General features: G+C 40.6%; 4 protein-coding genes and 1 long non-coding RNA gene across 8 annotated transcripts; 2 read left to right on the forward strand and 3 right to left on the reverse strand.

Annotated features, from left to right (window-relative positions):
• The first annotated feature begins 22,622 nt into the window (after nt 1-22,622).
• On the forward strand, nt 22,623-30,507 carry fgf16 (fibroblast growth factor 16). The gene is made up of 3 exons (XM_014987574.2): nt 22,623-23,802; nt 26,430-26,533; nt 29,114-30,507. Exons 1-3 carry the CDS (start codon nt 23,499-23,501, stop codon nt 29,309-29,311), a joined length of 606 nt encoding a protein of 201 aa, XP_014843060.1. The 5' UTR covers nt 22,623-23,498; the 3' UTR covers nt 29,312-30,507.
• Nucleotides 30,508-35,265: 4,758 nt separating this feature from the next.
• atrx (ATRX chromatin remodeler) lies at nt 35,266-71,621 on the reverse strand. 2 transcript variants are annotated; one of them, XM_014987580.2, is made up of 36 exons: nt 71,528-71,621; nt 71,307-71,413; nt 68,597-68,869; nt 67,154-67,215; nt 67,015-67,064; nt 66,808-66,917; nt 66,632-66,712; nt 66,430-66,539; nt 66,274-66,341; nt 62,671-65,018; nt 62,282-62,348; nt 61,330-61,478; nt 61,076-61,237; nt 60,880-60,994; nt 60,655-60,760; nt 60,221-60,397; nt 58,916-59,057; nt 58,724-58,833; nt 58,196-58,342; nt 57,914-58,091; nt 56,934-57,071; nt 56,554-56,729; nt 56,344-56,461; nt 55,422-55,552; nt 55,172-55,266; nt 54,547-54,686; nt 53,594-53,747; nt 53,401-53,501; nt 52,628-52,736; nt 52,370-52,547; nt 50,684-50,875; nt 42,951-43,100; nt 39,082-39,198; nt 38,512-38,607; nt 38,300-38,428; nt 35,266-37,212 (listed from the first exon to the last, which is right to left on the reverse strand). In XM_014987580.2, exons 4-36 carry the CDS (start codon nt 67,208-67,210, stop codon nt 36,991-36,993), a joined length of 6,423 nt encoding a protein of 2,140 aa, XP_014843066.2. In that variant the 5' UTR covers nt 67,211-67,215; nt 68,597-68,869; nt 71,307-71,413; nt 71,528-71,621; the 3' UTR covers nt 35,266-36,990. The 2 variants fall into 2 exon arrangements, with proteins under 2 accessions (XP_014843066.2, XP_087865785.1); XM_088009659.1 differs by lacking the exons at nt 68,597-68,869; nt 71,528-71,621 and having other exon boundaries at nt 71,307-71,387.
• A 38-nt stretch (nt 71,622-71,659) lies between these two features.
• LOC148157108 (uncharacterized) lies at nt 71,660-74,389 on the forward strand. 2 transcript variants are annotated; one of them, XR_015764486.1, is made up of 5 exons: nt 71,660-71,747; nt 73,372-73,503; nt 73,581-73,625; nt 73,953-74,048; nt 74,141-74,389. It is a non-coding gene; the product is annotated as an uncharacterized LOC148157108 (long non-coding RNA). The 2 variants fall into 2 exon arrangements; XR_015764485.1 differs by lacking the exon at nt 71,660-71,747 and having other exon boundaries at nt 73,273-73,503.
• A 126-nt stretch (nt 74,390-74,515) lies between these two features.
• kif3a (kinesin family member 3A) lies at nt 74,516-96,469 on the reverse strand. The gene is made up of 17 exons (XM_014987578.2): nt 96,304-96,469; nt 94,714-94,987; nt 94,347-94,491; nt 91,641-91,725; nt 91,383-91,488; nt 89,174-89,313; nt 88,857-89,054; nt 88,372-88,546; nt 88,173-88,271; nt 82,850-83,006; nt 82,577-82,757; nt 80,823-80,933; nt 78,548-78,673; nt 77,921-77,974; nt 77,777-77,845; nt 77,542-77,672; nt 74,516-76,144 (listed from the first exon to the last, which is right to left on the reverse strand). The coding sequence occupies exons 1-17, from the start codon at nt 96,307-96,309 to the stop codon at nt 76,096-76,098; spliced, it is 2,106 nt and encodes a 701-aa protein (XP_014843064.1). The 5' UTR covers nt 96,310-96,469; the 3' UTR covers nt 74,516-76,095.
• A 1,680-nt stretch (nt 96,470-98,149) lies between these two features.
• On the reverse strand, nt 98,150-119,311 carry sh3rf2 (SH3 domain containing ring finger 2). 2 transcript variants are annotated; one of them, XM_014987582.2, is made up of 11 exons: nt 118,984-119,311; nt 118,292-118,697; nt 115,409-115,699; nt 112,715-112,810; nt 111,458-111,808; nt 101,550-101,671; nt 101,219-101,389; nt 99,999-100,273; nt 99,599-99,906; nt 99,212-99,516; nt 98,150-99,120 (listed from the first exon to the last, which is right to left on the reverse strand). In XM_014987582.2, exons 1-11 carry the CDS (start codon nt 118,989-118,991, stop codon nt 98,940-98,942), a joined length of 2,514 nt encoding a protein of 837 aa, XP_014843068.2. In that variant the 5' UTR covers nt 118,992-119,311; the 3' UTR covers nt 98,150-98,939. The 2 variants fall into 2 exon arrangements, with proteins under 2 accessions (XP_014843068.2, XP_014843067.2); XM_014987581.2 differs by having other exon boundaries at nt 119,225-119,301.
• Nucleotides 119,312-144,179: the final 24,868 nt, after the last annotated feature.

Raw genomic sequence — 144,179 nt, forward strand, 5'->3', positions numbered from 1 at the left:
TAGATTTTCTTTCGAGTTCACATTATGCATCATTCTATGTTTGTCTATCATAGCGGTTCTCAACGTGGGCGGTACAGCCCCCCGGGGGGTGTTCAGACGACGGAAGGGGGCGATGGCGGGAATTTTTACAAAAGGGGGGCGCTGGGATTCCTTTGGGGGGCGTTTGGTCCAAAGGACATGCATATTAGGTGCATATTACACCTAATATGCACAAAAATACCAGTTTAGACTTTGAGCAACTTGCTAAAACTGTATTTTGTATAGCCAAGGCTGCAACTGTATCGATGGCAGCTCTCCTTCCAGTGTTTGTAACTTCTTGGCGCAGCTCCGCTTCTGCTATTGGTAGCTTCACCACTTCAGTTTAGCGTTACTCCGGCTGATGACGTTGCTGTGATTCACTTTGTCTGGTATTTTTGTACATATGTTTTGGCAGGTCTATCATGTCAAAGTAGCAACTTATATTAAAAAGTGTTTTATTTCCGTTTGAAGGCTGCACGCTTCCATGGAAGGACAACAGAAAATCGCTCTTATAAACTGTAATTATTAAAATCACGATACCCTGACTTTGTATCCCTCTGAAAAATGAACCCATTTAAATAAAGAAATCCCTCCATGGGTGATACCACGATAGAGAGCGTTCATTTTATAGCGTTAACACTGGTGCTGTAAGTGGTCCGGTATGAAACGGGTGTGATAGAACAACGGCACCACAGCGCTTTTAAATTTCAATAATCAGAATACCGGAATTGTTTCCGTTGTTTTAAAAGGTTTATGTCAGTCTGCCTTTTCCCCATCTTTACCTTTCCCGAACTCTGTGCACCATACGGGGTTATAAAAAAACAAAAAAACGGCGCGCACTCTGAAACAGGAGAAGCGGGACATAAAACGGAACGACAAACTAGATGTGAATTATGGCATAAAAACAGAGAATCAGATGCTGAACAGTGAAAAATCAACACATGATGTGAAACACATGACGCAGCAGGCGCAGCAGGTGATCAGTGAAGATTAATGATGGTGAGCATCAATAAACGTTAAGTGATGCCCCCCCTGAAAGCTCTGGTTTGCACAGTTAATGCCATGTGGGTGAAATTTTATGGATGATGCTCTGATGTCTCATTCTCCTGAAGGCAGCACAGAGCTGCACTACCAGAAACTCACAGAAACACTGAAGAGAACAAGAGTTATGATTAATGTAGTTACAGTTCTATCCATGTTTTAATGTTGCAGAGCTCAGTCGTTTTGCAAATAGATCAAAGTTTAAACTGGCATGTTGTTCATCTTTTATCTGGTCATTTTGTGCAAGATTTAACAACTAGAAAATGGCACAGAACAAGAATATTTTTTCCACTCTGATTGGCTGCTGTAGGGCCTACCAAATTTAAGTTGAATGTTCATTACATTTTTCGTAGACACCTGTGAAATCAATTTCTATTCACAATGCTTTTTTATTCTCTGGGAAATTATTTTTGATGATAAATACAGAAACAAGCATAAAAATCAAAACATCTACAATAGTGATAGTAATATTAATAATAAAATAATAGTCAGTGCAAAGTAGCCTGCAAAATCTTTGATGGGGGGCGGTGTGGGACCTGGATAAAGGCTAGGGGGGCGCTGGCGCAAAAAAGGTTGAGAAACACTGGTCTATCACATAAAAAAACCCAGCAGTACCTGATGCAACACGGTGGCAGATTGGGGGTTCATCAAAAAGCATTTCTACATAAACTGCTGATATATATTTTTTAGATTAGTTATTTAAAGTCCAATTTGCTCTTGATCCCTCTGAGACGAGCCTCCATCAGCTAGCAGCTGGTCTAGATTTATGCTAAATGAGGACACCAAGAGAGTCTACTTCTAAAACTCAAAACTTATGGACTGTCCCTATAGGAGGAGTTGGAAAATTAACAACCAAAAAAAATGTTTTAATCAACTGAATTGTGAAAAGTGAGGCACACATTTGTATTTTATGTTTCAACAATAGCGTTTAATAAATTAGCTATCTTAATAAGGGGAGTTGAGTTTTTATTTATGTAAACATGACCCCTGAGTCAATACTTGTTAGAACCACCATTAGCCCCAATTACAGCTAATAGCAGTTAGCTTTAATCGCTAAGTACTATTAGCAATTACAGATAATAGTAACTGCTAATAGCTGTTAAAACCTAAAACTGCAGGTGTTTTGGGGTTTATGTCTACCAGCTTTGAACATCAAGAGACTATGTTTCTTTCAAATTCTTACCAAGAGTTTAAGCTCAGTCATATTGCATGATACTCTCTGTAACCATACTTCCAATATTGCTACATTTCGTTCTGTTATGTTTAGGTTTTGGCTTTGAGTTAAGCTCTAACATATTAATATGTTTTGATCTCAAACACTTTCTTGTGGGTCTGCTTGTACATTTGGGAGAACCTGATGTGTCTATATTTTTTTAAAGCCCTTTTCCTTGAACTTCACAGTTTTGCTCAACTTTGCGTTTGTCTATTATAATGAGTCCCAGCACATCACATTGACTTCTATGGTAGTAATGTAAAAAAATTTGAGAAAAAAAATGAAAGTTTAGCATATTTTTGCAGGGTAGTTTATACATTCAAGTCTAGAAAGACAGTATTATTTAGCTCATACACATGCAAAAAAAAATAAAAAAATCTAATGTGTTTATAATCTGTCATTGTAAACTAATCTTTGCATCCAAACTTTGAACCGCTGAACATTTATAAACAAAACACCCTTGTAAAGCAGATGGAACAGTTTATATTTCTTCCTAATTATCAAAGCAGGCTCCAGACTGCAGTGTCTGGGAACAAGACTGTGACTTATTTCAAAGTAACGCATGCACACCGTCTTGTATCAAATGACCTCCTGATCTTCTTGGGTAAACAACGAAATTTTCCTTTTTCTTTACTTGAGAAAAAACAAACGTGGGCATTCTTTCCAATCAGGCCTTAGTGTATGTGCAGACACGTATTTGTTTTCCTTTTCCTCGCCGTCCCAATCAGTTTCTGGTGGAATTACAGCATTATTCCATGGAAACTGCCAAACACGAGCAGGTGTTACAGGCTCTCCAGCTGACCACCAGACAGAGCCGGCTGGGGTGCAGCTGACTGCTTGAGCTGATGTGAGGTGATGGGGCCTCTGAAGCTGCCGAAGAGTAGAGGGGGGCGAGGGGGAGTCGGTCTACTTTCCAGAGTTATCAGGTTAAGCAAAACCTATCTTGGCCAAATAGCTTAAAAACTTGACATCGTGTCAAATCTAAAATAGATGAGTAGTTGATTTTCTTGAGCAAGACTCATATGCGTCGCCTTTGAATACTTTTTTAATCGTGTTAATTCGAGGCAATAGTTAATGGTGGTTATCATCCTTGCTTTGTGTCATATTTATCTCTATTATAGATTTGAATCATACCAAAAAGCCATCTTTTTATTTTGCACACTTTCCTCTTATTTTTCGCTTTGGCTCGTCCTCAGGCCGAGCAGTGAGAAGACTTATTTTGATTCGACATCCCTTCGCAGCAGGTGTTTTCATTCCATAAATCCAATGAAAGACATGTTCACGGGCAAACAAAATGTCATCGGCCTGACTCCGACCAACTACCAGGACTTCAATGGAAAACAGAAACCAGCGGGGAAGCTTGCTCACATCTGTTTCTTGTGACGGCGATGGACAAAAGTCATGAAATCACTCGGCAAAGAGAGGTGGAGAAGAGGGAGGGAAAGAAACAAGCGTCAATGTGGTTCCAATAAGAGGGCTATAGATAAACCTTCATCCATCCGAGTCTTGGCCTTGGAGAGACAAATGTTAAATTCACACCACAAGCGGAGTCTTCTCTGATGAAAACAGATGCCTCCGCCAGACCTGGACACCATCATCTGCTGGCTGATCTTAGCCCAGAGTCCAGCCATGTTGTCAACAAGTAGAGTAAACACTGAGGAGGGCGCACGCTAAGACCCCGACCCGTGCTCCCCGCATAACTGAACGTCTGCCACGGCAGGCTGGAGCTGGACGGGGAACAGAGACAGGACCACATCTGTTTGTCTCATGACTGGACTGATCCACGTTGAGGCCAGGCTCCGTCTCAACCATCCTCACACTTCTTCTGCACCTCGCCCCCCCCACCACCTCTCCTCGCTCCGTTCAGAGACACTCATAAAAACACAGCATCCCCATCCGAGAGGCTGCATTTGAGTTTTAATTGGGCCACAACGATTAATAGAGCTGTCGTCTAATCAAAACGTTTTATGAATATTGATAACGTATACATTTAAAAAAAAAAAATGTAAATTCCAATCGCTGCACAGAGACAGCATTGCTTAATGTTGTTTATGACCTCAGGATCTTAATAAACCCTTGTCAGCCACAATATTTTTACTTAATAGACTCAAAGTGACAAACATCTTCAGAACTGTTCTTAAATGGTCCAAATCCTGTCTGATAGACGGTGAATTCATCGTAAGCAATGGGAGCTCTGCAGCTAAACATTTAAAAGGTGCATGTGGGGTTCCACAAGGCTCAGTTTTTGCTCTTACACTTTTTAACTTAACATTCTGTTGCTTGAAAAAAAAAAACACCAGGAGACACAGCATTGGTTTTGAAAGTTATGACTTCTGATGTATTTTCTGATGACCCACGTCCAATTGATGCCATTTTTAAATATGTTTTAGACATTATGTCATGAGTGTCAAGACAAAATATGCATTTTAATAACTGATAATGAACGCAGGATAAAGAAAGTTCAGATTATACTAAAGCTTTCAGCATTATATTTTAACTTTGTCTTAGGATAAGATAAAATGTTTTTAAACCTTAAGTTAGCTTGGTTTCATAACTACTTAAAACAAATTGGCCCTATTTCGTTTAATTATTCTGATTAATAAAGTTTTACACTTGTAGTAACGTATTCCTTTTTCCATTTCCTCCCTGTCAATGATTCAATTGCAAATTCATGCGCATTTCAGTTGTCTAACATGAAAACAACAATGCATAAGGACCGAATTGAAAACTGAAAAAGAAGGCAGCTCTGTATATATTGCAAATGATGAAGACATGTGAGGGAAGGCCAAGGAGCCAGGTGCATCCGCAAAAACATCAGCGTCTGAGAGCAGCAAGAGAAGAGACAGACACAAGACAGACTCTGCAAGAACAATGATAAAGCCACATGTCTTAGAGTAGCTCCACATGCCAGGGAGCAGAATGTAAAGCTTCAACAGTGCAGTGATCTCTGGACAAAACCTAAACAAGCCTGCGATTTTTAACATCGCCACTTTCCATTTTCTCTGGAAAATGGCTCGCGTCTGGAGCTCTGGAATGTGTTTATGGACAGCTGTCCACCTGTCAAAACTATCACCAGATATATGAACTTCTGTTGCAGCTCACTTCAAAGGTCATCCTCATTTCTTCCGAAGAAGCTGCCCCCGTGTGTTCTGCCTCCATCATCCTGATAATAAAACTGACAGAAGGAAATTAACTTATTATTGCAAGAGGAAGCTGACAAATCTGTTGCCACAGATCTGGTTTTTTTCCCCAGCCAAACCCACAGAAAGTAAGATTCAACAACACCTTATTGTCGTCGGTGTCAACGTGCTAAAGACGGTTATTGACCTTGCTCTTCAGTTCCTTACAAAAGTATTAAACTTTTTCACATTTTGTTATTTTTTAAAGCTGTGATTTCAATATTTGTTTATTGGGCATTTCATGTGAATGGTCCTGTGAGGGACTGGTGACCTGATACCCCTCTCCGATATGAGGCCATCCACATACTAGAAATCTACTTACTGAGAAAAACATGTTCTCCTCGTTCTTTAATATCCCATATTTGGAAGAAATTGGAGGTGCAATTAAAGTCCGTATGTGAACCTATTCTTCGAACCCTTCTTTCACAACCGTGTGAGACATCTTCTCTGCTTGACATCATTTTGCCAGCCTTGTCTGACCTGACGCTGCCCTGGGTGGTGAGCCATATTGCCCATATCAATACATCACTGACCAATACCGTCACAGATCTGGAAACAGCAGAGCGATCAGTGTAGCTTGCTTTAACTGAGTCCTAAGTCAACAGCAATTTGTAGCAACATGGTCTATTTCATAAGTAATTAAGTGAAGAAGAAAACGGTTCAAACCCTGTCCCTGGAGAGCGGCTTCTAAATGAAGCTGAAACATGACGGAAAGCCGAGAACTTGAAAAGCTTTAAAAAAAAAAAAAGCTTTGATTGCACTGTACCTGCGCACCTGGATTTATTTGGGAGGCTTTTCGTCTTAATATGTCTTAACGAGAAAGGGGAATGATGCAAAACCAGTCCTTTAACATAACAACCGTTTTAGAGCTCCACTTCTCTCTGATCCACAAAGGTCTATTTCTGTCCATCTCATTAACTACAAAGCTGCCTTCAAGTCATCTATTAAATGCAGCTGTTGCCTTTACAAGAGCTCAGAGACCATGATAATTAATAACTTAATTTGTGCCTCACACGCAATACCTGATAAGGCGAGGTTAGATTTAAAATACACCTAATGCCGTGATTAATTTCTCAAATTCTCATCTGTGCTGTTGCTATTTTGATCCACAAAGGCCAGCCAACTCTGATCACAGCACAAGCTGCCTCGGTCCATTCAGTGTTGTTTTATCTCCAAGTCTTTAGAGGCATCAACCACTTCAATGACATCATGTACATCTTAGGAGGGATCAAATTAGAAACTAGAATATAAAGTCGAGATATAATAAACCACCAAACCTGATATGGCCAACAGATCAAACAGTTAGTGTAAAACACTGAGTGGTTAGTATTGCTAAAAAGCACGAGTCAAATTTAGTCCATTTACGATGTATTGTGATCACATTTAGTCAAACCAGTCATAAGACGAGCTGCTGCTTTCTGATAATAACTGAATTATTAAGCACACACATCAATACTGGCCATAATGTCTTTTTCAGCGTTTCAGACAAAAACTGGTCTCTATCTTTTCCCAATGAAGACCAACATCCTGCTTCAGAGTAATTTAAGTTTCTGTCAAACAGGTTTTGAGGAGGCCATAATAGTTGCCAAGTGAGAAGCACTGGTTGAAGCTATAAAGCTGATTGTCATCAGTGTAGTGGCGGAGCTCGTCACTTCATTCTTTCCTCAGTTCATAAATTTCCCGTTTTGGTCTCTGTGTTCCAAGACTTTCAGAAGGATGAACCTCAGATGGCTGCGTTAAGTAATAATAACCTCCAGATAGGGGGCGGCCAGTCTAACCCTACACCATACATCCCCTGAGAAGTTTTACTTAATAAAAAGGTGTCCCCACCTTACAGACTTTCTCTGGTTTTGCTGTTTTGTCAGACTTAAACCTTTCTGATCATCTAGCTTTATTTTTTATTAGCCAGAGGTAAGGTAAACTAATTTCTGCCAAAGCTGTACAAACAGAAAATAATGTGAAGAGAACCCATCTAGCAACATGAAGTAGACCAAAGCAATCTCAACATCAGCATCGGGCCTTGATGTGCAAAATTCAAGTACAGATGAGAAAAAGGCATTGGTACCTGAAATACATGAATACAACAAGGAGCAGTAGTGAACCTATCAAAGACTGCATCAAATCAATTCAATTGAGAGGCTGAGTCCTACTCCACTCCAACTGAGAAGATTGGGATAAATTTCTTCCACAGCGATGTATAAGACTCATTGCTGGTCATCACAAATATTTGATGGGAGTTGTTGCAACTAAAGGTGAAATAAAAAAAAATAACAGTAGTCAGAGATCGGAGAGAGTTACTTTTTCCACATAAAGTTAGGTTGATTTGAGTAGCTTTTTTATTTAATATGTTAAAAATCATATCTTCAAAACTGCATTTTGTTGGACTTTTTTGGTTTATATGCTAGTCCAAGATAGCATGACAGTCATGGGTGACGTATTTTACAGATGTATTTCAGTTTTGGGCACTCTGCAATGCTAGATACGTTTTGTACTTAATTACCTGAGTTAAAATGTTTACACTTTCTCATTTAAATCTGTGTAATTTCCTGTTTAACCGGATTAGATGTGAAAAGCAAAGCTGCTGCTCAAATTGAAATGGAAAATCAGAATAAACCAGAGTCTTTGTTCCACCGCTGCGTTTGATAACTTCTTTTTTTTTTTTTTATCTCTGCCCACATTTTTCCCCACTTCTAATCCCCTGCACATCCACTCAAACAAGGAAATGAAAACTTCTATTTGATTCCATAAATCCGTTTGGCACATAAACAAAGCCTCCTCTCAGTGTGTGATCCCAAGGAGAGGCAGTACCTCATCAAATTACCGCTGCTATTCATATCTGCCACCGCTCTAATGGAAGGACTTAGGTAAGAAAGCAATCCCATCTTTCCTCAACAGTCTTCAGCCTTTCTTAATTGTTCCCTGTTTGATGAGTGGATTAAATAGCCTCAAACATTTATCTCACAATGTGAGCAAGATTTAGCTCTCCTAGCGTAAACTAACATCTAACAAATGGTAAAATTGTCTAAACTACTTAATGCTCCGCCTTTGTGTCTTTGTCTTCATTTCTATGTTACTACCCACATGTTATTGGCGTTATTGTACGAGACGTGTTCGCATCAGCCAGTCACAGAGGGAAAGACATGATGTCATCGCAGGGTTCAGCTGTGGATCACAACCTCATAATGTTATTGCAGGTACTTTGACAAACTCGTAGTTTTCGTATAATTAAGGTGGTTTAACGCAAACGTTTAATGAGCAAGAATTCAGTTTGCAGTGGAGAAGGATGCGTCTACCTGCCAAGTCCATCTGAACTGACGAGCCAGATGAGGAGCTCTGGAGGAGCTGCAGAGATCTGGAGCTCAGCTGGGAGAATCTGTTAACAGGAAAAGTATCAAACATGAGGATTAGTAAAGAAAAGTGACAAAAAGGAAAGTCATTGATAATATAACTGCAGTTACATTGTATGCTATATATAAACACAATGGGAGAAAACCAAAAAAAAGCCACATCCCCTTGATGAAACATGGTGGTGGCAGCATCATGTTACGTTGCCTTTATTCAGCAGGGACAGAAAAGCTGATCGGGCTTACTGTGACTATGGATGACACTAAAAACAGGGCAGTTCTGGAAGAAAACCTTTTATAGGCTAAAAAATGAGAATGTGCTGCAGAGATTAACAAATGATGTTCTCAAATGCTCCTCATTCAACCCGACAGTTGAGAAAAATGGGAAAACCTTCTGTCTCTAGATGTGCAGAGCTGGCAACATGCCGAAGACTTCCAGCACCACTTGGTTTCTATCGATTTAGGGTTATAAAGAGAAATAAACCACTTTTTAGTTTTTCGAACGGGACAAAATCCTAAAATATCAATGGGTGTAAATACTTTTGCAAGACACTGAAATCACTCAAACATTTTTCATAAAAAAAGAAAAAAAATCTATTTCTCTGGACAAACAAGCTAACATAAACCATTCAAGTTGATTTTCTGTTTCTACCAACACTCGTTAATCTGAATGATGATGTTCAGTACAAATAAATAATACATTTGTATCACATCAGTAAAATCTCCCGTAGCTTCACAGTATTTCAGATCACAAGGCCTTACAGACTGATCCAACCATCTTAAAGAGGCTTTAACAAAGTGCTTAAACATATTTAGACTTTTATTTCATGTACAATTTTTCATACCGAGCACAAAATGGCATTTGTATTTGTTTGGCTACAAACACCTAGATTGATTAAGCCTTTGTGTGGGAGCCGAACAACAGGTGTCTTTGTGCATACAAGGCTGCAGCGGGCAGAAAGCGGCCGGCGCTTTGGGTTTCATTCTTTGAAAGTGATATGGGTGAGCCGCTTTTCTCAGGCCTGGGCCCAGATCTGCTGTTGACGGACAGACCACCCAACTCTCGGTTCTTTTAGGCACAGAGTGGGGCCGCTCGCAGCAAAGGTCCCCCTGTCGTCGTCCTTTGGGAGGGAAATGGATGTCAGGGTCTCCCTTCAAAATCAAAATACCCCGGCCTCGCACAAATGGATAACACTGGAATACATTCAGAGCTTCACAAGCCTCCAACATTTGTCTCTCAAAACGTGACAGCAGCAGCAACAGGGTAAAAGTTAATCCCTGCTCTTTGTTGCAGTACAGAGAAGTATCTTGTAGGGAAAATAGGACAGTGCGATCGAGTCGCCTCCCCAAAGATAAACGACGTTTTTATGGTGATGGGTCCCCCTTCGCCTCCACACCAAAGTCCAGGGTGTCTCTGTTTCATTTTATTGTGGGAAATTTTATAGCAGGTTTCTGCCCCTGACTCTGATCACAATAAAAAATCCCCCCGGAGCGCAGCCGTGCCAGAGGAGAGGATGCCAGAGACTTTGTACATAGGTGGAGGACCAGCGCTTAGACTCAACCGACAGCAAGTTTTCGCCAAGAGTGGACTCTGTTCGAGACTAAAGATCACACCCATCCTCTCCCCAACTAGAAAGATCTACATGTGACCACTTAGAGGGAGAGCCAAGCCAGCAAACACGATCTCTCTGCATTTGCCCCTTTGCTTCTTTTTATTGCTTCTTTTGATCGCATTTGAATGTTTCGGATCAAACGCTTCTAATATTAGACAAACAAGCTGATTTTAAAATGATGATTTCATTTATTAAAGTGGAGAAGTTATATAAACCAACACGCCCTCATGTGAAAAACTTATTGGATCCCTTGGTAAATGAATAGACTGTGCTTAATCATAATTTCTGGAAAGCCAAGTTCAATTTGACCAGCTGTACTCAGGTCTGATGTCTCCCTGTGAAAACTAAAACCATTCTGGCAGCTTGAAGCAGGTTAAAAGACCTCAAATGTAACACACTCATCGAAAGAGGATTACAGAACCATTTATAAAGCTTTAAGACTGCAGCAAACTACTGCAAAAAGCCAATTTCTATCAATGGAGAAAACACAGAACCATTTTAGTAATTTGTTGGAATTACCAAAAAGGACAACCACCTTAAGTGCATCAACAAGTATACCTTAAAATGACTTAAAGGACAACTACAAAAAAAGTTGTCTTTTGGAGAGGCATAGTCTAAGTCTGAACTTGCTGGAAAAACTTCTTCTGTGCCTGAATGCAATCGTGTTTGCTTTATATATTTTATTTAACTCGTAAAAATCAATTAAAATGAAAAAAAAAAAGATGACAGCAACTCAAAGCAGAACTGTGGTGAAAATTTTACATTAATAAATATCAAAGGCCACCAACTATAAGCAAAACTAAAATAACTCCAATGACGAGCAAAACTAAATCAAACTTTGTTTAAAATGTAACCAGCTATTAGGTTAAATTAGAAACGTTTCCACAATTGGCCATCTTGGTTTGGATAGTTTATTTTTCCCTTAATTAATTGAATAATAATTTGAAAACTGATGTTTGTTTCATGTTTTAAAAAATGTAACGATCTACAGTTTGACAAAGCGAAAACAGAAGAAACCTGTTAAGGACCAAATACTTTTTCATAGCACTCTATTGGTATTTGATGCATGGGTTGGATATGTAGATTTTTCTAGAAGCGCCAAGAGCTGCTTGAACGGGTCAAATCGAGCGGCTCCACCTCTTGTCTTGGCACATTAAGCTTTCCGTCTTCTTCCGGGAAACTCCACCATCTATCTGTATCGGAGATCTTTCTCTTTCTTTTCAGATGACATTTTGATAAATCCACAGTCACACCAGCACCCAGTTAGCACAATGATACAAGTGAAGTTTGTCTGGTGGAAAGGGTGGGGGGCAAACCCTGTAAGACCAAATCCTAAACACATGTTCCCCCTCGATGCATGAGATATGAGATACTGATAATTACTTTCATGGCTGTTCTGAGGTGAGCTCTTATAAAACAACCCCCCGCCCCCCGGGTTGAACCCGAGCCTCGTTTGTCTCTGATTGAACAGTTCAGCCAAGAAACAGCACGACTTGACCTCCACAAATTAAAACCTACCTTTGCAAAGGAGGAGAAAATGACAGTTGGCCTCCGTTTTAATGAAGTTTATGTCAGCCTAAGCATTTAATCCACGTGCCTATGAAGCCCCGAGATGTTGTCTTTGAATCGGGGTAATCCGGCTTCCTCCCACTGATGTAAATCTATAAATCCATTGCCACGTACGGCATAACAGGGCATTAAACAGGGCTAAGAAGAAATCAAGGCTGTGATTAATTTTTCCTCCGAACATTTTTGTCAAAAATGCTTACTTCATTCTATATTTCATTCATTACTCAAACACATCTGGCCAACAGGTGCTGCGTCTGTTAAACATTGAGTGATTTCGTTCCAGCAAGGAGGACCAAATGGAGAGCAGCGGAGGATAAGGCACTCTATCTTCTATCTGTGATGACATCGAGGCTCGGAGGGCTGCGTCGGCGTTGCTTGGTTTCTATAGACACAGATCCAGCGCGTTGCTGTCAGTGCCCTTCCAACGCTCTGATTACCCCATTTCCAAGGGCCTAATCTCTGTAAACAATCTCTGTTTTCATTATCTTCTAAACTGATTACCCAGATGAATGTAACTTTCCAGCACTGGGGCTCAGACAGAAAAAAAAAAAAAAAGGCCCCCCGACATATTGATGCCAGCTGTAGCTGTGCGACCTTACAGGAGGAATGAAGCTGATAGAGGAAAGTGTACTGGGGAGGAACATGTGCGACTAAGACATGCTTGAAAAGTATGACAGAAACTGGATCAGAAAAGATGTCATGTGGGGAAACCTTTCAACCCGTTTGTGGCTTTGCACATTTTGCAGCTGCAGATTTAACTCGTTTTATTACGTCATCCTCACAGTGGCTTGCAAAACTATTCATACCCCTTACAATTTTTACAAGAAAAACTGAAAGTCCTTTTTTGGAGTGTGGAGGAGGGGTTGCTATGACTGACAAAGCAGGGCATAATTGTGAAGTGAAAGAAAATTATTTATAGTATTCTGTTGGGTGTTTTTTTTTTTTTTTTTTTTTTTTACAAATAAAAAAATGTAGCATGCATTTGCATAAATCTCAGTTTTACCCTTATACCCCTAAATAAATTTGAGTATATCCAATTGCCTTCCCCAGATTAGTAAATATAGTAATTTAACCTTAATATAAATATAAATCCAACTGTTTGGTGAAGGCCTGAGAGGGTTTTTAGAGAACAAACGGCATCATGACGATCAAGGGACACTGCAAACAGGTCTGGGGGGAATGCTATGTCGAAGTTTAAAAGCAGGGCTAGGGTAAAAAAAAAAAACAATTTATCAAGCTTTGACTTGAGCAATCTTCAATCCATCATCTGAAAATAGAAAGAGCATGGCACGACTGCAAACCATGTCCGTGCCATTCCTATGACAAACTGGACCAGGAGTGCATTAATCTGAGGCCCACAGTAGCTATGGATGAGCTGCAGAGGTTGGGAGAGTCTATCAAAGCAACATCGTCTTGCACACAGACGGAAAGCAAGAAGAAAGTCACTGTTGGAAGAAGTCCTGTTTGGAGGTTACCTCAAGAACATCTATGGGACCCAAAAACATGTCTGTTCAGATGAGACCAAAACTGAACCTTTTGACCTTTATGTAAATCCAAGCAACAGTTCACTGTTGCTGTTTTCATGCAGGAGGATTTAATCTACTGGCCAGTGACTTCATGCACTCAGATCTCCTAAGATGGAAAACATTTGACCAGTTTTAACCCTTTCGTGCATGAATTATAATCCTTTGTGTCAGGATTTATTTTTTTATTTTTTCAAAACTGTTTTTGATTTTCTTATGGCATAAAAAAAGTAGGAAAAAAAATTGATCAATTGTAATTTTCACCAAATACAAAGTTGTTATTTGAAAAATACATCAGTAGTATTGCTCTTTAGGGGTTATCTGAGGTCACAATATTTTTTTTTACCTGCAAGACTAGTCTACAGTAGAAGGAGGGACCGGGTCGGTCGGCATGCTTTTATGTCTGTCGGCCATATTGGATTTAACAAAAATAATTTCTTTCATTTGCAGCTGATGGCCAGTAGATGATGGTGTATTTTATGATGCACTAGTGTCCACATCAGTGGTCTGTCTGCATTTATAACATAAAAATCCACAAGAAGCATAAGAAAATGGCTTTTAGACGGCTGTCCACTGTAGTGACCACGATGCATGAAAGGGTTAGTAATAAAAGGAACTTCTCTGTGTTGATTGAACTAGGATCAAATTGAACTGTACACACATGTGTTTGTGTGACTGGACTGAATTCACTTTAATTTTTGTAAAATTGAATTGAAAACTGATGGCAGCTGTAAAACTGGAGGAAATCGAATATTGCGCATGACCCTAAAAACCCTAAAATCACCATCCACTGTGAAATGTTATGCGGGCAGCATCATGCCATCTGGATGTTATTCCCTGCTTATTGTTGGTTTATCACTCACAATCCTGATAACATAAATTGAAGTTTGTAGTTGTAACATGACAAAAGATGAAAAAGTCCAGGAGGTGTTAATACTTTTGCAAGGCCCTGTAAACCCTAGACATGCACACAATAAAATTTATTGATTTATGTCTTATCTCCCTCCCTCCTCTTTCTCTATCTGAGTCATTCGTGCCATTTGATATTAAACGTTCCTTTCCACCCTCTCCCCTCTCCCTTCCTCCCTCGTTTCTGGCCAAAGTCAGGGAACGTTTGCCAGCACAAGTCTCCATCTGTTAACAAACGTTTCCAATATGTCGAGAAGGACATCTTGGCCCTTGGATTGCTCCATCAGGATGTGATGAACGCCGTGCACCTGTCTCTGCCTCCAGCCTCGGTTCTGGCAGCGAAGGCAGAAACTGTCTCAACCCAACAACTATTTGCCCCGACAACATCAAAGCCGAAGATGCTAAATTGGCTTGGAGGAGAACTATGAGTTTATTCTGCTTTGTTTCCACTTTAACCCTAAAAATGCAAACCCTCTACTATGAATCCAGCGACACTTTTGGTTTCCCTCTGTATTTTCATTTATGACGAAATGGTTTAAGCCACTGAATAATTCTGAAATGGATAATGTCAAGGGATTTTATTTGTTTAGGTGCAGGCCTATACAAACCTACTCCATTAATCTTTTCAGACAATAGATTATCTCCATGAACGTATTAAATGAGTGTCCACTTAAGTCAACAACCAACCTGGGAAAAGCAGGGAGACAAAAACACCAAGAGAAAAAAAAAAAGACGTCAGAAGCTGTGGCGGCCTTGATTACAGAGACGGAGAAAAGAAGTCGACCAATCACGCCAGGAGAGTCAGAGCTGGACCTGGCTCTGCTTTTACATCGTGACTCTGAGGAATGTGGGGCGGGAAGAAAAATGACAACCTGCGTCACCCCGTTTTGAACTCCCCACTTTAATTAACTAATGTATCTCCATTTGTCATGGCGTGACATCGCATGATTCTGAGGCAATCTGAGATGTTGGCTGAAGCTCTACGAGGGGAAAACACATCAGCACCCTCTACTGACGAGCCGGCCAGCTTCAGGGCCCCAGCGGACTTTGATTTCATTTCCTTTCATTTGCATGAAGGTTGCTTGTCTAATTATCTTCTTATGATGATGCAGCCACTGGGCTGCGTCTTAATAAGGAACAGATCCATAGCAGAGTGAGAAGACTGTGTTCTTCTGGATCGTAAAACTCAATATGGCTGTTTTTCCAAGGGCTTATAAAACTTTCATAAATCAGTTAATAAATAGCATCTATGCCTAGTATTCTTACCGTTTTCTGCCAGCATAACTCTGTTGTTCAATACGCGCTAGAGAACATGTGAGACGAGGTCATAAATTGTTTACTGTGACTTTCTAGAAGCGGCTCTTTTATTTTATTTGACGCTTGTGAGATTGTCCTACAAATTAAGCTTTTAAAGTTCACTCCACAATCTGACAACTCTTCTGTCAACAGATTATCTACTGGCACAGATCACAGGAAGCCTGATAAATCACAGACAAATGAGGCCGAGTGTCAGCATGCTGGAGCTGTGCTCTGGTTCACAGAGCATGGCATGGTGACTGCTATTTAAGGCAGGTAAAATGTTGCATTTCCCCCCATTTTGGCACAGAAATGTCAGCGTATTTTCTTGGGATATTATTTGAAGGACTAACAGCACACTTTTGTAAAGTTGCAGGAAAAGTCAGAAGTCTCATGGCATCTCAGGAGGAGCTGCAGAGATCCACGGCTCAGGTGGGAGAACCTGTAGACAGAACAACCATTAGTTGTTCACTCAACAAATATGGCCATTATGGAAGAGCGACAAGAAGAAAGAGATTGATGAAAGAAAGCCAATTCGATGCTAGGACCTGGTAAACGTGTAGAAGAAGAAAACACTGTTTCTGAAATTTGGGGCAATTAGGGAAGGATCTGAGAATTGCAATCAATTCGACAAGTTAGTAAATGATTGAGTTTGCTTCTTTCTAAATTCTTGTACATTCATTTTACTAGAAGAAAGAAAAATCCATCCATCGAGGGCTGGCATCCATCGCCAGTGATCACTGGGCGACAAGAGGCATTCACCTTGAACAGGTCCCCGGTCCATCACAGGGCAACAGAGGATAAACAAAGATGCACACACACTCACACAATCTGAAGGCTATGAGGAATAACTACTAAACCCAACAGTCATGGGACTTTGGAGTATGGGAGGAACAAGGAGTACCCAGGGAGAACCCATGCATGCACAGGAAAAACATGCAAAGTCCAGGAACGCAGAACCTTCTTGCTGCAAGGTAATAGTGCTGCATAAGCAGCTAGTGAAGCATTTAAATGTCATTAGTCAGTCTTTACTGCTGAGAACCCTTTACCTCTGCTGTAAAGCCCTTAATACCCCTGCTAGTAAGCAAGCAAATATAAACCCTCATTCCTGGAATCGGTCTAATTATAAATCCCTCTCTCCCACATCTGCTTGAACTACAGCTGACAATAAATCAAATTAGCGAGGCTAAAATATTTTGGATATATTTGTCTCTTCTGCAGAAAGAAACCAGCTAAATATATATTTTTTTAAAAAGTGCGGGGTAAAAGTTTGCGTCAGCCCTGAGATATTCTCAGATACGGGAAGCCTGGCCTTTTTCTTCTGTGAGTAACCGAACCTGCACCAGTATGTCACTGTCTCGCCAGCTAAACAAATTACTGCCTTTGATTGATCAAAGTTTATATAAGAGCAGGTATTTGATTTCAAAAGGCGAGGTTTGGGGCAGGGATTGGGGGTAGGGGGCTGAAGGCACAGGCAGAGCGAGCAGAGAAGGGTGGAGGGAAGAGTAAAAAGGCTGAGCAGCTGGATTGCCATGTAAATAGCTGTGCAGATAGGTAGAGTCGGGCTCCGTGCCAAAGCCTCTACAAAGGGCTGCTAACATCTGTTTGAGGGTAGATTCCTGCTCTGTGTTGTAGTAAGAAAAATAGTCTTGCTCTGCGGGCCTGTTCCCTCATCATGATCACGCATATACACTCTGAAACCTCAGACTGCAGCCCTGCAGAGCTGAGAAAGTTGAGCTGTCGTTGCACCAGTGGGCAAGACAGACAGGTGGAACGTCACTCCGACCGCTCATCTGTGACCTCTCGCTCAAAAATCACCAACCGGTGAGAGTCATACGCCAGGGTCACACCCTGTGCAGCCTTACAGATGTGCATTCGCCACTCGAAATGTGGCTTCCATAAAAGGAAAAGCGTCTTTAAAAAAAAAAAAAGAACCACCGGAGCTAAAAAATATGACTTGTACTGCTTCAGTTCAAGTCAGCTGCTGTCTGATGAGAAGAGCAAAACTGCAAGTTTGGAGTACGGATAATTAGCTGCTAAACCAAAATCTTCGAGACAGAGTTCAAATATTCCTGCTACGGTTTTCCCTTTGAGTTAAAAAAAAAAAGAGAACATCTCTGTTGGTGTCATGACAAGGAGTTTTTTTTTTTCCCCCTCCTATTCCAAGGACATATGCAAGCAATTTGTACAACAAATGTTGGTTTTAGACGCTGTTCTTTGCATACAAGTGGCTTCGCTAAACCTGGAGGGCTCCATTTGTTGGTGCTTGAAAGCAAAGCAAACAAATTAATTAACACTATCTTTGCACGGGGCGGCCAAGTAAAGCAGGCACTGAAATGCAACACCATTACCTAAATTCGCATGCATCTGTCTGTGTCTCCCCTCTCCCAGCCCTCGCCCCAACGCACACGGCGCCCTTGAACAAGGCCGGAGGACCACCTGCGTGAAAGTAGAGACCCTCTCTGTTATGTCTCTGCTTGGGAATGAAATAACACGGAATCCAGCTCTGCAAATAACTCACAGCGAAGATCATTTTCCACATGCTGCTTGACAAAAGGTAAAATAAGAACAGATGATATCCTCCCTTTCCCACTGGTCTGCAGCTAACTGTCTTAATGTAAAGTGGCGCAGCTCTGCTGGCCGGCGGACGTGGAGGGAGGGGCGGAGGGGCTCTGACCCCGTTAGTAGCCTTGTTAACCTGGTGGTAGCCGCTAACACTGAGTCAGCCCTTTTTCTACTCCCTGCCTTCTTAAGGCTGAGGTTAAGAGGGGTTTGAGGACCTGATCCCAGATCTGATGATTAGAAGAGACGGATTAGGAAAAGCTGGGGTCGGGGGGGGTCTTCTAAACTGGGCATTCATTAAAGATTAATGGCAAACACTGACTCTTCTGTTGCTATTATGGCAGATGTTGGAATGTGGAAATTTTTCACCTTTTTGGAGCAAATCAGAAGGAAAATTGAGCGCCCAAACCGTAAAGACTTTCGTAAACTGCAACAGCTGCAGGCGTTCTGGATGTTTCACTCTGTATCTTGACATGAAAAGTTGAACTTTAACCTCTCAATTTACCCCTCATCATTACCTTATGTCATGCGTTTTGATAAAAGCTTGAGAGAGTATTCACTACACTTGAAACTTTTTTCCACATTTTGTCAAGTTACAACAAACTTCATTTCATTTTACTGGGATTTTTGTGAAACGGATCAACACAAAGGTAGTGAATATGTCATCAAGAAATTGAGAGAAAGTGATAAAAGATCTCTACACGTATTCCAAGAAAAATATCTGAACGTTGTCTGCATTTGTACTTAGCCCCATTTACACCAAGAGTTGACGCACTACTACTGACTGTCCTCATAAATCACTGGAAATAGAGCACTGTTTATAGTTCAGACTCAGTATAAACAAATGTTCTGTGAAAACTCTAGAGGTTTTTTTGGGGGGGCGAGGGGGGGTTAGGGAATACTAGCAATTAAAAAGATAGAGTTAAATATGTAATATTTAAGGGGAAAAATGTAAAAGAAATGGAAAAAAAAAAAAAAAAAAAAGACGGTACCGCCATGGGCACACTTTCCAATTGTAAAACATGGTAGTGGAAGAATCATGATAAATGACCTGTACTTGTATACAGTATACAGTCTAATCAAAAGTGCAAAAAAGAGCAGAGGTTTGGTTACAGGTTCAAATATTGCCCTATATGTTGTTGGAATCGGGAGGGGAAATGAGATTAGTTGGAAAATGAACATCCTTCACATGTTGCCAAATATTTTTTTTAGTTTGGATTTAGCTTTGCACTTTGACTGGACCAGTCTAACAGACGAATATGCTTTTTGAACAAAAACTTTTCCACTGTAGTTCTGGCTGCACGTTTAGCGTAGTTGTCCTGTTGGGGAGTGAACCTTCACCCAGTTTAAAGTATTTTGTTTCCAAATCAACTCTGACCAGCTTCCTAGTCTCTGCTGAGGAAAAGCGTCTCCGCAGCATCATGCTGCCAACGTCATGTTTCAAATGAAGGTGTGGTTTAGATCGACATGCAAAGTTAGTTAAATAAATTGTAGGTCGGAAAGTTACATTTTGACTATATCTGACAAGAGCACCTCGTTCCACGTTTGGTGCGTCTCGTTAGTGACAAACTGAAAACCCAAAGGTCTTGTGGTTTTCTCTCTATTCAGCGCAGAGAGTAAATTACACACAGGCGGACTCAGTTTACTAATTATGTGGCTTCTAAAGGAAGCATAAAGGGGTTAAATATAAACGCAAACAGACATTTTTCCAATTTTTGTTCTTAAAATATCTGACCGCTTGTATTCTTTTTCTCCCCCTTCACACTACTAGACACATCCTAATAAGCTACATCAAAGTTTGACACAGGAAAAACCAAAAACGAGGAAGGGGTGTGCTAACTTTTAAAGGCACTGCCACAGCTGCCAAGGTTTTGTTCCCAACCTGAGAGGTTTCTTTACCTGAGTAACCAACTCCTCTTCCAGGCTTCATAATTGAGTCAACTGGCTCGGTTTCTCCAGGCAGACCTTGGCTCCCCTCTCTGAGGAGGACACATGTGAAGTTTGTCTAATCCAAACAAACAGGTGAGGCTCCTATTAGTCCCCAGTTCCCAATGCAAGTGTAACTTCATTTTCAGTGTGAACTCACTCTCAGTGACTCATGAGAGAGCAACTTCAAAGCCGCGGCCATGCGCTTGAGGTTACTCTCTTCTTCTCCGTATCCTCTGCAGGTTCTCAGCATATGGGAACATTTTAACTCTTGGTTGCTTTTTTTCTTTTTTTTTTTAATTTGCAGTTATATATCTGCCATGTCATCTATTAAACATGACTGGCCAGCAACAGATGTATTTGTAATAGCCACAATGATAAAGAAATTAAAATTCAGCATGCCACTGTGAGGTGAGTTTTAGGTTTTACATTAACTTGATGGACAGTGAGCAAAAATCAGAAGGAAGACGGGTTTCCTTTCCACACCCCTCCCAGACCCCCCATTTTTGTTTCACTTTGCTCTTTCTTTGCCCCTCTCCTCTGCTTTCTCTAATCCTCCCAACCTACAGCTGAGACGAATCCTCCTTTCATCCTCCTCAGCAGCGAGGGCCCTGGTGTCTTTTCGCACAAAGCCTGGCCATCGGTGACTCCTCGTCAACCCCTTGCCCAATTCATCAAGCGTGAGGCCCACGGGGCATCCATCACCCCCACCACCTTTCATATACCGCACCAGCTGAAAGCCACCGTCACTCCTCTGACTTCAATGCAGCTGTGACACACCCCTAAGATTTATAGTGGCATAATTAGTAGCAGTGAAAAAAGGCCTGCGTGCTTTGGAGGGTCCATCACCGTGTATTCGACTCTGAGCCACCAACATCTGCTTGAGAATAGACTGCAGCACCTCCACAAAAGTTGATAAATTAGCCCTAAACAAGAAGTCAGGAAATTCATCTAAATCCCGACGGTGACATCAAAACAATCACACACACTTAAAGCTCGCTATTTGTCAGCCTTCTCAGGCAGCGAGGCTCCGTCATAAATCCACGCTTCTCTGCAGGGAAGCCGCAGCAGCCCGCGATGAGCAGCCCCCGAGGTGAGAACTCCCCCTCAGGACGGGGGTTTCGGAAAGCAGCTCGAAGGAGGTCTGAAATAACACGCTAATAGTTAAATGGTGCTTGTTGATGTAATCACGCCCTCCTCCCATCAGGACCCGCTGTCACCGATATCCATGGAGCGGCGAACTAATTAAAACACTCCTGGAGTTTGTTTTCATTTGGATCATCACGCAGAAATAAAGGCCTCGGCAAAACAGCTGTGTTTTTCTTCTTCTTTTTTTTTTTTTTCTTTGAAACTTCACAAACACAAGTTGGAACTTGTTGTCCCATTGTGCACAGAAGAAGTGCAAAAATCCCCAATCAGTCATAAATTATGATTATTATATTAGTCCTGTTATGGGTTTCTTAGTGCTCTCTTTCATGTGCATGATGGCACAGATCAAAACATTCTTATCCAACAACACTAACTCTCATTTTCTTAAAAAAAAAAAACTTGTGTTCTCGGTTTTCATGTTTGACCCTTTTTCAAAACTAATTTAAAATCTGTGCTCTAAACTTTATCTTAAAAGCATTCAAGAACATTTTGCCATGTTACACACATTTGAATCTATTTCATAAGCCAGCGTTACTCCAATATCCCAACTAAGTGCAATAAAATTAATTAAATAAAAAAAATAAGATTATAGTTTAATCTCAGGATGATTACTGCTGTTTTGTAACAGCATTGGAGTTTTGAGCATTAGTGAACAATGGCATCATGGAGGCAAAAAACAAAACAAAACAAAAAAAACACAGCAGACAGGTCAGGGAGGAAGGAATCTAAAAGAAGCCATGTTAGTAGTTTTTTCACAAACCAGGGGCTACAAGCAAACATGAGGATCAATTAGACCAAAGCTGAACTTTCTGGCAGAAAACTGACACTGCATCTCACTCTGACAACACAATGTTCACTGTGAAACATGGTGGTGGCAGTATTAGGCTGTGGATATGGCATTTTTTTGTCCAGCAGGGACAGAAAATGTGATGAGAGTTAAAGATAGATGGAGGTCAGTCTATGCCATTCATAGAAACACATCTGACAAAATCAGCAAAAGCTTCATCTCTTTTTCCTTCTTATAGAGCTGGTCAGTTTTATCATGTAAATACATTACAATTTGTTGCTGTGAAAAAATGTAAGTTGTGGAAGGGAGTTGAATGCTTTAGCATGCAGTGTTTGATAGTTTCAGTGCTTTCTTTATTATTTGAAAATTAATTAGAGAAACGTATGTACAGTCAGACATCATCAGAATCTGGATTTTCCTCGCCTGCCCCACACCTCCTCGCAAGAAGTCAGTGGTTTAAGCTGCTGGCTTGCTGGAGCTTACTGCAAACTGGGTGCAGAGAGGGTAAGAAAGCACCTGCTTCCAGCGAAGAGGTGGGGAAAATGCTCCCGTGAAAAGCTCCAACTTGCAGTGCTTGGTCCCTCAAACGTGTGCGCAGGAGGTTGGATTACTGTGAGCGTGTGCACAGGTTACTTTGATAATCCTTTCATGTAAATGTTTCTTTTGCGGTTTTCCTCCCCCCCACTACCCCCATTAAGCCAGGATTCTGACCCAAAAGCCGACATAAAGAAGGCTTGGCTTCAGTGGTTGAAGGGGCTGATGGGGTTAGCGGTTAAATAGACGCAGTCAGTTGATATGTGTGCGTTTTCATCATGATACTTTCCACTTCTGCATCTGCGCCGCAGTTTAATGGACCGCCGCGTGTTGCCAGGTTTTTCTGCCACTGGACGGGCGCTGCGGTTTTAACAGACAGCGGAAAACCGCAAAGAGGGAAGAGGATACATTCTGGAGACATTTCTGCCCATGGATTGAAGTGATCGGAACATTAAAAAAAAAAAAAAAAAAAAAAAACTTTCTATAAGAAGAGCGTTGAACACATTTGTGTCATGTGTTGCAAAAAGTTGGTCTAAAAGTGAAGATTAAGTAAAGCAAACTGATGCGCGTAAGAAGGGATGCCAGCCAGGCGTGGCTTGAATCTGGGTGTCCAATGTGAGAATGCGTGGGGAGTATGTATATATTAGAGTCTTTCCATTTGATAAACACAGATATCAAACTCATGATTAAAGCAAAGGACTATCAATAAACTCAGAGGACTTCCCTGACTTTGGAGGAGCACGGCGCGCCGGGGACGCTCTTTTTTCCTGCGTGCATGGACCGGACTTGTGCGTAAACTTTTCTCCCTCCGCAAGTCGCTGCACATACATCTCAAATGCCTTCGCTTAATGTGACAGCTGTGCAAACGATGGCAGAGGTCGGGAGTTTTCTGGGGACGCTCGACTTGGATTTACAGAGCTTCCCTGCGCTGGCAAGCGCGCCCTTGTCGGAGTCTCCGGCGGGGCTGAGCGAGCGGCTGGGGCAGATCGAAGGCAGGCTGCAGCAGGGGTCGCCCACAGACTTCGGCCACCTTAAGGGGATCCTGAGGCGGCGTCAGCTCTACTGCAGGACTGGCTTTCAGCTGGAGATATTCCCCAACGGCACCGTGCATGGGACACGGCAGGACCACAGCAGATTTGGTGAGTTTCTTTGGCATTCAGGGTATTTGTAGAAGTTTCATTTCATTTCATTTATTGTTTTAAATATCCCCCCTCCACCCCACCTTAGTTAAAGTCTCACCGTTTGGAAGCTCGTTTCGGTTTTGGCGTGTTTATACTTTTATTTATACGTTTATTGATTTCCTTAACTTTAGGCACTTTTATTATTGCATTTTTACACATTTGAATGTGGCTCGAAACGTTTCTGAGTTTAAGTAGATAAACTCAGAAACCATGTCCTGGATATTAGTTTCTTTTTCACCGGCGGCGCATCCTCCTCGGTGGACTCGCTCGTGCTGAACAGCCGCGCGGCTTTTTCTAGAAATCTCTGCGCTCGCGGGCACCCGGGAGCAGGTGTCCCCCTCGACGCTTTAAATAAAGTGTGCGCGTGCGCGTCTCCGTGACAACCAGCTTCGACACGTGCGCGTGCCTGTCCCCCTCTGATAAGCCCGTTCCGATAATAGGCAGACTATCTATCTCACATGTTTTGAGCCACAGCTGTTTTCTCGCGGGGCCAAAGCCCGGGTGTCACCTGTGAAATAAAGTCTGTCTCGGCTGCTGGGGGTCACAGGGCAGAGACGCGCACATGTCCAGGCGCCGCATGTGTCACAGGTGCGGGCCGGGCGGCTCGCTCGCTCGCTGCGGGACAGAATAACTCCGAATTAAAGCGTGACCACCGCGGAATCCAAGCTACGGTTTAATGTTCATGCTTGAGCCAAAAAATAAGTCGGTGTTTTACAGGGGATGGGTGGTCCGCGTGTTTGTCTCTGTCTGGCTTCACTTAAAGTTAAAGAGAGAGAGAAAGAGGAAAAAAAAGAAAGGAAGAAAGAAAGAAAATGCAAGGTCGTCCTCGCTGCGCCAAGCTAGAGACGACTTTGATTAGAGGATATGAAACACACTCTTAAAAAAAAAAAATTAGAGGGATGATCTCTGTCATCTGATGAGGTCGGGGAGATGGAGGCCAGGTGGCTGGAAGAGCTGGCCTCTGCCAGTCACAGCAGCCAGCTGGATCCTCTCTGAGTAACCTCTGCATCACAACACCCAGTGGCTTTTAATTTTACCACTTGTCTCCCTGCCTTTGAAGTTGCCTTCACTGTAACCATCTACAAGCTTTATTAAAGTGTCTTCCCAGGCTGTGCTAGAAGTCCCTGGGGAACATCAGACTTTACAGAAAACGTCTCGTCATTACGAAAGACCAGAAAGAAGTTAGTCATAGCAGTTAAGGGAAAGGCGCTGCAATCAATGAAAAACAAGTTACATATTTGTAGTATTACTAGTTTAAGTATGACAGTCTTACTTGTTCACCATAGTGATTTTCCAGCTCATTTTTCACTTATTTAATCAGTCATGAGATTTAAGCTTAGTGATTATCACAATACAAGCTGTTCTGCTTCTGATGAGTTTGAATCTTGAAAATAGCTTCATCATTTCCTCTGAACATCATTATTCTAACAGTTCACACTGATGACAGGAACTGTTATTGTGGGTCACAAGTTAGTCAGTAACATGATCGTAACAATTTGAACATCTGTTTTACTGAGGTAGATTTGTATCAGTATTTGTGAGTGGAAAGTTTAACTTTTGAAGACTCAAACCAGTATTTAAAGTGTATTTCCCAAATAAAGTTAGTTAAATTTTATCACATTTTAATATTGTCTGATAAATTAGTTTCTAAATATTTAGTTCTAAATACATTTATGCTTTACAAATAGGCAATATTTGTCAAGTTATGCTTTGCTACTTAAATTAATGCAGAATCTCTTCCTTGATTTTCAAAGAGGCCGTTTCGTTCGCCTTCCAAGTTAACAGAAGACAAAAAATAAGAACTGATTTGGTATAAAAGCATGTGACATGAAATCTATTCCAACAAAGCTGAATGTAAAACATTCTTGTTTTAGTTGACAATAACTGTTCTTTGGCAAAGTCTGCCTTTAGTTTGAAAAGCCAACTTGGTAAATTTGACTTTACCATTAACACTGACACTAAACCAGTCTAAACACAATGCCACTGAAATAGTAATCAAGTTTTTTAAATGTACTTCAAACCATTGCATTCAAGCATATCCTCTGACAAGATGTGCCGTTCATTACCAATACATCTGGCTCAGAGCTAAGAGGTCAACTAGCAAGTTTGCTGTTCATTAGCAACAGCTGCCTGGAGTTTTGACTTTAGCATTAGTGCTGTCACTAAACTATCGAAAGCTGAATATAATCTGAAAGTCTTTCAACACAGAAGCTCAACCAAAACTGTAATTGTAGTTCATAACTTTTACTAAGTACTGTATTAACTCGCATTGCACTCCATAAACATGTCGATATTATAGTTGTCTGCTGGGAATAGTGGTTGACTGAACCAAAATGAAGATAAATTCTACTAAAATTGTTGCAATAGGACAAAGCTTCCAAAAAATATAGCTAACTTTGTAACAGTTTAGCCATTTTCAACCAAGCTAATGTCCTCAATTAAACTTAAATAACCAGTGTTATAGTGTACCAGACAGAAACAACTTGTAGTAATGGGAGGAGATTCCTAAAATTATTACATTGGTTCTGTGTGCTTCTGTTGACATATCGGTGTGTGTGTGTGTGTGTGTGTTTTTTTTACCTCAGGTATCCTGGAATTCATCAGCCTGGCAGTGGGGCTGGTCAGCATCAGAGGGGTGGATGCTGGACTCTACCTGGGCATGAATGAGAAAGGAGAGCTCTATGGATCGGTGAGTTTCTACTGATAAAAAACAGAATCTCACTCTATACAAACCAAAACCTCCAGCTGGGTTCCTAAACATTTTTCTGTGACATAATTTCATACTATTCCATACAAATTTCCACTTATTGGTTCTTGTAAAGCAGTTTTAAGGCATAAATATTAAGTTTTAAATCATGTAAAGTGGATGGACGATACAATGGGGGATAGAATAAAGCCTGAAAATTGTTTCCGTTTTCTGTTTTGTTTCTCCGTTCTTATCCAAGATACTTTCAAGGCCGTCTAGGAGCCGTGTGGTGTTAAACACACCATGTTCTTGTCATGCTTTGAAAATGTCCTTTTCTTCATTTGTTGGGTCTAGTTTTCTAAACAGAATCATAGCGTCTTTATATCTTAATCAAAGCTCCCATGTGGCTAATGGTGAAACCACAGCGAGACAAAACAAGCGCGTGTTCCTTTCTCTTCATGGTTGTTCTTTGTCTGCAAGGGTTCAAGGAGGATACAGACCCTGTGTCTTAATATAGTTTTACATATGCCACAAAGAGGAGAGAGAAGGGTCCAGAATCACTTTGGATGTAAATGTGGTCAAGCTTCCTGCTCTGGTCGGTGTACATCCTCAGTTCTCACACATACCTCGAGACAGGGAGATAGGGAAGGAAAGAGATAAAAGCAGTGGAAGGGGAAGTATTCTAGGGCAATCCTGTATCAGGTGTCCCGGGGCATTACCTGGGGGCCTCTCGTGGGCCGACCCCGGCTCTCATCGTTTTTGAAAAGAGGCTACCTTTAAGTAGGCCATTATGCTGGAAGTGCAGATATTGTTACTGCACGTTATCGGAGTCTGGCATCCTGGGGGGTTGGCCCTGAGAGGAGGGTGTGGGTGGAGGTCGGAGGTGGTGGTTTGGAGGGGAAATTGCACACCTGACTGAGTCACCTGACTGACGGGAGGGGAGATGTCGACATGTCTGTCTGGATGCGAGAGTGCAGGAGGTGGGGAGGGGAAGCTGAACAGGTAGAGGGGTGCTTCCGTCCCACAAAGCAGCAGACCTTGACGAGCTTTTGATCCGATGAGGTGTGTGTGCATGAGGGTGTGTGTCAGCATGGAGCTGGCCCAGTCATGTGCCCTTCAGGCTGTGTTTACAGACAACAGCCTTCCTGCACAGAGCAGCCAAGCACAGCCTGAAAGCCAATCATCGAGATTGCTTCAGCAGTTTTGTAGAAGTGAAGAGTCGTAAAAGCAGCACATGCAAGCCTGATGGGAAAGAGAGGGCTGCAAAGACAGGCAGCTCCGATGTCTGTCATGTTCCTCGTACTTTTAAATTCAGCCTGCTCCCTCTCTCTCGCCTGCTGGATCTGCAGCCACTGCTCATATTGCTCTGTCAGTGAACACCAAAGATTTTAGTGTGTTGGTATGCCGACTGTTCTCGTTGCATCACAGGGAGGGAAATGATTCTCCATGCACAGCAAGAGGTCAGCAGGTCTGAGGAGTGAGAGTGGAGCGTAAAGTGAAAAGCTGCATGTAATGATTTCCCCTCTTTTTTTCATAATGAGCCCCAGCCCAAATGAGCTTGTACTGCTTTGTTTTAGCTTTTCAATGAGTTCATGTCAGGAGTGGAAACTGTGGGGATCTCACACACCTTGAAGCTTCTCATTACTACAAACTTCACTGCATGTCGATGATTTGGAAGAAAAATTCAACATGGATTTTGACTATTTTTATGAACAAAAATCTGGAAATGCAGCACATGTTTAGAGCAACTCTTTTTTTTTTTTTCTCCAATAGTCTTTAACAAGATCGACTGCAAACGACTAACAATTTAATCTCAGTATGAAACCATCTGGTCTGTGAAGGCCTCAGAAAAAACAGGGAACAAACAGCATCATGAAGACCGAGGAGCCCATGGTAACTTGAAAAGTTACCTAAGTTGAAGCGTCTGTAAACCAGACAGCCTTTAACTTTTATAAAAGAAAGGCATAAGAAGTCGAGTTGGAAGTTGTCTACAACCATATATGAGGCCAAGGTTGAAGATTCTGGTAAAATTCATTGTGCGACTTAAAACCACGTTAGTTTTTAGTGCCATGGGGACATCATCCCCTTGGTAATAGTTGGTGTTGGCAGCGTCATGCTGTAGGGAAGCTTTTCTTCAGCTGAGAGAGTTGATGTATAGATGAAGGGATTAATCGGGGTCTTCAAATCCAGAACTCTGCAACTTTTAGACCCTGGTCCAACTCACTTGAAGCAAATGACTGAATTACCTTCTCTGTGTTTATTTAAGCTTTCCATATCTTGCTAAAATCCTTCTAATAACTTGATTATTTGACTCAAGTGTGATGAAGCACAGAAGGGTCTATAAGTTGCAAGACATCGAGATCCGGATTGAAGACCCCGGTTTTATACCGAAGCATATTTATGTGTTAAAGTAAAGGAAATGCACAACTTTTTTTCTCAGTTATGCTCCACTTTGAGTTGCTCTGACACATAAAATGCCAGTGAAGTACATTAAACCTAGTGACTGCAAGGTGAAGAAGTGAAAACTGTGAACATAATTTCCGTCTGTTCTCTTGGGCTAACATCATGTTTCCTGTTCTGCAGAGTAAACTTACGGCAGAGTGCGTGTTCAGGGAGCATTTTGAGGAGAACTGGTACAACACCTACGCTTCGACGCTGTACAAGCACACCGACACGGGACGCTTTTACTACGTGGCATTAAACAAGGACGGATCGCCCAGGGAGGGTGGCAGGACTAAGAAACACCAGAAACTCACCCACTTCTTGCCACGGTCGGTGTAGATGGGGAAGATGCCTCAAGCGTACAGAGATCTGCTCCAGGACAGGTGACCAGCGCTCACACTGGGAGAACTGGTTACATCTGGAGCCCCAGAGATAAACAAAGTCGAAGAGGCGGAAGACTAGAGAGAGAGGGGGCGGGGGGGTGTGCTGTGGATATTCTGGATCTTGTGGAGAACTGTTTACCCCTGAGCTCTCACGGAGGTCACATGTGACCAGGACATAAACATTCAGCTCGATCCTGGATGTCTTTCGTCTGCCTCGGCTTTGGACTTCAGCGAAGAGGAGACCGCTTCCTCTGTGGAGGACTGAGCAGCTGGGGGTGAATCAGGAAAACCAAACCGAGATGCCAGGGTTTTTTTTTTTTCCCCCACCCTCCTCGCATAGACACTTGAGTGACATGCAACAGCACACAGAGTGGGGGCTTCTTGTGTGTTAAAGCACAAACCTGAAAAACTAATTCTGGTGGCTAGAAAAGCTCCAGGAAGTTCCCTTTTCAGGAGTGCTGCAGACATTTCTGATGTGACATGCAAGAAGGGTTTGGCTTGCTAAGTTTGGTATAATTAGGTACTTCACAATCTGTACGCAGATTAAAAACTACCACAAGGCGAATGTCCCAGATGGAAAAAGAGGGCAACATCTTTGCAATGACTGTAGGACTGATGAAGCACTTACCTAAACATCCAAAGTCCCAGCTGTGAGTCTGGTTTGAACCTAAACATCACATTCATCACATTTAAATGAAAGCGTAAATTCAGTAGGCTCGGGACGTAAGCACTTCACCGACTGCGGTTTAAAGGAATAACAGATAGGTTTGGTTAAAGAGTGGCGACTTGTAATGTTCAGAGTGCGGCGAACATTATTAAAGAAAAAAACAAAACAAAACATGCAAGCGTCTTGAGGTGTACATATGGGTGTTCCTATTTATGAGATGTACAATATATTTATTTTCTACATATAAAGTATAAATGTAAATCTATATATTTATTTATTGCAAAGAGTTTATTTTGTAATGAACGTGAAGATATTTGGACTGCAGATTCTACTGAAATGAGGCAAAAAAAAAAAAAAAAAAGAGTGAAGAACTGCAACAGACATGACAATAAAATTGTCCTGCTATCGAGAACTTACTGTGAGAGACCATTTTTGCTTGGATTAAAGTGTGATGTACTAATTAAAACCAGATATATTATGTATAAGGAAGTGTTTTTCATTGTATTTTCAAACAGTGCTAATTATCCATTATGTGGGGTTTTTTTTAAGTCGGTTTCTCTATTCTTGGTCACTTTTTCCAACATAAATGCAAAAATTCTATTTAAAATGACACCAAATGCTTCTACTCTGCTCAGGTTTTAAATATGTAACCACAGACTGCAGTTCTATGATTTCTTTAACACTTAAATGTTTTAGATCATGAATCAAATTGTGATAGCCAGACAGAATGTGAGTAAATCTGAAAAGCTGTTCTCAAATCATTTCATTTTACGCTCACCCTCTCAGATCTGTAAAGTTAAGAATTCACTTAAAGAGAACCCAACAAAATTAGTAAGGTTTAATGATATCAAAAAGTAACGCATCATGTCATCCTACTGGCCTACAGAAATTAAAGATCCGTCAGCCTGGAAAGCCATTTCCAAAGCCTCAATAAAGCCACAGTGAGACCCATTCTCCACAAATGGAGAAAACATGGGACAGCGGTGAACCCTCTTAGGTGCGGCCAGCATATCAAAATTCACGATTCAACAAGAAGAAGAAGAAGGAAAAAAAGAGTGGGCTAAAATGGCCTCCATGGGAGAGTTCCAAGGTAAAAAATACTGCTGACTGCAAAGAACACAAAGGTCCAGCCAACATTTGGTAAAAAGCATATTGATGGTCTCTAAGAATTGAGGAAATGGTCTTTCTGTTGACTGAGGAGACAAAATATGATCTAACTGGATGTTGCACGTCTTGTTACGTCTGGACATCATACAGACTCGGGCACAGTGGTGGTAGTGTGATGGTCTGGGGCCACTTTGCTACTTCAAGATCTGGATGATGTGCAGTCATTAACAGAACCATGAATTATGCTCTCCAACATAAAACGGTGCAGGAGAATGTCTGGCCACCTTAAGACCGTAAAGCTGGGCGCATTTTAGTCATGCTGCGGGACAATGATCCAAAGTAAATCTGTGGCTCAAAATAAAAGAAAATGTAAGTTTTGGAAAGGCCTAGTCCAAGTCTGGACTTAAAACCAATTAATATGTTGCAGAACGAGCTCGAACAGGCCATTCACTCTGGGACAACCTGCAATGTGGCTGAATTGACACAGTCTGTCAAAAGAGTGGGCCTCTACATCACTTATTACCAGTAATCACAAATAATCAAAGCAGTAGTAGGGATAGTACAACTTAAGCTTAGAGGGAAATTGCTTTGTCACCTATGACAAAGGGAAATTTTTCACTTTAGTAAATAAAATGATTTACTTTTTAAAAGATTTTTGTTTTACACAGCAAAAAAGTCAAAAGGGAAAAAGTCCCAAAACATCTGTAAAGGGGCAGACATATTTTCACAGCCCTATTTGTAAGAAACGTAAAAGAGGAATTAATACTTCTCCCTCATTTTCATCTCTCTGTGTAACATCTGCCAGTGACCATCTACAGGTGAAATTTACGGTTTCCAAGACGGTTAAGCCTCATATGTTAAATTCAAGATTTGATGTGGTAGATGAAGAAAGCTGACATTAGCATATTTATGTCCGAAGTAAACGTAAACTCCTCGGACAACCAGTTTTGTTGCACCAACTCTTTCAGGGACCTATTTGTCTGGGAGAGAAAAACCCAAATTTTCTTTTTCATTCTTATCTGGAGCATAAAAATATTGAGATGAAATGTTGCACATTTCCAAGCCTTTCAAGACTGCATATGAACCCTGTTATCTGGTGCTACGAATAACATCTGGTTGTGGTGTTCCTGCTTAAAAACATCAAACTAAGTGTTGTTAAAAGCCAAAAAACAATATGCACTAGTTTCCCAGGGGCGAAAACCACTACAGTGCTGGTTTACCCTCATAAACCCCTTAAAAAGTCAGATTCTTATTGTGAAGCGATACACACAGGCTCCTTCTGTCTCCACAGGCTTTGGCCCAGATACATCCACCGTACAAAATCAGATTCCTTTTGCAACTGGATCCCAGCTTCTAATTGGCTTTACACATCAGGGTGGATTAGGCGAAGTGATTGGCTGTTCACTGCAGGGGCCTCTGCTGCAGAGATTTTCTTTTTTTTATTCTGAATGGACAGAAGCAGCTGCCCGCTGCGCCGACAGCCAGCGGGGATGTGCCACAGACCTGGGCTGGTGGTGGTGATCTGGGGCTTGCGATAGGATGGGATCAACATTTCAACATCTGCAATAGTTGTAATGTTTCTCTTTACTGGCAGATATGAGTACACTGCGAGAGCAAGCTCTCCCAGGGGGGGGGAGGGAATGGAAAAGTCAAAGACATGCAGGGGGAAAACCCTGGCAGAGTCAGAAATGAAAACAATACCGGGCGAGGGGAAAAATACATGAAAGATGGACAGGAGGAGAGAGTGGGACAGAAAGGATTGAGTATGAAATGTAAAATAAGTGGACAGTGTGTCAGGATGGAGGGTGTGTCTAATCAAACAGGCTCACATGCGGCAGTATTTCAAAATTCATGTCTCATCAATTTCCGTCTCAAACCATGTTTAATCTCTTTAAAACTCTTTGCTCTAATTGGTCGAGTGAGAGAAACAGCTGGTGATTCGATCTCTGAGGCAGGGCCAGGCCGAGGCATAAGCAAACTAAACAGCTGCCCGTAATGTGTCAGACAGGTGTTTCTCAATCCTGGCTTCCCTATCACACAGGCTTTAGATGCATCTCTGTTCCAGCACACCTGATTCCACTGACCGACTGACCTCCTCTGTATGCCATCTAGTGTTGCTGAAGCAGGGTAATCACTCATTATCTGGATCAGGTGTGCAGCAACAAGCAAACGATTTAAAAATCAAACTAATTTGCTTTCATGTTATGCTTGATGTGCATTTCCTACATGTTTTGTGAAGCACTACGTGGATTTTATCTCTGAAACGTGCTATACAAATAAAACTTTACTTACCAAAATATGCAGGAAAGGGGGCCTTGAGAACCAGGTTTGACCAACACAAAGTAGTTCAAGAACCAAAACAATATGAACGCCAAGCCGACCAGACACGCAGGAAGCGCACTATTGCGCTGGGCATTCTGGGTAAATACAACCAAAACAAATGCGCCAACAGGAGAAACGGCAAGTGGACAAGAGAGGAATATTACAGCCGCAAAAGCCACTCCGTTTTTGTTTATGTAACCGGATCCTTTTCTGCGTTGTGCTGGTTATTGAGTGAACAGGCCGTGACGCAGTTTATCTTTTAAAAGATGATTCTCGGTTTATTTCTGACGAGAATACAGACAAAACAACCGTGTTAAAGGCTGCCCGCTCCAAGTCCTACACAAAACAAAAGTATATAACAAAAATTAACTTAATAGATCTATAAATAAACTGAATGTATTTAGATGGAAAAATAAAACGCACACACCTCTCCCGCAAGACAACATGACAAAAGGGGAGGGGCTAAACAAACAATTTAAAGACAATACCACAGAAGAAGAAATAAAAGGGAGGGGCTTCAATCTTAAAGTAACACGGTTAAAACAATGACAGAGGTGTTTCAGTAAGATAAGGAACAAGACAAATAATCAAAAAGACATTTTGTGTAATTATAACAAACGAGAATTACAACCAGGTTACATTTACATGAAGAAGGAAGCTGTGCTCATGTCTTCAGAGGTTTTCCGCGTCGATTGTCCTTGGTGCAGTGCCCCCCGCAGGCGAGGAGGGGAACAGGGTTTTCAAAGGGTTTGGTTCGTTTGACAGTGCACTGTGAAGTCAAACCGCACCAGATGAAAATGTAATAAATGTCCCCAATTAAACCGAGTGAAAACACCCCAATTCATCTCAGTATGACAACAGCTGTTCTGTGACGTCCTCAGAGAATACGAGTGAACAAATCATCATTAAGACCGAGGGAAACAGACGGCAGGTCAGGGAGAAAGTTGCGGAAGAGCTTAAAGCAGAGTTGGATTATAAAATTATTTTAATCTAAAGCACTTTTCAAGCCATCATCCAACATAGCATGATTATAAACCTACCATAAGACACTCCACCACAACCAGGGATCTCCAACTCCAGCCCTCAAGGATTACCATACCAACTTTTTAACGTGCCAACACCTTGAATCAAAGCTTCTTCTTCTTGAGATTTATTGGCTGTTGGCAAAATATTAGGTGACCATTACTGCCACCAACCGGTATTGCTCACGTGACAAAAAATGTTTTATTATACAACTTACGTTTAAAAAAAAAAAAATCAAATATAGTCTGAATCAAATGGCTGAATTCATTCACCAGTAGTCATTCAGTTCTGTGGAGGCCTGGTAATTAGCTTTTCATTTGATTCAGGTGTTTTGGAGGACAGAAGGTCTTCAGAGTTTGGGAACCGAAGCCAAAACAGGCTGGGCAAGGAAAACATCAATCAGAAGCTGCAACTCTGAAGGAGCTAAAGATCCATAGAAAAAACTCTGGAAAAAAACTGTTAGTGTCTTCAGAAGGTGAGATTAAGGTGGATTTAAGAAAAGGAAAAAAGGTAGCCATTTGGGTTTTATTATTTATGTGCTCTATAAAGTTTGTTACAAGAGGATGCCAGGAAAGGCTTCCGATCCAGCAGCATGGTAAAATGGTACTGGTTGCTTATTTTTATGTTTTCTGGCACAGTACATCAACTTTAAAATCACCAATACATTTGTCAAATATGGAATGAATAACAGCACTAAACTTCAATTCCTTAAAAAAAAAAAAAAAAATTGCCATCTTTACTTTAACAAATGTTTATGGTTAAATGTGGTATTTCAAAGACAAAGATGCAAATTACAGTTGTGAAGGATTGTTTAATTTTATAATCTTTTAGATAACAGAATCATAAGTCTAGATATTTTTTTTTCTTTTCCACATTCCATACTGATCCAGACTTTGAAAATAATGAAAGCAAACAGAAGACACTTCCAAGATTGGGAATGAACCCTTAAAGTTTCCATTTTGAATTTTTTTGCACAGCTCCACCTGAAACTAGTTTTCAATTTGAAATAAATGATTAAATGGAAGAGCAGAAATGACCAAACTAAAACTCCAACATTCCTCTACCTGCAGACAGCTGTCCCGGGTCAATAAGCAGGACTCCCACACTCACTGTTCATTGTTTTGGTCACTTTATTAAATGTTATATTAAATACTTATGAAGATTATAGCAGTTCATTAATGGCAAAACACATTGGTGTATCTGCTAACGCAAGAACATTCTTCGATAATGGGCGAAGTAACTTATTCTACATTTAGAAAACACAGCTTGTGCAAACATAGAAGTCAACTCTTGGTGAGAACAGTCCACCTTCCTTTTGCTAAATGGCGACACCGGTTTAAGCTCTTAGAAGAAAGAATGTGCCAAAGTAAAATACAAGTCGTCCGGGGACCCAGCCTGGTGAAACTTCAGCGTCCAGGAGAGCATTACTCACAAAGCACCGGACGAAATCAGCCGCGTATAATAAGAATTCCAGTCGTTCGCTCCTCCTGTCCAGTCCATTCTGAAAGGGATATTTCGAAATGTCAAAGACAGATTCGGAGCAAAGTTTTGGGCCCTGTGACGCCCAGCTGAAGAGGCCCGAGCTTCGCAAGGCTCTGCAAACTCACCCAACTGGGGGAAATCAACACAAGTGAAACAAATGAATAAAACAAACAAAAAAGAAAGAAAAAACAAAACAAGTACATGAATGAGCAGGAACACGCAGTGCTATGCTAGGCAACACATCACAATAAGAATGATGTTACAAAAAAAAAAAAATCATCGGAGCCAGCAGGCAGTTCTGGACAACACAAGCATTCCATTAACATTTTCAGCAACAACTAATGTAAACACTTAAAAGCAGAATAGAAAATATTCACAACAAATCTCAAGTTTTTACAGAGATCCTTTTTTTGTTTCTTTTTTTAGGAAATTATATAAGGCCATTTTTTTTTCTTTTTGTTGACGTTTTTAGCTTCTTCTACTTCCTGAATAAGCAGGACTTTGCAGCACCAACAGCTGTTCTAGTTTGTTAGGTTTTTGATGAGGAATCACTAATAATCAGAGCTTATCTTGTCCTGTAGTTCTGTAACCAATGGTTGTGGTCCCACTCGGATGTTGGTAGGCATTTAAAACCGTATAAAAAAACTGAGTTTAAATAACAAGGAAACCCTTTCTGAAGGGGAAAACGATACAATGCTAAAAAGCATCGGGGGTAAAACAGGTTTGTTTTGTTAAATACATGAAAAGTGATTCTACAGATCTTGAATAACATAAAGGTGGTATATACATTTTTTTTTTCCTGTCAACCTTCTGGACAAACCTTTAACACAGTCATGTATACATTATATTTACCGTCTCTCAGTGAATCACAGCACAACACTATTCAATCAGAGGCCCCAGCAGACAGCAGTCTCTGCTTGGTTACATTTGAGCTCTGAGTGGTCTCACAGCGAGTTTCGTCACAGACAGCAGGGGGGGCTGCTGGGAACCAGATTGTCCACTCGTGGGGTGAAAAGAGGGGCCCCGAGCTGACCCTACATGCCCTGTGAGGGGCCCGGGTTCTTGCCGCCGCCTTGATTGCCGCCCATGCCGTGGAGGCGCTGGTAAAGCCCGAGCAGGTTCATTTGGCTCATCCCGCCTGCCATCATGCCGTTCTGCAGGGCCAGCTGGTTCAGGTAGGTGGCCTGGTTGGCCATGGCCAGCTGCTGCTCCTGCACCTTCCTGTTGGTGATCAGCTTCTGGACATACACCATCAGCTGGGGAGACGCAGACGGAGACGACGGTGTTTACAACAAAAATACATGAAGAGGATCGCAAGTCAGACGCACGGACATTAAATGTATACAGACAGGCATCACATTTTGTTTGACACACCTACACAAAGGGGTGCTTGATTGTGAAGTAGAAATAAAATAAATTATATCAATATTTTAGCCTATTTTATATATATATATTCAGCGCCATGACTAAATATTTTCCTGCCATTACATCTCAGTCTTTTGAAGTAAGCCTCTCAGCTTTACACGGCTAGAGAGGGAGAGTCCAGGCTGTTTGTTTAGGGTTGTTATAATCCAGAACAAGGTGATCCATGGCCAAGGAGAATTCAGTTTCTACACACCACAAACCTGGAAAACACTTCCAGAAAACTGCAACGATGCTGAAACACTGGGTTCCTATCTGCATAGAGCCAAATTACATCAGTGTGATAATATGGTTGATATTATTTAACCTTAAGTACAAATTGATTGCAGAGAAAGCTATAATATTTTTACAGTTTAATAGTTTTATCTATACATTCTGCCGCAACCATCGTTTGTGATCTTGATGTGGCCTGAAAAGAAAGTTTGACACACTGGATTTAAGGGAATCCGAGTGAAGGACGCAAAACACAACAAAACATTTGTTGTAGATTTTTTAAAAATCTTTGTTTTAAAAAAATAAAATAAAATTATGAAACAATTCAAATGGGTCCATTACATAAAATCCACTTAAGTTTGTATTTTTAATATGACAAACTACATGGTTACCACTGTGCCCTTGTAATGGCTGCAGCATTGTTTAATGGCTACTACTGTAACCATGTCATTCTGAAGTGTTCTTAGCCTGTGATCCATTTTGCATGGCATTATAACGCTGGGGGAATCTAATGACTACTAAACTATGTTTTTAAGAACATGTGAAAGAGCCCAACCTACAGCTTTGTTTAGATCCACACGATTTTGTACAATAATCCGAGAGTTAAAAAGTGTTATTATTCCAAGGTGAAATGGATAGAGATCAAAAATGCAAAGGCAAGGAGATTCAAAACTACAACACAGTATTTTTATTTTTTGTCAGCCTCACCGTTTGCTGCCTGTTGAGGACCTCTCTGTAAATGCCTTCCCTGCGCTTGAGCTCCATCTCCACGGTGGCTTGGTGCCTCAGCGAGAGCGCCTGGACCTGGCTCTCTGTGAGCGTTGGGTTGTCCTTCCACTGCACGGAGAAGGTTTATTAACGACTGGGAGCCGTGAGCCGCACTGATTTAAAGCCCGGCGCGGGCAGCTTTTAAAACTCACTATTCTGGCAATGACGTCTTCCATCGACTCCCGAGCTAAGGCTTTCAAAGCGTTTGTTGCTTCAATGACTTTCTGCCGTCCCTGGTTTATGAGGTCCTGGATGAAACGTAGAAGAGAAACGAAACATTCAATTAGAAACAGGTGAGTTTTTCACCGCAGCAGGGGGCGAAGACAACCATGGAGTCCATGGATTTTTCTTTAAATACAGTAAATAATAATAGTACAAAGACTCCACGCAGTGACAAACCAACAGTAAATGTCTCCCATGGAGATCTGTGTTTTTACTGTTCAACACTTCCAGGAATTCCAAATAAAAAGTGCTTCTATAAACATGTAAATTGGTTGAAGTTTGAAGTATTTTTGACTCGCATTAAACACCAAGCTGCCTCTTGCGGTGTGCATCTCCCCTCCCTCAGTGACTGTGTATTAATAGCCGCCCCAGACATTATGAACTGGTCAGCCGCTGCTAGACTGGTGTCACAATTAGGAGTGAGTGGGGGCGGCGGAGGGGAGGGATGAGGAATGTGGGGCGCCGTGCTGTGGGGGAGGCATATGGGGCTCATTACTTACCTCCAGCTGCTGGTTGGACATGGTGGCCAAAGCTGCCATATTGAAGGAGAAGTAGTTAGATGTGCCCATGTCTGGCTGAGCGTAGTTCGCAGCGTAGTTGGTCCTCATCGACAGGCCCTGAGAAAAACAAGGCGGAGAAACAGGCGGGGGAGGGGGAGGTTGGGGAGGCAGCTATCAATTAGTCTGGACTTTAGAGGCAAAAAGAGAGCAACTGTTCATCGAGAGACGAGGTTTCTCACAAAATACTAAAAATCTGACCGGATTTGAGAGGTTATTGCCTGATCAGGGCTTCCTGGTCTCCATGGCGTCTGTTTTAACCCTTAGCTGATCACTAATAATCAGTGAATTAGCACTGATTATGATAGGATCAATACCCGAGTCTAGGATGAAACTCCCCTCCCGATACTCTGTTTTAGATCTGTGACTTTTTTTTTTTTTTATCTTCACCCTGTGTGACGCCGTTTCCAACTTCTCAGTAAAGTTACAAGAAGTTTCTGAATGGCTTTGATTCGCATAGTTGACAGACAAATGGCATTGTGGGAGATCTAAATGTGTTGAGAGCTATGAATGTGGTTTCATCTGCCAATTCAAACCCGTCACCTGTATTCAGGCTTGGGGGCTGTAAAAGTGGCTCAAAACCAACCTCTACAGCAGTATTCAAGGTATTTGTTATACATTTTAATTTCCTTCAGTGTAATTTAGCTGTTAACTTTATGGGCCACTTCAGAGACAACAAGCAGTCATTTTTTTTAAAACATTGTTTTCTGTTTACAATCTACAATAAAAACCTGGACACATTTAGAAGACAATGGGAATGGTGAATTATTTTAGGGAAAATGTTACGTTTCTGCTGCCCAGTCTACAGATGGTATGGCTGCTTTGTGATCATAAGGTCAAGTGTGAGGGATTTAGAAATGGGGTTTGGCCCACAGCTGGACAAAAGTTAGGATGATGCACACTTTTAAGCGCCGGTCGGTCTCCAAATGTCACCAGCAGCACCAAAACAAAACGTCAACAGATTTGTTGCTTTATTGAATAAGTGGCTATTAATCTTCCAACGACGACACAGCATTTTCATGGCCAATTTCTGTGAGCACAAATATTAAAATTAAAGGTTTTCCACAACAATCCAAGTGTTTTCCACCCTCTAAATCACATTTTTACAGTGAAAAAGACCGTATAGGCTGCTGCAGCCTCTGGTCTCCATGTCATGGGACCTCTTCTGCCTGTGCTTACACACCAGCAAATTTAGGCTGCTAATGCCAAAGGTTTGTTTAAACACAATTAACTAAAACTAGAGAAATATGTTATCAATGAGTCGTATCAAAACGGAGCAATAAAAACAGCAGGTTCAGTCTAGAAGTTCAGCAAACTGCTTTGTATAAAACGACGTCTTTGCTGAAGACTGAAGCTGCATCTGTCGAGGTACGTCTCAAAAAAGCTATTTACAACAGCCTATAAAAGTGGGACAAAATCCCGACTTCAACCATGTAATTCTGATTAAATGTAGAGTGCCATTTGTTTTATAGCAGATCACCTTAAAGATAACCCTAATGACTAGGATACAGATTGCCAGGTGAGATTCAAAGAACACAGCTCTGCTCCTTGCCTTAAACTAAATATGACAAAAAAGATCCGAGATTCTCACATCTTTCAAAACTTTTCTAAAATCCATCTGGAGAGAAAAAGACGTTGCAGCATAAAATTCTGAACATTCATTCGGTGAGAGCAACAAGTTTCCCAGTATCAAGCAGCTCCTGCTGTATTAAATGTGTGTGTGTGTGTGTGTGTGTGTGTGTGTGTAATGACCTGAAGTAAACAGTCTTGTCTCAGTAAAGGCCAGCAGAATGCCGATGTTTGTATGTAATTGAGTCTCAGCTGCAGATGGTTTCCCCATGCCCTGTAATCTGGCCATCCGGTATGTAGAAGGATCTGTGTGTGTGTGTGTGTGTGTGTGTGTGTGTGTGTGTGTGTGTGTGTGTGTGTGAAGGGGGGGGAGGGGGCAACGGGGGCCTTTGGACCTGGTCAGAGACAGGTGTGCAAATCTAAACAGTACAAACCCTCCAAACAACCACAATACACACTCTTCACTTTTAACACGCAGCCGTTCAGGATGGAGATCACTTCAGTGAAGTGAAAGAAATAATCTAGACTAAATTTTCAAATGTGGCTCAGATTATTTTAAAATCATCTTTGGTGTGTGCGTTAGAGGAACAAAGAACTCAGAGCTTCAATTTTATTTCAAGAGCTAGATCGCATTCTTAGTTTCGCCCCCCACTTTTGTCCACATTGTAAATCTGATCTTATACATGTGGCTTTTTCTCACCAGCACCAGTCGAACGTTACACTGAGAAGACATTAGAACAGAGGTTGGGTTTCTTTACAGTTGTTGCTCTCGTAAATTCAAAACCAAAAACTGAATGGGCCTCTGATGGAACAGCCTGCAGTGGATGAGGAGCAAACGCTTCTCAGGCCCTCTACATGTCCTAGTTCAGACTGTCACTCTTCCAGTGACACTTGGAAAAGTCTTTACAACATTCTAGAAATGTAGTAAGAAAATATTTACCTAGCATAGCAGGGCTTTATTAGCTATACTTTTCACAGGTCATAAAAACAACATGATGCTTAATTTGGCTTTTGATTCTGCAAAGTGGTAAAGGGCTGTTGCATGTTTTTTTTGGGGTGGGGGGGTGGGGGGGGGGTGAAGCATCTGGACCAACTCAGATCAGCTACGTTTTAATATTTATAGCACCACAACTTGGCAAACCTGGACTGAATTACCCCTACACTAAAAGCAGATTCATTAAGCACAAGTTGGGATCAGAGATGGCTTTATTCCAGAAACTCTACTCAATAATTTCAATAAATTAAATATTACAAGTAAAGTTAATCTTTTTTCACCCAATGCCTTTATCCCTATGCTAAGCTTCAACACCGTCCTACAATGTTACAAAATAGCCAAGTAAGAGTCCCGTTTTCAAATCAGCCCTCATTAAATATATTATTTCCCATGACAGAGGAACTACTTGTGGATAGCTGTACAATTTGATTTTAGCAGCCTAAACGCACATTAAGCAGGTTTCCACAGTAGAAACGTGATCGTTTTATCAGGAACCAATATATGGATCTTTACTGTGAGAGAGATGGTAGAAGTGTGAACATTAATGATTTGACCCCAGAATCCATGTTTTCAGTAAACTCTCCGGTTTACTGAAAAGCACAAAAGCTCTGAGGGAAACGCTGCTGTTGCACACACCAGACAGGAGAGAGAGAGCAGCGTGTTGGAAAAATAACCATTAGGGTGAATTAGAATCTAGGATTAAGAGGGGAGGGAAGATTTGCCCTTGTACAACATTAGCCCCTTTCTGCACTTCTCCAAATAAACCCCGCCAATTGCCCCGCAGGAAAGGAGAGGAGAACAATGGAGACAGAGAGCGAGGAGTTTCTAACCTTCTGTGAACCGACATCCTCACTTTGACAAGCTTTGGCACTGCTTAGCCAACTTTAGAGATTTAAAAAGCTGAACCCAAACCAGCAGCAGCAGTTCCTGTCGTCTGCTTGCTGTGGGCGATGATAGGCCAAGCAATCTAACATTCATAAACAAAAACAGGTTCTCAGTGGCTCCAATTCACGCCGTGACGTCAGGGTTTTCAACAACGGAGGAGGCTTTAAAATTACGCATTTGTTTGCAGAGTTCTGTCCTTTCTAGACAATTTATCAAGTAAAAAAAATAAAATAAAAAAAAATCTACGCTGAGTTTTGGAGCAAAAAAAAAAAAAAAAGATACCGTATATTATTTCTCCTGACCAGGAAAACGCCAAACAAATTTCATTCTTGACCACGCCATGTGTGAGCTGCCGTTCTCTCACCTTCTTCTCTGCTTCGTACTCGGCCCAGGCCGCCTTGCGGTCCTCCTCGCTGAGGGCTTCCTCCTCCTTGTGGTCCAGCAGGGAGTCGTGTTCGTGATAACACACGAGCTGGTCCTTGTTGTTCTGCAGCATCTCGGCGAGGATGGGATCCTAGATGGGACACGGAAGCAGAGTCAGACGTCGGCGTGTCCAATGTCAGATGATCCAAATGAGTTCCATCACAAAGCAAAAACAACCTGTCCAGTCAATTCCAGACACAAATTGGACTGTAGTTTTCTGGTTTCCATGCCTGCATTGTTATTGAAAACAACAGCAGAGTGAAATTAAGACGGCATGGTTTAAATTACGCTCTCTGCTGCATTCCCTTCGCTCAACTTAGCTTTGCTTTAATCTGAAACTCCGTCAATGTCAGGTTGGCTCATTTACCGGAGCGTTCAAACGGGGCTTCAGCGCTCGTTCACCACCCTTCCTCGAACAGAATGCGTGTGAACTTGGTTTTAAAAAACAAAAGCCACAAATGCTATTGGCATTAGGTAAAACTGAAACATCAAGCCATGAAATTAAGCAGTGATTGCAAACCTGTGGTGAATAAATTTAAAACAAACACCAGACTAGACGGAGTGAAACCGGATCCTCCGAAGCGCGGAGGGGGTGGCGGGGGAAGCTGGGCGATCGGCAGGACGACTTCGCAAGAGCTATCTTTTGGGGCTCTCCGTTCGGAGCTTCTCACCCACACGCGCTGCAGCGACCCGTGGACTTGGATCTTGAACCCACTGGTGCTCCTCAGCGACGTGTGTTTATGTTTCCTGGCCATCGCTTTCAATCAGGACAAAACCGGGCCACCCTTAAACAACCAAACATTTGGAAGCGGCACGCAGCGAGAGACTCCACTGCAGCTTTACCCTCTAATTAGGACATAAAAGCACAGAGGGGTTTGATGGCCTGATTAGGATAAAAAGGCCAGGCTTGTTTTCTCAAAGAAAGGGGAAGAAAAGGTCAAATAAAATGCAGCCAGTGCCACCAGCAGTGGGAGTGACGGAGCACTGAACAGGTAGCGGGGCCCCATTTTCTACCCCCCCCGAGGAAAAGGCCAACACACGACATAATTATGAAAATATTCACACCCTCTGAACTTTAGCACATTTCATCACTTTGCAGCCAGCTTCAATTGATTCTAGTGAGAGTCTAGATGATTAAGCCATAGGTGTTCAACCTGCGGCTCCGTAACCACAAATTGGTTCTTTGGACATTCTGCAACGGCTCTTAGTAACTTTGGCTAACAATGATAAAGAACCGACTAACGTTTATAAATCCAGATGTAACAAATGTAGGTATTAGCAATAAGCAATAATTGTATTTAATTTTTTGCAAAGAATGACATCAAAAGTACAATTAATATGTTTTTAGATCAGTTTTTTCTCATCAGATTGGGATCTATATGCTTTCTGTCCTACACACTTTGGTCTCATCTGACCAGACTACCTGTTTCCACATGCATGCATGTCCATCTCCAACAAGGCTTGCAGCAAACCCCAGACAGAACATATTCTGGCTTTCTTCAACAATGGCCGTCATCTTCACTCTTCCATAGAGTCCAGATTGATGTACAGAACTATTGGGTGATCTCTGAGGTTCAACCAAAGTTAACCACCTTGATTAATGGCCTGTCAAGTTCGGGTGGCTGCCATTCCTTCCTAGGTTTGCAGTTTGAGCCATACTCTTAACTTTCAGATGACGCCTGAACATTTCTCTATGAGATGTGCAAAGTTTGGCATGTTTTATAACCTAACACAAACCCTCCAACTGGTATTTGGTGTCCAGTCTTCTTTAAGTGCAGTATTTTGACCAAGGGGACATTGAAATCTACACTGAAACCAGACAGGAAACGCAACTACTTTTTATCGCTAAAACAAAAAGAACGTTTTCCTCCAAAGTCATGAAAGAGAAGAGTTTCTGACTGTTAATGGGTCAGAGGAGCTGCAGGTCAAATGACAGTACAGATGCTCCTGCTGGTAAACAGTGCATTCTGGGATACTCGAGTAATCCCCACCGGCGATGGCTCTGGGGTGGTCCGGTCCATCTTCTCTCCTGGAGCGCTCCGTGTGTGTGTGTGTGTGTGTGTGTGTGTGTCCTGAGGCAGAACTAATGATGTAGGTAACCTGACCTGCACCATTGTCATGTTCACGAACATGCAAAGGGAAGCCTATCAATTTGCTGTGTATGTGTGTGCGCGCGTGTGCGTGGGGGGGGGGGGGGGCACAGGCAATGGGTGGGCAGATGCATAGAAAGGAGACGCCAAGATCTCACACTCAAATCAACTTTCACCTGCTTTTACACGACGTCGCTTTAAAAGCCACGTTTGGCATCAGAAGATATCCTGGTTCATATAAAGTGACACGGCCCATGGATTCAGCTTATTTATTTAGCAAGTTCTGTGAAATTTATACCACTTTTAGAGTTCAAAGCAATAAACTAACCAGGCTGTTAGGCAGCAGACCATGCAGCTTCGCTTGTTTAAGCTAATTTTTGTCCGTATGACTTGCTAAACACTACAGGAGTCGTTTCGCTGCTGGAAGCGCCCCACGCTCCCCAAAAACAGGATTTTTGAACATGAAAATGATTTCCCAAGGCATTTCTCTTGGGGGAATCCTGCAAGCCCCCGTATAAAAGACATAAACTGGCGATCTAAAAAACAACAGCTCCCACATAACAAAGACAAAAACTTGCAAATAAACATAAGTGGACCTCATGTAGACTTTACAGCTTGGCACAGGCATCTGACGAGTACGTTAACCGAACGTACGTCCCTCTTTACAGGAAAATACATGATACAGATAAAAAAAACAAAACACTCCAGTTTTTTTTCTCCATTATTGAGTATTTGGTCTAAAACATGTTGACCCCATTAATACAAAATAACCATTTAATGTGTAACAAATGAAGAAATCAGGCGTTTTGCGATTTATACCCCCATTACAACGACAATAAAGTTCAGCTTAAAATGGAGAAATTTTTACAGAAGAGCTTTTAAATGAACAGTCCAAAACGAAGAGGGCAGTAATGGAGGCAAACCTGACGTAAAACTAACATTGGACAGCAAAGTGAAAGACTTCAGCTGTTTCCTTTGAGTCGCTTTGTAGTTTGTATTCAACAGGCTGTCTGCACTTTATTTCTTAAACATTTTCACTCTTGAAAGTGACTTTAGTTTAATAATAATTGTGTTTAGACCATAATAAATGTCTTCAAATTTGTTTTATACATCAAGGGATGAAGACTAGACAGGTTTAATGAAAATGTCCATCGTATGTAGCGACCAGTCAAACGCCGTTCAACAGCAGCAAACCGGTAATATGTGCACCGTCTGTGTGGCTGCTGCTAACATTTTCTCAGTGAAAATCCTCTGAAGCTTTAGGTCCATTTGTAGCTTCAGGACAACCTTCAACTCAAAGCCACAATGTTTTCACACCCTCCAGGCCCAAGGTACAAGTCCACCGGTTTATCCACCTGACAGTCAGTTAACAAAGACACAAAATCATGCATTTCACAATCCCCTAAAAACGACAACACGCATACCACTTTTCCATGAAAACAAGCCTCGGCTAGCAGCATTACGGGGGTCTGCTTCTCTAAAAGCTCATCACAACAGCCAGATGGAGTAGCTGGCAGGTCAGGAGGGATTCAGAAAGGATTTAACAAGACTGGGTGGTAATTTTTTTCAAAAACATGTTTTTTAGACACCACTGGAGGTTAACTAAATGTTATTGTCTGATAATTGATGTTTATAACTTAATGGATAGTTGTTAAATACAGAAAGGTTCACATGCAGGTGTTTTTCTTGCTTGTGGGGGTAAAAAAAAGTTGCAACAAAAGACAAAGGTGGACATGAACATTCATTTAGCACAAATCAATTTTAATCCACACAAATTAAAGACGCACAGAGAAAGGAGCTCATGTTTGGGTTTGTGCACTGATTACCAGACAAATCAATCGTGGTTAAAAGTGAGCCAAAAGTAAGAAAATGTGATCTTTTGCTATTCTGGAATTACCCCATCTTCGTTTTAAAATGCTACAACTCAATATAACTTTCCCTTTGCTCCTCGGACAAACAACAAACGACCACTTGCAGCAAGAAGGCTAGACTATTTCTCAACTTTCCATCAGGTTTCATACACCCAAATTTCTGGCCATTTACTAAAGAAAGACTAAATAAAGAGTTACAATTTTCACATGCGGTGCTAAAAAGAAATCTATAAAAAATCTCATAATGGGTAAAACAGAGGGATTTTGCCGCTTTTCATATCAAAAGTGCACACCTGTACAATCAGAAAAGACTGCATAAATGCAAAAAAAATAAAAAATAAACCGTTGCTCTGAGAAAACCATGAGGAATCGCTGCACGTTTGCTTTAAGCCCAAACTCAGAACAAGAACTGGCATCAAATCTGTGGAGCCACGCCAGTGTCTCCACAGATTCCCCAAGAGACCAGAAAACTGAAAATGAGCCAAACAACACCTCTTGGTTTTTCACCCACAACAGCTCTGGTTTTGGCTCTTGCCATCATTAGTCCTTTCTTTCCACCGGCAACCCGGCAAGATCAGGCATGTCTTTTCAGAGGTGACAAAATGCAGTTAAGAAGAAGAAATGGGCAAGTAGATCTAAAAATAATTTCTAATACTATCGTTAAAAAACCCCAAAAAAAACTCCCATGAACCACTGATCAATGGGATATTGCTGAAAAACATTTTTCCAACCAATGATGGCTTCCTACATATAATGAGCCAAGCACGGTGCGGTTTATTGCTCCGGTCTGCGCCGCTGCTCGACTTCAGCTTGCCCACTGCATTTAAGTGTTCCTGTCGCAGTCTAATGACCGCTGCAGCCATTACCTGCCGAGAGCAGGACATGGGCATGCTCCGAGCCTCCTGACGGCATGCGACGCAGCAACATCTGCAGAGGCTGGGAGATCTGGATTAAAATTCTCAGAAGGCCGCCTCCTGCACCTTCTCGCTGTGCGTGTGGCGGCACGTCGGATGAGAAAAGACGAGTACGGCGAACACGAAGAGGTGGAATATAATCTCAGAGAGGATGGGCTTGGATCGTTAAAACTCATGTCTGGGCTACAAGTGCCTTCTTTGTCATTAAGGGGAAGTGCGCTTGCTTCCTTTGTCTCCAATTAGATTTTTTCGGAGGAGCACACAGACATGTTTAAGAGGGGGTTTAAAATAATGACCCTTCATCATGCAGGGAAGGCCAGAGGGAGATAATGTTCAAAGTGAGTGCCGTAAAGTGCAAAGTTATAACAACAGATGCTCTTGGAAGATGGTGGGAAAACGATGCCGTAGGGTACTGGCGGAGGGAGAGGCAACATGAGTAAAGAGGCGGCGGCGTGGAGAAGTGGGATAACAGGTGCTAAAATAACCGCAGCAGAAAACGAGCAGCGACCGAGAGGAAATATTAACCTTTACTGAGGTAAAATAAAAAATCAGGCAAAAAAGAGAGAGAAACATTCTGGTTGTGAGCAAAGTTTGCGGTCTGTGTGGTGGGATTGTTAATGAAATCTGTACTTTCTGTAGAAAGGGCAAAACTGTTGCGGCTCAAACCATTTCTCCTTTTGAACTTTGTTGGCTCAAAGTGAAGAAGAGCGTCTGACTCATCTTCACATCATCCCAAACAGCAAATTCCTTCCACTGTACTGTAGTCCCGCTGCCACACTACAGTTACCCCACTGGCAACAACAGGTCAGTCTGTGAATGGACGCGCCAGCCTGTGTCTTCAATACAACTGCACATAAAGATCAACTGGCTCATTTAGGACTGCAGGCTTCCAGCATGCAGCAGTTTAATGAACTCTTAGCAGCAGCAACTGTGTGAACACGCCTGCATCCCACAATTACAGACATCACATGTTTAAATGCAGTCAAATTGGTGACATTTTTATGGATTACATTGCATTTAAACCTTTGTATCCTGGATCTTGCCGTTTCAGCAGTGATGGCCGAGACACTTGCCTGTGGATCAAGAGCTTCACTTTCTGGCGCAACTCGTTCTTTGCCATAACGGACCAGAGAACCAACCCAACTCCTGCAGATGAAGCCACAACCCGACCATGCATGATGAGATGATGAGGCAAGTAACATTTGCATTTTTTTTTGTTAAAAGCATTTCAGTATGTTCTACAAGATTTGCTTGTTCTTCATAAACAGTTCATGTTAACTTGAATGACCAACATGAAAATCTTCCTTTGTCACTTTGACAGCTCATCAGTACATGAGTTTATTTGTATGAAAGGGTGCCATTTCAAGAAGTTACTTGGAAAATGAATGAAAAATTTAAATATGATTTATGTTAAAATCATTTTTCGGAAGGTTATCTGCAGATTTTTTAATTTTTTTGTAAAGCCATGTTATGTCAGATACAAAAAAAAAAAATCTTTTGCAACGTCAACTTTTTGAAAAAGTAAAATCAGTAATTTTACGCCCCAACAATTGCATGAAAACACTGGAACATCCTGGAGAGACAACAATGTACTCCTACCTCTCTTCTTGAAGAAAAGGCAGACTCTCTGTAGGAAGTAATTTGCCTTTTTCATCAGCAAGTTTAACAAACAATTTCACAAATTGGTTCCTCTAAACTCCATGTCTCAGCAGCTGTTGAAAACTGAATCGAACAGTTCAGGAAACCGTCAAGGATAAATGTATAACCGAGAAGCAACGTGTAAACTGTTATGAGTGTGTTGACACCGTGATGGAGAAGCTTTGATGTGGAACCTTAAAACAACTTTTAGTCCAAATATGAAACTGGCCTATTTAAAGGAATGAAACAAATGACCCTGGTAACAACTGTGACAGGTTCAAATATGGTCATCTGGACTGTTGTGAAGACAGTAGAAATCAGGTCGGGTTACTCAGCGGATCTAGTAAAGGGCCACAGCAAAAAATCTTTTGACCATCTAAATGGAAAACAAATTTCCTGTAAAGACTGACTGTTTTACAATCCATTTAAAACGCCAGCAAGTTGGATATAGTGTTTCTTTTATCCGATCTGTTTACAGATTTCAGAGATAAAAACCACTTCAAAAACAGACCTGAATAAACCAGAGACTGCGAAAGGTAATGCGTGGAAATAGATGGAACCCACTCAAGGATCAACGGAAGGTAAAGACCTCAAGGAATGAATAAAAAGCTAAAAAAAAAAAAAAAAACATTTAAAAAAATAGAGCGAGAGGACTGCAAGTTTATAGCAGGGAAGCAGCCGTGTTGCAATGAGACGACTATTTAGTAAATAACAGTAAACACACAGATCTATGCAGCTGTGCTGGCCTGGATGACCCAAGTTAGATTTGAGTGTTCCTATTAAACCGCAGGAGACCTAAATAGTGACACAGCACCTGCGCTACAATGAGAGAAGGCGAGTGCAGGGGTGTGAAAGGAAACAAAAAAAAAAAAAAAAGGAGCAGAACTCTCCAGAAAGGTTGATTACGATACAAGCTGGCAGAGTTTAAGTAATAGTTTAGTTTATAACTTAAACGCTCAACTTCAAAAGAGAAACCGTGCCATTAGCTGCGGCTCTGCAAGAAAAAAAAAAAAAGAAGAAAACTTTCTTCTCGTGGGAAAAAAAAATTATTCTTGGACAAGCTGGAAACAGAAATCATCAAGTTTGACGTTATAAAAGCTGATCTAATTAAAAATTAGATGTTTGCCTTAGATGTGAAGTGTAAAGTTAAAGCATGCCGACCTTTGGAAGCATCGGAGTTGCTCTCTTGCTCTTCTTCTCTGAAGGATCGTCCAGCATGTCCGGCTCAAAGGTGTAGAGCTCAGCCAGCTCGTTCATGGTGAAGTGTCTCTCGATCTGCTGCTGATCCACAACTCGGTACGACAGAGACTGCTTGGTCACTTGCCGCTCATAAATCTTCTCCTCCATTGTGCCCTGGAAGAGGGGAATAAGAGCAGGGAAAACGACTATATCAGACAGTTGTGAAAATATCTATTTTGGCAAAACTGATTGAAAATTTACTGGACAACTAAAGAAAACAATGCTAATGTCAGAAATTGATTTTGTTTTCTACCTATTAATTTCAATTCATTTCTTTATACATCATTAAGCAGTCAGACTCTCTTGTACTTTTTTAGAGTGAACAAATACAAATGTATTTTCCTGCAGTTGATTGTCTACTGTGTGCAAACTTTGCTGGAGGTAAATGGCATTTTGTGGTAAGAATGCACAATAAGCAATAAGCATAACGTCAACGACTTCCTGGACTGTCATGAGTGTTTGCTAATTAAGCAAAACGCATTCAGGATCTCAATGACCAATATATTTGGTGGTATACATTTTTTATGAAGAGTTTGAGATGGTAATGTGAGAAACTACAAATAATTAGTTCTGATACCAAAGCAGTCTAAACAATAAAACCGTTTTTATGAAGATCAGAGGTAAAACTTTATTTTTGCATTTACCAATATTATTGCGTTTCGCATGTTTTCTTTGCATTGTGCAGTACTTTGCAATGCATTAAAAAAAATGTTACTAACGAAATGGAAACAGTGAGAAAAACTGCTGGAAAAGTTTCCTCTTTCTTGGTCTGCGCCGTCCGCAGTCGCCCCCGATTCATCCTTTGGGTTAAGGAGTCTTTTTATGGCTGAATGACTCGTTAACCAGAAACAAGTGGCTAAAACGTTTAAAAGACCTTTCAGTCAAGAGCACTTACGGCCAAATTTTATTTCACCCCTGCAATTTCTTCCCCTTAACACTGCACTGCTAACAAGGACATAGAACAGCGTTTCTCAATTCCAGTCCTGGGCCCCCCCTGCTCGGCGTATTTTAGAAGCGTCTGTTTCAGAACACCTGACTCAAATGATGACCTCCTCTGCATGCCATCAAGCAGTGCAGAAGCCTGTTAATCACCCACTTATTCAAGTCAGGTGTGCGGCAAAAGGGAAACACCTAAAACATGCAGGGCAGTGGTCCATGAGGATCAGAAATGAGAAACACTGGGGGAAAAAAACAAACAAAAAACACATCAACAGGCCGTCAGATTTTCTTGGGATTATTGGCAACTTGAAAGAGTCTCGGAAACAGGGATGGGCATTTATCCTAATGTTTGTCATTTATCTTGATAAATTTTTCGTGAGAGTTTTGAATTATCATCCAATCGATTGTCTTTAAAATCCCCTAAAACTGTCCTCGTCTCCACTGTTTATCAATGAAGGCATCAATGAATACCATGAATGTTTCTCCAAAGCAGTATGTATGTTTGTGGGCTTATACGTACTGTGACACACAGTCACAGTCATACATCCAGCTAAGAAAAGATGCAATAAATAGTCCTTATTGTCATTTAACAACATCACAATATTAATGCCCAATATTGGCATCACACACCGAGTCGGAACAGTCAGGGGAAAAAAAAAAAGAGCTCACCTGAGCAAGGAACCTGTAGACGTAGACAGGTTTGACCTGGCCAAAGCGATACACCCTGAAGATACTCTGGATGTCGTATGAGGGATTCCAGGACGCGTCAAAGATGATGACCCTGTTGGCGGCCACCAGGTTGATGCCGAGGGAACCGGCTCGGGTGGATATAAGAAACAAACGCCCCCTGAGTGAGACAGAGAGAATATTACAGTAACATGATATTTTGTGTTCTGGTGTTTATTGGAGATCGACGAAGCACCGCACCTTGTGTTACTGGTGTCATTAAAGTCCTCGGCCCACTTCTTCCTGGTGGGGGCGTTGGTGGAGCCGTCGAGGCGGTAATAGTCGATGTTCCTGAACCATTTTCCTTCTCCTTAACAGCCAAACATATTATTAGAAATTAAGCTTTTCTTTTGCAAGCAAGCACAATTTAAATCTGACATCAACTTTGGCTTTTCCTTGTGCAAATAAATAAAAATCTTATGGATTATAAGAGTGCAGAGAGATGGCTACGTTGGTTAAATGCAATGTTTTGTCTTGAAGATGGCCTACTCCGCCCACCAGCCTTAATAACCAACGTTTCGGCATGTTTTCAATTACGGCACTCTGATCTTTTCATTACAAAATTACAAACCCTTGAGCAAACATTTTTTCACGGAATAAAAAAAAAAGAAAAAGAAAAAAAAAAAAAAAGCCCGAGCTCTAATCATTTTCAAAATGAAAGCAAAAACAGCTGCTGAAGTTTAATTAGAAACATGACCTTAAAACAACAGCAGCAACGTGCATGTGTGTGTATCTGAGTGGGTTTAAGGGCAACAGGCAAACCACAACCAGCAAGAAACATGCTGGAGAGCTTCAGCATCCTCTGACGTGTGCTTTATTTTTCTAAGTCTAATGCACTATTCTAAACCAAAGTCAGTAGCTGTTTACTATCAGATATGTTATGTAATTTCAGCATCTTTTAAATAGAACAGGTAGCCACAGACAAACATAAGGCCAGTTACTAAAACTCAACAGAAATACAAGTGAAAGGTAACCTTTGTACGGAGAAAGTTTTTCATCCTCCTCTGTTCTGCAGGAAAGTTCTAGAAAATCTTCTATCAGGTCCAGAGAGATGAGCGACTGACTGAACACCAACCTGATGATAAGAGTGGTCTCAATGTTAATTTAAAGCACTGGGATTCGACGAAGCCACGTTTCTTATGTTCCACATAGCAAAAGCATGCTTACACTTTATCTTCCGTTTCCTCAGCCATGCGCAGGATCTCAAAAAGCAGCGTCATCTTTCCTGAGTGCTCCAGGATTTCAGAGTCGGCCTCTGTCACAAACTCCTTGTACCAGTCGGCAGAGCAGGGACTCCCTGGCGTGGAGTTGGCTGCCCGGGCTGCTCGGGGTAGAAACACAGATCAAGGCTCGGCTACATCTCTACGCATCAGACGTCTTAAAAGAATTCGGACATCAAGTACTTCTTACTGAAGTTTATGTCTTTACTGGAGATGCAGGAAATTCCCTGCAGATAAAATAATCCTGTACTCAACAACTGACAGCAGAACTGTCTGGTGAGGAAGAGCATTCCTAAAGAACGACTCCGACTTGTATTTGTGAAACATTTTCTGTCTTTATTGAAGTGCGAGCGTAGCATTTTGCAGCAATTAATCCCTCAATTCAACCACGCATTTGCTTGGAAACGAAATGTTTGCTTCCTTTCTGGGGAGTGCCACCTGTGCCGCACGTGGGAAGTGTTATAAATGGGAATGTGGATGACTGGCCAAAACGACAAAAACCAGGTGTAGCTTAAGTATTTTAGATGGTAAACAAGACATTATCAAAAGCAGTCCAGAATCCTTCAAACAAAAAAACACTCGGTGAATTAGCCCTTTTAGTTTAGTGCCGAATCACAAACTGCAAATCAGACATTAACATCTGGGTTACTAGACAGCTGCAGCGTACAACAGTTGTTTTCTTTATGTAGCTCTCGTCTCATCTGTCCAAGTACTCGGCTCAGGAACACAAATGATTAAAAAAAAAAAAGATGGTGGACATCTGTGTTATTGGTTTCAGACAAGGCCGTGCTCTTTGTACCTCAATAATATTTCGCAGGGAAGCTTTGGTGAAAATAATCGCATCATTTAATTATACTCTGGGTCCAATCTCACAGCAAGGACGAACAAAAACAAACTTACGTTCTTCAACCGGCTCGGGTTGGCTTCGACCTTCTCCGTTCCTGCCACGAGAGCTGCTGTTCCACTCCTTGATGACCTCCACCTCGTCACTGTCCGAGTCGTCGGAGCCCTTCTTCCTGCCTTTTCCCTGCTTCTTTTTCCTGTTGGAAATGCAGAGCAGTGGAAGACAAACGTCGGGTTGAGTTACTGATCCGAGATGTGAGAAAGATGAGAGAGGTCAAAACGGTTTACAATCAAGAGGGAAAAGAAGTACACCTTTTCTTTCCCTGTGGTTCTAAAAGCACAATGGGTTTCTCTACGTGAAACTATAATAGGAAAAAAATAACTTTGTAGAAAACTCAACTATCAACCCTTCTTGAGTCAAATGTGAGCTAACCTGTCATAAATATGTTTGGGCAGCAGAAAAATTATCAAATCTATAACAGAATGGCTTGGGAAAAAAAAAAAAAAAGATCAAATCAAGTCTAGATATCAACCTGACTGATATTTTATTCTGGGACCTGAAAAGTGCGGTGCAGAAACAAAAGGCCACAACCGTCAATAAACAAAGAGGGACTGATAGTCGTGCAGAAAACTGCTGGCATACAGCTATGATGGGGGGGGAAAAAAGTGAATCCAACTTTACTTTTTCGCCTTCTCATCCTCCGAGGTCAGACTCATGGAGGATTCCTCGGTTTCTGAAGCGATGAATTCATCCATGCTGTCTTCGTCGAAGTAACCCTGAACCGAAACGAGATATAATGCGCTGGTGTAAAAGAACACGTGGGCAATTTGATCCGTCAGTAAAACATTTTCAACAGCTTCCCCACTGTCCGCGTGCGATTTGTACCCAGTTTTTAATATAAAATTGAATGTTCCTCTTTCCCCAGCCGTACCCTGTTTTCTTTACTGATGTAGTCCAGCTGAAGGCACCAGGGATGGGTCCAGATCCTGCTGAGCATCTGGAAATCCTGGAAGAGTTTGGTTCCCGCTCGGCCCCGGCCCCCTTCCAGAGCATTCCCCACACCTGCACGCAAGGGGGGGAAAGGGAGGAAAAAAAAGAAAAAGCACACGCAGGAAGATGAATGTGTGTTCACCTCACATGCGGCATGATCTCAATCTGCTCACAAGCAAACAAACCAAAATGATGCTTTTATTTCCAGCCTAAAACTATAAACTAATTTCTTGTTCTGATTTCTGCTCTCCCCCCCCCCAACCCCCCGTTTCTTCTATGTCACAAGATGGCCTGTGGTGACCCCAGGAAGTGAGAGGTTACCGTTTACAGCTGAAATTGGCCTGAAGACCCCACTGTGAAGGGTCCACAGCCACAACATCAGCACTGTGGTCAACTCAGCCTAACGAGCCGGGGCGCATACCACCAATCCCCCCCCACCGCATACCAAGCTCTCCTGTTCTTTGTTTTTGGTTTTGGTGTAAAACCTCTGGCCCCTACTTCAGCTAGATTTCTCTCCTTTTTTATGCTCCCACATCTCCCCCTTTTCTTCTGTTCCCTCTCTCTCTCCCAGAGCTCTTCATTAGGGAGAAACGTGGGAAAGTGGGCTTAAAACCTGCCTGCGGCACAGTGCCAGCTGCCACTTCAACTCTAATACATATATACACACACACGCACGTCCTGGGCCACAATCTGACAGCGAAGTCCACTAAACTACTTAATGCATGACAATAAATGAGAGAGAGAGTCCAGAAGGGCTTTCTGAAACCCCTCTCGGTGGAACTGACATCAGGTAAAGAGAACGTTTACTGGAAACACGACGCCCTGCTGCAAAAGATTAGAAAAAGCTCCCCAAACATCCTCACCTGTGAAGTGCTCCAGGTAATGTCTGTAGAGTTTGCACTGGAGCGGGGTCATTCTGATCGACAGCACATACTCGTGCTTGGGAGGCAGGAACTTGGTGAGCGCCGAGTAATCTTTCCTCTGAGCGGGGAGAAGGAACAAAGCGTTATGCCAAGAGGTGAAAAGGAGAAAGGTCGAGCAGAGGCCGAGTCCGTTGGTTGAGAGCTTCTTACCTGAACGCAGCCGGCCAGCATCTCATAGAGGATGTGCGCCCTCTTCTTCATAATCCGGACGTCATGCAGCGTCGAGTCGGCGCACTGGCCGTTCTGAATGGGGTTAATGAAGCGGTTTCTGAACTCCTTCACCGACCCGAGCAAGTTTTCCTTGATGAAGTTCACCATGCAGTGGTCTGAAGAGGACACGTTATATCTTGAATTAATTAAAATGCATCATTACTGATCAAGCATTGAGAAATTTATAGAAACATCAGGTTCAGTTTGAGCTGCCGCCTGCTGCAGCAAGATTTTAACTTTTAAATCTCATGCAAAATGCTGAGAATTTTTTTTCTTTTTAAATCTCAATTTTGGTTTCTAAGACACAAAAAATGTCTCACATTCAATGAGGTTGTTTTGCAGAGGAGTTCCAGTCAGGACGATCCTCCTCCTCGTCCTGATCGAGTTCATTGCTTTGGAGACGGCAGAAGCCTCGTTCTTCAGAATGTGGCCTTCGTCGCAGATCACCAAGTCTGGACCTAAAATTAAGACAATTATACATCATCAGCTTCACAGAGACCTCTTTTTCAGCTACAGTAAAACAGAAAATCCTCAAATCCAGACCCAGAAGAAACTTGTTTTTAAGCCACAATACAAACTATGGCATTGGGCACAAAATCACTGTAAAATTTGGAATCATGCAGAATTAAGAAATTTGTTAGAAAAAGACTTCTATACTTCACAAAGAAAATTCCTACATAATCTCTGCAGGTGTCTAATTATCAATGGGTCATATCAAAACAGAGAGGAAGCAAATCAATGTTAGCCACAATTGCAGATGATTTAATAGTGATAAATGTGTTCATTTCAACTAAGAGGGTTTTTTTTTAACTTTATGCTCATAAGTAAAGGAAAAATACTAACAAGTTTATATTACAAAAACATTCAATTATTCTCAGTAAGTGTCTGGAACTTTAGACATCAACAAAATTCAGATTTTTATCTCCTAAAACAATGTGTTAAAAGAAAAAGACGTTACAGCATCTTGTTGCACATTAAGATCAGCTTCTTTTGCATAAATGAATTAGCTTATTTAGCCATAAAAAGTAACTAAGTTAAATCAAATTTAGCTAGATTCCTTGCTTTACTGTCCAAAATTAGAACAGACTATGGTCCAGAGTATTTTCAGGCCAATTCTGATGGCATTTTTCATGCAATTTTAATCAAAGGAATTTGCTTTGACCTTATTGTTAAATCCAATCTGGACCTTAGAGAACCTCAGATTTAGATTACCTCACACCTCCATCCCAACCACCAACCTTCCAGCCATAATAAAGCCACAAGGGATAATTTTTTTTTTTATTGTTTACACAAATTGTACCTGGATCCACAAGCGTTTTCTGAAACGTCTCTTTTAGCTTCTTGCTCTTGATGTTTCGTCCCTGCGTCAGATTTCTGTACATCTCATAACCTATGATCATAACGCCACCCGACTCCTGCCACTGCTGGAGAGCATAGGCTCGCTCCTGAGGCCTCTTAACTGTGGCTAGCTCTGTTACCTGTGGGGGAGAAATACACAAATCATCAAATATAGACATGTTGTTTTTTTTTGCCAGACTGACATCAGGAGCAAAAACAATAAACAAACAGGAGCATTTCTTACCTCGAGGCTCTCCTCATCCTTCAGTCCCACCTGCCATTTCTCAAACTCATTGAGCCAGTTAAGAACAGTGTTAAGGGGACAAACCACTAGAGCTGTGCTAAAGTCGAGCTTTTCACAGAGCAGCAGGGTGTGGAGGAACGTCACCACCTACAGGCCAAGACGGGAACAGTTAAAAACGGCCACATCGCACAGCTTTGGAGATAAAAACAGCACCTATCAGAGGTATTCTGTCTTGTGTATTTGCAATATGTAGCAATGTTGTAAGAAAAATCCAACTCAGAGAATTACTTGGAGATGTTTCGGTGCAGCAGCTGAATGCAGTGCGACATTAACAACAAAGTCTCTAGCAATTTCATGCAGTGAAGATCGCATGTAAATGTTGGAGGAACAAATTGAGACAAATTTAATTTTCTTTATGTAAACAAACATGTTAAAAGATACAAATTTGAATGTCCTGTAAGTGTTGCTTTTAACATCAGTCCAGCTTCGGTAAAATGTAAAATCCAGACAAATGAATCCATTTCTTACTTGTAGAGTTTTTCCTAGACCCATGCAATGAGCCAGGATGCAGCCAGAGCCTGCAGACTTCTGAATCTTTTTCACAGACTCGCAGCAGCAGTCCCACATAAACTGAACACCTGAAACCAAGCACAAGACTGAGTGGGAATCGTTTCAGACTGGCCTGAAACTTTCATTTTCATCCCAGCGGCATTCACTCACCATCGACCTGATGAGGCTTGAGCTTTGTGACGAGGCTCTTGTGCACCTGAACCAGCGGCTCCTTGGTCTCTTCGTCTTCATCCAGGACCAGCTTGGTGGTGATGGGGCACGCCACCTGGGAGGCTTCTTCTACTACGACCACCTGTAGGAGGATTACGGGAAGATAAAAATCTAATAATTAGAAAAAAAGTTTTCCAAGTCATTTTAAAAGGCTAATTAAACCATTTTGAGAAACTGACGAGACATGACTGGATTTTTTCCAAGGCAGGTTCTGTGATGCTATCACTAATGGCTCCCCTACCTGCAGAAGACAAAAAAAAACTACTGGACTCAATCAGCTGATCAGGCAGATTGATACAGCTAGCAACACTAGCTTAGCTCGAGCGTCGAGCTAAAACCGATGACAATTAAACAGCACCAAATATAGCTTCCTTTTGTGAAAGTGAGAACGGTGCTTTTAAAACATTTCTCTATTAAAGGTAAAGTGTAGAGGCCAATAGTTCATGGGTAACGACATTAACCATGTTCCAAGTTTAAAAAAAAACTGCAAAGTTTACATACCAGTTGTTGTACCCACTGATCGGGTTAATGGCTATTAATAAAAGTAGACCACAGCATCATATATTACTGAATTTTACCCAAAGAGACATTCTCATTTTGAGACATTTTTCATATTGGATTTTGTAAATGTTCCCCACTTGTAAATTGTTCCTTAAAGCATGTTGTGCAAATTGATGAAAATGATTAAAAGAAAAAAAAAAAAAAAAAAGATGAACATGAAAAAATCTCATTCTTACTCTGGTAGCATTTCAAAGTACAGTCGTACTTTCATGAGTTGTATTTAATGAGGTTTTACTTGTAAATTTTGAACCACTCAGCTCTCCCACTGCCGCCACCTGGTGGCAGCAGTATTGCATCTTTCTCCAATAATTGATGCCCACAAGAAACAGATTGTCGACCTGTTTCAGTTTGAGCTTTCCTCATTAAGATTACAGCACTAATTTTATCCTGTGAATCATTTATTTTATAAAAATCCTAATAAAATCAGAATTTCAGCTCTTTGTTTTCCATTTCCCACTGGGCCCAGTTTAAAAACCTTGATCTGAAAGGATCAAGAGGCCAAAAAAAAAAAAAAAAACAACTGCATTTTTATTCATTTTTGCATGAGCATGAAATTGGTCCTCAGCAGCGAGGCACACAAACATGAGAAAAATTCAACATAATCTTGCTATGGTAAATGTCACAGCACACACCTTGGTGTGTAAGGTTTGTTTTCCCCAAAACAGCAGGAACGTCCATGCTTACCTCTCGGAGTTTCTCCCTGAGCGCCTCCCTCTCAGCGATGCGTTTCCTCCTCTCCTCTTCCTCCTTCAGAGCGTCTCTCGTCTCTGTCCTCAAGTTGTCGTCCTTGAGGATTTTGCGGATCTTTTTCCGACCTTTGCGCCCCTCTCCATCTGCATCCTCACCATCTTCCTCTCCGCTCTGTGAAAAAGGACATTAAGCTCAGCTCTTTGATCTCTAGCCCTCTGGTGCAAAGAGCTAGTCCTTATTATCAGTAAGGGAGCAAACCCCAAGATCCATTTATGGGTCCAATAACTCTCAAAACACACTGCAGGGTAAGTTTAAAGAAAGTTTAGAAGCTTTGCATGACTTGACTAGTAAACTTTAGTTGAGTTTGCCTCCACCACAAAGCAATCCTTCCAGAAATAAGACATTTTATGAGGCTGCATCTAAAACACCTTCTCGTTATTGCTGGAGGAGTCGTCCTGAACTTTGATTCTGCGTCGCTTCTTTTTCTGCTGCTTGTAGCTCCTCTGATTCTCATCTTCTCTCTTCTTTGCTGATCTACAGAAATAAAAACAGGAAGCATGTTTTATTTTCTTCTTCTTTTATGTCCACCAAAAGAAAACGGGTCTAATCAACAGAAAGTAAATGACCGCTTGGACAAGATCCCGCTTTCTCACCTGGTCTTTCGACGCTTGCTGTCCACCTCCGAGTCACTGACCTCCTCACTCATCCCCGACGCAGAACCAGACGCCGACTTCTCAAAGTCTGAGTCTTCAGAGTCGTCGCTGCCAACTGCCAATTTATAACAACGCAACAAAGTCACTTACTGGTTTTCTCAGTTGGGGAGTCCTGTTGACAAAAGCCAGAATCTACCTTTACGTGAAGACTTTTTCTTGCTGCCCTTGCTCTTCTTCTCCTTGCTCGAGTCTCCAGATTCACCCTCGCTCAAGGAGAGCTTATGACGGAGCAATTTGTGCCGACTGCCGCGCTTCTTCACATCAACGTCAGACTCAGAGTCTTCTGTAAATTCATCGTCTTTCAGGACAGAAGCAAAGATTATCAAAGGATAGGAGGCAATTGGTCTTCTTGAATATTTCTGCACTTGTATATTTCGGTTTGTACTGTACCTCGCTCCTCTTCGTCGTCGTCCTCTTTTCCTTTTTTAGCTTTCTTGGAGAATTTCTTTTTCGTGTCTTCCTCTTCGTTGTCAGAGGAGCTTTCTGCTCCTGAAGAGTAACTGGACTTTATTTGTGCAAGAAGCATTTTCTTTGCAATCCTTTGAGAAAAAGGGAAACAAAAGCCCCATTAAAGATGTCATGCATTTTATCAATCAAAAACAAGCACAAAGTGTTTTTAGCTCCACAAACTATCAAAGTTCAAAGTTGAAACATAGTCAATCGGTTGGTTTAAAGTAAGTTAGAGCAACAACTAAATGCATTTTTAATGAGCAAACATTTCCCTAAATGAAGAGATTACTTGCAGACAAATTAGTCTGAGCACCTTGATGTTGCTCCACTTAGTTATTTGTTAATAAAAACGTAAAATATTACATACTGAAATGTTAAGATTACAAAATTCTGCAGCAGAGAAGCTGTTTGGGTTTCAGCCAGTTAATGCTGCCTAACTGAAGGAGTCCGGGGAAATAAATTATTCTTCAGCATGTGAGTGTTTAAGGTTAAATAAAGCAATAAGCCATCAGAAGCGGGAGCACCCAACTAATAGGTTTAACATTTCTACTTAACAACCTGTAGCCTCAATTAGAACCAGCATTGCCTGTTTTCATTCCTCTGATTTTGTCACAGTGCATCTAGAAACTTCTGAACATTTTATTTGTGTTTTATACAACAGACCGACACAAACTGGTGCATAATTATTGAATGGAAAGAAAAATGATGACTTTCAAGACAGGTAGCAACGTCTACATTCAGGGTATCCTAAGTGTGTAGAAAGACATACCCTGTTACTTTGATACCCATAAATAAAATCCACTGCGACAAGTTCCTTCCCAAGTTACGCAATTAGTAAATGGAGGTCACCTGTGTGTAATTATTAAATATCTTCGATGCATTTCCCCAGTACCTGTTCTCAGGGTCGTCGTCGTCGTCTTCAAAAACTTGAGAATCGTCTTTAGTGTCTACCTCGTCTCCTAGCAACGAAACAAAACACAGCATTATTTCCCAATGAAGCCATCAGCACTTTTATTATGAAGTTCTTTAAAAGTAAAATGTACTTCAGCTCACTGTCAACGATATTTTCTAATTACATGAAATTGTGTGTGTGTGTGTGGGGGGAACTAAAATCGCGGCATCTCTGTAAAAAAAAAAAAAAATGAATGTTTTAGTGCAAACCGGAGAGGCTCCGAGACTAAAAGAAACTTTGTAGAAACTGAAAGCAGCGATGAGGAAAGGCTTCGGCTTTGCATATTGGGAGAAGCCAAGTGTAAACATGTCTACACTGAACAACTTTACCTGAGGACTGACTGAAGACTCCACTGCCTCCAAGTACATTATCCTCCACAATGGGTTTGATCTTTTGCTGGTCACTATCCTCTCCGGAGTCACCTCCAGCCTCCTCTTCTTCCTCCTCCTCCTCCTCCTCAGATGAAGACTGTAGCTTGGAGGCAGCTTTTGGGCTCCTTCCCTTCCGCTTCTTTTCATAAGATCGCTTCTGCTTCTTTTCAGACAAGTCTTTTTCATGGCCCTTGGAGTTCTCCTGTTTCTTGACGCGGCTAGACCTCCTCCTAGCTGTGACTGCTTTGCTCTTACTCTCCACATCCGAGTCGGAGTCCGAGTTGTCCGAGCCGGCTTGCTTCTTCTTCTTGGACGTCTTCTTGTTTTTAAGCTCTCCATCTGAATCAGAGTCCGAGTTGTCCGAGCTGGCTTGTTTCTTCTTCTTCTTGGACGTCTTCTTGTTTTTACTCTCTCCATCTGAATCAGAGTCCGAGTTGTCCGAACCGGCTTGCTTCTTCTTCTTGGACGTCTTCTTGTCTTTACGCTCTGCATCTGAACCTGAGCTTTCAGACTTCCGTTTGCGTTTGGTTAGCGTCTCTGTGTCCTTCGAGGACGTGTCTGATTTGAAGAGACGCTTTTTAGCCTTTGTGCTTTCCTGTTCCTCGTCTGTGCTGCTGTTGCCTGTTGCAGCTTTCTCCAGTAGAATGGCAGGAATTTCGTCTGAGTCAGAGTCGTCCGATGTTTTCTCTGAACTTTTGGTCTCTTTTTTAGGGTTACTGGATTTCTTTGATGGCTTGGCCCTGGCCTTGCTGTCTCCGTCAGATTCTGACTCAGAGGAGTCCTTCTTGCCTTTATTTTCTCCTTGCTTCCTTAAAGGAGTGGTCTTCACCCTACTGGAGCGGCGGGTCGGTGGTGGGCTGTCAGCTTCTTCTGCTCTACTAGAATCGGAGTCTTTCTTATCCTCGTCTTTTTCCTTACTCTTGCTCGGCTGTTCTGCGTTTTCTTTGTCCTTCGACCTAGAGGACCTAGAACTGCTGCTTTTGACAACTGGTACAGGAGTCAGTTTGACTATCAGGTTCTTAACTCTGGGTTGGGGGCATTGGGTTTCTGGAGGATGTTCATTTGACTTTGTATCCACGTCTTTCGCTGAACTGGTATCGGTCTGTGAGAGCAAGGAGGAGTCAGCGAGGCTCTCCACCATCTGGAAAAGCTCCTCAGGTACTGAAGGAGGAACAGACATAATGTCGTGATCCAGGGACGTTTCAGCAGTAGACACTGGCTCACCGTCAAAGACCTCGCTCTTAATTGTCATTTTGGGGATGCTTGTTTCTGTTTGGTGGTCTTTCATTTCAGGCTTATTGGACACTTTGTCCTCTGACTTTATGTCCTGCTGGTTATCTAACACTTTCATCCGTTCGTCCATCGTTTCTGCTTCATCAACTGAATCCGTTTCGTTAGACGGCTTTTTGGGCGACTCTTTTGTTGAAACCTCCATTTCGTTAGCCAGCTCTTCAACCGTCTCCGTCTTACCAACTAAATCTGCTATACTGTCCTGCTCCTTTGACACCTTTTTGGTTTTGCCAGATTTACAAACTGAATCATTCTCATCAGGCGGCTGCTTAGTCTCCTCCTTCATTTCTTCTGTGTCACAAATTGGCTTGACTTCATTATGCTGCTCACCGTCCTCACCAGGAAGTGAATCTGCAGAACAATCCATCTCATTGTTTTCTGCAGGTTCCACAACATTGCCAATCTTTCTCGCATGTTGCCCTTCGGTACCATTCTGCATCTCCATGTTTCTGAACTCGGGCTTCAAAGCCTCCTCCAAGGCATTGTGGGCTTTCCTCAGATCTGAGAGCACCGCCTTGAAGGCTTTCAAATGTCGATACCTGATGGTGGCGTCTGCCTGGTCGTCGGTCGCCTGCTGGATGAACTGAATGAAAGTGTTATTTAACCCGGTTGTAGTTTCAACAAGCTTCTTTGTCTTCTTGATTAGATCTTTGGGTATCTGCAGATTTTTATAGGAGAAAGTCATGGTCCCCAAGCCTTCACTGTGTTCTTTCCCATTTGCGATTGCTTTCTGTTCCTTGGGGGATTTCTTCTTCTCTTTCTTGCCTTCACGCTCCTCAGCTTTATCCGTTTTTCGTTGCTTCATTTCCACTTCCTCTTTCCTCTGCATGATGCTGTGGCAGTTAGAGACCAGATCCTGGAGGGGCTCGGACCGGCACACGTAGCAGTGCCACTTGGAGTTCTCATCCGTGATGCTGGACAGTTCCTTCCTGCCCAGGTTGCGCAGTATGCACTTTTTGCAGAAAGCGTTGTTGCAGTAGTCACAGCAGATTAGCTTTCCACCCTCAGCACACCATCTGAGGACAAAGTTTAGACAATATTTCAAGTTAAACAGTGAATACTTTTTTACATGTTGCTTTTAAAGCTTTTTTTTTTTTGAAAGATCTAAATACAGATGATTCGGAAGAAGCCAGACTCATAAAGGACTATTCCATTCTAAAATATTTTCTACACTCAGACAAGGATTTGGCTCATGCAAATATGTTCAGCAGCAGTTTTGTTCAACGTTTTTGTTTCTGGTCATCTTTAATCGCATTAGATTGCTACAGTTGTTATATTATTAGCCATGAATTACCCAAGGCTTGTGTACTGATAATTTCTTTACTATCCAGTAGCTGATGGAGCTCTCAGCCGATGCAAAATTTTCTGTGTTAATTTGCAAACTACCTTATACTATCCAGGAAGCCTACTACTTCACTGCTGCAGATACAGGAATGTTACTTTTCTTTTTCCCCAAACAGTGTCGGTTCCAGTGCTACCAATACTAGCATCTAGGCTACATAGTCTGTCTCGCAGGCAAAACAGGTTTGCTAAAAAGCTACAGGAATATGAAGACAAAAGACCAATTGACAGGTCAGGGAGAAAGTGGTGGAAAAATTTAAAGCGGTATTGGGGAAAAGATAGAAAACTTTGCATTATTTTACTTCCACTTCACAAGTAGGCACTGCTTTATGTTGGTCTATCAAATTAAACTCTCAATTAAATACACTGAAGTTTGTGGTTGAAATTAAAAGGTCAAGGGGTGTAAATACTTTCGCAAGGCATTGTAACGCATCCGTTTAATTCTGTGTAAGAGGATTTTTAGAAAATATATTTAATTGTTTGTACAACCTGAAAAACAGAATTTACTTTGCCTCTTGCAGTCGTAGTTAGATTTATATAAAGGTTATTGTATTTTTACTCTGCTGGAATTTAGGGAGCATTTAGAGATGAGGAGAAAGCTCCCACCTATTTTCAAGGTTTCGAAGGTCATCTAATGGTTACACTGCTGCTGATCCGAGCCAGGAATGTTGGTTATCAAAATCCTTTTAAGAAGCCTCCAGCATTAGAAAGTAGTAACTGTCTAGTTATAGCAGAATGGACTGAACAAGCACAGAGCTGGTCACATAATTCTTGCTGTTCTCATTCTTGCATTCACCCATTTCTGCTTGGTAACTAAGAGCGACAGTTAATTAGACAAAAGTCCGTTTTATTTATTTTTTTTTCTGTTAACATTCTGACATTTTTTTACTTCAGCATGTCACGAAACAATTTTCTTTCGGTTGTCTCCACCTGCATTGCTCATCCATTCCATCAGAATCCCGGCCGATGTCATCGCTTGTGTAGTATTTGAAACATGACTGCAGAAATAGAAATTAACACGATCAGCAATGCGTAAACAGTACAAATATTTAAGAAGTTCACTGAGATAAAGTTACATTTTAATACCTTGCAAATGAGTACTTTGAGCATAGGATGCTCGTACACAGAGTTGCGCTGAAACTGGTTTACTTGTTTTCCGCAGGCTGTGCAGTTAACTTTCTTCTCCAGGGTATCATCTGTGACCAGCAAATTAAGCGGTTTCTTATTTTTTTCTAATATTAATGCATCAGATTTATGTTGAAACATTTGGATAAAAGCAGAAGATCACCTGTCTTTTTCTGTTTGAAATCCACTCTGAGCTTCATGGCACCTTTGCTTTCATTCCCACTCGGTTTCATCACTAAAGTGCCTGAGAAAATGAAACGGCAGAAACGCAAAGATCGCACTTCATTCCAGCTGCAGCAGAACTTACAATGAGTCCAACTCACACTGCACAACTCTTACCTTTAGATCCACTGCCTGTGTTACTGTCAGAAGTGGCTCCTTCGTTTTCGCTGTTAGTCGAGGCGTCAGAGTCTTTATGTTCTGTGTGCTTTGTTACATTGGTGGGCTTCCTAAATTGTGTAGACATGCATCTTTAGTACTTTAAGCAGTACCAAATACAGCAGCAAAATAAAAGACATATACATGAATTAAAAGTCATTTTCTAACCTCCTGCTTCGAGAAGAAGACGGTTTCATGCTTTCTGATGAGCTCCCAGGCTGTGCGGAAACCAGCATTTATTTTAAGTTTATAAACAATGAAAAATATGTTTACGACAAGTGTTCAAACTTGCAAACGGCAAACTCACCTCCTCTCCTTTCTCTCCCATTAGATCTAGGTTTGATTCGGAAGAAGCCAGACTCATTTTACCTGGAGAGACAGACAGTTTTGTGAGCGCAACGATAACACATTAATGCATTCAAGTCACCAAAAACAATGCAGTCATTTTATGTTCTTCATCAAGTGCAACAAATCTAAACTTTGCAGCACACTCTTCCCTTTAATGACAAAATGAAAGAAAACTGGATAAAAGTTAGACAACTTCAGAACTGATAGGTCTGGCTTTTAAGAAAATTGAAAATCGGTATCGATTAGGAATGGCCTGATCAGTGAATCCCCCTTTTTTTTTGCTTGTTTTACACCTTCACTGGCCTGGTTAAAAAAAAAAAAAAAAACTGCCCCCTTGAGCAACGCTTTGATTTGGGAGATGAGAATTGAGCAGCATTGCATAAGAAGGCAATTCCCAAATTTAGAAAAGAAATATCTATTTCCAACATTAAATCAGCAGCAAGCAAATATACTTGTTTTATGTGACCAAAGTTATTTAGAAACAAACTAAATAAATTTAAAAATGACAATGAACTACAAGTTACAGGGACCACCTACATGTCAAATCTTATAAAAACTGCTTATAAAAAAAAATAAAAATCAAATCCCTTGGTTCCCAGTTTGACTGTAATCAAAAACATTTTATATTCTACATATAGGTCAAGTTTCTACTCAGCGACTTGCAGTAGAAAATACTTGAGACGGAGGCACAACATTTTGTTTACCATCAACCTACTTTGCATGGCATTAGATGAGAGAAACTATCGCTCAGTTTCGAGATCAAAAATTTAATTATGATTAAAATTTAAGTTCAAGCCTGGTTTTCTGTTCTTCCGTCGTCTGCAGCTTTAGTCTGCCAACTAAAACATCTCCCAGTTTTGACAACCCAGAAACTCATGACTATCGTGACGTCGAGTCAATTTGCGTGTTTAGCACTTGGTTAAGACTGAAACCAGAATTTCCTTGGCTCATTTGAGACTGGCACGATTGCATTGGTGGTTCTGCATGCAAGGTCCTGTGCATGGGCATCCATTCAGGCCTTCATTTCCTTTATGTGGACATAACATGATACGAACCCGCGCCCTGCAGCCTGGAACTACCGTGTAGCATCCACACTTATTAGCTGTGCTGCATTAAGCTGTCGACATTGCAACACAAATCCAGACATTTCATTAATAATTTATGTTAAAACGTTTTTTGCTGTATTAAGCTACACTTCGGGTGTATGCATGCAAGCATTCAACCCTCCATGTCTGTGGACTTCAATGTTGCCGGCTGCGCAGCTAACGGTTAGCGCACAGTTAGCCTAGCGTGCTAACTAGCATCAAGGCTGCCATGGCCCGGCTTGCTGCTAACGAAGCCAACACAGTAATCAATGCAAAGATGGCTCGTCTAAAACAAACAGTATAAACAACCTCCATACCTGCTTCCAGCAGTCGTCATTTCCTGACGTACGGCAGCGAGGTATTGTTTTACTTCAGCAAACCCCGGTCAACCCAATGTACTAAATTTCGATGGTGTGGAAGCTAAAAATTTAGGGCTAAAAGCCGAAATAACTCCGCTGAGAAGAAACAAAGCAAGGGACCATCTTGCCGGATGACTGTGGACGCAGTAAAATGGCGCATCCAGTCTCAACCGCGCGAGTATTCCTATTGGCTGGCAGCGTCAGGGCCTCTGAGGATGTGATTGGCTGGACCTAAAGGAAGCAAAAGATTCCAGTGAAAGTAGAGCAAAGATGATAGTGTTGCTTGGATAAGGAAAGTCCATTTATCACACAATAAACTGACAATAGACTAATGAATCAAGCCGAGCTTCGCAGTAGTCTTCTCAGTCCTCCAGACTTAACAACGGCATTCTTTTATGGACATATCATGCCCAGTCTTTGTCTATTTTTCTATATTGTTTTTAGACTTAAATCCAGTGATCTGAGATCCTCAAAGTGCTGGAAGTCCCCATTCAATCTGAGAAACCCATTGCTAAGACACCAGCTAACACTATAATTAGTGTTAGCTGGTGTAATCATGTATTTTCACCTTGTTGATGGAGAACTGAAAAATTACTCACTTTTCCTGAAGGTCATGTTTTACGCAGATACAAGCCACATTAATCGAGTTCTACAGATTTACAGTAAAAAATAAAAATAAAAAAAAAACGAAAAACCTGGAGTAATTGTGTAACTTAATCAGTTGTGCCATATCTCACACACTCACTTTACATTGCAATGCTTTTTACTACTAATCATCTACAGATATAGACGCTGCAAAATAAAGAAATATATAAATTCTATTCTATTCTGTTATATTACTGATGATTCATAGGCTCATAAAATCCCCCACACCTCTGTCAAAATATTCAGTTTCTGATGTAACATGATAAACTTTTCAAAACATACAATGTGACATTAATCATGTGCAATTCTCCTGGAAAACAAAAATTTATTAGGAAGAATGAAAACAAATGAAAAAGTTACACACACACATGCTTTGTTAATGCAGTTTTTGATTCAACTTCAGATTCAAGTCTTCTAGATAGAAGACTCACATCTCAACCTCTTTTCTTATTCACAATCTCTCTTCAGAGAAAATCTGTGACCTTCCTCGGTTTTTCTTTTGAATGTAGCTGGCCAGAAACTTCATTAAGCCGTTTTTCAATGTATTTTTGAAGCAGGGACTCACAGACATGCTGAAAATGAGATGGGGTTTTTTTTACCTTCACATTTCAAGCTCATTCCCACAGGTCTAGGTCAAAACTGTTTTGCATTTTAACCAGCTCCACCTGAAGAAAAATAACCCTAAATCAATCTGTCCCCACCTATGGGAATGGTCTTTTTGGTGATGTCCAGTGTTGTTTCTATGCCAAACTCAAAGTTTGGAGATCGTTGCCCAGAAGTTGAGCTTGTTTCCCTCTAAACATAAAATATTCTACATGTGTGCACACAAGCTTTTGATCCTTTCTGCTTAATTTTTGCAAACTTTATCACTGTGGCCACTTTATTTTTAACATGTTTTTTTTATTTTAGTTAGCTTGAAAATGTCAAAATAAATTTGGAAAAAGTTTTGAAATATATTAATCATTGTCTATTTTTTTATGGCATCTTGTCAGAGGTGTGTCCACTCATTTCACCATAACTGGGACATTCCCTTTTCTTTCTTGTTACTTTTTTATTTGTGTCAACTAAACCATTTTGGTATTAGGTCACTCTGAGTGACAGAAAGTCCACTGATAACACTTGTAAACTGTATGAGCAATTTGGAAACAAAAATGCAAAGAAGAAAAACCTTTATGTCACCCATACAAAACAATCTTCTAAAAAAAAATGTCTTCAGAAACGTCTGAAAAACAAAGAGAGAAATTCATCTCAGCTCTTCATTTTCCAACCTTTTATGGAATCAAAGACAGACATTGTTAAATTTAATAAATAATTATTTAACACATACCCTTTTATCTTTGAAATAGCTCTTAAATGTGAAAAAAAGATGTTTCTTGCCAAGAATTTTGGATGTTTGTCCAAATTTGACTGGAAATATATGCCTACATGCAGTGTTTGGTGCCTAGTTTTTAGAACCCCTCTGTCTTCTTAGAAGTTCATTAATATTGAAAGTCCTCAAAAGATCATTTAGGTAAAAGATAATATTAACTCTTTCTAAAGGGTCTAAAACAAAAACCCAGAGGCATCCCACAAATAAAGTGTATTAATTCATCTTCTTAGAAAATTATATTATACAACACTGAATTAAAAAAAAAAAAACCTTTTTAATGTACAAAAATATGTAATTGCCATATTATGGCCTATACAATCACAGGGACTTGATCAATGCTTAGAAGACAATCACTGACATTTCAGACAAGAAATGAAGGCCACCAGAGGTCACTGCTAGAAAAAAAAGAGAAAAAGCTGTTTTTTCACTTAGGGATGTATGCAAACATATTCATGCAAAGTTGATAACCACAAGAAGGAATGTAAATGAACATCCACTCAAGTAGTATTTCATAAAGTTCTCCAGGAGCGCACTGAGGTTGGCGTCAGCATATCAAGAGCCACAGCGTACAAACGATCCTATACAAAAAGGCTGAAAATGTCACATTCCTTTCGTCAAGCTACTCCTAAAACAGAGACGCCTGCAGTGTTTTACCTGGGTTGCTGTCCAAGACAAGACAGGGAAAATGACAGGATTCATCCAAGGAAGAAGGACTTTGAGGTATCTGAAACACTGAGGACAACTCTTCTGGATATCCAAGACTTTGATTTTGATGAAGGAAAATTTCAGGTAGGGAAATGTACAACAAAAGCTGAACCAAAAACTACGCTTCCTCCAAATTAATTCATGATTTGAAAAGGGAAGGAAGTGGACACCTGTTAAGGCCCCCTGGCCTCCAGAGGCTGTGTAGTCTCCTTTTGTTTTTGCAGATTCAGGTGTGGTAGCACCCTCTACAGACTGGCTGCTGCTGGAGGCTGAAGGGAAGCGACCCTGTTGGAGCAGCAGAAGATCACCGACCCAATCAGACGACGATGAGGTCCACCTGCACCCTATAAAACGCTCATGAAATCAGCTTGAGGAAGAGGCTTTGTGCAGGTGATTGTCACTTTGTTTGTTAGCCTTTGTGAAGACTGTTTAGGGCAGCTTTGGAGTATTTTTTTTTTCAGCTGACCCACTTTGCTCCGTTTAGCAGATTGATTCTGAAACTGGCTGACTAATTCAATCTAGAAGCTTGTGTTTGGGAAGCCTGGTGCTCCTTTAGTGTTTTCTTTTGACTTGTTTTTAGTTTTAGACTGATTTGTTTGGTTACTTAATTGCTGAAGCTACACTTGACTGCTCCCTCACTTTCCCCCATTAGTTGGGTCCAAGTGTACTGTTTTGTTTGAAACACTTATTTGTAATAAAATTTCACCTTTTATTTTTCTCTGTAAACATTTTTACGTTGTCACTCCCTGAATTCCTAGACCTGGAGTCGTGACGACATCTTTTCTCCCTTAATAGATTATCCTATTTACTCAGATTATACTGGTTTGGAATTAAAAATTGCTTGATCTGAAACATTTAAATTTGGGGGGGAAAAAAAGAGTGAATGTACTGTATTTCGCAGCCTCCAGTCAGTAAATGTTTAGAGGGCTTTTTTTGTCCTGTCCTGTGTCATAGTCTTAGATAAACTGTAGTAGGTCTTGATTGATTTAACATTCGCCTCCAGATGGAGCTCAAACTGTTGCCACTCGGTGATGTAAAAAATGCACGTATACTTTATCAGAAGTGGTGGAGTGTGGTAAGATGGATGCTAGATTTTGCAAAGATAACTAACATCATATTTTAGGTCATAGTTGCAAGCTCCAGTCAGAACGATTGGCCCATTTGCTTTCGATGTCAATCAGTTAAGGCCGCCTTCTATTTCAAGCTTAACAAAAAAGGAATGAAGTGTTGCAACTTCAGCTGGGTAATAATCATATTAGTAGAATACTTGTGTTTGTCTTTACGTTCTCTTTGATTGTTGGATGTCTTTCATCTACTAATATTTTGTGCACAGCACGAAGTAATAATAACTTTTCTGCACTCTAACAACAAAAGGCAGTTCCCCAGGAGCAGAAGTATGCATAAACTGACACCAACAGGATTTTTTCTCTCTGTCACATTTTCCCTTTACTAATGCGTGGGTTCAAGTTAAAAGCTCGCCTCTAATTATTTCCCATGTGCCTACACACCAGTCATTTTGTCATGTCACACAGGAAAGGGATGTCTTACTTTAGTAATAAACTAATAATATCTCATCGTTTCAATAAAGTTGCTCGTAGAATAATTGTCATATGATTAGTTTGTTTCATGGTGTGTGTGATCTGGCTTTAGCAGATCAGTGTGAAAAACTTCAAGAGGAACTTCATTCAGTTTCTCATACAAGCAGTGCGTTTTAGGTCATTTTGCAGATCTAAATGAAGGTGGTCATTGGTTCCTGAACAGCAGAAATTGGAGGCGTAAATTTCTTGGTAAATATACAATTCTATAGTGGAAAGTAAGCGAGCCAGATAAGACTTCTTCATCATCCTGTCCCAATTTGGTGTTTCCCTTTCTGACGTTGCCGACCACAGTGCTGTGACACAGATATAAGCAGCAGTATTGAGACAATGCAGGAGAATCGAGTTCTTCTGCTGAACCTGATAGAGCTGACTTAGTAGCTTCTTTAGAGACAGACATGAACACCTCTGCGTTTCAGTGCTCCGTATTTATTGGTGTGATGATGGTCGTGGCGGTGTATTCAGCATCAGTGCACAGCTGTCCAGACAAGGAGAAGTGTGACATTCTGCTGCGCCACATTAAGAATGCATCTAACCAACTGTTAAGCCAGGTAAGAATACTACAAATCACTTAATAGTTTATTTTTCCAGGTCTGCTTGACAATAAGCAATCCTGTTTTTATTTTAGGACCTACATGGACTGGTGCCAAGGGTTTATAATGAAGCGTGTAGGGTATGTGGAAAAGTTAAATATTTTTAGATGGCTGTATTTGTGTCACAGTGGTCTTTGACATCTTTAAACCTTTACCCATTAACATACAGATTAATGATAAAATGAAAAAAGGGTTAATTCCCTCTAAATATAAGATTTCACTATTCTCAATTTAACAAATAATGACGCTGGAATCTGTTGTCTTTATCTACGTAAAAATGAGTTTAGAACCTCATTTTTACACTCCTTTTCTTTTGATCTGAATGAGTTAAGATGTAAAGACCACAAGTGATTCTCCAAGTCTGAACTCTGTTGGCTAATTTTAACAGTGATTTTTATATTTTACAGCCCCACTTCTTCTGCTTGGCGGAAAAGGTTGTGGAAAAGAATCTTACTCAACCCAGGTTTAAAGACCTACGGAAGTACTTGCATCAATACAACAATGTACAGAATAATTAGCATTCAATCTAAACAATATTCAAAGAGCTGCGTGTGTTTTTTTTGGAGCTAAATTTGTCAAATTGATTTTGTTTCAGAGAACTCAGACCAACTGCCAACTGAACGACGAAATGGGTTATTATCAACTAAAACAGTTTGTTCAGAATGTGAAGAAATGCGCAGATCGTCTCCTAAATAATACCAGATGAAGGGACCCGATGAAGAATTATGCACCTTAAATTATTTAATATATTGTAATTTATTTTTTATTTATTTTATATTTCTATTTGTAATTTTAGTGCTTTTTTTTAAAAATACATGAATAAATTAAAATCTGATAAGTGTTATGCAAGCTGTTTTTTTTTTTAATCTTTAGATTAAGCCAGACTAAGATCTTTAAATGAACAGACATAATTTCACAGGGAACCTGGGTGCATTACACCGCTTTGTGACATCACCACTCAACAAGAACCTGAGATCAGACATGAATAATTTATTAAATAAAATCCAGATGTTTGTTGGTGTAAACATTTGACATACACTACAACAACAACAAAAAAAAGGCTAGCTTACGTCCACTTAAGACCAAAACATATTAAAAAAAAAAGCCATACAAGTGCATAAGGGATACAGATACATACATTTATGGTGCATCACAACAAGTGTTGAAAATAAAAACTTGACTGAAGTGAAGGAAATGGCACAGACATAAGAGCTAAACGGCATGCATGCCCTTAATGCTTCTGACCAATTAAAGAAAACAGTTTAGAAAGTTTTACGCGCTTCAGCTGAATTTAACTAAATTGCAATAGAATAATTTGACCAACTAGAATCCGATTAGAGTGTATTCAGTTTTTCATTGAACAGAAATATGTTAATTTATGAGAAGCAAAACAGTCAAAGTTTAATTTCTGAGATAAATGTGTTTAACAGGACACTTGGAAGCAGCTTTAAAGGTGTTGCTGTTTGTAGGCCAGCGTTGTGATGTCATTTCAAACAATCTGACTGAGGTGCCTTGCAAAAGCCTTAACTCCCCTTGTACCAGTTCTCATTTTGTCACGATATAACAAAAACTTTCAATTATTCATAGACAATCCAAAGGTGCTGAATATTAAAAATGTAAAGGAAATGGTACATAGTTTCTAAAAAGTGTGGCGTGCATTTGTTTTCAGCCCATTTCCTTCTGATATCCCTAGATAAAATGCAACATAACATCAGAAGTCACCTCGGTGTAAAACAAAGCCCATCTATATGTGATTTAATCTCAGTTTAAAACTGCTTTATGAAGGAAGAATGTTAACAGGTCAGTCTCAAGTAGCTCTGCAGGAGCTGCAGAGCTCCACAGCTCAGTTGGAAGACCCTGTTGTCAGGTCAACTACTATTTGCACACTTCACACATCTGGTCTTTGAATGCCACTGCTGAAATAAAGCCCTGTTGCAGTTTGTTGCAGACCAATTAGAGGATCCAGCTAATAAAAACAAAGTAAATTAAAAAACCGCGAGAGCTACCTGTCCTCCCTGGAAATTGCTATTCGATAAACTAATACTGCATCTCATCATCTTAAACACACCATCCACAATGTTGCACAAGGTGAATGGTGTCTTGTCCATACAGAGCCAGTAGAGACAAAACCCTGAAGGCTCTGAATACAAATGCGCACCACACTTTCAGGTCTCCATTTGTGAAGAATGTTAAAAGCAATGCGTCGTTTCCATTACACTTCCCAGTTATGCATTTGTCTCTGTTAAAATCCAAACCGACATACATTGAAGTTTGTGGTTCCAATGTGGCAAAATGTGGAAACAATAGAAGAGGCCTGGATAGTTGCAAGGCACTGCTTCAGGCAGATCGTCTTTCGTTGTGTCCTATTTTCAAGTGGTTGTTCTCCTAATAAAAGGTGCCGCTTGATCACATTTAAAACCTTACCATCTTGTGCAGTGTGCGATCAAAATCTATTACTGTTCGACCATAAGCAGGACTAAATACTTTTTTTATGTTACATCAAAGCTGAAGTCAAGGTAAAGCTGTAGTGAAATGTTGACCTCCACATCGTCACTGCAGAAGGGAATCGATCACTGTGTCTGGTTTTGTGGATCTTTTCCTGTGGGGAGATGGACGCGTGATTATTGTTATCAAACATCCTTGGGTGGCTTTAAGTTTCCTGATTTCTGAGAACAGCGCCGTACCACCGTATCAGCAATTTCGATCAGGCTTTTGCGTAATTTTGGCAAACGCACATATATATATATAAAAAAAATGTAATGATGTATCGGCCTCCGAAATAGTTGCACAAAAAAATAAATAAATAAATTCTTGTGCAGCTTCGTTCAATAGCAAAGAAAGAAAAAAAATTGAAATTTACACGAGCAAAATTCAAGTGAAAACGACAGGTGAGGCATCAGCAACAGTAATAACATTTAGCAGAGTTTGTTTGGAATAGAACTTAAAGACGCAAAGTATTAAAAAATGCTGCAAAATGGCGAACAAAAAATGGAAAAAAAAAAAACACAGGAAGAGTTACAGAGTTTAAAATGAGGTGGGCGCAATTCTGGTAACACCACTGAGACCTGATGCAACATATGCATGCTATTATCTATTATCAGATATGATGGGCTGCATCACTTTCAAGAAACAACCAGTAAATCAGTTGGATGGTTAATCACTTAACCAAGGAAGTAGACGTACAAACATCACCTCACTAAGGTTTCATACCTGTAATTAGTTTTATTTTATCCCTACATAGTTTTTATTATGCAGACATGGGAGATTTTATTGAACAGTTGTTTTTTTGGTTTATTTGCTTGTGTTTCTAAAGGCTTGGGGATAAACTGGTTCGGTCTCACCATGAGTTGAAAAGGTCAAACCGAATGCATTTAAGATGCTCAAGAAAGAATTAAAATAGACAAGATGCTCAAGTGTAAAGAAAAGAGAAAAAAAAGACGACAAAAAAGTGAAGCAGAAACTGCAGTCATGTTAGGAAATGTCTTTTTCTGATTTGATAAGCAACGGAAGGGGAAAAAAAAAGCTTCACATTTTCAGTCAGTGTTAAAACAGAAGGTTGATTCTTGTGGAGAGAAAAGCTTTGAACATACATGCTGCTGTTCAAAACTGTACTGTGTAAGTTGGTATTATTTGCAAATTTTTGTCAATATTCTAAAGAGTAAAAATGTATACTGCTCAAAAAAATAAAGGGAACATTTCACTTTAATTTTGTGTGTGGCTCCAAATCCAGGCCTCCATTGGTTAATAAATTTGATTTCCATTGATGATTTTTGTGTGATTTTGTTGTCAGCACATTCAACTTTGTACAGAACAAAGAATTCAATGAGAATATTTCATTCATTCAGATCTAGGATGTGTTATTTGAGTGTTCCCTTTATTTTTTGAGCAGTGTACTTTAAAACAACGAGCCTAGAAAAAACAAACATGGCAAAGGTTGCTGAAAGAGCAGAGTCCAGTGGTGCATGAAACTCAAGGTCTGCTTTGGAGAAAATTTACCTTCGGCCGGTCTTCGGTCTGCCACTTTTACTGCCTTTAGAGGCTTTGGGCCTCTCTAGTTTCATCAGGGATTGCCGCATGCTCTCTTCTGTATATGCTAGATACACGTGGGACAGATCCACCTCAAATGGCTAACAGTGGTGAAGACAAAAAAAGAAGAGGGTCAATACTGCACCTCAATGCCAACTAAACATCCGGATGATTAGTCATTTGATGACAAACTTCTGAAACTCACATCTTTCTCTTTCTTGTCTGGCACTGGGGTTTGTTTTCTCATATTATTGCCAGTGTAAGCCACACATTTCTGGAAAATATAAAAAATAAGAACATTACAAAGGTTAAATCAAGCTTTTCATCCAACTGTGCAATCTCAACTCACCAGCTGCCATTCTCCAATATCTTCATTCCAGTGGACATAATTTTCTATCATCGCCTAGAAAGTAGAAACTAGGTCAGATTTTCACTCAAACTAAAATACCACAGACTTCCCAGCATACTGTAGTAAACAATACATCATTTTAGTTTCTGAATTTTATTTTATTTATTTTTTTTACATTTTCTTGAACTAACAAACTTCAAGGTTGATCTGGTTCAAGAACACTGTGCATGAGAAATGTCCTCTAGCTGCAGGCTGCAGTGCATTCGTGTGTGTGTGTGTGTGTGTGTGTGTGTGTGTGTGTGCGTGCGCGCTGGCATCCGTCAGTCAGGGGGCTGGGATTAAAACATCCCCTTCTAATCAAATTTAAAGGTGTAAAACATGTTAATATATATAAAAACTGTTAAAACTCAACAATACATACAATTTGTATATACCCTTTCTTTCTGTCTGGCCCAGGATGAGACTTTATATATTTCCCACTTTAAATGGCAGATTATGGATTACATATTAATTTGTGGTATGCAAACATTTTTAAATTGAACAGGAATGTGTAACATTTTTGCAGTATGTATAAAACAAAAGCCTTAAAAACAAACAAACAAAAAAAAAAAAAACAACAACATAGACCTGGTATTCCTGGGGAATAAAGTTATCTATGATGAGCATCTGGAGCCTCAGTTCTCGACTCAGCTGGCGGATGTTTTCCAGGAGGCCCTCAATCTCTCTGTTGTGCTCTTGTTGCAGATCGGCCATCTGATAAATACATCAGAAAAAAAAAATTACTGTGAGAAAACGTTGCGTTATCTCTGACAACAAACAACAAAACGAACTCGTCTGTGGATAGACTCTGCAAAATGAGTTACTGTGTTTTATGTTATTTATTTATGGCTATACGCAAGTGAAGTTTTTCAAAGAAACACTCATTTCTATCAATTTAGCAAGATAGAATATTATAAATAAGGGTAATAATAAATAGAAGTGATTAATAACTAACCAAAGATATTTCTTGAATTAATTTAAAGATCTCATAAAATATTGACACATCAATTCACAATGATGTGCTTCAAAAACAGACGAGCTAATGGTGCATGATGAATGAATAACAAACAAAAAGTACAGCAAACAAGGCAGCAGCTTATTAATGTGGTATCCAAGTTTCATGGGTTTCTATCAGTACATTTCCATCTTGGTTGAAATTCCCTCTTAGTGAGTCTATTGACCTTATTCCTGGGAGGATTACTGGGGAAACGATTATGGGTGTTACTTCCGGCGGCTAGTGAAGTAGCATCATTTCATTGTAATTTGTAGGGTTTTTTGCTAATCTATATTTATGATATAGACATATGATTTACATCTCTCTTTTTGGTTATAATACAATATTTAGGAAAACTTGTTCACGGACACACCGTCTGCTATCAGAGTGATGCTCAGAGAGATGCTCAGTACAGAGGATCGTAATTGTGAGTTTAAAAACAGGGAGCGACAGGAACATGATCGTTAAGTTTTGTAACGGAGTGACTGTGAATTAGCAGCGCTGCTAGCAGCTCGTTTCTCTGAAGAACTGACAGTAATAAAGATAAAGCAGAGAAGATCTGAGATCTGTTATAGATCTGAGTTGCGACGACAGTATTAAACACCAGAACTACACAACATTAGCTTGGTGTGATGTGAATTTTATTTTTCGTTTGAATTAAAAAAAAAAAAAAAAGTTCATGATCTGAGTATTTATAATTATGATTGGGCCTGGAAATTTTATTTATAAGACAAATTAAAATATCTGGATTTATTTAATTCATCAGAACCAGAACTTTGAGGTTCTTCATTGCTGCGTGTCACTGCAAATCAGCAGAGAAATAACTGCAGCTCCAGATCTTGCACAACAACTGAATCTCCCCACTGGACTAGAATCGAACCGAATCACACATTAACCTATTATTGAGAGCTACTTGCCACTGGAAAGTGTCGTTAAGATGCCCTTGTGGAGCTCAGGTAACTGTTGTGCTGTTCGTGGCTGTACTCTAATAAACAGACCACATTTAGTTTGTGGCTGCAGCAAGTTCAAGATAACCCACATCTGCATCTGAAGCAACTGAGTCAGTGAAGTAGCTACATATGCTAGTGCGACTTGAAGAAGTGCGGCCATTTCTCCAGGTTGTCATCTCTCCCCGCAATAGCTGTAGGTTGCGGTAAACCGATATTGTCACATTTAAGCTTTGATCGCTGGTGTTCCCACATATTTCATAGCCTCAAAGCTCTGACGAGAGCCGGTTAGCGTTAGGGTAACATGTAAACAAATGGCAGTTCCGGCCTGCGGCGGAAGTCGCTCCCATAATTCACGCAAAGCCTTATGGGGCGTAGGAATAAGATACCAGCTCAGACAAACTAAGTTGCAAGGTGACCAAATCAGAGGCCTGTCAATAATTTGGATCAGAATCTGTCATTTTTTTAAAAGAGCTTAAACAATTTCAAAGATCCAAAAGAACAGTGAGTGGAAATGAACTCTGTGTGCCACTGGATTAATAGTATCTTTACGAACAAAGAGTTCAAGTGGCAGCAGGCACTGAGATGATACTCATCTCCTGAGACTCCGTCATCATCTCTATCGAGGTATCTTGTTACTTCAGAGGCAGGAAAACCTCCAGATCACAGGAGGCACAAAAAGGGGGGGGGAGAAAAAAATCTGCTCTCAAGCTCATTTCAAGTCACTTCAAAGATGTTTCTGCACAACGAATGACATTCTTTTAATGCCAAGTGGAAAAAAAAAAAAAGGATCTAGTGTAAATTAACTAAGAATAGGAGCTAAAGTCTAACGTCGCAAAGAAGTGTGAATAATTACTTAAAATTATTCCAACGAAAACAATTCAATTCACTCCCAGGTCATTTTGTTATTTATTGGACTTACTTCTGACTTGGCAGCCATTAGCATGGTCCACACCTTCTTCAGCTTTTTGGTCTTTCCTTGAGCTTCCTCCTGCAGACTTGTGTACTTCTCTTCTATATCTAAACGTTCTTGCTGTTTATGGAGGGAGAAAGCTCATTTGTTATACAGAAACATACAGTACAATATAGTACACATTGTAACATACAGCGAGTATGAAAAATACTCAGACCCCTTCACATTTTTCACTCTGCAGCCATTTGATAAAAATAAAAAAGTTCATATAATTTCTCATTAATGGACATCCCATCTTGACAGGATAGAAACGTGAATATAGAAGTTTTCGCAAATTTATTAAAAAAGTAAAACTGAAATAGCACATGGTCATAAGTATTCAGACCCTTTTCTCAGTATTGAGTAGAATCACCCTTTCGAGCGAGTTGCATAATCTTCTTGGTGATGATGCAACAAGTTTTTCATGCCGGGATTTTTGGATCCTCTGCCATTCTTCCTTGCAGATCCTCAAAGTTCAATCTTCGTCTCATCAGACCAGAGAATCTTACTTCTAACAGTCTGGAAGACTTTCATGTGTTTTTTGGCAATCGATGCAGGCTTTCTTATGTCTCCCACTGAGGAGAGGATTCCATCGAGCCACTCTGCCATAAAGCCCCGACTGGTGGAGAGCTGCAGTGATAGTTGGCTTTGTGGACCTTTCTACTGCATCTCTGGAGCTCATTCACAGTGACCTTTGGGTTACCAACTGAGTTACCACGGTTACTCAGTTTGGCTGGACGGCCAAGTCTAGGAAGAGTTCTGGTCGTCCCAAACTTCTTGCATTTAAGGTTGCAGAAATTCTTTGGTAACCTTGGCCTGACCTGTGCCTTGCCACATTTCTGTCTCTGAGCTCCTTGGCCAGTTCCTTCATCCTCATGACTCTCATTTGTGCTGCCATACACTATGAGGTCTTATATAGACAGGTGTGTGCCTTTCCTAATCAAGTCCAATCTGTTTAATTAAACACAGCTGGACTCCAATGAAGGAGCAGAACCACCTCAAGGAGGATCGGAAGAAATGGACAGCATGCAAGTTAAATATGAGTATCACAGCAAAGGGTCCGAATACTTATCACTAAGTGATATTGTAGTTTTTCTTTTTTAATTTCTACATTTCTGTTTTTTTTTCTCTGTCAAGATGGGACCCTGGGTGTACGTTAATGAGAAATAATATGAACTTTTTAGATTTCAGCAAATGCCTGAAAAATCTTTCCTTTCTTGAAAAGATTTTTCACTCTTTGCAAGAAAGAGTGAAAAATCTAAAAGGATCTGAAATAGTTTCCGTACCCACTGTACATATGGTTTAGTTTAAGAAGGTTCCTTTACAAAGAAAAAAGAAAGCCAAATTCTGCGTCAGTGCGAGCTGATGAGATAATACCAACATGGAGTATAAGTAAAATAAGGATGTGAGAATCTGAGTTTGAGAGGTAACTTTATTTATAACCACAATGATTCAGCATTGTGGTCTCATATCCTGTACAGCTTGCAATTTTTCACCGACAGCAGATTTTAGGTAAAAGCTGCAAGAATTTTGTCTGGCTACTTGTTGCTCATAAGATACAAAATCAGACTGTCCTTATTGCTGCATCAGGCTAGAAGCTGTATACCACCAATTGTTCAAAAATGCCATAATTGTATCAGATAGAGGAAACCTGAGTCATAACGCAAGTCATCTATTAATCAAAGTGGTTTGGTACCAGGGAGCTGGTTTGCAGCAGATCGTACCTCTTTCTCTTCCAGCTCCTTGCGCAGCTGCTCTGCTCGCTTGCGACGCTCCTCAAGCTCGTTATTCGATTCCTCCAGGAGCCTCTCCTGCTCCTCGGCCTTAGCGAGAAGATCCACTCCGCCTACAATCACCTTCTTCTCTAAAGCCGACAATTTCTCCAGCAGGAGGTGATGCTCCTGTCTAAAATATGTTAAAAATGGTTCACTTGAGATGTCCATGTTTGACCTCAATAACCATGTACGATTTTTTTTTTTTTAAGTTTTATGACTCACTGGGCTTTGAGAAGATCCTTCTCTCTTTTCTCCAGCTCTGCTCTTGCCTTGTTCCTCTCCTCCTCCTCCATGTCCAGCTTGGCTTCCAGAGCCTTTCTTTCTTCCTCGATCTTTGCCTGCATCTCCACCATCTTGTCCGGAGAAACCTTCTTCCTTCCTAAAACGAGAACAGAGGATATGATCAAAAGTCTGTCAGATACGTCTTAGAAAGTATTAGTGGTAATTCATGGTTTGCACAGTTTCAGTTAATTATACCACTGTCAAGGAATGATGGTGGTGTAATGGATGCTAAAGGATGGATTTGTCATTCTTTTAGGGGAGTGACAAATGCACAATAATACATTCTTAATAAGTATCTAACAAAACCTAGACAGTGTCTTTAAGCCGTTGCGCATTATGTCATTTTACAACCACAAACTTTCATGTATACTCTCATTGGGATTTTATGTGATAATACAAAGGGCAGAATCGTGAAGTAGAAGGAAAATCATGCTTGATTTTCTAAATATTTTACAAAGGAAAAAAAATCTGAGGCGTGCATTTTGTTGCTCACCTTTCATTCAGTTACAACTAAAAGTCTATTGCATGGATAACTGAATATACACAATGGATGCATATCCATTATTTTGTTCTAATATTCACATATTTTGACATTTAGCATCTGCACAACTAAAAGACATACATTAATTATGGGAATCAAGGAAAGCGAAAGTCCACACAATAGGTCCAAAATGTTATTGGGAGGCAGAATTTGCATGCATGGCACTTAAAACATAAGCTCCTGCTGCATATTGCATCCATGCAGTCCTGCACAACTGTAACATTGCTCACACTGATACTCTAAAGACAATTGTGAACCAACATATTGTGCAGCTCTGAACAATTCCATCAACTTCAGAGTGATGCATGTTGGTCTATCGCATAAAATCTCAATAAACTACATCAAAGTTTAAGTTATCAATGTGGGAAAATGTGTAATGTATCCCCCCCCCAAAGAATCGTATTAAATGAGAGATTCAACACCATGAGTGATTGTCATAAAGATGAAAATGAAAACCGTCCTTGAAAGTCAGACAGAAAAATGTTACCAGCAATCGTCTCTTATTCAGTAATTCCATCGGAGTGAGCTACAGTATTGGCTGAATCTCCTTAAATTGTACTGTAATTGTTTGCTACATGACTTAGAACCATTTTTTAACACCAACCTCTTTGGCCTTGAATAAAGAGGAGTAAAGCAAGTCAAACAGGCATCATTTGCAACAGGAGGACAGAGAGAAAGAGAGAGAGAGAGAGAGAGAAGAAAAAGCATTACAAAGTGACTTAGAAAGTCATGTAGGGGGAGGGGCACCAAATAAGAGGTCAAACAGTGAAAGAAATACTGACAAAAACTTTCAGCAAGACCAACTATGTGCCAGTCAAGAGAGATGAATTTAATTATACATAACGAAACAAGACATGGGCAAACTGCGTCTTTGAGGTTAGGGGCAAACGCTTCACATAATACAGCAAGTTAGAGATGAAAGCCGACAATCTGGTTAGACGATGCTCATGCTGAGGCTCTTTGAGATGTCAAAGGAGTAACCAGTTAGGTAAAATGTGAAACAAAGTTCTGGGCAAAGCATTCACAGAAGTATTTATTCTTAGAAAGATTTGCTGCCACTGAGCAGATAAGTCAGACAGAAATCTGCAAAGTGGGTCACGCCAGGAACCTGGGAGACACTTTTAATATCCGTGTAATAAAAATGAAATAAGGGTAAGGAGCTGTGCCGTGATAATACAGGAGTGATAAAGACAGGAGGAAAAGACAAAAGCCCTTTTTACACATGTTCTTAACTGTGGAAATGATTTCGAAAATGTTCTCTGATAGACTGGACAGAAATTATTTTTATGTCCAATACTTAAAGGTATGTCTTAGCTGCTCAACTCTTTAATATGAGTATTTTAAACTCCTGCAGTTTTAGTGACAGCAGAAATGGTCTAGAATTTATCTGCCTTTGTACCGGGCCTAAGGCCGCCAATAATCATTAGTTTAGATTATTCTAGGGTTAGGATAAATCCTAAATACAGTATTTTCCGCACTATAAGGCGCACCGGATTATAAGGCGCACCTTCAATGAATGGCCTATTTTAAAACGTTTTTCAAATATAAGGCGGACCGCATTATAAGGCACATCGAATAGACGCTACAGGAGAGGCTGGAGTTACGTTGTGCATCCTCTAAATGGAGCTGCAGTAAAGGGAATGTCAACAAAACAGTCTGACTCCGGTCGGCGAGGAGAGCCTTCCGTGACTGGGCCGGGTCGTGGCCGGACAATGGTCACCCTTCTCCGTTCGCGCACAGCATGTTCGTGGAGAACGTGGTGCTAAATGACCTGCAGACAACCTGATTCTAGATGGTCGGTAGGTAGATAGTGTTAAGAAAATTAATTTAAAATATGCTAGTTTTAAAACTTAACATGTCTTGATTGAAATAGCCTAATTATAGTTTTGAAATCAGTAACTTATTCTGGCCTATTGACCTTTATGTTACTTGTAGTTACAGCAGATGGTTTGTTAAGATCTTTTGAACTGCCCTTTATCTGTGTGGGAAACAATCAGGAGAAGTTCCAGCTTTTCACACAGATCCGTGAAAAGCCATAAAACAGCAGGAGTTCAGGAGAGTCTCTGCTCTCACTTCGTTTAAACAAAAGGGGACAGATGGCCTTAGACCGTGACTTGCAGAAAGTTTAAGAAGGGTCAGAGATAGCTTCTGGTTGGATGAGCAAAGGTACGCCTTTACTATAAAACTTTCTACACAGGAGTAACAAATCAGATTTTCTCTTGCAATTCTCCAAAGACGTCTTTGCTTTCTGTTTGTTGTTTCCATCTTTTGTCTTTTTCTCTCTCAGGTAAATGCATGTGTTGTTTGGGCTCTGAGGTTTCTGATGTTATGTGATGTGCTTTTCTGGTGATAGTATGCATCTGTCTTGAATAAATGCTGATTATTGTGGCGCTGTTATCTCTGCGTGATCTCAGTCTTCGCGCACGGCATTTTTCTGAATCCGGGCATAAGAGAGGATAGAACGAGTCAAAAGGTTTTAAAGTTTTGGAAATTTTCCCTCTCTTAATAATAGGTCAGTCAAACTTTATTAACAAACCAGAGTTCTGACAACTATCCCAGCATGCACCGCGCGCTGCTTCTTCTACGGGCAAAAATTAAGTCAACGGCTGCTTACCGTAGTTGCTAGGCCTGTTGTGGCTCAATATTGGTCCATATATAAGGCGCACCGGATTATAAGGCGCACTGTCGGCTTTTGAGGAAATTGAAGGTTTTTAGGTGCGCTTTATAGTGCGGAAAATACGGTAATTTCCACAAAAATCATTTTAATGAACTTTTTAAATCACTGTATTAGACTTTCACATTTACTGCAGTCATCATAAAAAGTCCTTTAAAGATGGAAACCGATGCATGAAGTGTCAATCTCTCAAATAACCGGACAGCTTATTTTATGTTTGCGGCACCTAGCAAACATAAAATATAATCAGCTCATTTGTGTGGAAACTCTGTGGATTAAAAGAGACAAAAGTCATTTTATGGAAGTCTAAGTCAAAGATCTTTTGGAAACATTCAAATCTGGCAATCTGACAACAGTCTGATAATTAAACATTCATTTCTTATTGTAATTTAGTTATATTTTTAGATTTTATTATTTTTTGTCATTGATTTTCTTTTGTTTAGCATTTTGTTGAAGGACGGTATATTGCTAAATTTATTTGAGTTTTGCATTTGATTTACATCAAATGATGCAAAACTCACTTTATTGAAACATATTATTGAAGAGCAGCTGCTGCACAGTTTATCTATTATTTTAAGGTCAGATTAACATTTTCTGTTTGCACCAGAACCTAATCGATTTGGTTCAAGTATCCATATCAAATTTCCAATGACTAAATATGACTGAGATCAACTGTCAGTCACTCAATTTAAAATGCCTTTGAAGAAAACTCTGTGATACTCCAACATTTTGCACCATTGCTCACAGTTTTTCATATTATCTCACATCTATGGCAAGAGAAAAAAAATACTGTCTCTGACTCAGCTTGTAGACTTGACATCAAGGCAACAGGAAACCCCCTAAGGAAAACCACCTACCTATACATCACCCAAACCATTTTAGCTATATACAGAGTGTTACTAAAAAGTGTTCAACATCTTACAGAAAGATGTTGAACCACATGTATTAATAACGTAAAAGTATAGGTCACATATATGACAACTTTGACTGGATTTGAGGGATTGCTGTCTACAGATTTAAGGGATTGAATATGCTAAACTTCCCAAAAGATCTTTAAGCAGCTGCCATGCTACAAAACTCAGCTTTCTAGAAATTTTTACTCCAAGGAGCATATTAATATATTCATATTTTATTTTCTTCTCCTTGAGAAAACAGCCATATAAGTCAGGAAAAGTAATAGGCACAAAGAAAAAAGAAATAAAATAAAACATGCAAATGATTGTGTAGTCACAGCAGCAAAAATATCACATTGGATTTAATATATTAAAAGCTTAAAATTTCTGTGCTCATGTGTGAAAAGGGCTGTAATTTGTGGGCAGGCTGGTTGGTGAGCAGAGGGCTACTCCAACTCACTATCCCGCAGGTCGGCGTCAGTGGGTGGTGGCACTGAGGAAGTGTCGGTAAATTCTGAACTATTACTTCTGCTGATATCACAACTGTCTGAAAAAGAAGCAGAAGAAGTCCCAAAGCCCAAAGACAGAAACATGACAGAAATATAAACCATAAACAGTTGTAGGAAAATGTGATTACAAGTTTAAGAACAGAAAAATAAGGCAAAAATAATTTGCAAGTGAAAAAGCTGGAAGCACAGACACGCAAACTGCTAACTCAGCAGACCAGATAAGCTCAGAGAAACAACTTAAAACTGAAATCACAAAGAAATCTAAAGATAAAAATAAACTAACTAGCTGGAATTCTATTGCAACAACAAAACGATTCTCGTTCATTTTTCACACCACTCACAGTAGGTACATGTTGAGAATACCGGGGGGAACTCCTAAATGAGCAAACTACAAGGTTAAATGCAGGCTTAGTCATGCCTTGCAAAACAACTTCGACTTGATTCAGATCTTAGGAGCTGAATAATTGCTTAGCATTAAACGCTGTCGACGGATCAAACAAGCTACATGCAAATCATGTAGATGGTTATCTGCTCTTGTGCTAAAACCGCACACTGAACTGCAAGACAAGATTTTGTTTTAGTCACACCAAAATGTGGGTGGTCTAACTTTTTCCACAATCTGTGCTCATTAATGATCAACTCTTACCCCTCTTCCTCCGTCGGCCTTCTCCTGCCTCTCCTGCATCATCGTCCCCTTCGTCCATCTCCTCTGATCCGCTGCCTTCTGACCCAGAAATCTCTTCCCCTAGTGTTGCACAAACAACAACAACAACAACATTTTAGTCTCTGAAGAAAACACGCATGTTGCATGTTATATATATATTTTTTATTATTTAGCTCCTTACCCTCTTCCAGTTTCTTTTTGAGCTCCTCGATCTCTTTCTGAAACTGCCGTAGAAGGGCGTCCTTGGGATCTTCGTTGATTCTGGCTTTGTTTTTGATGTTTTTAGCCCTGTTAGCATAGCGCAAGGTACTGATGGTCTCGTCATAGTTGTAGTCTGCAGGACCTATATTTGCACACTGGTAGGGAAAGGTATGTTGGGTAAAATTTTAAGGTAGATACAGGTGTAACGACTTTCCCCTGACAACTATTGAAAACCAAACATATAAAATTAGAATATCACATCAAAGAAATGCAATACAGAAATGTGCCTTTAATATCTGTAAAAGAACAACTTGCCTAAAGGTTGTTTTATTTTTTTCAAATAGTACTTTTAAATCCGACACAAAAGCCTTATCAGAATACCGTAACACAGCCTAACAATTAATCTACGTGAGACATGGCATTTAAAAAAAGGCTCCTAATATTGTGTTCAAACTGAAGCTGTACCATCATGGTCTTGGAGTTTCCTCCCAGTGAATCCTGCAGCAAACGGGTCAGTTTGGAGTTTCTGTACGGGACGTGAGTGCTCTTGCCGTCCACCAGGGCGGAGATAACGTTACCCAGGGTGGAGAGGGACAGATTGATCTTCGTTGCTTCCTTCAAACGCTGACCTGTGGCTCCGGTTTTGCCCTGTCTTTCTGAGCCCTGTGTTTGTTGAGAATAAGCGGCAGTTGGCGGAGATTGTGCAGAACACGTGCAGCGAGGCTCACTTAGAAGAATTCGTTCAAGTTTAAAAAGAAGCAGCTTTTATTATTCATACTTACTGCCAGATCTACAAGATGAAGCTTTCCCATGCGCACATGCTGGTTACCATCCACGCCCTTCTCACTGCACTCGATGGTGATGGTGAAGATGGCATGAGAGCGGGAGCTGTGCTCATTCATGTTTGTAGCACCGACGGATCCTGCACCAAAATAAAAAGAGAAAAAGATCAATTTAAACTTGACATTTAACATTGAAAGTACTGTGTAGTGCTCCTCCAATATCTCAACCTTTTTGTGCAATTCAATAGTACCGCTGGTAGCAAAGCAGAAGCTCGGCATTACGCTACCACCACTATTAATGACAATGGTACAGTGTTCATAAATTTGAAAGCCACTTTCACCAAACATGTATGTGATGACTGGTGATGTCTATTATATTCCAAGATCATGAATTCATCATTTGAATACAAAAACATGTAAAGTGTGTTGGATTAAAACTCACTGCAAAGTGCTCAATAAACTACAGAGCATTGGACACATCACTTTACGGTAAGACAGAGAAGGGTGAGATTTATCATGAGTAATATCGTTGCAACATCCAACAAAAGTGTCACATTTTATCTTTAATTTTTTTCCATTTCCTGAGCAGATGTGACATACGGTAAAAAAAAAAAAAAAAAAAAAAAAAAATAGACATCATTATGTTGCAACTGATCGTGGTGTGAAAAATGTCTTGAGAATATCCCAAAACTATCATTATAAACTGAGGTTTGTGTACAAAAAGTGTTATTGATATACTATTTTCTAATTGACACAGGAAGTCTGTATGTGTAATTTAAAAATTGAACTGCAACACTTCCTGGATGAGCCGAATTCACATATGTCATATGTCAGAGGCAGTAAATTCTCTGTAAAATGACATCAACAAAGTCGTGCGTGCAAAACAGGATTTCTTTGTTACAGCGGGGAAGGACTACAAGGAGTTCAACGCCTTATGCACGTTGACTTAACAAACAGAAGCCTGGGTCTGCAGTGCATTTCACATAATGCCGCCTTAGCATTTTTCACTACAAGCAACAGACTTTCATTTTGATGACAGTCAGAAGAATAAACACACAATCCCTCCTGCACCACGACTGCTGTGTGCACAAAGAGAAAAATCATGGAGGCTATTTTCAATGAGCTTCGAAATATTTGAAGTCATAGTAAAGGTTTAAAGAAAGTTATGTGCTGGAGCATAGCATGCTCGTTTAGCAGGGGTCACTCCTGTCCCCCCATATGTGATAAAATAAAGTTTTGCCTGAAGCAATTCAATAACTGGATTTGGTATGTGTCAACACAGCAAATAAAAAATTTATATTATTAATATGATATTATACGACTATAGACGAATACTACTACTACTAATAAAAAAAGTTGATGGCTTCACTGTTAGTGTTACTTTTAGTCTGTAATAACGTTTTGCATATGTTAAATAAAAACAAAATTAAAACAGTATTGATCATCTTGATGGATTTGCACAATAATCAATATATTGGCCAGAAGAATGCCAGAATACTTCAGGCAAAAAAGTCAAGCTAGTAAGTGAAACAGGCAAACAAATCTAAAAACCAAACACACACTGCTATAAGCTAACAGACTCAGCATTAGCTGCAGGGAGAGATAGTGGATGTCTGAACAAAACTCTCTGCATTCATTCTTATCTTTACAAAAACATGTGAAATGTTAACCACAACAGTGTGAACAAGAAGAAACAAAAATGTCCACATTCGACATATGAGGGTGACAGTTTGGATGTCATGGTTAAAACGCGGATACTGCTAGGTGCTCCAACACAATAATCATACCTTGAAACTGGTCTTGGCATGGATAAAGCTGGCTAACTTTACATTTCTGGAATAGCCTTACTGGAACCAGGCTTTAACTGTATAGAAAATGCAAGAACTAGGCTTGAAAGCTGGGTCAGTTTCAGCAAACAAACCAATTTAATGGAACTCTATCAATTTTATCTGGAAGAAATGATCCAATATCCAGCCAGATACAATCATTGAGCCTTTATGCAGTTGCATTATCCCACCCGAGAAAAATAATTCAAATAATCCATTCAAACCCCAAATGTATTATGACATCTGTGCCCAGTCGAGGTGCATGTGAACCTCAGACAACAGCAGAATTTCTCATAGAAACAAGAGTTGATAGTAAGTTATAAGTGTTTCATGCTTGATCTGTTGCTGTCATGATTCCTTATCAATTCAGTGGTTGTGCTTACGATTTTTGTGACCGAGAGTCATAATCCTGTCCATGTCATCAGCATTATTTACAACATAACCAGAGAGATCTTTGATGTACACGCCGACATCAGGTCTTTCTTTGACCTACAAAAAAAAAAGATCTTTATCACTGAAAGTTGCAACAACTGCAAGTCCAAATTTAGAGTTTAGCAAAGACAAATGACAACCACGACTTTTAAGACAACTCGTTGTGCAAAACCTTTATAATCGGTCGCAAAATGTATATGTCCCATTACCTCAAGCCTTTGCAACTGGTCCTTGCCCAGCAAATCCCGCACTTCCTCATTGTAAATCTCCAGGTACGAAACACGAACTAAAAACCTGTCAAAGACAAATATAGAACTAATATAAAAAAAGGCAATAGAAACAAAGAACAAAGTAAATCCGCCATTTATCTAAGAAGAAAATAAGAATTAATTTGTAGGTACCCCCCACCCCTTATTGTTAGAACAATGGTTCAGTAAAAAGTGAAGGAGGAGCAACAGCTGCGCTGCTGAACGACACAGGCTCTGTTAGAGCCGCTGAAGTGAGGAGCTAGCTGTTAGCTGTGGCTCTGCAGCACTAACAAAAAAGCTTCCAGAAAGTAAATATTTAACCAAAAGACATGTAACACGTTTTATTAACTTTCACTGCTCAATAGGATGAAACACATTAACAATAAAAATCAGAACAAAGTTCATTATTTCATTATTCCAGCTGAATCATGATAAACTGCCACCTTATGCGTTGGAAATCAAAACTAGCTAAAGTGCTACATTGTTTTCATAGACTTAGCTCCTTTTTCTGTCGAAGGTAGCCAATATTTCAATATTTAGCTCTCTAACTCTTACTTTAATAAGAAGAGTTTGAAATGGGATGGGGCAGATGAGCGTTAGCACTAGCCGACAGCTCTGTATGGAAGCCGAGAGCAGAGGGGCCCCTGCAGCTGACAGTAAAAAAAATATAAAGTATGCCTTTATTTCTTACCTCCTTCAACGTAGAGCCTTTAAAACCATAAAATAAATTCTGAATATTTTTCTAGAAAACTCTGGTGCTGACCTTTAAGTTTAAGTTATGCTACTTCCCAGATATTCAATTCCTACATATTTTATAGGTTCTCAGCCATCCAGGAAATTAAACCTCCTTATCCCCCCAAAAAAATAAAAGTTTAAAGCAACTTAAGTTATAATTTAAATAACACATGATTTGTATTGAGAACCACTGCAATAAATCGATATTTATGAGAAATTTTATTAAGTGGAGTTACTTTTTATAACTTGTTTTTATTTAGAGCCTTAAGTTTTTGTAAAGGTGTAGCAGAAATTAGATCAGTGACTCTGAACCAAACTCAGATCTAAGCAACATTTGAATCTTAGTTTAACTTCTATGGGTCTCAACAGGTTGTTATTCATTGCTACTTACTAGTCATTTTTGGTGGTGCAGCTTGAACACAATAAAAAAAAAAAAAAATTAAACCACATTTTACGTTACATTTGACTGTAATTTTGCCGACCCCCCTAAAAATTGCTCTTAAAAAAATTTCCCTGTGTATGGTCCCCCCCCAATAATGAGATGGGATTTACGCCTTTGGCTTTCACTTTGCTCCCACAATCTAGATGAGGGTAAAAAATACAAACAAGCCAATTACAGGAATATATAAAGGAAATTGATCACCAAATTAGCTTCGATTATGACAAGTCATTGTATATTTCTTTAGTAGGATTTAATAAGTATGTGGGTAAAATTACTTCTCTTGAGCTCATCCAGAGAACGACATATGTTTAACTATAACTAGTAAGTAGGATAAATTATGTTCAGAGCTTAGCAACAGGAGAGCTTCATGCTTATGCAATGCTAATACGACACAGCTGTTCAGAAACAAAACCACGTCACACACTTTACAACTTTAAGTACAGTTACGAGAAATAGATTCAATTCCACGGTATTGGTTAGTAAAACTTGCCAGCCACTTAGTTGTGTCATATTTCCAAAATGACTATCAAAGCTGTCAATCTACCAGTGAAAAGCTCTGTTTATCAGCTGCAATCTAAAGAGAGGGTAGACCACAATAAGGATATGAAATGTTCACCTATGTCAAAAAAAAAGAAAAAAAAAATTCTAGCTCAGTTCAATCATGTAGTTTGGGTGAACCAGTGTTCACAAGAAAAGACACCAATGCCTATCCTAGTTTCTGCAAGCAGCATTTCCTGTTTCCTGTTCATGTTTGTATTACGCTTTAAGGTTTGTTTCCCAAGAGTATCTGGCAGAAGCATTAATATGCTTTTGAACATCTTTACTTTAGCATCTTAAGTAAAACTTCAATGTATTTTGCAGGGATTTTATGTGACAGACCATCACAAAACAGTGTATAAGTAAAGTGGAAAGAAATGCGGCACTACTTGCTCTGTATTATTATTTTCATGTTTTTTTTTTTTTTTTTTTTACAAAAAATAAAAGAGTGCATTGCATATTTTGTAAACTTCAGCTATCATGCTCAGATTGACTATTTACCTCATTGGTAAATATGCAATGAGGTAAATAGCATACTTATTTCATTAAATGTACTCCCCCCTCTCAACTTACATTCTATGTGTCAAGAAGAACTGATGTTCACAGATGCTCTCTGGCCAATGTGACTGAGCCTGAGCTAATTTGGAATGATGTGTAATAAAGTCGGTCTCTTCATGTGAAAACCTGTCACTACTAAAACTTTTTTGAAGGCCGTCCGTCCATCGTCTATACCTGCTTATTGTTGCAGGGGAGCTGCTGTCTATCTCCAGCAGTCACTGGGCAGAAGGCGTGACACAACCTTAAAACCCGTTTTTCTTTTTTTTTTTTTTTTTTTTGAAGTTTGATAATTATGCAGAACTTTATCACATAAAATACGACCATGTTTGTGATTGTAATGCTACAGGATGTGTAAAGGGATATAATAAAACGTTGTCTACAGTCTGATTTCATACCTTGTGTCGCCCTCTGCCTTGGCAATGTGTCCAAAAATATGAGCAAACGAATTTGGAATAATCCCTCGAAGTTCTGGTACCGCCCTCACCCCCTCCATGGTGAAGGTTTTTCCTGTGCCAGTTTGCCCATATGCAAAAATTGTGCCTGGATTTGGGAATAAAAGAATATAATTCCATCATTCCTAATAATATGGATTGACGAAAATTGAAAATGACAAAGTGTTAAGTACAAGGTATTTTAGGAGTACTGTTATGCGCTTGTTATAAGCCACACTACAGTAGTTCCTGCAACGACTGAAAGTTAACTATTTCAATGCTTTAACAGAGCTGATTAAACAAATCGTTTCTTTAAGGACAACAACTGTACCATTATATCCCTCTAAAACGGAATCGATGATTGGGCGGGCTGTGAGGTTGTAGACATCTAGCTGCTTGCTGTCAGGCCCAAACACGGTATCAAAGGTGAATGTCTTAGGAGGTTCGTGGGGGGTCTCCAGTTTGTTCACCGTTATGGTACCACGGATCTCGTCCACGATGACGGCCGGCTTGTAGGCCATCATCTTCTCCTTCTGGTTGAGGGGACGACATCTTACCACGACTTTGACATTATCGCTGACTTCCGGTTTCTCAGCCTTACTGCTCTGAAATGGATAAAAATAAGAAATACTTGGACTTATGGGCATAGCTGACAAACAGCATGGGATACGCTACATGCACACACGGGACCATTTTTGACATCCATAGTGAAGTTATGCAGAAAAAGTATTGTGGAAAAACAGTGGTGAGAAAAAGTTTTTGCCCCTCTTGATTTCCTTTTTTTTTGCATGTTTGCCACACTTAAATGCTTCAGAACATCAAACTAATTAAAATATTAGCCAATCCTCTCTCATGAACAAACAAAAGGAAACAGTGGCTGATTTTCAGATCCTTGTTCCAAAACATAGAGCTAAATTAACACAATATATCAATATCAGTCCCTATACTTAAATCCTACAGAAAACCCAATGGTTTAGCTAAGTGAAAGAGAGGAGCCAGGATTCTGGACAGTCTAGACAAGGCCAGGGGTCTCCATCATTGGTCTTAGTTGCTTTCCTGCAACTTTCAGATGGATTTGCTACCAAACACATGAATCAAATGGAAAGGACAAACCTCAGCAAATTCTACAGAGGCCTGGTAATTAATTATTCATTTGATTCGTGTGTGCTGGAACAGACTCCAAGGAGAAATGGTTAAAAAAAAATCCCTCTCTCTGTTTGCTCCAGTTCAGTGAAACGTAACAAGAGAAGTGCTGCTCCATTAGCAAAGGATTGTTGCATTGACAATAACTGTGTACTGATTTTGTTATAGCAATTATAGCATGTGATTTTAGTCCGCAAATAAGTTGTATATTTAAATTAAAGGTTGGATTACTACAATTTTCACTGCGAGATTATTCTGCTAAAATGAAAGATTTTACAGCTTTTAACGCGTTTTTATCAGGGTTGCAATTACATCTGTATGTACAGACGCAATTTACCGTCTCATAAACACCCCATAACAGAACACGGAGTCTAAAGCAGACACAATAAATGCATAAATCAATCAGAGCTGAGTGGTTTTAATTAACCCTTTATGGGTCAAAATGTTAAAAGATGTTGCTAGGTAACGACGTTAAGGTCTCTGCTTTGACCGTAGCTGGCTGGCTAATAATAACTGCAACGTTCACTTACATGGAAGAAGCGAACGTAAACTAAAAGCTATTGTGATAAAATACACCCAATAGTACATAAAACATTAAAAGGAAACGGACAGTTGTCAGATGCCTTTACCATATCTCTCTATCCTGCAACAGCTACGATAACTGATATGCTAATGATGCTAAGCGGGGTTAGCATCACATCAACAGAGGAAGGGAGGAACCCTACTTACGAACAAAACAAAACAAAACAAAAACATACAAAAAGGCGTGGCGACTTACCGGCATAGTGAGGAAGTGGAATGTACTATATATGGAGGCTTCTAGACGCTTGGAGTGATCTGTACATTTGATTTGGGGTTACTGCTCGCTGAATTTGTCCACCAGCGATGTTGTCGTTCTCATCAGCAGCTCATGGCCGTTGGCTTGTCAGCTCCAGTCTGAGTCGGTGTGCGCATGCGTATCCACTGGTTTCGACTGGCCAGTACAATGGATCAATTTTCATACAGTAATATCTATTAGCCCTATTTTGCATAAGTTAATGTGGTAACTCTACAGTTTATTAAACCATATAACTGTTATTTTAATAACAAAAACGAGGACTCTGAGCTATTAGCCAGCATAATATCTGACTAAAAGATATTTTATAATACATTTTTTTTGTATTGTAGGAGTCAATGTAACAAATGTATTGGCTCCTTACTCTGTATCCAGTACCTTCCATAGCCTATATGTAAAATGCTATAAGTTAATTTCTCATTATCTAGCTCTCAAAAAACTAAGACTAATTTTTTTTTTAAATTTGGCCTTGAAACTCAACACAGACAAAAAAAATAGATCCCTTTTGTTTAATATTCCAGAAAAAACCTACCTTTAGTTTGAATATTGATAGGTACTATTGATAACTTCATGCTAAAAACAAACAAAATGACTAGAGACGCAATTATTAGTGCTGCTGCTGTAATTTTTAAAAATAATCCATCTTTGTTCTGACTAATGGAGCTGTAAGTCTTCTCCAAAGTTGCCGTACATGGACTGTGGCGATTCGCCTCCTTGATTGCTGCTGAGCTTTGACTTCTAACCTTGCAATTTTATGGTACTTAAAATAATAACTTCTGCCTTTCTTGAATTAAGCAGTGGGAAATTTAGAACTACTTTGTCATGGTTACTATGGATGCACTGTTTAAGTATCTGTGGTGAACTGTTGTCATGTGCTTACAGTAATAAAAAGTTGTCATCAACATATATGTTATGAGACATAATAGTACTTTAAGGTTTTCTCTGATTTATAATCAGAAAATGACAAATTAGTCCCTTCCTACCAGCTGAGATCGGAACTTGTTGAGCACAGTCTATTTATCATTCACTATGTTATGTTTAAATGCATTAAATGCAACACTTAGATCCAGTAAAACTAAGATGTTTTTGATGCATCGGTGTGTGTGCTGTGGTTGAAATCCTGACTGAACAGCAAAGGACTGTCTTTACTTTCTGAAAAAGGAGTAAACAGATTCACTTTTAAATTCGATTTGTAAAAATGCTATAGGTGAGATTACAGAGGCATCTGATTTCCTTAAAATACATTTATTATCTTTGAAATCTGTAATATTTCAGAGGCAAAACAAATGAAGAGATAAAAAAATAAAAATAAAAAAAAAAAAGAACTTGTGGGCACCATGTCTAGACAACAGGTTGCAGTTTTTAAGTCGTGATTAGTTTCTGTGAAACTGAGATGAGATGGATAGTTCAGTGGTTCAAAATTAGTCTACGTGAACAAATTATTACCGAGGCCACACAGGTCTTACTCTTAGAATTTCATCTATGAAATAATCAGCAGGATTTGTTGGTGAAGAGTCCAGGCGACAGCCTGCCAGAAACAGTCGATAAGGTTGTAAATCCTGTATATAAGGTATGATAACTTTAAAAATGTCCTAATCGTCCTAGTTTAGGAATTTAGTTTTCTCGACCAGCGTTTGGTTCTTCTACACTCCTTTACTTTCACTTTGGTCTCAATTGAGGCAAATTCAGTCACAGCTTTCCAGCCGCAATACTGGAATGAAAAAATATTTACAGGTTTATTAATGTGGCCTAAAGGAAGGTTGGGTTATAGAAGAAAGAAGCCAAACTGTTACAGGTTCTGGAACTATACTTTATTAACACAAAAGCAGTACAGATAATTTACCTAATCTCTCTAAGTATGTACAAATATAATATGTTTTCTTGGTGGGTTTTGACAAAGGCACTCACCATTGTGTAACAGATGAAGCAAGGAACCTGATGTGGGTTTTTAGTGCAAAACTCGAATAATACCACGTGCTACAAACATGCGCACACATTATAGGATGCAAAATACATCTCTGAAGACTTTACCCACGCTCTCACATCCACTCAGGTCCAAAGTAAAAACCTGTTATTTGATTGTCGTGTGGCAGGATTGGTTTTTGGACATAAACACTCGTTTTGTTTGAGTTGATCTATTAAGTTATTTGGCAGTTCAAACTGATATGACAGAAATTAGGGGTGTACCAATTTATCGGCCAGCTGATTTATCTCGGTCGATTTCCTTATTTTTGGGAGATTGGTGATTGGCTGATACTTACATGTGAAACACATCTTATCCCCCGATCTTATCTACGTCAGCAAAGGTTTTAAAATCAGTCACTGTTCTCTTCTGCTCCGCTGTCAGAGAGGTTTGACTGGCAGACCGGCCCACCAGGTCACGTCTGCATGTTTGCAGTTAACAATAGTCACCCCACTGTTGCCAACTCAGCAACTTTCATGCTATGCTTAGCAACACCTTAAACAAAAGAAATTGGTATCGGCCAAAATTGGGACTTTCTAAAGATCATAATCAGCCAGAAAACTGCAATCGGTGCATCCCTAACAGAAGTATCCATCAATTTAGCAGTAATACACAGTCAGCTGAGCCTCTCAAGGGCTTGGAGAATAGTGTTGTGGAAAATGCCTGTTTGTCCGCTGCTCTCCTGCGTGAGGAGGACCCGTCCGTCAGGCCGAGGTCTGTGGACGAGGACCGCCTCTCCCTGCAGCAGACTGAGCTCCGAGTCCGTCTGGGCTAAATGCGTTGTGGTCACTCTGTGCCTGGAAAACAAAACATTTCAAACAAAACAGATGAGCGATTGCTCAGGTCCGCCTCTCCTCGGGTGAGTGAGGACTCCAAAGCGAAGTTTACCTGACGGGGCTGAACTGAGCCGACAAAGCTGACAGCGACGGCTGTGAGTGGAATGGTTTCTGCGGGTTAGAATTTGGATCGGAAATGGCCGTTTCAAAGCCCTTCCTAAGAACCGGACCTTTCCCGTCTTTGAGGAGGATCCCCGGTCCGTCTCTCCCCATGGTGAGAGAAGGGGCCCACACTTCTAAAGGCAGGGGCCCGGGACGACAGTTTGGATGAACCTGAGACCCAGATGACCAGGAGGAGGTCCGATGTCTCGGAGGAGGAGACTCTTCATCCGTCAGGAACCGAACTGATTTTGGAGGCTTTGGAAAACGTAAAGAAACATTCAACCTTCCCAAAAGCCTGAGAACTTGAAAACGAAGGCAAACGTGAATCTGACATTACCTTGTCTATGCTGCTTTTCTGTGCGTCAGGTCTGACTAAAATCGACTGAGGTGCGTTTGCAGCAGGCTGCCTGTGATGAAGAAATACTGCTTCGTGTGAGGCTCCACAGTCCCTGTCCTTCACGACAGCACCAGCAGAGAGCGCTGCTGGCTCAGTCATCCAGCCGTAAGGTTTGGGGTTGGAGAACGGGAAGCTGCTGTTTCTCTTTCTCTGCAGGGCAGGCGAGTAGCCCGACGCCTGAACTTGTGCGAAAGGTTGCGTGTTGGACGGGATGTTGTAAGAGGACACATGGGAGGGACGGTGTGAGGCTGAAACAAAACATAAAGAGTGCATTTTTGTTTCACAACTGCTGGACCGAGATAAAGCAGCCCCAACTGTTGGAAACTTATTTCTCACTGACCTCTGTGGGGGTTGAAAACACGTCTCACGGTGTCCCAACCTTGAGACGTCCCGTAAAAGGACGGCTTGGCAGCTCCGCCGGAGGACGCGGCGTGCTGCGCTCCATTTGGCACGGATGACACCTGTCCTGTTGAGAATTTCGTTCCATCACCACCCACCTTGTCGAGAGCAAGGACCACAGTGGGATTTTTTGCAGCGGTGGGTTTCTTCCCAGACACTGTGTTGTAATGCGAGGACGCGTTAGCTGCTTTGGTCTCCAAAAGTCTGGCTGAGGTTCTGTAACAAAAAGCATGTGTCATTTTGAAAACAGCACTTTACTTTTCAGGAGTATTCTCACATTTTTTTCACACTTTAACCACAAACACTAACGCTGCGTCTGAGAGTGATTTTAACATGATGTGGTGGACCAGCACAAAGCAATGCATTGCTCTGAAATCCGCTAATAAAATAATTGAATACATATATCACAAGGATATCAATATCACAATTTAACTTTACTTCATCTTTTCTATGAGATTTTCTGTACAGCATTAATGCACCAATAGTATTATGAATTCCTAAACTAACATGATGATAAAGGAAAGCATTCATCAGAGAAACAACGGAGAGGCCCTGCAGACATCTGCAGCTCAAGGCAAGTCAAGCAGGTTTATTTAAATAAATTCATACACAATATAATGCTGCTTCCAACAGGGAACAATGGCCTTAAATAAATTGCTACAATAGAAGGGTTTAGATCAAATCAAGTCATATTCATGTTTGGAAACGGCCCAGTCAAAGTCCAGAACTACTTCCAACCAAGATGCCGCGGTAAGAGTTGAAACGTGATATTCACAGAGCCTCTGCATCCAATTTGACCAAGCTGAGACACACCCTGATAGGTATGCAGCAGGGATCGCAGTGGAAGGTGGTTCCACAAAGCACTGACTCATGAGAACAAACAAACAAACAACTTCTTTGGAAAATATCTTGAAAACCATGAATTCTTTTCCGCTCGTGTCACAATTTGGCATTACTTTGTTAGTTCTTCACATAAAATTCAAAAGAGGTTTTCGGTTCTAATAAGCTGTGCATCAAGTCCTATAAATAATTTAGAGAGATCTTAAAATTGTCTCTCTTATTTATTTATTTGGGCTTCGAGTTCCATTGAGTTTGACCACATTTCTGAAACGTATGCGTGACTGAAAGCCTCCGAGCACGTACACAGATGCAGCCTCTCACCTGAGCACGGGGGTGATGTAGTTGCTAGGAAGAATGCCCACTTTCCCCGTGCGGAGCGACAGCCCACGCAGCCAGCCATCTTTGAACTTCCCGTACACGCCCACCATCTCTCCTTTCCTCAGCTCCAGTTCCTCCGGTCGTCGGGGTTTGTAGGTGTACAGGACAGCGCACCTGGAGGGGCACACCCAGCGTTTGCTTAAGTCGTCACCGCATGTTCACGGCCCATGAAATTTCGCTCAGGCTTTCCTCATTGTACCCTTAATACTCTCATTCTCGCACGCATGATCCGGCATTATCGTCTTAATAATGCAATGTTTTAAAGATGACTCACACGCTGATCGAGAGCTGCTGCGTGGAGGAGTTTCTGCCGTCTGCAGAGGAGGAGGCCATCTGGGGGTTCATCAGGGCCATGGAGATTGTGGACGGGGTCTCGCTGGTCATTTTCTTCTCACTCTGAAAGGCAATCCGATTTGAAACTATAATAAGAAACTGAAAGCATGATGCACAGGCATTATGAAAGTACACATGTATAAGACATGAGGGCACAGTTGCATTTCTGGGAATGTAATGTCTTCGTTTTTTGTTTTTTTTAAACGACATGAGTCAACAAGAGACCTGATGGTGGGTACGAATGGCGTCATTAAACCTCATCCTACATGCACTGTGACTTATGCTGGGTGTAGCTTAATGGTAATTCGTGCACCAGCACAGAAAAGATCAAAGTGGGAGATTTCTGTGCGAAAACCTACAGCTGATGTTTCTTTGATCTGTCCGACTTAGACAGCTGAAGTCTCACTGTGTCACTCAGAGCATTTTAACAAATTCAGTACAGCTCTTAACGACTGGGAAGTTATTTTTACCCAGTAAGTCCTATGATTTTATCTATGATGCATCTTCATTTAACCCAAAATTTAATCCGAATTTTGAAGCAAGACAAACTTGTGGTACTCATTTCTGTGGGAAGCCGATGATGTTATCTGAAAGGCAGTTCAAAAACTAACGCAATTAACTTTTGTGCTACACTGTTCTAAATTTGAGGCGTTTAAGTTAAGCATTTCGAAACCGAGGTCTTAAATGGTAGCACAAAAATAAGCATTTAAACTAGATGAGAAGGGAAAATGATTCAAATCTACCCTACGTTTCCAAATCACACAGCAGATTCTGAACTTTCGTTACTCACCGAACCAGAAATAACTACAAAATGGAACAGCAGCATGCAAAGCACACCATGACTGCTTCCATAGGATTTAGAAAGGAAAGTAGTCATCATGTATTGCTACTTAAATCCATCTTAAAATCTGGGATGGGTTTCAACAACAAAATCACCCGAAGCCAGAATGGGGTCATGCTCAAAAAGACGAACAAAATCTGACTCTGCAAGCCTCAGTTAGCAAGTTTACTGTGAAAGTGGTTCACTGTAAAATTAAGGAGAGACAAAAGCAGTCGAGTTTGTCTGAGGAGCTGGTAGCACGGTGGTGGAGAGATGAAGCTTTGGGTTCGTTTTGCAGTCACTGAATCAACCGTGAAACTCCTCTGTTGACCAGCATGTCTGTTGGCTTCAGCCTGAGCAAATTCTGGCAGATGAAGAAGGAAAATCACAGATCCAAAGTCTAAAAACTTCAGATCTCAAGCTGATTTGGTAACTGGAAGAATTTACTCTGTTTTTCTGTGAATGTAATTATGAAGCTCAAGAAGTTATGCATAAAACAGAAACTTTGAAAAATAATCGGATAATATTTGTCTTTCTTTTCCACCATGCAGCAACAAAGCACTTAGCTTAATTTAACTTTAGTCAAACCAGCATTTAATACATATAATAATTTTTTTTTTGCCATGTTGTTAACCAAAATGGTTGTAATGGTTAATCTGTTTCCTCTCTATCACAGACTTTATAAAAAAAGATTCAACGACACAACACAAGACATAAAAGTGTCTGGTGCAAACAAACAATATCTATTTTGCATAATAACAGAAGTACTTTACTTAGCTAGAAAAAAGAGTTAATGACTTTAAACAGGAAATAAGATTGTGAGACTTCTCAAAAAAGCCTAAAAATCCTAACAAAAAGCATAATATTTCTGCTATCCTAACGAGGTTCTGTTCATCATCTCTCCTCATAATCTTTTACAGCTGCACAAGCCTTGTGATCAGACATTTCGAAAGCAACAGCACATAACTTTTAAGTGGGCAAAAATAAACTGCGTTGCAAACGGCTAGCATCATAAGTGCTCCGCTCCTTTACTCTCTCATCCGTCTGCGTAGCGTTTACGATTTGATGATTTGCTCTTTGAAGTGCTAAAAACCTTCCGCTTTCAAATTGCTGACGCAATAATGATGCTCATGCATGAAGCTGTGTAGAATACACCATGAAATATAAATGAACGAAAGCTTGTTTAGAACGGTTGACTCTATGAACGTAGTTTCTCTGTGTAAGGCTGAGAAGCTGGGAAACTTTTTCCAGGCTAGATGTCGGCCAGCTGTGAGTCAGCCGTGACGCCGTCGGTGAATGACAGGGAGTGACACGGAGGCGAGCCAGCCAACCGTTAAAGATCCAGTTCAGAGCTCTAATCCCTCTTGTTAGAGGACTGATGATGGTCTTAACGAGGCTTTGACTAGATGCGTTTCTGCTGCCACTGTCTCCTGCTCACATTATTTTAATACAGTCACTACGAAGAGTGGGGTGGAGGAACTTTTGTGCTGCCCTTTATCTTTTGTCATAACAGATATCTGGTACTATTTATAGCCTCCCCCCACTCATCTTCTACTTAAAGCGTTACTGCTGGCCCATCGGCATTTTTGTTTCCTAAATGCAGCTCGCATCTGGCTCTCAATTCACATTAAAACTTGAAAGCACAAAGACCAAAATTATTAAGCTGTGGACGCAAGCTTCCAGGACTGGACACTTAAACGATTAAAATAATTTCAATAAATAATAATAATTAAAAAAGTAATGAGAAATGTTTTGTTCTACGTCATCCGTCGTTCAGAGGAAAATGTTTTATATTTCTTCTTTCGCACCTGTTACTCCATACACATAATCCCACCCAAAACAATCATGGCCGTTATTGCAGGACCTGACAAGTTTGAGTTTTCATATCCTTTCTAAGGCACCGGTTTCATTTCATTCGCACAGTTTCTTACAATTATCCAAAACTCCTGTGCAAAAACTCTTCTGCGGCGTTATGCAACAACAACAACAACAAAAATACTTTTATCACATCTTGAATTATTTAAATTCCTTCTAAATTGTTCAGTTTTTTTCTCTCTCTGTGCTTAAAGACTTATGCAAACATGAGGCGCTTTGAGAGTGTGAGGATATCAATATTCATCCTGTTCACACTAAAACTTTGGATAGAGTCACCGTCGGCATAAATGTTTTACTCATTTGGGTTTTTAAGTGATCATGCAAAATCATACATACATGTTCAGACACATTTTAATATGTGGTTAAATGAACAATAAGAACTTGTTCATCAACTGTAAGCTGACAATTAAACTTAGGCATAAATCTGACTGTTTATTCAGCCACTATTTCAGAAAGAACTGGTCATATTTATTCAAACCGGTTGATTCCTGAGTATTAGCCAGGCTTTTAAGCGCAGCGCCCAAGTTTTCAATTGTGAGAAAGTCTGGGCTGTTCTTACCGACTGCAGGTCCGACTCAAATGACGACTTTTCAGATGACATTTAAATGAGTCCGTAGAAACGTTTGGCCAGGACTACACGGGGTTAAGGTTTGTTAAATCATATGATGTTTTTTGTATGTGAAGGTAACACTTTAATAAAAACTAGACCTGAATGACATTCGACGTAAAAATAGTAAATTCAGTTATTTTAATTCGGTCAAAGATGACCTGTTAACTTGTCGCATGTCACTGTTGGTTCTATTATTAACTTGGTTGGTTTAATTGTTTTAAAAATTGCTTGTGGAATGAAGGAGGACGTGTTTATCAAAGGTTTAATTAAATCAATGTCATCAAAACTGACAATAAAATTAATTAACTTGACCAACCCCAAAAAATTTTATCTGACCCAGCCTTTGTTAAAAAAAAAAAAAAAAAATCAGTTCAAATCCACCAAGTTTTAACATTGATGGCTTAATTCTTTATTACATGACATATAACAAGCATTAATCAATTTATCGTTTGGAGCACCTATTTAGTTTAAGTTGGAGCTCATATGAAGCTGAAAGGATGATGTGGTAAGGACTACATGGGGTTAAGGTTATCCTTCAGGATGTTTATTTCTGTAACTCATGTTACAATCTTCTCCAAAACTGCTTCAAATCATACCGTGTTCCACTTTGGCACAGGAAAAATCAAAGCTGTTTTGAATTTGCTGAACCCTCGGCTCCTCGCGGCTGAAATAATAAATCTTTGTGAGGGTGCGTCACCAGGATAGGCTCGTAATAAGGGTTTGTTCAAGAGGTTCTGTGAGCGCTTAAGCTGAACAGAGCCGCCTTTTGTCTTTGGCTCGTCCGAACAAACTGCCATTAAGACACATGCTGTTCTAATAAGTGAATAATGCTCTACCAGCACTTTGTTTAAAGTCTTTAATCGTCAGAACTCTGATTTCTAATCGCCTCCAAGTTTACTGCCAGCTTGAATGTAGCAATGTATTTAATATTTTATCAAGGGATAAATATTTTTTCTTAAATGTGTCCCATCATAAACGCAGCACGATATTTTGAAACCAACAACAAAGACGTCAAAACTAGAGGCCTCAACGGTGAAAGAGTCACTGCGTGGCCGATTCCTATTGCTCCCATCTTGCATTTTATTTTCTGTTAATTTGTTGCAGAGTTTGTACTAGCATATTATTAACTTGTGTGGTAGTTTAAAACCGATTGCTCTTGAAAACGACACCACATGTCTCGATGAGACGAGGGAGAAATAAAAGGCCAAAAAAAATGAAAAAAAAATTAAGAGCCTAAAAAATATTAGGAACCAGACTGCACACTTATAAACTGAATGCAGCAAGCATTTTTTTAAAAATGTAGAAGATAACACAACATGAACAAAGTTGTCATAAGAACTGCTTTTACAGAAACACAAATTAATAGTGAATGTTCAGCAATTATTAAGGACAAAACCAACTGTTCTCAAAATATAAGTTAACTATTTCATCCCAATTTCTATTTGAAACCCCTCAAAACAAACTATCCCGTATCCACATATCTAAACCACGCAATAAAGGTTTGACTTATCGTCTAAAAGACACTATCTCCATTGTGAAGCACGGTGGCAGCAGCATCATGCTGTGGGGATGCCTTTTTCCAGCAGGAGCAGGACTAGCTGTCACAACACAGGAACATTGTGTATGAATGAGCTTCCCATAATAACTAAGTACTTAAGTACTTCGAATTAAAGTGCAGCATAGATAATGGGTGTAACGTGCATCTATGGTAAAATCACAGGAAGTTGTAAAAGCCAATCCTGAAATAGACCCACCCTGCTTCAGTCTAAACAAAACTGGACTAGGCAATCCAGTTTTGTTTTGAATGCAGACAGCCACAGACAGACATTCCGTCATGGCAATAAAGAGAAAAGAAAAAAAAAAATCCATATGATTCAGACTATAACCGCTGTCACTTGGTGCAGAGGCTGTGATGAGAAGTTGGGGGTGACATCAAACGTTGTCAGGGATGACTGAACCCTCTCTATGGTTTGCATGAGAGAGTAATGAAGAGTCCAGCTTTTTAGTGCTCACAAGTGGTTTGTGAGGTGTGATGCAGATACTTCTGCTGAGTGTCTGAGTGACAATACTCTGAGTCATTTACATTAATGTGGAGAGGGACTCGGTGCAGAACTGTTTTAATTCAGCCACAATGTGCGTGCTCAGTCTGCTACGGGTCACGACAAAACATTTCCATGGGTTGTAAGCTCAACTTTGACAAAGTCCCCTCAAATCCCTCGATTCAAATAATGTTTAAGTCAGTCGCTTGCAGTCTTGCTGGTGTGCTTTGGATCAGAAACTAGTGGCTGGACGATCGCCCTCAGGATTTCCTGCTAGAAAGCAAAATATATGGCTTCATCAACTATGATGAAGTGGGATCTTAAAGTAACCAAGCATCCCATCACACTGCCACCACCGACAGAGTGTGATGTCTTTTGAAATGTTGTCAGAATATCTGAAAGTTATCTGAACACTAGAAGCAGTATTTGTGAAAACACGTCTGACAACAATGGTGTCAGACGAAGAAACGTAAAATCGTTTGACACGTCGACTAACCTGTTCGACAAAAGAGTCACACGTGCGATGAAAAAAAAAAAGCTGTCTGCGCGACAAATGTTGCATGTGTCACACAAGTCGGTGACCAAAGTCTGCATCTGTGTTGTAAGTCCAATTGAGCGCTAGACAATTTAGGATTTAAACCTGTTTCCATGGTATTGCTTTCATCAACACGTCTCCCTATTTCCATCAGCTTGACACGGCACATTGCGCCGCATCCACGCTGAGCGGATTGTGGCGTTGAAGTGGGAGCAAAGCTCTGTTTGCTTAGCTGAGCCCGCAATTACTGATCCGCACACAATGAAATACAAATGAACGTGTTTCAGAGCAGAAGGTTCGTCGTAAGTCAAACAATATCCATATAAGAGTACATTTTTAGCTTTCCAAACTTACATTTGGAGAGTCGTTTTAATTTGTGGGAGTTTTTTTTGATAATGAAGGGATCTTAATAAATTCAAAGCAGCAGGCGCTGCTCCAAAAAGAAGAGCCAGATCGAAATTACAGACATCATATAACATTTTGACTGATTTTTAAATATTATCTAAAACTCTAGACTGTAATAAATAGTGTGCATCTGCACTTAAAGAGAATTATTTGGACAAATTTAAGTAGCAAATATCTGAGGACCTACATGTTCATTATATATTTAGGACTGTCCCCAGTCCTAGTGCAAACTTTATCATGCATGTTTCAGAAATGTCCTGCCTGACACACTCCCACATATGCCATTTTGGCAGCTGTAGTTCAAAAGTTTTCGAAAACACCGGTGAGAACTGGAAAAACTGAGTTGGCGCTCATATCTCATCAGAAAATAAAAGTCCCTTCCTCAGATAATTATGTTGAAAAAAATGTAAATTCCCCTGTTATAAATACATATGACATTAAAAACGAAAAGTCCCGTTGAGGAAAAAAAAAAAATTAATTTGAAAAAGGAATTCCGTACCAGGTGGGCAAGTTCATCTGATACAGATTAAAATAGTTTGTGCTAAACGTAAGGAGTGATTCTGCTGTGAAACGGGGAAGCCTGAACTTATATTGATTTTGTTTTAGCTTTTCTATCTCCATCCTAAATTCTGCTCTTACGTAACCATGCCGATATTCACAACGATGATCATCATTTCCCTGGCAGTGGGAGGGATGCTGCCGCTCTCTCAGAGAGCAGAACCTGAGGTAAGAGGAGCCCAGCTGGGGCGGAGAAATCCCCGCCCCAGCTGGGCTCGAGGTGGCCTGGGCGGACCCGGCCCTCGGCTTCAGGGACCCGGCCCTAACCGAGACGCTGAGGCCTGTCGGCTGTTATGGCCGACTGATGTAAAGGTGCTACCTGCTTCGTGAAGAGGAAGGAGGATAGTGTGGTCTGTTATGTAACCAACATCACAAGTGACTCATCATCATCATCATCATCATCATCATCATCATCATCAGGAGCAGCAGCATGAGCGAAATAAGCAGACACACTGAGGGACACTCTAAGCCTCCCACTCTCCACATCATTCTCTCGTTTGTCCACCTCCTCCCTTCTCCCTCTTGCCTTTTTGTGTGTTGCTTCTCTTCCCAGCTCAAAAACATCTTTCTTTACAAGTATTTCCTCTCACATTTTCTCCCCCTCTTCCTGCCCAACCTATCCCATTTCCCCTATTTCTTATCACTCTTCTCAGGTGTAGTCCATTTCCTTCCCCTCCTGGTTTCTTCAGCACAAATGAGATTTTTTTTTTTTCCATACTTTTTTTTTTTTTATGCGCTGACACATGTAATTGCAGGTTAGAGCTCTGAAATCTGAGGTAATTCAAGGGAAACCATTATGTGAGGGGGCGGACCAGCAGATTATATTATCAAGGCTTTTCAGGTTTCAGTGCGACCGCCGCAGTCGGTGTAAACGCCTTGATGATCTACCAAATGGATATTCTGCTTTATTATTCCTCAAGATTGTAAAAACTTAAATGCAGCCTTTCATTTGAAATGCTATTACTTATTTGAAATTTTGTAAACAAATAAAACTTAATCGGTAACTGTAACTTGGTGGCAGTTAAATAAATCAGAGTCTAACTACGGAGATGCAGAAGAAAGAGAAACAAAACGGTAGCAAGAATCAGATTGTTTTTGGGGCCAATCATATGAAGATGCTAAAGTTTTGAAGTATTATCTGTAAACCCTGTTGATCTGTAAACCTGTGTGACACTGACTGCTCTTACATACAGGGGGTGATGTTACTTCTGCTGCTACTACTCTGAATAATTAATGACTGATCGTGACAGAAAAGCTGTTTGAAGTCGACAATGAAACTAAATTTTTATCATGAACAATTAACACTCAATTAAGAGCCTTTTTTGTCTTCTGAAATATTAAGTTGTAAAATGTTAAACTCATTTTAAAATTTACGTCGGAGAAAGAAAAAAAAAATACTGTACTTCACTTTAGATGAAGATCAGCTGAGTAAAATGAAACAAGGCAACCCGAGATAATCACACTACCACCACCATGTCTGAGGTATCAATATGAGGTTATATCGATAAAATGTTACCTTGGTTTCACTGCACAACGGAACATGCCATTGTGGGATGAATAACTTCTAAAGTAACCCACTTTTTCATACTCTGCATACTCTGATTGTTAACTCATGAACTCTGACCTTAACTGAGCCAAGTGACGCCTGCCGTATATTTATTGTCTTGGTTATTTTGTGACTTCCTGGTTGAGTCGCTATGCAGCCTTAGAGTGTTTTTGGTAGGTCTAGATGTAGGGTTAGGGTTAGGCCCACTTTAGAAGGTCAACAAGGTTAAGGTTTACAAATGACTTCGACGTCCTTCTCAAATTAAATCAACTTTTTGTTTCTAATCTGGTCATAAACTCCTTCAGATCAGTTGTTTTCGGCAACTTTTAGCCAACTTCATGTTGTGAGACACATTTTGTCAAATTTAACTCAGTTATTTAGAGAAATGTAGTTTTTCTCAGTTTGTTCATGATTTTAAAATTAAGTGAGAGGCATAACTGGCTGTGGGAGGTTAGGAATTTTTTTTTTTCTTCTTTTACACAATTTTGGAAACAAAATGAAGGAAAATATTTAGTCTCATAGCATTGTACATTCTGAAGTACGCAAAAATAATTGTGTGAGCTTTAATATTTTCTGTAAATAACAAGCTGTATGAATTTTTAGCTAGTATTTATTTTCACAGATACCTCTTTCAGATGTCTTTGAATAAATTACTGTGTGATGCAAAAACTCTGAACTTTTAGAGATGCTCTCTAGCTGTGGTTAGTTTAAAGCTGTTGTTTTATTTTACTAAGAAAACATTTTATTATAAAGACAGTCACATTTTCAGTTGATTCAGAAATTATTTCAAAAGCACTTGGAGATCTGAATAAGAAATTGGTCGGGGTTCTGTAAAATTGTTGACCAGAATTCAAACAAACCCGACCTCTGATCAGTCGATCTCAAATCTTTCTGTCGTCTGATGCAGTTACATATTTAACACAAGACAGGTATTTTTTAAATCTTTTTTTTTTTTTCTTTATCAAATATCTCAATTTGTGCAACACTCTGCTCGAGTTGAAGGCAGAAAAAAGGACAGACGCTTACACATTCCCTGCTTGGCTGGAATTCAGCCTGGACTCTCCCCCTGGACTCAGATGATTAAAGACCTTTTCAAAGTTACAACCCATTCTCATCTCTCTTATCTTGCTCTTTTCCACATCTGTGTCCTCTTAAGAGCCTCTTAATCAAACCCTGGCCAACACACGGGCAAGCGCCCCCTTTCTTATCCGCTCCTTGAGCTCGGTGTTATTATTTCCCTCCCTGCATTCCTGAGGTCAACCTGATCTTTTTTTTGTGACTCGAGCAAAACATCTCCATCATCCCACTGAAAAATCGGCCACATGCATGCTTTTGCAAACCACACGTTTTCTGTTTGGATAAAATCCCTGACAAGAAAAACAAAGTCGAATGCGACTTAGCTCAACGGCGACGCGAGCACAACGGAAGGAAAAGGTGAAGAGCCTGCAGAGTTCGACTCACCTGTGACAGGTGCCTGTGGGAGTCAGAGCGCCGGCTGTTTCGCTGAGAGTTCACTCTGCGAGGGTAGGACTGGCTGCGAGCCGCGGAGGGCGCCGAGAAGTGCTGCGGCTGGCCCTGAGGGACGAAGCTGATGTTGGCGGGCGGCTGGAAGGAGCTGGCTGTGGGCTGCTTCCGCAAAGCATTGATGACGGGGGTCTTGGTTTGGACCTGAGGGACTCCGTAAAGGGCAGAGTGGCTGGGTGCGTCAGCGGCCTTGTCTTTGCCCCCGCTGCCGGACTGATGGTGAGGTTCTGCTGAGTCACTCCCGCTCCGGCCCTTTCCTTTAAGCAGCTTGGCTGCTGCAGAGTTTGGCTGGAACAGTCAGAGAAGCGTTAACTAAAAATCAGGACGAATTCATGCAACATCCTCTCCTACACGCTGCTAGTGCCTGACAACCTTCTGCTCCCACTGATCGGCGAAGCGGCTGTTTAAACACACCTACTTATCAAAACCTCGGTTCTCCCTTACAACTTGTTGGGGAGGCTGGCAGGCAGACAGGGTAAGTACGAGCCAATCAGCCAAGAAGGGCTGAGCGATGCTGAGAAAAGGAGCAGACAGACAGACAGACAGACAGGCATAGCAGGGTTGATGCTGCTCCCTCGGCACTGTGATGTGCTGTTATGTCACCCAGGCAGAGAAAGCATTACCGTGTCTTCACGCCTGGCTGCACGACGAGAGGAGAGACAGGCTTGGTGAGGAGAAAAGTACAAGCAGAGGCTAAGATGGATGAAAAAGGAGGAGGAGGCGAGGACCTGGGGGACAAAAGCAGGTGCATGAGGAGACTTCTTGGAGAAAATCTAAGCAGGAGCAGTGAACACACTGTAGGAGCAAATGCAATGTTTTTTTTTTTTCTTTCCAGCATGGATGAAGTTAATTCCTTAAGGCAGAAAGCACAGAGGAAAACAAATGACAGCCAGCAAGCTGAGCAAGCCCAGCAAACCTGAGTAAAGCACACAGTCACACGCTAATGAGCAGCTGCAGACACAGCACAGCTTCACAGACGAGCCCTCTGCCTCAGCGCTTTGCAGCATAACAGTGACCTTTGCCGATGAATCAACCGTTTAACTGAAAAACAAGGCAGCATCCAGCCGCTGAGCTGTACCCAATCACATCTGGGACGTGTTTTTTTTTTTTTTTTTCACCGTTGAGAGCCGAGCACCTTAAAAGTCAAAAAGTAGAGCGAAGGAAAAAAAAAAAAAAAAAAAAAAAGAAGCTCACCTCCACAAACTGTCTGGGACAAAGCCCAACTTTCTCCCCCAGCTTTGCCTCGATCCAGGCCTCGTCCACTCGCCTGACGGCGGTCAGGATGTCTCCCTGCAAAGATCGGAGGTAAGTGAGAGACACGCAGAGAGCAGAGGGAAAACATCAGGTGGTTGGTAACAAGACAGAGCTCGTCCCAGGGACTGAGCACTCTGCCCAGAAACTCTGAGAGTCCAGTGTTTCTGCTGCCGTACGTGACATCAGCTCGCTTTGTGTCTGCAGGCCTGGTGCTTTCTGTGGCCAATCTCTTAAAAAAAAAAAAAAAAAAAAAAAGGAAAAAGACATTTGACCACCTCCATTAAAGAGAAAGGCCAGCTCAAGTGTGCTTTAATGGAGAGCGTGCAAGAAACCGAGGCCCTTATATAACAGCCTCAGAGATGCCTCAGGGTAAGTAACGACCAGTGCAGCAGAGGTCGGTGCCCTCAGCTCCATAAGTCTCTGTTTTCCCTCTGTGAGAAACAGGCGAGCGAACAAAACGCAGTGGCCATTACATAATGGTACCACTGTGAACTTACTGTGCGGTGCATTCATGGTCGCACGTTGTTTGAGAGACTAAATATGCTGAGCTTGTAAGTCAGCTATTCTCAAAACTGCTGACTCTTTATAAGTTTTCCAGCAAATCGTCATTATTACTGACCTTGAGTAAAAAAAAAAAATGAAAGAGGCGCAAAATGAATTAGCTGCTGATCTAGAGAGGACAAATTTCAGCCTGATCGGCGCCGACAGCTGACCGCCCGGTTTGAAGCTCAAAGATCCGATCTGTATCTGATCAGCGGATACTCCACATCTGGCTATTTTTAGAACCAGCAAAGTAAAGCCTGATGAGAAGTTATTAAAAAATGTGTTTTCTAGGTCACATGGTTCATTCAACAACTCTCAGCAGGCAACAGGAAGGCTGAATGAGTTTCATCTGCTTTACTGTTGGATTTGGAAAACGCTGGTAACCTTTAGGTAAACCCAGTAAACACAGACTGTTGTCATAGCGATGCTGTAAGGCTGTTCAGTGCTTATGTTTTTTTTTTACAGTACAATTTAATTTAAAAAGTAAAAGATCTATATTACAGTATCATGAGATTTACACAAAAATGTAAGACATGACCTGATTACTTTTGTTCACCATTGAAATAACTATCCCTACTGCTGCAGATGACTACATTAACATTGGATTAAGTTCTTTCTTGAAGATCACTCAATTGCAACTTGCAGCAAGAGGTGGGGGAGGGGCTACATTGTAGTAGTCTATGGTCCAACCAGCCAGAGAGAACACTAGCATTTTCTTTGGCTAAAGGTCTTAAACTCTGGTAAATCTTAGCCACTTTGAAACTGTGATTTAAAAAAAAATAACTTGGGTAACCACCCAATGCAGCAAAGTGACAAAACTTTAATTTAGACGGTGTCAACATGGACATCTGAGGTGGATAGTTTCCCAAGAATGACAGTTGTTTTAAAAAAAGAAATGTGACTAAGACACATATTGTTACAAATTATAATTAAACACAGAGTGATTCAGGTCAGAGCTTCACAACCGACATGTAGCGCTGTAATTGTAAACTCCTGGGTTGAATTATTTTATGCTAGTAAAATATTTGGCCGGTGGGACGAAGTTTCACTGGCTTAACATATATTTTTCTTCTCTCTTCTTTTTCTCTAATTGCTAAGATCTACTTAAAAGTAACAAAAACAAAAGCTAATCAATAATAATAATAATAAAAAATGGAACCCAAATATAGATAACATCTACCAAAAAAAAAAAAAAAGAAGAAAAATCAACTTCTAATAAGCTTCCTTCACAGCTCATGGCCTATTTTCGTTAATCATTAGGAAAAGGATTTATTCAAGTTTCAACTCAATTAAACTTGTTTCAACACCAAGCACAACCGACACTTTAAGCATCAACCTTTCAGTCCAAGCTCCTAAAAAAAAAGACGCTTTAATACAGGATGAAGATTAATATAAGGTCTGATAAAAAACACAAAACCTCTAAGGAAGGTGAAAACCTTCATTTCCCCGCAAAGGGATTTGAAAGGTTCAGCAGGTTTTAGAGGGATCCTACCAGACCTGCTAAACAAGTCTGCAGAACAAAAATACAGGACTAATGAAAAACTGATATTTTCCTGCAATGAATGGTAGTGCTTTAAAATAAGGGCTACAAAGTATCTTACTTCACTATGAAAACAAGGGTGTCAAAAAGGAAAAAATAAAGCTTAATCATAACTGTAAAATAAGCAAAAGATTAATAAAAAATAAGGGACTGGAAAAATGACACTTAAAATTGTCCAGTTCTTTTTTTTTTTTTTGTGAAATCTAAGTTAGCCTAGCTCCATCTTACATGACCACTGAATCTCAGAAAACGGATGTTAAGATTTTCCTAAACATGAACTGAAAATAAACTCCTCAAAAACTGTAAAAAGACAAAAGATTAAAGACTTTAACATCTACTATTTGTGCAGTCTTTTACATTTGCGAGTGAGTACATCGTTCCCCTATTTGGTGATGCTGCACATCGGATGACAAAAGAGTTTTGAACGCTGGTGGCAGGCTGGTGGAATGAGGCCGTTAGACACAGGAAAGCTCCACTCTACGCACACTGACAACCGAAGGCGATGAACATGAGCCTTCCCTGCTGTGTTCGTGTCGTGTTGAGTGGCAGACCTTGAGGAAGCTGAGATAATATTTGCTGTCTTCCACATCCATCTCTTCTGGGCTGAAGTCACAGAGCGCCCTGCAGAGAGGCTGCGGCTGGGCCTGCTGCAGGGGCTGCAGCTGAGGCGTCTGGCTGCCCGCCTGCAGCGCGCCGAGAGACGCTCTGCTGCTGTCGTTGCTGTTTTCATAGTACCGCTTGTCCGCTGCTTTGTGGCTGGGAGGGACACTGCTAGCAGGTGTGAAGACCAGCTCCCCCGACGCGTCAGCCCGGTGGTTGTTTGCTGACGATCTGAAGGTCGCCTGAGCAGCAGGAGAGAGTCAGACATCAGCGGATTCCTGTGACAACATTAGACCTTGCAAGAATTGCGTTTCCCTTACGCAAACTTAAAGCCGTTTGGAAAATTCTATAAAGTGCTTATTTAAAATTAAATGACAAAATAACTCTGCATTTTACCAAATATATTATAAGACACGCGGAGCTTTAATGAAGTACATAGCTGTCTTAGAAAAAACAGGTCAGGAAAAAGTTAATTAAGAAAAAAATAGCAAGGGAAAGGGAAGCAGCTCAGTTATGCTAGCTTGACTATGACAACCTTAACATGTAGATGTGGTGTGGAATTCTGTGTGTACGGTTTAGTTAAAAAAAAAAGAAAAAAGATTATTTAAACACCAACTCTGACAGATCATCAGCAGAGCAGGTGTTTAAATGAGCTAATCAACCACCACTGTGTTAGCATAGCTAATAGCAGCGGTAGCTAATCAACCACAGCAATCACTTATTGCAAAATAAACACCAAGCCTAAAAACATCAAACTGACTGAATGTTCTGTTCGTTGTGTGGGAATAATGTTATTATTATTCTTCATATTATAAAAGCAATAATAGTGATAATAATATCATATCATAATAACACTATGTTGTTACACTATATTACTACTACAGCCATTATTAAACAACTTCATGTAAAATGATACCTTCATGTCTAAACTGTAAAATGACCCCAGATTCAATAACCTGAACTGAGCAGCGTCTCTTCAACTCTGCCTGAACTAATGATGGGGAGTTGAAGTAAACCCTCAACTCCTAGCCAGACCAAATGGGAGAAGGTTAGTTTGTTTTGTTTTTTTCCCCTTTGTCACAATACTTTATCACAATAAGGTGACTTTCAAGCAAAAATGCACCTCAATTACAAGTCTGCTTAGTATGTTCACAGAATGCCAGGTATAAATAATGTGGAAATTTGAGATAAGTTTCAAACAGACTACTGATTCTGAAATGTTTAATAATTTATTATTATTTTTAAAAAAGCATTAAAACAATCAGGCTGCAGGTGTCGAATGTCAGAAAGTGCTCTGTCAGGAGTTGAAATTTGATATGTCATGACTGAATCACAGTTCATCTGACCCAGTCTTGCTGTATCAATGCATTCCTTTTAAGAGTTTTTCAATAACTTATGAGCACTTTGAGCCTGTGCACTGCACTGGCTTTCTCAGTGGAGACTCGTGTTTGAGAACAGGACTCGGGGGACGTGCAGGGGTTTGTGTTCGGCTCTTTGTCATGAGGGAAGTGAACCCTCAGCTCTGAGGTAACGTGCACCAGAGGAACGGCAGCAGCATCCACACACAGGTCTGAGCGGACCGCCTTGCTCCAGGCCAAACGGAGCAGGGAATGCCTTTTTAATGAGTCGAATTATGCTGTAGTGTGACTATTACAGAATTAATTAAACCGTTTCAGGCTGTAATGTGCATAAAAGATGCAACGCACTATAAAAATACCGTCACTGGAACCTTGTCACTGGGCAAGTAGCAACAACCGCCAGGAGATTTTTTTTTTTGTTGTGTGCACTGAAACAGCCTAACCTTCAAAATGCATCACTGTACTGCAGGGAAATATTACCAATTAAACTCCAGCACAACATTATCATTAAAAATGTGACAAGTTTTCCCCGTGCTATGACGCCACATTCAACTTTTATGCTTTATTAAATGTCTTTTTACTGAAAATATTGAGCGCTCCGCAGCCGCATGTGGATCTTTAGCGCCAAAGTTATTAGTTGGTCCTAATATCTTTGGGGGAAAAAAAATAAATTAAAACTAAGTGGTATTTTTAAGAGTAAAGGTAATAAAATATGTGACTTTAACAGCTTTTTTTATAGCTGTTAAAGTAAAAACAAAAGGCGCTAAAGTCACGTATTTAACGCAATATTACGCTGTTTGATTTCTGTGTTGTTGCAAACTACATGATTTGTTTCTCAGTTTTTCAAAAAACAAAAAAAGGAAATTTCCATTGACAAGTGTATGTTTTGCTCTGTGTCCTTAAAATAAGGATTACATTTTGGTTTTACCATAAAACCAACTTATTTTACATTGTTCCATCTAGTAGGAGCAACGGCACAAAGTTGTTGAGCCATTTTTGGCTTTCTTATTATATATGTCCGTATTTTGTAGGTTTTACCATTTTTCAAATAAATCTTACTTTAAAAAGTCCAATTCCTGTTTCAATACTGTTTTAAATTTGTCAGTATATTTACAAGACTTTGTAGTTACTAAGGTGCTACTTGTGGTAAAATGTCTGAGAACCTTTGCTCCGGAGGGAATCATTCCAGATAGGATTTTGAGGACGATGAACAAAGATGACATCGTTTTTACTCACAGTAGAAAACAGACACAACAGGCACAGCCACTAATGTGTCTATGCTACCACCAAGCCACACCTAAAGTTTGCACAATGTTGTTCAAGTTTCTGCAGTTGCGAACAATGTTATGATCCACATACTTTCTATAACACCTCATCTTTTAATGACATAATTGTTAAAAAATAAAATAATAATATATATTTTTTTTTAAATTCCCAAAGAAATGTAGAGCATATTGACTGGAGTCACGCACTGACCTCACTGTACCCTTGCCTCTCTCTGCGTTGACTCTCCTGCTGCTGACCCTCCAAGCTGCCCTTATCTACTGGGAATGCATACCGGACCCTGTTTGGGCTTTTTCCAGGTCCCGACAGGCCCTGAAGCCCCTCCAGGAGCCGGACCAGCAGCAGGTTTTCCGGGAGCTCCTCCACTGTCCTGACAGGGACGGGAGCTCCACACTCCGGGCAGAACAGCTGGGACTGGGCCACCCCATGCCTCTGCAGACAGGACAGGCAGAAGGTGTGCTGGCAGGGCAGCACCTTGGCAGAAGCATCCAGCCGCTCAAAACACAAGGGGCATTCCAGGAGGGATATCAGAGCCACGTCCTCGGGTTCAAATGAGAACAGGGATCCAGGTCCATTTGAAACACTGTAATCCACCATGCTGGAGAGACAGGGGTGACAGGAGACGCAATAAACTACTTAAAAGTATTTCAATTACATAATATTAAGTTTGAAGCTTAAATATATCACATGGTTGCGTCTAATAAGGCACATACGGAGTTTACATCCTGTCAACACTACGTGTGCACAGGTGTCCTATCGCCTCACCTGGCTGCACAGGTGAGACAACAACAGGAAATATACGACAAATATCCGTATTCCTCCAAACCAAAATGAAAATAAACAAAAAAGCAAAACCACAGCAACATCCTTTAACTCTTACTTACACGCTCATCTACGGCCTGTCACGGTGATTCCCCTCCCCTGAACTCCGCTTTTAAAAACGGCGTAAGTTTTTCCCGGCGGTCGCCATGTGTGAACCCGGAGGAAGGAGGAGGAGGCGACGGCGGCGGCGGCGGAGCGGCTCTCTGCCCCGGGGAGGGAAGGAGGAGCACCCCGGCGTCACATAAACACCGACAACTCACCTCCCCTCTACAGTTTGGTTGTACGTGTCAACACGAAACCCACCTGTGGAGCTGCTGCCCGAAACGAACCGGCGAAAAGAGAAATGTCTCCACAGGCAGGCTCATTCTTCAGGAACTGTGTCGGATTTCAGTCATGACGAGCTCAGTTAACCCTTGCACTGTAAAAAAGGAATTTTACAGGGTTTTAAATATTAGCCATTTAAACGGCCTGAACTCGAACCACGAAAACTGAATGAGAACTCTGATTATACATTTTATTTCTCAAGCATGAACTCAAAGATTTTGAACCAGCTTGCCAGAGGAAGGTATAGCAGTACCCTTAAATTTAATTGAGAAACCTTCTGGAGATGAAGTGCTTTTAGGATATATATATCTATATCTATAGATAGATAGATAGATAGATAGATAGATAGATAGATAGATAGATAGATAGATAGATAGATAGATAGATAGATAGATAGATAGATAGATAGATAGATAGATAGATAGATAGATAGATAGATAGATAGATAGATATTTGTTTGAGTGACTCTACTCTCACTTTTCCAGCTATTCTATGCAACCCAGGTTTATTGTGCTGACTGATGTGAGCCAAACATGCACACACTCTCACCCACATATTATGCTAAAATTATATTGGTTGTTTGAACAAAGCCTACCTGGTTGTATTTTTATTTCCTATCTGCTGAGTCTGCAGTGGCATTTGAAGGGCGAGGTAGTGGACAACGTACAGTAAATAGTCCCTGGAAGATCGACTAAGACCATAAACATTATGGTTTATCTTTGGCGATTGGACATCATCCTTATCATCACCCTAATCTTTGGCTCCTTCCACAAATGCTCAATCAGATTGAAGTCCAAACATTACTGCTTCCATTCAAAATAAACATGGTAAAATTAAAACAACCTTGGCATCAGGTGTACAGATTATATAGAGTATAACTAGTTCACTCTGTTCAAAACTTACACATGTTGCCTAATGCAGACATTGATTTGAAAAGCTTTATGCTTCAAGTGATAAGCAGCTTTGTGTGTCTTGTGCAACAATTGTTTTTTGTTTGTTTGTTTCTTCCTTGAAAAATGTTATTTATTTTTACTCATCTTTATATATTATTTATACTACTACTACTACAACTACTACAAATAATAATAAGTATTATTATTATCAGAATGTGATGATGTTGCAATGAATCAGACACTCAGTACTTGATTAGCTTTTACGTAAAACACTTTTTCCTCTTACTTGATCTTTTTTTTTTTTTTGATGACTGCTCTTGTGCAACACCTGGGCACATACTGGCAAAACAAAGGTCAGAGCTGCTGGCTGCGGTCGCCCTGCACTTTGGAAAATTTGAATTTGTGGGGCATTCAAGTGCCATTCCCATTCAGGAAAAATGATACTTAAATGTGTTCATATTCGGAGGCTGCACTGTTTGAAAATAGTCATGTTCAGTAATGGTTACATTGTAAAAACATTTTCCTTTTCTTTTGATAAGAGATATTATCTGAATATCTTTAGTAATTTTTTTTCTTACCGAGAACGTTGGTTCAGCGTTATTCTCAGTTGTCCTGACTTGTATTTAGAATGATTGCTACATTTATATTTGTGGTGTTTAGTAAAGGTTAAGAAGCGTCAACAGACTTGAAGCTGCAAATGTGTCTGCGGTGAGGCAAGAATTTAAATTTGTAAATAAAGAATATGTTTCCATAAAACAAGCTTACGCCAGTCATTGCTAAACACACTTGATTGATAAAGTGTACTTGTACATTTATCATTGATTGTTTTTGTGTGGTTTGGACTTTGAGTTTATGCATCTACACGGTTTCACAGTTACAGGGACTCATGCACGCAATAAGTCGGTTCTCAGATTCGGTTCTCAGACGACGACGTGCAAAGCTTCACCTTGACAACAGAAAGATAAAACGGTGTTCGTTGGCATCCGCTGCTTCAAGTTCAGCTTGGTAGCAAGTTTGACTAAAGCGTCAACGTTGTTGCTACGGTAGCTGAAGCATGAAATGCTACTGAAATAGTAACAAAATGCTGAAGTCAAATCAATCAAGGTGGCATGGGAACTGTTTTCCTAACAACCACTGTTTCTTAGTAAAGAATCGAAGCTGGCAGGAAGTTTGAGTTCAAAATTTAAGAATCGAGGAGGGCGAAGGTTTTAATGCATGCTTTTTTCTGTTTTCTAGCTTGGATTTTGTTGCTGCAGCATGGTCTTAGTAAGTTCTGGGTGTTACTGTTTATTTTATTTGATGTATAAGGTAACCATTCCTGTCTAGACTGAGCAAACCATCTGGATGGAGCAGCAGAGGGGAGGATCCCTTCCTTCCTCAGGGGAGGCCAGCTACCAGGTTGGGAGCAGCGGGAGGCCAGAGCCACAGGAGAGCTGGAGGCTCTGGGATAGGCAAGCGAAAGCAGCAGCAGAAGAAAGGCAGCAGTAGTGATGCCAATCTTGGTTGGGAGAAATGAAAGATCTCTGGGAGCAAGCAGAGTCCGGATTCAGAAATGGCCACCTTGTATTTTCCACCCTCCCTTGGACCAAGCGGACCTGGACTCTTTGAACGCTATGAATTTTTTAACCCAAATCATGTTTAAAAAAAAATTTTAATAACTTTCTGTGGATTTTAGTTTCTTTCTTTCCTGCAGTGACAAATCTTTTAACCACAGTACCTTTTTATTCTTGAAAGAACTGGGTCACACTATTGTTAAGTTAAAGGTGGATATAAACTGAAATTTTTTGCTCCGACACAGTCATGAAGCAGCTCTTAACTTGTACTACGTTGATATATTTATTCATAACACAGCCTTTCATATTGTCTGGGGTTTGGACACAGCACACAATAATACTAAGACCAATGCTTCACCAATGAACTAACAGCTTGGTTTAAATTATTAGAAAAATGTCCATCCGGATTTGTTATGTAAAAAAACGTAGCTAATGTTGACAGAATTTAACCATTACTAAAAGTTACATTTAATACACTAATACATTTAAATACAATGGGAATTATTTTAATGGCCAATATTTAATACCATCCAGATGCATTTATAGTGAAGAGTGAGGTTGGATTTGGGCCAGATGCAAAGATTTTAGTTTAAGTTCAGTGGCAGTTCCAATGCGAATGTCAAAGTGACCAGAAAGTCAAGTCCTGGTTATTTGTGCAGCACATTTCAGCTTCACGCGATAAAAACACAATGCAGTCATCAAATTTGAAACGAGCAATAAGCATTAAAGTTTGTCAAACGTCAACATTAAATATACATCACATATATTGATTCATCTTCAAGGTAACATGAACATGACAGTTTTAAGCAGGTGGGGTTTTTAGCCTTGATTCAAAGGAATGTTCAGTGCTTCAGCTGTTTTGGAGTTTTCTGGAAGTTTGTTCCAGATTTGTAGAGCATGAAAACTGAATTCTGCTCGGTTTTGTTTCTGGGGAGGTAGACTAGACTCTACGCCATCCAGTGATTTATGAACTAATGAAATCACTTTAAAGTCTATTTTCTGAGCCAATGGGCACTTTTGGGGTAATGTGTTCAGTTTTTATGGTTCTATTGAGAACGTGAGCAGCAGCGTTCTGGATCGGATGCAGCCGATTCACTTTTTTGGAGACTCAATCAGAAATAGAGTAAATTGATTGAATTTATGTCACTGACTTTTCAGTTGTTAAATTTACATAATACCTGCTGATTACGATCCAAACCATTAAAGTGTGTAAAATGCAGTTGCGCCGGTTTTTGTTAGTTAAATTCCAACAGTTTGTTTTGTGAGTGCAGCAGCTCCTTGAAGCGATTGCGACATGATGACGATAAGAAAACTTTCACTGTTCAGTAACCCTGACAGTACAGGACAAATACTTTCGTTATCCTGGAGGAATTTATCAGTTTTGGGCTACTTATAACATATATAACTAAATGATAGTAATTCAAATAAATAAAAGAGATATTCAAATTTTATGTTTAATTGACTTAAAAAATAGATGATGTTGCTTAGAGTAGTTTGATAGTTGTTTTATTCAAATGATCATTAAAGCCATCTTTAGGTCATAACAGACTTTAAGGAGATAAAAAAGATCAAAGTTACCCAATGACAGCGGTGACATGTGACACAATGGCGCCCTCTGCTGGGGCATTCACGGACCTGCCGCTTTCCAAACAATTCTCAATTGGAGAGTCAGAAATCAAAGCTGACCTCTTCCAGCTCCTCTTTTGTCCTCTAACACTGCATTTAAGTTTTAGTTTCACTTGAAGGCGGTTCCCAAAGACAGGGGGACGTCCTCTAGTTGCAATCCTTCGTTTGATTTCAGCTGTTTTTTTTATTGTTTTCCTTTGGATTTCCAGCTGCACACTTCAAACCCCAAAACGGCAGTCTTGAATCCCAGGGTTAAATAATTTATCTGTGCCGGCTACGCACCGTAGGTTCAGAACATCGGCTTGAATTTTTCAAACAAACATGAATCTTTCATGTTTTTTTTTTCACGTCAGCAGAACTGGGGGGGGATTCTAAAAATGTACATATGGCTTTTTACATCAAGTCTGAGAGCAACAGAGATGACTTATTCAAATGTTCACATCAGCTCTGGAACGGGACACTCCTCCTCCTCCTCTGTCCAGGCCTCCCTCGGCGACTGCCGATTCAAGCTTTTAAAATATTTTTCTGCACTGAAACTCAGTGTAATGCCTTCCTGTGCAGCGAATTGATTCTCTGTCTTCCTTTCAGCGATGAAGAGGGGGCAGAAAATGGTCTTTGGGAGGAAGTGTGTGCATAAGTGCTTATCAGCTCCTCACAGTCCGACAGTCAGGCTGGCCTCCGCGGGGAAAGCCCTGTGTGCCGTGGGGTGAGGAGACAGGTCTGATGGCTCTGATATGACGCCTATATGATGCAGAGGGAAGGCTGTTCCCAGGTGCACATCTAAGCACAGTTTCAGAATATTATGACTTGCCACAAGTTTCTTTTCTTTTTTTTCTTTTTGGATATAGAAGAGAGCCTCCTTCTCTTGCTTTCATGTTTTATTTAAAGTGCTGTCTTACTCAGAGAGAGATGCCAAGTTACTGCCTTTCCCTCTTTTTCGTCAGACGAGGAGAGACTCTTCCTACCCCCTCACTCTGCTGCTACATTTGATCATTAGGTGATTTTTTAAAAAAATATGGTACGGTGTGTACGAGGGATGGCACCTACTGAAAGTTTTCCCATTTTGATGCTGCCAAACCACAAACTTTACTCTGCGACGTGAAAGGAAATGAGCGAACGATGTTCAAGGTTTTCTTTTCAAATGTGGAATCTGAAAAGTGTGGCTTGGACTTGTATTTACCGCCCCCTGAGTCAATAATTCATAGAACGTGCTTTGTTTGGCCTTCCAGCTTCAATTGTTTGTGGGTATGCCTGTGCATGGTTTGCACAGCTGGAGACTGATGGTTTTCTTTTGCACAAAGTAACTCAAGCTCAGTCTAAATGGACAGAGAATGTCTGTGAACATCAATTTTCAGCTGATAAAAATCAGGAAAGGTCTCGAGGCTATTAGAGCTTGGAATGACTTATTGATACGTTGCCTAAAGCTCATTTATCTTTCACTTGAAAGCCAAAGCCTTTAAGTTCTTATCACTAGAATTAGATTATTTGCTTTGGGTTGTTTATCTCTCTAAGTTTGGTGAATTGCAAATGTTTGTTGCCATAGAATATTTTTAAATTTAGATTAGTTTAATCAGTGGTTAACTTTTTGTTTCATTCATGCAGCTGTTCCTGGATTATCTTTGTCTTGGGTGAGACGTCCTGAAAGAAGCCAAATACAGTGCTAACAACTTGTCTTTTTGAAATGTAATAATTGATTCTTTAATGGTAAAATAATCGTCGTCAGGCTGATAGGTTGTCTGCTACTTCTGATGTTGCTAATCAGACCAGTTTGCCCGAAACACTGGGCACATTCACCAAAAGATATTATTTACAGATGCAAATTCCTGTTATATATACAAATTTGCTTTTATAATAAATCTTTTGGCTGTGTAAATTCGTTGGCTTGACCTCAATGCTCATCTTTCACTGAAGTGCCAAAGTACATCCAGTGGTACTTGTACCTCAGAGAACTTTAAATCCAAACCAGCCTAAGAAAATACCAGAAGTAAAAAATCTTCACTGATTGACAAAAATGTCAAAAAGAGAAGAAATAAACCCCTCGATGAATAAATAATTACAATAATTTGGAACCCAAATAGTAGCTGATCAGACCACTGATGATACAAAACTAACAAACAAACAAGACTGAAGTGGTACTATAAAAAATATACACGACTGAGTCAGGATTGTCTGCCCAAAATAGAAAAAAACAAAACAAAACTGAACAAGCAAACTCCAAACATCCCCTCCCTTTACAATCAGACAGGTGGTGTGACTCATTTGAGTATTTACGCTATTCAAGGAGAACTGCTGCAGTCGTGCAATTCAGTAGTCAACTAAGAAGTCATGTTAACAATGTAAAAACCTATTTTAAAAATGAAACATAAACAGTAACTAAAACATAAGCATTTCCATTCAGTCATGTATGCGTCCAGCTGTCTCCTCCATCCCAGACTCCAGTCTGGTGCGGCCTGCAATGCGTTCAGCTCCATCTTCCCAAAAAAAACTCTGGCTCACTTCCGCGTTCCAGCTGAAGAGAACGACAGCATGATGCTGCCACCACCATGTCTCACCCTAAGGCAGGTGTGTCCCTGGCGATGTTCAGCATTAGTTTTTGATCTCACGTAGCGTTTTGCAGTTTGAGAGTTCAATTTTAATCTGCTCTGACTGAAAACGGCTTTCCTTTCACGACTTGGCTCGTCCCAAATTGGAACGGGAACTTCTTCTTGCTTCATTTTTTTCCCCTCCACCTCACAATTTAGCACTACTAAATGTTGGTCTATCACATGAAATCCTTCTAAAATACCTTGAAGTTTGTGGCTGTGACATGAAAAAAATAAAAAAAGAGGAAGAACTTCAAGGGATATGAACGCGGCAGCTCAATTTGAACTCATAATCCTCGCGCTGCAATGCCCCGGTGAGGATTAGTCACAATCAACTAACGTGACGACGAGTCACATTAGGTGTGTCAGAGAAACCTAATTAACTTCTCTCTTTCAGGAGGAACTAATCCTCCACCTGAAGGTAAGAGGGTCATACGGCTGCTGGGGTTCCCAGGTGACTCATTTGCATTGTTTCTCTGCAACAACAACAACAAAAAAAAGCTGCAGCCTAAATAGGGTTGATGTTTTTTTTTGTCCAGAGTGAATGTCTGAGAGACAGAGTCAGCTTGTGTTTCCAGTCAAACCGGCTCAACTGGAGCATCTGCAGTTTTTTTTTTTTTTTGGCCTAACACTGTTTATACCTCACCTTGTTTCCAGGTGAAATTTTCCACTCTTGCTGCAAAAGAAAGTCCAGCTGACAACAGAGTGGAAGGATAATGGCCCTCAGTGTGTTGTCACTGCGGGTCCACTGACTCAGCCATGACTGCCTGTGAGTTTCAGAATGTCATTTCGGACTAAAATATACACAGAGCAGCAGGCAGTCTTCCATCAGATGTCTTTTTCACTTTTTTTCTTTTTTAAGCTTCCATTTAAAGCAGCTTGACCAATTTATTATTATTTTTTTTTCTCGCCCACTGTTTGTTCTCCCTGCCTCCTCTGCCTGCACATTGAATCCCGTAAATATTTTAGAGTTGATAAATAAATGAAACAACCTCTTTTCCTACTCCGAGGCGGCACGCTGAGACGCTCCCCTACCTACGTCTGCAGCAGCTTATTATCGCAGCTCTTACTTTGTTTCAGCCGGAGCCCAAATGAGGCTCCGCTCAGGGACATTTTCATTTATTTTTCAAAAACGCATCAAATGCATCCTCTCTGCTGCCAGAAACAGAAAAAGATATTTTTTTTCTTTTACAGAAACTCAGAAACTCTGCTGGAAAAACCTCGTTTTTAGAAGTGTTATTTATTTTATTTTTTTTAGTTCTACCAAAGCATTTGATGAATTAAATATTTTCTGACTTAAAAGAACCTGAGCATTTTTTTTGTTGTTGTTGAAGACAGCAGACATGCTTGTCAATTCTTTCAAGAGAAAACCAGTGACATCTGAGCTCTCCATGTCATTAATGACCTACTTTGACTGCTCTACGGCTGTCATCTCCCTCTATACATTAAATGTACCGTAGCTGCAGCAATCTGACTTATCAGGCTGCAGGCGTTGAGCATCAGCAGCGTGGGGGGGTCATGTGACCTGTGTTTCTGTTCATGTGCAAAAGGAACCCGCCCCGTCTGAGTACATAACCAGAGCTGGGCGAGGCGAGAGAGGCGGCTGGGGTTCGAGCTGAAGTCACCTGTGCCGGAGTAAACTTTAAGTCTCCCTCCTCCCTGCATGTCTGTCTGCAGTGACAGCACGCTGAAGACTTTTTTTTTTTTTTTTAGCTTGCTAATGCTCCAGCAGCTGTTTGAGCCTGAGATGTGCATGAGGGAAACCAAAAATAGGAAGCACACACCTCTGAGCCAGCTGTCGTTCACTGCCTGCGGGACTGCCTTTTGCACCCCGTCCTCCCACCGCTTCTCGCTCTCCTCCGTCTTACACCCCCTACTCTCATGATTTTCTTAATCCCAGAATCCCGCCTGGTGCTGGGATGAACTGTGCTTTCCCTTGCAGTGGTTCATTATGCAAAGTCATGACAAAAACTAAAGGATGAAATCTTTGTCTCATGAGTTCCAGATGCAAGTTTATTGGGAGGCACACAGCAGTTTCTGTCCATTCTAAGTGAAGAGGATGAGTGGGTGGAAATTAAAATGACTTGGATTAAATTAATCCATCCCAGCCCAGACATCCCCAGCTCCTCCAGGTGAATCCCAAGGTGTTTCCAGGCTTATGGCCGTCAAGGCGACTGGGCATATTGGTGACCCAAAAGCCAGATTAAGCTGCCACCTGACACAGATGTTCCCCCCCAGGTTGGAGGCTCCCAAACACCTGAACCTGGGGAGCCTCCGGAGCCGAGACTGGACCACCCTCCCCCCCCCAGACAGCAGAGCTCAGGGACGCCGCACATTGTAAACATTAAGTCAGCTTTATAGACATGTTTCTCAGTCTTTCCTTTATGGCGTTCCAGACATTTGGGTACAAAGGTCTAAACACTCTAGTCTGTTTTACTGCGGAAACATCACAATGCTAGAATTGGTATTTCAGATCCATTTCACTGGTTTTTTTTGTGACATTTGATTCAACATCTTTACCTGTTTGACTTCTCAAATATTCAACAAAGAATCTTTGAACCAAATACAGAAACTTTAAGGCAAAGTTTGTGGTCTTTGGTACCTTCTTTTTGATGGTAGAAATTCATAAATAAAGTTGTTTTATTGCTTCATTTAACCCTTTAGATCAATGTATTAACTGTTGGTAGTCAGACTTGAATTTAAAGATGTCAAGATTAATGTTGCTGCATTAATATCCAAGACCCGTGTCGCAGTTTTACAACACCTGGAATTTAAAACGTTTCTCCCGTAGAGGAAAGAATCAATCCAAATAAGCAGCAGAAAAATCTGACGCCATGCATCACCTGAACTTTGACCCACAGCAGGATACCAGAGGGGATGGTGTGACATGCAGCCAAGGATGGGGAGCGAAAGGATGATTTGCTGTGGAATCTGGCTTAATAGAACCTAATTATAAAAGAAAAAGAAACAGTAAGAGCGACTGGAAGCAAAGGTTTAAAAATGTGCCTCACGACAGCTTGTTTCTGTATTTTGTGAGAAAATCGAAATTCTGTCTTCAAATGAAGGCGGTGTGTAAATTACTAACTAGGAAATCAATGAAGCCTTCATCTGTCAGGACTCCTGTATTTCGATGGCTCCTGCTGGCTGCGTAGCTGTAGCTAATTCTGAAGTCCATAATGCCGGAAACACCTTCTCAGTTTTAAAACTGATTTGCATTTAAAGCTTTTCCCCCCCGTCAGCTCTTAAGCCCATCAACTCCATTTCAAAACAAGACAAGAGCACCTGAAACGAGGACGGAGACAGTATTTTAAGTAGCCGTTTGGTGTAATTTTGAAGTTTTTATCTTTCGTCGCACCTTTTAAGATGCTTTTAAGATTCAAAATGTGCATCGGTTCATAACCTGCTGCCGCTGCTTGTAAAAAAAGCAGAGAGCGAAGGAGGATCAGCAGTAGGGTAATGCCGAGCGCCGCTCAAAGCTCACACTTGGACAGGAGTGAGCTGAAGGCTTTTCTAGCCTCCGTTGGTTCTGAAAGTATCAAATCTTTCACTCAAGCAACCCTTAAACTTTACAGAAATGCGTCCACTGCGATGCTCCTCTTGTGGATCGTCCTAAGATTTATTTACCCCTCGGTTTGCACGTTAATCTCCAGTGTTATTGACGTTTGGCTAAGCATTCGGAGGAAAAGCGGACTCCTTGGTGCACTAGTATCAAATGCAGGTGAAATTTGTGATAATGCTGTCTCTGCTCTGGCGTTTTCTGCAGTGTATTGATGCTGACTTATAGTACTGTTTACTGAGAACTGCACTCCCAAGCTGCTTTTACATCTTCAGCCTGAACAAATAGCCTCGGGGTAAGACAAGGTAGAGAAGACAGAACGTACTCAGAGGAGGACGAACATGCTGAGGGTTTTTGTTGAAACAAAAGGGAAAGGAAAATGATTGAAGGTGAGTTACTAGATCCAAATTATTAATACACCCAAGGACGCAGATTGAAGCTTAAAGCAGCAATGCTTTGATTTTTGTCCATGGATGTTTTGTCCTGACTGGAAGTAATATTTGGAGTTAAGATGTGAATCTCATAGTATCTCTGGAAAAAAGTTAAAGATTAAGTGCAATTGCATGGAGGTCTTCTCTAGCCTCAAAGTCTTGGAGCTCATCTCCACAAACAGGTTGTTCAAAATACTAGTGGAACATGCAAAAAGCTTATCGAGCAATTAGAAGCAAGATTCGATTAACCACAATGAGAAGGCAAGAAAGAAAAATAACTGGAAAAGACAGAGAAGACTGCGGAGTAGTAGATCCGTCAGAGTCCCTGATCACAGGGCCGGTGGATTTGTAAGATCAAACAGAGAGAGAGAGAGAGAGTCACAGTCTAAAAAAAAAGAAGAAGAAAAAGCAAAGCATTGATCTCTGTTTGTGATCCTTGAAGACCCCACAAACACAAATGTTCCCCTTCCCAAAGTAAACGCGGTTACATGGTTATAATGGCTCGCCATCTGTGTGCAGATGATGAAAGTCATTCACATCTGAGTTTTTCCACTCATCTCATCTGGAACAAACTCCCTCAATCACACCCTTTGATGTGCTTTAGTACTGTGTCTAATTCCCATTCAGCAGGGCAGATACACACGACGCACAGTTTGCTTGGTGTCAGTTTCGGAGAAAGACTCGGAATAGATTATGCAAACTTCCCTCTCTTCCTTTGGCTCATCGTTATTCATGCTCATTCTCTGCAAACATCCATTCGGCGTTAAAACTTGATTGTTTCGTCCGGCGGGGAACAAATCAGCTGCGCATTCGAGGTAATTCGACAGCTGAGGCCGTCAGACAGGTGAGTTCATGGCGACACACACACAAAAAAAAGGGAGAATCAAGTGGGAAGCATTAGCACGTTGTCTGACAAACACTTGGCGATGCGTTTATTAATGCTGACCTGTTACTTCAGTCATAAAAAGTGTGTCAGCGGTGATTAACGTGACACCGAATCACATCTAGAGGCCAGATCACGACTCCTGTTAAACCATGGATATAATCTGTATGGCGCACAAAACCGAGAAATGTCACCAGTGCCCCAGAGGGGTTTAAGCATTCGCTCAAGGCTCCGTCTCACGCACATACACACACACACACACACACGCACGCACGCCACACACAGATACACCAGCTGAATGTTGTTATGTCACATTGATTTCTTCTCACAGTCGGGGTGTTTTTCGCCATGTTTCGGCAGCGGCGCTGAACAGTCTAGCACAAGACTGAATCAGGATTTTCTAAACTCAGCATGTGGGGTTCCCCCCCCCCCCCAAGAAACACAATGAAATACATTAAAATGTATTGCTGTAATGGGAAAATATTTTAAGCAATGAGGGGGGTTTGATTACGACTGCAATGCAGTGAACAGCAGGTCCACGATAAAGTTTACAAAAGGGACAAATAAAAATCGTTGCATTTGCATTTGGAGAAACTTTTACAGAGATGGATAAAAATCACACACACGATAAAAAAAAAAACTGAAAAAAAAAACTAGCACTTTTAATTTCTCCATAGGATAAGTCAACACAGCAGAGCAGCTATTTAAAACTCCCATGAGTCCTTGCATTAAAAGTTGGAAGATGGTTTATTGTTACTGTGGTGATTTCCTCACATATGTCTGGTAAAGCTTATGATGCTGCACTGGTGATCATTTGTAACAGTGTTCGTCATGCAAAAGTTCTCCTACTGTTTATATGAGCCAACTATTGAGAAGTATCCAGTATATTGTTTTCAGAAGTGAAGATGAGATTACGCTAAGCCCCACTGCACCAAGACTTTATGCTGGTAGAATATCCCAACTCTTAAAAGTGTGTAATAAAAGCCTAAAAATGCAGCGATTTAAAATCTGCAGTGTTTCTGTTGCAGCAAACTTTAATATGCGGGTTTCTACACTGCGTCCTTGCTTCCGTTTCCTGGAGTTGCTCCGCCTCACCTCGTCCTGTGGTCTCCTTTATCTAAAGTTAATCACAGAGTCGACCTTTCCCAACATCCAAACCGTGGATTTGTCTCCCAAACATACACACTCACAGCAGATCAATTCGCCTTCACCCTGCCCTTAATGCATCTATCTTGCTTCTATTTTCGCCTTCATTTTGCTGTCTGAAACTGGACCTCCTGTGGCCTAATAAATGACCGGCCAGATGTTGACTCTTCAGCTGGTAAAAAATGAAAGCAAAGAAAGCCAGGGCCGTCGAACCGATCCAATCAGGGTTATTTCTGAGGCTAATCCTGTGTAAGAGCTTGCAGGTTTAAAACCAGAAGACAGCTGCCCCCGATTGTGGACTTTGATAGCCTGCAGTCTCTTTATGGGGCTTAATAATTAACTGCATCTTTATTTAAACGCCAGTCTTTTTTTTTTTTTTTTTTGTAGTCGCACGGCTCCCATTTAAAAGTCATCATCACAAAAATCAAACCCAATTACTCTCCCTCTTAGATGCCGCTGGATTACTTTTCTGTTTGTTGTTGCCATGGTAGTCGCCCCACAGTAGCATTTCCAAAGTGTGGTGAAGGATTACAGACCGGAGTCAGACATCTGTGTCAAATCCTTCTCCAGCTCATTTCGGCTGGTTGTCATGTACTTGGATGACAGACGACGGCCCGACGCTTTGCAGAGGAGATCAGAGCTCTGCGACTCCATGATGAGCTTCAGACTGATGCTCATAACCCACTTCCTCCTCCCGCCTCGCGGCGTCTCCCTGCGTCCTGAGGTAATATGGCCTTTGGGGTAAATACCATTTGTTTTGTGGCTTTTCTATGATGGCTGAATAATGGCCTGGAGTTTGTGGCTAAATGAGAGTCTGAGGCCGGGATGGGAGTAATCTCGCCTTTGTTTCTGAGCCCTGACACAGGGCAATAGAGATTAATGAGAGCGCAGGGGTCTTAACACTTTCGAGGGGAGAAACATCTGCTGGGCTTTGTGGTGTTGCGGCCATTTTATGGCCAACGGGTGAATATATACCAACAGAACAAGTAAATGAGCAGGTAAGAAAGAACAAAGCATGTCACTGTTATGCATAAATTCAAGCTTACCTTTCAAGTGAAATATTTAAAATGTTCGATTTTCACTGTAATTATTTTTTTCCTCTTTGCTACTAATTTATGAGGTCTGGGGGATGTGATATATTTGGTCTACGAACAGTGGAGGCGTTTCATGAATGGCATCCTGAGTCGGAGCCTCCTTCTGGTGTTCAACAACCAATGAAACGGCAGGAAACACATTTAAATTATGTAGCAGAGATAACATGCAGGACACAAAACAGTTAAAAATAATCTTTCTACTCTCAGTGTCAAACAGGGAACATCAACTCTCCAATGTCTGCACAAGCAAAAAAAGAAATAAAAGATTTGTAAAGGCTACAGATAATTTCTAAATTTTTGTATCTGAAGCCTGCGCCCCATTTCTAATGCCACCCTGAGTGCTCACCCACATGGTCCACATAAAAAAAAACCACTATCTTATTGAATGGTTAAGTTATTGCAAATTGAAGCCACATGCTTCAGGAAATATGCCTGTATTATTACTCGCACTATATTAACTCTTGAAAAATAAAACATTGGATGTACACACATATGTACATGCTATTCGATTATCTCCTCTAACATTAAAATACTTTGAGGATGTGAAACCAAATTCCAATTGTTTGTTAAAAAAAAGTACTCCCGTGCTGGCAGTAATTACAGACACAAATGTTAAATAAAGTTTGAAACAAGTGCACAAGCAGATGGTTCTTCTTATACGGTGGGCCTCCAGGTTTGCAGCTGAGGAGGAGAGGTTTGTGGTTAAAACCTAAGGCTTGAAATGAGGAAATATGTTGAAACGCTGTCGGTGAAACCTTCCTGTTCCAGAAGGCGATGGCGGTCCGATGGGAGGCGTGTATACCCACAGAGTCTGAGGCTGACAGGTGGTGCTGAAGGGCTCAGAGTTGGGAGTCTGGGGAACATTGGCAGGTGAGCAAACAAGTTGTCAGGGTGATCCGGACAGCTGATATCAGGAGGGACGACCCGAGGAGCAATGAGGAGATTCGAGGAGGATGTCTTGAGAAGATTTTTTCCTAAAAATCACAAGGTGCAAGGAAGAGCAGAGCACTGGAACATGAGAACTGAGCACGAACCTGGGAACTGGTCCAGGTGGAAATGAAGACAGCAAAGGTGAAGTGTCTGAGGATGGTTAAGATACAGAAGAAGAAAATACACACAATTACCTGACGCTGGAGCAAAACAATAAGGAGGGTGGATCGGAAAGTCTGCACCTCCTAATGCTCCTTTTGATTAGTCCTGCAGCTGTGAGGAGGACACACCTGCCAGGAACACCCTGCAATGAAAGGAGGAGAGACAGACACACACCAGCCTGCACACAGCTCTGTGGACAATAAATCTGAAACTGCTAAAGCCACATGTGAATGAACTCTATTCCGTAATACCCTCCTAACCCAGAAAAAACATGTGCTTTTTCTGCTTTCTGTTATTATAATTGACATCATTTAACTTAAAAAAAAAACCTGAGTCAGTAAAAATCTTACAAATTTGAAGATGGTGACATTTTACGGGTATAGATTCAACAAACAACGTTTTGTGTTTAGGGAAACTTGTCCAGATCTCTTTTCCAAAGACATAAATCTGCATTCTGCATCAGTAAGGGTCGGGATCAAAGTGACGAAACTCGTAAGTGCAGTTCACCAAACTACGCATTAGTATTGTATTAGTTTAAAATTTGTGTTCATGGTTGGGTTTTAAATGCGTCCTCTGTTACATCCACCTTAGCATAGCAGAGAAGTTATTACATTTACCCAGCTACATTTACTTGAGTACATTTTTAGAAAAAACATCACTTTTACGAGTAGTTTTACTTTTTACTTATAAAATATTGCTGCTCCTACTTCAGTAAAATATCTGAGTGTTCTGCCTAAATGAAGAAATGACACATTTTAACACATTTGCTTGCAAACAATTCAAGCAATATAAAAACGTGGAGAACGTAACTCTCAGTTTCTCTCTCTTTCTCTACCTTGTCGGCCAAAAACTCATTGCAGAGTATGCAAACCACTTCGATGCCCTCATAACTGTCATCAGGGTCCACCGCTTCAAGATTTGACGATAAATAATGCTTCTTAGCTCTGTCACCTCTTCAGCTTCTTGCTTATGGCTCAAATCTTGCATTGCTCCTGGGCCATAAGTGCTGGTAATGGGCCAGCTGCGAGCCTCTCTTCAGGCCCCTGGTGAACAATTCACTGAAGTCTCGTTGCGACTCTGTGACACACCAGGATTTGATGAGGAATCTGCTTAAGAGAAAAGAAGTTATTCTAGTTTCAGCTGCCTTAAATATGCTCAAAAACTACGAATCTATTTGTGTGTCTGTGTGCTGTTTGCCATTACCATACAGAGTCGGTGACTGCCAGCAAAAGTATCTCAAGAACTTCGGACTCAAGAGTTTCTTGAGGATAATGTTGCTTCCTAAATAAGTTCCATCAGCTGTGTCTGAAAGGTTGTGCTCTGAAGCAGGTGCAGATGACAAATAGGTATGATAGATATTTATGCATTTTGTGTCTGCTGAACCACTTCCATGAAGGGTTTTGTTGTCAAAAGCTCAGCAGTTATTCTCGTTTCAGCAAAACATATGGTTAGACTTAAAGTCCCAGCAGACTGGGTATGTTTGTGATGGTAGGACAGATTGGGTTTTCCAAGTAGTTGCTATGGAAACTTGTTTTCCAAGAGAGAGCTGTGTAGATTTTGTGCAACCTCCGCACGTCATAAATATGACTCCCACATCCACGGAGGAATATGTGAATCACGTGGCAAGATAAGCCGACTATTTTACTCCAAACCTTTACAAAAAAAAAAAAAAAAAACACATCTCAATTGCGCATATTATTTCTATTTTTATTTCTGTGCTGGGTGTAATCTTGGTGGAGATATTTATTGCTCTGTTCATAATCGCAGAGCAACTGTAGCCAGCCAACTGATGCGTATGCAGCATGCCCACCATCTGCGCGAGTTTAATCCACGGAGGGATTAATCTGGCGCGCTTCTGGTAATGTGAGTGGTTTCTAGCATGCATAACACTCTCAAATTGGTGAAACCAGTGTGTAATATCCCACATCCTCACCTGCCCCCCACTGAACCTCAAAATGAGATCATAATCACAGTAGAATAAAAATAAAAAGACAGTTTTCTGTCACACGACCTTCCAGCTATGATTCATTTCTTTACTTATAAAACTTAAATATTTAATTGCAGAGAATCTAGACCACCAATTATCAAACATAATTTTTTTCTAATGTATGTAAGTGATCAATAACATAAGTCTGATATATGATCAAACTTTTGTCTGAAGGATGGATTCTTCCTCCCCAGTGAACCATCTTATAGAAACGAGGAGATTCTTTCTGTGTCTCATCTTCACGGTTCTGAAAAACGTTGTCTCCACTACGAGTCGTTTCTGTTTTCCTATGAAAATCAAACCTAATGACCATCATTCACATCTGTCTTGGGTTTCATTGATACATTTGCAGATAAAAGCATCGAGCATAATGCTTTACTTCAAACAGAGAGTAGAAATTTACATTTGGAAGGAAAAAGTTATTTTTTTATTTTCTTAAAAGCACAATTTCTGAAGGGGCAAGGCTTCTCGACAGCAGTATTGTTTCAGATTTACATCCTATCAATCAAATTAATCAGAGGGTTTATTTATTACTAATGAGGTTAAATTTATAACAATCTGATTCGGAAAAAAGAAACAATGTGGATCAAAGCTAACGCTGGTTCTGCACTCAACCTCTATAGAGAAAATAGATGTTTTTTTTTTCAAAAACAAACCCCTGATGATTAATTAATTAATCAACTAATAATCCACTTTTTTTTTTTTAAATCAAAGTTTACAGGATCCAAATGAATTTCAAGAAAAGTCATCATGGACGTACGCTAACGAGCCATAACTTTAATATCAAAGGGAGAAATTGCTAATGGGTGTCACGTTTGTGGTTAGACCCAGATGCAGAAAGGACTTGGGAAGAAGAGTGGCAGTGACTAGATCGTAACAAAACACAGGAACTTTACAGATGTTGCATAATGAAAACAGAAGAACCCAGTAATGGCCCCTTCAGCAGCTCCACCGGGCCCAGATAGGGCAGCAGGGGGAAACCGTTCCCACTGCAGTCATTTGCAATCTGCTGCCACGCTTAATCGTCTCCATGGTGAACAGACTTGAGTCACGGCGTCCTTGTACGCTCTCACTGCTTTGCTTGTGTTGTCGTGGTTGTCAGAGGCGAGAGTGATTCTTCTGTCATGCAGTGTCATGGACCCAAACACAGAGAAACCGTCTGAGGAAGCAGTTTCTAATGCTGAAGAGGCTTGAAGAGAGTTTCTTCTCAAAAAGGTTTGATCATAACTAGCTTCATTGGGGTAACTGTAAAACTGAGATTTTTATATTTTTTTTCATGTACAGTGAGAGCTTGGTAATAAACACAGAGAAGGATACCCCCCCCCCCCAACAAGCTCTCCTTAACAGGCATGAGAGAAATTAGCCGCCATCAGGGTCTTTATCTTGATTATAGAGTAAAACAGGGGAGAAAGAAGGAGGAGTGCTCTAAAGCTATTTGAGGGTGTTTTATAAAGCAACGACACCTCAGGCTGCGGTTGGGGCGTGCAAAGATAATTGGGCAGCGCTGGGAAAATGTTGGGAAGAATTAAGGCACCGTTTCCCTGCTGATTATTTAATAAAGCAGCACAGTAGCTGAGAACAGCACATTTTCACCGAAATTGATGCTAAGTAGGCGCCTCTTGCTTCGCGAGATCGGCTGAAACTTATCAAGAAGCTGCGTGTAAACGCTCTTCTCTGTAATGACTCCTAGCAGATTGGCTATATGTTGCTGTCTCGTTTCCCATAATGCCGTCGCTGTTTACCTGTCCCGCTGCGTTCGCTGTCTTGATATCGCTCCTCCTCAGACAATCACTGTTTATTTTCCGGATTTATGATGCGGTGTCCTCCAGTATTTCATCACCTGCGCTATCCTCTGCACTCCTCTTTTGATTTATATTACCCCACAGGCCCCGCCGCGCACACCACAGCGCTTCGGTGGAGCTGAGCAGTAGCCCTCGGAGGTGATTTATGAGCAATGGCATTTCCGGTCAGAACATCTTAATTGAGCCCGGATATTGTTCAGTGCAGTCCTTGAGAAAAGGGATAAGGTAATGAGGGAGGGGCGACGAAAAGAAGGAAGACGATTTGGCCCGCACGCATCTCCCGAGAGGACGCGTTTCATTTTAAAAGAAAAAGCACTCCGTGTACACGTTTTTTATTTATTTATTTTTGCCAATGCGGTGGAGCTTCAAGATCATTTGACAGACCTCAAGCTGCAAACTGGCTTCTCTTCATTATTTTTTGTGCAGCTCATAATCCACTGGTGGGTTGTTTGCCACAGAGGGAGCTCAGGTAAGCCTGAGTAAGCAGCACTTCGATCTGCCCTCCAACAGCCTCTGCCTGCTTCTTCTGGCTGGGCAAGGAGCAGCTCTGCAGCCGGATCTGAAAGGTTCGCTGACTGCACGCTATGAATGAGGTATCCAAGCTGTACTGAACACAAACAGCAGCTGTGATGGCTGACAGCGGCTGTCTGAAGAGCCTTAATGGCGGCGCGTACGTCGTCGTTGGACCTCGGTACTGGCGCCAGAGCAAAGAGCCGAGGGAGAGAAAACAACTGGCGCCGTAGAGCTGCCTAAGTAGACTCACAAATGGACTGGTCACCTGCTGCAGTCAGCATTATTGACTGACATCTGTCATTGCAGAGAGTACGAGAAGTTGGCGTGTGCTCCTGTAATAATGGGAACAGTGCAGCGTAAATGAATATGGGAACACCAGGCTCTTACTGAGTCTTGGAAAAAAACGTTTTGCATACCGCCAAAAATCTTAACGCGGTTTCTGGGGTGTCAAATAGTAAAAGTTATAGTACATGGCACTTTGTATTGGGTCCTCTTTAATGCTTGGGAGATTGTTTTACTCCTTTAACTACTTACAGGGCCAGTAGATATTTTTCTTACGGTTATTGCCTGATTTACTTGAGCTCCCTTTTAATTCTTATTTTCCTTTTTTTTTTAGAAAGACTGGAAATATACCAGAGAAACAAGAAGCTTTGAATTACAAATTACAAGTTTTTACTTTATATCTTCACGGGTTTTAATTGTACTCACTCATTAAAATTTAAGTGTAAAATTTTCCTACTACAATCGAGAAAAATAATGATTTTGTAGCTCTTCATATATCTTTCAGTGGGGGAGGGAGGGGGGCAGCAACAGAACAAGATAAAGAATTGGAAAGACAAAAAGTTTGACTGAATAAAACCACTCATATAAAAGTGAAATAATACATATTTTAAAACCTAACCGAATTTAAACCAACTTTTTATTGGACTTTATAAATTGTTTTCCAATATTTAATGCAAATAATTTTATCTTCCAATATTTATATCAGTTGTCTTGTGCCTTAAAATTTAATAGCCTACGTATTTCTTGCTTACACAGCCTTCAGGGTTTATGCCTAAAATAGAAAAAAAAAATCAATATTTCAGTGAAACAATCAGTCTTTTTTTTTTCTTTTGCAGCAATGTAAACTGCTATGCTGTAATGTTTATACAATTTGTTGTTCCTTCAAAGTAGCTCAACGTTTAAAGGGATAGTTAACGATTTTCGAGATGATGTTAATTAGTTATAAGCGGTTACTTTTTAATCTTCATATAGTTTCAGTCTGCAGTTGTTAAAAAAATACTGCAGACAAGACAAACTGCATTAAATGTTTTAATAGGACCTCACTTCAAGAATCCTGAACTATCCCCTTTAGGCCTTTAAAAGCAACTTTAAGTATTATTTGGAGGTTTGTTTTGCTTGCAGATCATAACAGACACTGGTAGGTCATAAAGCAGAGGGACTACTGTAGGATCTCATTTTTTTATGTTTCTTTTCTGAGTTTCACCTCCAGAGTTTTACAGGGGTTATAAAGCTGACTTTCACCCTCGTTTTGTCACTTCTGCGCTTCGTTGCGTTTAAAATATGCTCCCCTGGTAGTTTCCCCACACTTGACGTGGCAGAATAAGGCCAGATTGAGACCCTAAAAGTGCTCCTGAGTCTCCTATTTTTGTCACTGTAGGCTCTGCAGGAATGTGTAGCGGGAAAGTGGGTTTAACTTAGCAGAACGTCGCGCGGAAAGAAACAACCCGGAGATGAAGCTGTTTCAGTTGTGGCATCAAATGTTAATTGACAGAACTTCAATTGGCAGACATAGCCCAAGAGGGGTGATGATACAGAGTAAGTATTTCTTTTTTTTTTTTTTTTGCAGTCAGCTCAAGGAGCTGCTGAATATGTAGAGAACAACAGCATTTGATCGTTGATCCTTTTTTTAGACAACACTGTGGCACAATCAGGGGAATTCCTTTTTTCTTTCTCCCCCCTCTCCCCCCTTCCTTACCCCCTGCGGAGAAATATGTGAATCACAAACATGCAAATGGAAGACTTTAAACATTCAAGGTGTCTTTAAATATTTTTCACTCTCTTCCTGTGAGCTTCTGAATATTTCTCTTGAGATGTCATTCATCTAAAATTAGAAGAGCGAGCAGAGCGCTGCGTTGGCTCCGGATATTTTTGTATACATGCAACAAGACCTGTCCCAGTAAACACTTCAGAAGAACGAGTTAAATTACATAATTTGAATTCTTTATGCCACATGTCAGCGCTGTCGGAAACCATCGCCTGCCTGCCGATGTGCGGAGTTCGGCTGCGTGGAAAAAACTAGGACATTCACACATTGATCTCAGGTTTCAGTTTTCATTCGTGATCTAATTCTTCCTAAGCAACAGAAAAAAACTTTATTTTAGTCATTTAGTCAAATATGTAACGCAGACGTATTCTTGCACAGGAAAAAGTACGTACACTTCTCACCCCTTAGTGTAACGCCTTCAGGCCCTGACTTTGGGGAAAGTTTCTCTTACTGATCACGTTCAACTCTTAACATGTTGGAGGGATTTCAATTCACCTCATTATGAATGAGGTGAATTAACTCAGCCCAGGACTTTCCACTCCTTTATTTTTAGCACAGCGTCCAAGATTTTCCTCAAAGCCTCACACGGCAGAATTTGTGGTTCTACAGTGGAGAGCTCGATGGCTTCTGCTGCAGCAAAAACACGCCCAAACCATGACACGTCCACCTCCGTGCTTCATAGCTGGCTTGAGGGTTATTTCATCAAATTCTTTGTGCCACATTTATCTTCTGTTCTGATCTCCAAACGATTCAGTTTTAGACTCATCAGTCTTAATCTGTGTTGTCAAACTTCAGCATGGCCTTCATGATTTTCTCATGGAGCAAAGTTTTCCTTCCTGCATACATTCACCTTGTGTTTCGACTTCAGAAATAGCCTTAACTTCAGTTGCTTACATCACTTACACAGTGACTTACAGTGTTTCTTTTAAAATACTTGCAGTCTGCTCTGAAGGTTAACTTGCTTGGATGGACAAGCCCGGGGATGTACGCAATCACTTTGACTTTCCTCCACTTTTATACTGTTTTCCATGCAGTGAAATAGCTGATTTTAAACCCTCACAGATACAGAAACGCTTAAATCTTCTTTCCGAAGAACCCAGATGGCTCATCAGCACTCGGCAAATTGCAGCAAACCAGGATGATTCTCTGACAAAATGCAGCCAATGTGATGCAGCTTCGTTTTAAGACAGATGCGATAACCACGCCTCTTTGACAGAAATGTTTAAAATAGACAAGTTTTTATTGTTGATTTATGCTACGTGAATTTCTCAGTATTGTTAAAACTGATTTTAGATATTGTTCTGCACTGACGTGTTAACCTCCAGTCTAGGGTGTCCTAATTTTTTTCACGACATTCTTTCAGGTTGAAGAAATGGCAGCCCACTTTGTCTCAGGTTGAGGAGAAAAAGGATATACTATGTTTCTGCCAAGCCTTCTTTAATGCAGAGCTTAATCTCCGAATAAATCCTATTTGTTTGGACTTACATCGTGCTTCTATGATATTGGGTCCGAATGACAGTCCTGTTTTAATTGCCTAATATCAAATAAACAGGGATACTTTCACTTCTGTGAGTTCAGTTTCCATTAGAGGGTTGTCAGAGCAGTGTCGCTGTCCAGACGGCGGCTGTGTGCTGCTCATCGGCCTTCAGTCAGAGAGCTGAGGCTGATGAGCAGCGACGGTGAAGCTTTTCCGTGGCAGGTTTTCCGTTGCTTTGCATCCTCAAGGAGGATGTCGGTAATCGACCGCCTATAAAGACTGCAGCGCCCGTGCCAGGGCCTTAGGAAATTGATCTGAAAGGAAGGCAAAGTGCCCAAATGGATAAGTAAGTTCAGGTGGTTCTGTGCTACGGGTCGGCAAGGTCGTGTGAGTCGGGCTGCACGAAGCGCGGCTGCTCCGAGATGCTCTCAAAAATTTGATATGTTGATCTAAATGAATCGATTTTCGGCACTGGTTGCAGCATTGGATGTCAGCGGAGCGGACGACACGCATCCAGGTGCAGAGAGACTCTGGATTTGTTCCTGGACTGGGAGAGAAAAGGACAAGAGCTGCTTTTCAGAATCGACGCTGTAATTTAAGATTCTGCTCAAATATTTAGCCGGATTTTACTGTTTTACTTCATTGCTGCCTCACTGAACCGTACAACAATCACAATACTACAGGGAACTTTCAAATTATAAAAAATAGTGACAGTAATAACAGAAATAAGCTATAATTATAATCTGCATTTATATGTTTTTCTAATGCGTACAAAAAACTTTTAAACTCACCTTTTCGACACAGTCGGAGACCTTCATTAAACTCAGTCTGTGTTAAAACACACTGGCTCTCAAAAGTGTACTCATCTTTTAAATAGCAGACTTCTGTGATGTGAAACCATAAATTGTTTTAAGACTTTTTCTGCACTTGATGTGACTAATGTTCTGTCAAATCCAGCAGGAAAATGGAGAAATAAAGAAGCTGCAGCAGTGGACAATGGTAACTTTGTTGCAGAACATTTTGATTCATTTTTCAGGAGGAGTCGGTCAGCGTCTTACATCTTGCCTCATCAGTATATGGAAGCTAAAACTTGCCAAAGTTCTGCAGTTCTATCAGTGAGGACATCTCTTGTCCACAGCCCTCTTCAGCCAACTTTATTAATTTTCTGTCAAATTTAATGCAGCTGTTCTCTCATGAAGCCAATTTGTCGCATGCTTGGACTCACTGTGTTGTAAAAGATATAAAAAAAATGTCATTTGATCTTTATCTTTCCTTCTGACCCCTAAAGTTGTAAAGATCTTCAGTTTTTTTTTTGCTGTTGTTAAACTTACATTTTAGTCTCATTGGACCAAAACACTTTCTCCCACAAGGTTTTTGGAAATCTTAGCCAAATCAAAATCCAAGAGGATTTCCAAACACCTGAGAAATTGTATTTAATTTTCAAGTTGGAAAACTAAAAAAAGGACTAAAAGCTTTGATTTTTGCTTCTTTGTACAACTTTTGTTGTTCATGTCTTGTTATTCTGCTCGTAGTAGTTAGTCTGATCAACTATAACCTCAGACAGATTTTTTTTTTTATTTAATTTAATTTATATTATTTTATTTACTGTATAAAACCAGAAGCCTTCCTCTCAGGTACGGACTGATTCGGTTTGCAGGTATGCCTCATAACAACAGGAATGCTGAATGTGCGCTGCGTTTTCTCTTAACACCAGATTATTGTTTTCTGCATCTAGAACAAAAAAACACAAGCCCTGACACAGCTTCTTTTTCCTTGGAACTTGTGCTGGAGGACACTTGAGCCCCCACGAGAGAAGCAGGTCTTCATCTATCATCTCAGGAGCTGTTTTTGGGGTTGCAGTGATGCAGCGCCCAATCGGAGCTTCTCACGGATGCAATGTGGGAACACTGCAGGAGTCTGTTGGCTAAAAATAGTGCTCTCTGTGCGCAATGGTTTTTCTTCCTCTTTCCTTGAGGTCCTCTTGAGAGGATGAAGTGCATATTTAAAATGTCAACAAGAGCGGATCTATTTCGCTACTTAAGCGGAGTGAAGGGTTTGCTGGCGACTGGGCAGGGAGCCTGGATTAATGTTCAGACAAATTTCTCGCTTTGCAGAAAACACTGAAGTCATATTGAATTAAAAGTGCATTTTAACAATGTGTGCTTTCATATTTTTTGATTAGTTGCTGAGCACACGCCTAATAATTAAGCACTTGCACTAAGCAGGCATTAAGAAATGCACATGTGAGCAGG

This window comes from Poecilia mexicana, unplaced genomic scaffold, assembly GCF_051168715.1.
Source record: "Poecilia mexicana isolate PSO_F unplaced genomic scaffold, ASM5116871v1 scaffold_10, whole genome shotgun sequence".
Lineage (NCBI taxonomy): Eukaryota > Metazoa > Chordata > Actinopteri > Cyprinodontiformes > Poeciliidae > Poecilia > Poecilia mexicana.

What these genes read in the sequence shown, in the direction of transcription:
- fgf16 (XM_014987574.2), top strand. Translation starts at nt 23,499, where the DNA reads ATGCCTTCGCTTAATGTGACAGCTGTGCAAACGATGGCAGAGGTCGGG. An exon ending in GCAGGACCACAGCAGATTTG is followed by an intron (nt 23,803 to 26,429) that starts GTGAGTTTCTTT and finishes TTTTTACCTCAG; the next exon opens with GTATCCTGGAATTCATCAGC. An exon ending in AAGGAGAGCTCTATGGATCG is followed by an intron (nt 26,534 to 29,113) that starts GTGAGTTTCTAC and finishes CCTGTTCTGCAG; the next exon opens with AGTAAACTTACGGCAGAGTG.
- atrx (XM_014987580.2), bottom strand. Translation starts at nt 67,210, where the DNA reads ATGAGTCTGGCTTCTTCCGAATCAAACCTAGATCTAATGGGAGAGAAA. An exon ending in TGGGAGAGAAAGGAGAGGAG is followed by an intron (nt 67,065 to 67,153) that starts GTGAGTTTGCCG and finishes GTTTCCGCACAG; the next exon opens with CCTGGGAGCTCATCAGAAAG. An exon ending in AGGATGAGGAGAGCCTCGAG is followed by an intron (nt 58,092 to 58,195) that starts GTAAGAAATGCT and finishes TCTCCCCCACAG; the next exon opens with GTAACAGAGCTAGCCACAGT.
- kif3a (XM_014987578.2), bottom strand. An exon ending in TAATGGCTGCCAAGTCAGAA is followed by an intron (nt 78,674 to 80,822) that starts GTAAGTCCAATA and finishes TGTATTTATCAG; the next exon opens with ATGGCCGATCTGCAACAAGA. An exon ending in TTATTCCCCAGGAATACCAG is followed by an intron (nt 77,975 to 78,547) that starts GTCTATGTTGTT and finishes TCTACTTTCTAG; the next exon opens with GCGATGATAGAAAATTATGT.
- sh3rf2 (XM_014987581.2), bottom strand. Translation starts at nt 119,286, where the DNA reads ATGAGCCTGCCTGTGGAGACATTTCTCTTTTCGCCGGTTCGTTTCGGG. An exon ending in TTCGGGCAGCAGCTCCACAG is followed by an intron (nt 118,698 to 119,224) that starts GTGGGTTTCGTG and finishes CTGTCTCTCCAG; the next exon opens with CATGGTGGATTACAGTGTTT. An exon ending in TACATCACCCCCGTGCTCAG is followed by an intron (nt 100,274 to 101,218) that starts GTGAGAGGCTGC and finishes TTTTTGTTACAG; the next exon opens with AACCTCAGCCAGACTTTTGG.